Below are 144,179 nucleotides of genomic sequence, written 5' to 3'. Positions count from 1 at the left end.
ATAAATGGACAGATTAGATAGATAGATAGATAGATGATAGATAGGTAGATGGATAGATGGATGATAAATGGATAGATAAGATAAATGGATGGATGGATGATAGAGATAGATAGATGTACAGATAAGATAGATGGATAGATAAATAGGTAGATAGATAGATAGATGGAGAGAGGGATGGGTAGGTGGAGAGATGGATGGATAGATATATATAGACAGACAGACAGACAGACAGACAGACAGACACAGAGAGAGAAACAGAGAGATGACTTTGATATTACAGCAGATATTATTACAATGGACTGAGGCCTAAACTAGGGTCTGAGAAATATAGGTTCAAAGGGCATGACACCTAACCTTTTCAAGCCTTTTCATTCCACACTTGCAAATATAAGGATGACAATAATATCCACAGAACCTGTCTCATAGGTGGGGCTCCAATGAGATGTCTCTAAAGCACTTTACATCTCTAAAAGGGCTGCCCCAGCATGGGTTATTATTAGGTGCCTCAGGCCTGGGAGCCCTGAATTTCCCGGGGAAGCCTTCCTTCTACTGGCTCCAAGCCTTGCCTGGGAGGTTATTGATCTGAGGGCTGTGGCCAGAAGAGGCCACTCATTAAGGGTCCCAATGAGCACTTATGACCCACCAGTCGGGGGGAGGAGGGGATGGAGACATCAATCAGGAAGGCCACAGGAAGGCAGGAGCCGCTGCTTGAACTCACTATCTCCCTAGTCAGCAGTTCTTAAGCTAATGCCAAGACCCTTGACATGAGGTTTTCTGGGCACTTGTGTAAGGAAAAATAGTCTATCTTTATTTTCACCAGCCTCTAACTGAATTAAATTCATTTCAGTTAAGAATGTGAATAACAAACACTTCTCAGAGAAAAACGTCCATAGGTTTTACCAGAGGGCCAAAAAGACCCAGGACACAAAAGGTTAAGAATTCCTGAAGTAGCTACTCCCTAATATTGGATTATCTTGGACCCTAGAAGAAGTTAGGTAATAAGTGGATAAAATGCTGGATCTAGACTTGGGCAGACCTCAGTTTGTCTCAGTTTCCTTATCTCAAAAATGGGCATGACAACTACATGAATTTCAGTGTTGTTTTGAGAGTTAAACAATATTTTAAAGTACTCAGCACAGCAACTGATACTTAGTAGGTGCTTAATAAATTACTGATTCCCTTCTCCTTGCCTTCATTCTTCCCTACCAAATTCCTGGCCTAGTTTTCCCCTTTTAAATCTAGACTTGAAACTGTTTGGCTTTGAAAAGTAATTTGGAACTATATCCAAAGGACTATAAAACTGCATTCCCTTTGACCCAGCAATATTGTTATTTAGGTCTATATTCCAAAGAGATCCAAAAAAAAAAAAAAAAAGGAAAATAATCTTTTTGTACAAAAATATTTATAGCAGCTCTCTTTGTAATAGCAAAGAACTGGAAATCGAGGGGACGCTCATCAATTGGAAAATGGAAATTGCAAATTGGAAAGTAGCATATGATTGTGATTGAATAATAGTGCATTATAAGAAATAATGAGGGGCATGGTTTCAGAAAGAGAAACTTAAGAAGAGAGATGTAAACTGATGCAAAGTGAAGTGAGAAGTACCAGAGAACATTGTATACAGTATCAGCAATATAATAACAATTATCAACTGTGAAAGAGTTAGATGCTCTGATCAACATAATACATGACAATACAAAAGACCCCTGTGCTATCCCCCAAGTTTTTAAATATAAGTTTTTTTATTTTTCAAAATACATACAAAGATAGTTTTCAGTGTTCACCTTTGCAAAACATTGTGCTCCAAATTTTTCTCCCTCCCTATCTCCTTCCTCCCCTAGCAGGAATAATCCAATATAGACTAAATATGTCCAATTTGAAATATAATTTTTAAACTTAAATTTTCTTGGGATTTTTTTTTTGCAACATGACTAATGTGGAAATATGTTTTGCATGATTTCACATGGACAATTAATACCAATGTGTGGAGGGAGAAAGAGAATTTGGAACTCAAAAAAAAAAAAAAAGATTTTTTAACATAAAAAAATAAATAAATAGAAACCTTATAATCTACCATGATTGAACTCATCTGACAATTACAATCCCTATAAACAACAACTAGATGATTATTACAACAGAAATGACAATTTGATTTAGTCCAGTTTAATTAAACAACCAATTTAACAGATTCCCCAACTCCACTCCACTACGGGAGGCTCAGATAAACAATAGTTCATGTGAAAAAGAATTGAAAAAGGTGGACGGACAGGTTTAGAGACCTGCCAGAACCATGTAAGTTAACAATGGCAAATGGAAGTCAAACCAACTAATCTATTCTTAGACTCTACTCTTGCAAAAGCCTCCAGAAGAAGGAAGGAGATGTTGTCCCCTGGCCTTCATTGAACTATGCACATGTGGAGTAGAGTGGGGAATTCACTTAATCAATGGAGTCCTCTCCATCCACTTATGTGAAATTATAGGATGTCTTTATGGGAGATCACAGAGGAAAGGAGAGGTCAGGGAGAGAGAGAGAGCCCCTTTCAGACACTGATTGGTTCATTTACATGTGAAAGGCTTAGGAAATTCTGAGGATTAGCCCAGGTTATTGATTCTCTTACCCTTGGGTCACTAACCTTTAGAAAACCAAAGGACAGACTGTTCTGAAGGTGGGAGGAGAAGGTAAGGAGGGATGAATATTTATCAAACTCCTAATAGGTGCCTGGCACAGTGGCAAGGGCTTTCAAATATTATCTTGTTTAATCCTCACAACTACCCAGAGAAATAGGTGTTATTGTGTATCTTCACTTTACAGAAGAGTAAACTGAGGCAGACAGGAGTGAATTTACCTGCCCAGAGATACACATGTGCCTGAGACTAGATTTGAATCCGGGTCTTCCTGACTCCATTGATCAAGTGCTTTATGCACTGGGTGGTCACCTAGACTGATTATGGCAGGAGCTCTTGAGCCATAGTTTTAGAAGTATGGACTCACACCATATCCTAAATGTGGAATAGTCATCCATCCATCAGGAGCCCGATGTGTAAGTGGAAATAAATAGATGTCCCCAAAAGATGCCATAGGAGTATTATTTTCAGTCCTGGGCCCTGTTTTTTAGGCAGAACATAGATAAACTGGATCATCTCCATAGGAAAGTCAGAATGGTATAGGGACTTGAAAATGTGGATTTGTTGAAGACATTATTCATGAATATTAATTTTGACACATATTAATTACCACAGATAACAATTTTCATCAAGTATTTCAAGAGCAGTCATGTGGAGAAGGATTCCCAAGACAAGACTAGAAGTACATTCATACAGTGAAAAGAGCACTGTCTCTCCTGTCAGAGAACCTGAGTTCAAAGTCTACCTCCTGTGTTCTCCTGTGCTCCAAAGTTCTGTGACCTGAGCAAGCCCTTCACTTCTCTTGACCTCAGTTTCCTCAACTAAAAAATAAGGAATTTGGATGATTCAACATCTGTTCCTAAATCTGTGACTCTAAGTTCAAAAGAGACATGTTTAGGCTTAAAGAGAGGAAAAATAATTAAATTTCTTAATAATTCCTTGAATTTTATTAAAAGTAAACTTCCAAAAATTCAAATTGTCTCCTGATCTCCCATTCTGGACATTTTTATTCTCTATCTCCTATACCTAGAATTCTCTCCTTCATTTTTGTCTCCTGACTTTCCTTGACTTCTTTCAAGATCCAATTAAAATCCTACCTTCCACAAGAAGCCTTTCTCAGTTCTCCTTAATGCTAGTGCCTCCCCATATTGATTAGCTCCAATTAATCCTGCTTACATCTTCTTTGTACACCATTTTTGGTATGTTATCTCTCCCATTAGACTAAGACTCCTTGAGAACAGGGATAGTCTTTTACATAATTTTTTAATATACTCAATGCTTAGTAGAGTGCTTGGTACACAGTAGGGCGTTAATAAATGTTTATTGTCTGCATATCTGGAAATAGGCAGGGAGTGGGTACCCTCCCCTCACCAGAGGTCTTCAAGCAGAGGCTGGACCAATGACTTGTCAGGGATGATGAGGAAGGGATCCTTATCCCAATAAAAATTAATTTCAATTGGATCTTGCCTTACTATTCTGAGTTTCTGTGATTCTGACTTAACTTTCATCAAACACAGCTGAAAAATTGGAACTGACCAGCCTGGAGCTTCTGTGAAAACATATCTTTTAGCACTTATGTCACTCCCTCCTCTTCTCCCTCCCCACAAAAAACAAAAATGTATATGGCCAGCAGCAATCATGGGAGATGCTCCAATCTACACACACACACACACACACACACACACACACACACACACACACCACTCACCATATAAAGTACAGGACTTGTAGGCTGGTCTTTCAGTGTTTTCTGGTGTCCAGGAGGTACCCAGCCCTGACCATTAGGTTATCCAAGAGAACAGGAATCTCAGCCCTAGCTCCGCTGCAGATTTACTGGGAACTTGGGTCCTACTTCCTTATTTGTAATATACTCTACTCAACTACAAGTCAACAAGCATGATTTTTTTAAATGTCTATTTATTTATTCATTTGTTCATTAGCATTCATTTTCTAATTTTGCATTCCAAGTTCTCTCCCTCCCTCCCCACTCACTGAGCAGACAAACCCATTATACATGTCAACAAGCATTTATTAAGTACCTACTATACTATATACCAGATCCAGAAGGGGCTGGGGGTGGGAGGAGGAGATACAAGGAAAGACTAAACAAAACTTTTCTTCATGGAGCTCATGGTCGAATGGGGGAGTCGACAATATACAAACACATGGAGAATGGAAAAAAGATGATCTCAGAGGGAAGGCACTAAGATTAAGGAGGTCTGGGAGCAGGCTTCTTGTAGAGGGTGAAATTTTAGCTGAAACTTGAAGGAAGCCAGGAGGTGAAAGTAAGGAGGATGAGAGTGTCAAGTATGAGGGACAGCCAAAGGAGGTCAGGAAGATCCCAATTTAAATCCAGCTTCAGATGCTTACCAACTGTGTGATCCTGGGCTCAGTTTCCTCATCTGTAAAGTGAACTGGAGTAGGAAATGAGAAAACACTCCAAGAAAACCCAAATGAGAGTCATATAATAAGCACAACAGTTTATTGGAAAAAGAAAGCTTTCATTCTAGGCATCCCTTTGGGGAGGGAGCAGGGTGTCTGAGTCACCAAACAATTAAAGAAAAGAAGAAGAAAATGTCCAGAATCAAGAGACAGAGTGTCTTCTGAAAGGAGCAGCAAGGAAGCCAGGGTCAGTGGATGATCTGATCTCTCCCTCAATCCTGCCATTCTTTACCATACCTACATTCACTTATTTATCCAAGGATATCCCCAAACTGAATGTTTCAATTTTGTCTTTGTATTCTTATCACCTGCCTTGATGCCTGGAACACATTAGGTTCTTAATAATTGCCTGTTGAATATTTAGTAAGATGGACTAGATTCTCTGTAAGCTCTATAATGCAGCACTGGGAAAGGAAGTGACGAATACTCAAGATATTTCGAATTCTGCTTTAGATGCTTACTAGCTATGTGAGCCAAGGCAAATCACCTAACCTCAGCTTCTGTTTCCTCATCTGTAAGTTGGGGATAAAACTAGCACCTATCTCCCAGGGTTATTGTGAGGATCCAATGAGATGATATTTGTAAAAATGCTTTGCAAACTTTAAAACACTATATAAATATTAGCTATGTTAATTCACCCTGAGGTGTTAGTGGCCCCCAAAGGCTTAATGTGCTATTTCTCCCTGGGAAATGTTAAAAAATAACAATTAGAAAGAGCTGATCTTTGGCTGGTGGGCAAGGAAGATGCCTTAACACAAGGGAATGAAAAAGGGGGAGGGGGCTCAAGGAAGGGAGAGAGAAAAAGAAAACAGGAAAAAGGGAGAGGATTGGGATCCAACACTAATGAGAAGTGAGGAAATCAACTCTGAATATGTTTCCAACAGAAGAGTCTGATCCCAGAAGGCAGGGCAGCTAAGTTTTGAACCTATTTCTCAACTCACCCCTCCTACTAATGAGGTGGTATAAAATAAGAGTATACCCAGGAGGTATTGAAGAGGACTTGCTTTTAGGTTTGTTTTGTTATATCTTTAAAGTAAATATTCCTTTGCAAAAATAACAACGAATTGATTTTAATTAAGTAGGGTGCTGGTCTCCAGCCTGTAACAATCAGGGCAAGACCACTAGTCGGGGTTTGAACTAATATTAAGTGAAGAAAAGAGATTCCCCCAAACTCTGAGGTATGCTAGGATCCCCAGAGAAAGGAGAAATGAGCCTGGGCTTAATAATTATGAATAGTAATGCCCATTTTATTTCATGTTTCTTATGTTCAGAATTCTTCTTTAAATGTTATGGCTTTCTTATAACTGCCAGGCATATTTCCATCATCCTTTAGAAAATAATAAAAAATGTGACAGGGCAGTTAGATGTTCACTAAGGACAAGTAGCACTCATTTTATCTTGCGTTTCAACTCTCTGTGGTTCAGAAAGAAACTCTACTATTTATAGTTTAGTGTATGAAGTTAAAGCCTTTATTCCATTCCTTATTATACACTAATACTGACTAAGTATTGTTTGGCACATAGAGAAAGGAAGTTCCTCTGGGGTTAACAGGTTTCTAAATATGACATGTTTTCCCACAGGTACCTAGATGCAAAAACCTTAGTCATATTAGGTTCACAAGTAATCTAACATTAGCTTAAAGAATTTTTGTTGTATGGGGGGTCGGGGATGGGAGGGGAGGAGATAGAGATTTCCTAATCTACTGGTCTGTTATTGGCTTCTGAGACAGGTGGACCTCTTGCACAAGATTTGAGATCAAGGAAAACCAATCATGAATGTGGCTGCCTGTTTAAAATGTAGCCTTACTCTAAAATATCACTACTGATAGGAAGAATGGGAAAATACTGGGCTGTCCCACCTCTCTGCTCAATATTATTCTGATTCATCTCTCTGACTCCAACTTTCTGTTTTGTCTTTTGCCTTTCCTGTCTCTGCCCACTGTTGGTCTGCATTATTTTCTCCTCCCCTCCATGCCTTCTCTCTCTCTCTCTCTCTCCCTCCCCCTTTCTGTGCATATGTTTCTTTGTGTGTATATGTGTGTTTCTCTGTCTCTCTGTGTGTGATTCTGTCTATCCCTCTGTTTCTCTGTATTTCTCTGACTCTCTTTTTCTGTCTCTTTATCTGTTTTCTGTCTCTGTCTCTGTCTCTCTCTGTCTCTCTATCTCTCTCTCTCTGTCTGTCTGTCTCTTTCTCTTTGTGTGTATGTTTCTCTGTGTGTGTGTCCTTCTCTGTCTCTCTATTTCTTTTTATGTCCCTCTGTCTCTATTTCTATTTCTCTCTGTGTCTGTTTCTCTGTATCTCTCTATGCCTCAGTCTGTCTCTCTGTCTCTGATTGTCTTTCTGTCTCCTGTCTCTGTCTCTCTGGGTCTGTCTTTCTGTCTCTCTCTCTGCTCTCTTTCTCTTTCTCTCTGTGTTTCTCTCTCTCTTTCTGTCTCTATGTCTGTCTTTGTTTCTCTGTCTCTGTATCTCTTTCTCCTTCTGTGTGTATATTTCTCTCTGTGTGTTTTTATCTGTCCGTGTGTATGTCTTTCTCTGTCTCTGTCTCTGTCTATCTTTCTGTCTCTTTCTGTCTCTCTTTGTCTCTCCCTGTCTCTATGTCTTTCTGTTTCTCTGTATGTCTCTGTTTTTGTCTCTCCCTTCTTTCTTCTTCGGTATGTATGTTTCTCTCTGTGTGTCCTCTGTCTGTCACTATCTCTTATTTCTGTTTCTCTGTCTCTCCATGTCTCCCTCTCCCTCTCCCTCCCTCCCTCTTTTTTTTCTCTCTCTCTCTCTTTCTCTCTCTGCCCTCTACCATACTGTTCCATTATTCCCAGGTATTTAGCTTAACCTGGAGATCACTGGTACCAAAAAGATGAGCTTTTTTATCAGGGTAACAACTTGAAATCATCAAAAAGCACTGTTTGAATCCCCTGCCCTATCCAATAAATGATGCTGCCTCCACAAAATAGGTGCTTATTACATGCTTGCTGATTGGATTGAATTGAATTGAAAGAGGGAGGACAGGATGATTGATGCAGCAGGACCCTGGGAAAGGAGAAGCTAGTCCAAGGGCACAGGTGTTAATCCTGAGGATCCCTCACATGCTGGAGCACTTGGTTCCAGAAGCACTTTGTAGATGTCATTTCATTTCATCCTTACAACAATCCTGGGGGTATATTAGCCCCAATTAACAAGATGAAGAAACTGAGGCTTAAATAAGTTGGGACTTGCCCCAAATTTCACAGCGACTTGGAAGCAGAGCCAGCTCTGATTCCCAATTCCTACCAGACCAGGGACCTTTCTGCAAGACCAGAGAGCATCCAGAACTGAAGGTATTCCTCTTGTTGAGCCTTTGTTTTTTTCAGTCACATCCAGCTCTCCACAGCATAGAGACTGGAGTGGTTTGTCATTTCCTTGTTCAATTCATTTTACAGTTGAGGAAACTGAGGTGAACATGTGCAGAGTCACATGGTTAGTATCTCAGGCCACATTTGAACACAGGTCTTCCTGACTCTTGGATTTTCTTGAAGCTATTTTCAATTTAATAGAAGTGGCTAGATGCCTGTAGTGTACCCCTAAGAAATCAATTTCAAAGAACTTTTGGCACAAAAACTGAAAGGGAAGCCCTAAGACTGAATCTCCAAAAACAAGTGGCCAACTCAGAATTTGTCTCCTGATTCAGAGTTCCAGGTACCCCACCATAGCTCTGCTGATGTGCTTTCTCCCAGGCCTGCCTCTGCAGGGACCTTTCTTTCCCTTGGTCAGTTCATTTCATTCATACCATCTTGTCTCCACATCAGACCCAGCCAGCCAGAGACCAAAAGGCCCAGCATGGTCCAACAGGAGCTTTTAGAGGTGTCAGGGGAAGCCACACAAGCCTGTGGCTCTGGGACAGCAGTAACTTGAGGAGAGTGGAGACAGGAAATAGGAAAACCGAGGGGAGGAGAAAATGACCAGGAGAGCTGGGACAGAGAAGAATGGGAGCAAAGAGACAGGCCAGAAAAGGGAAAGCGCAGAGGACACTGGAGGCAAAAATAGATGAGGAGGGTTGAGAGGAGAGCCCAGCAGGTCAGAATTGGGAGGAACTGTAAAACACAGACTGTTAGAGCTGAGAGAGCCCTTAGAACACAGGATGTCAGAGCTGGGAGGACCCTTAGAACCCAAAATGACAGAACTAAGGCAAAGCCTAAGAACACAATATAGGAGCTAGAAAGTCCCTTAGAATATGAAATGTCAAAACTGAGAGGGCCCTTAGAACACTGATGTTCAGAGCTCAGAAAAGCCTTAAAACAAAAACATGACAGAGCAAGAAAGAGTCCTCAACAATTATCTAATAAGATTATAGATTGAGAGCTGAAAAATACCTTTGGTGATTTATTTCAATCCATTCACTTTACAGAGAAGTAACTGAGGCCCAGAGAGGTTGCCTAGCTAGTGTTTTGAGACAGAATTTGTACCCATATTTCCTTATTCTGGATATTACATATCCAGAACTCTCTTCACTGTGTCCAATTCTCTTGTTTTCTGCCCAGGAGAGTACTGGCCCAGAAAAGGGAAATGACTTTCTCACAGTCATATAGCACATTAGTGGAAGGATAAATGCCCGCAGTCTCCAGACTCCCAAATACTGGGATGGGAGGGGTGGCTGGGGATCTCGGACGCCGGGCTACACAAGATCTCCAGGGAGCCAGATGGCGAATGACCACGCCCAGCTTCAGTTCTCAACCACTCGCCTAAGTGCCTGATCCCACCTAAGACAGACTGTGAGAAGGGAGTAAGGAAGGGGCCACAGGGACCCGGGCTGATTTGGAGAGATGAAGCACCGGGAGGAGCGATGCTTTATTTCGCGCTTGCCGGTGAGAGCGGCATGAACTCAGGCTAGAGCAGACGAGATGACTGATTCTGGCGGGGGGGGCACGCTCTCCCAGGAGGTGAGGGCTCTGGGGAGCCATCACTGAGGACCCCCTTCATTCACCCTGGGAAATGAATCCCAGGAACACCCAAGTGATGCAAGCTGAGACGAACAGAAGCTGGGGGCGTGAGGGGAGAGATGCAGTGAAAAAGCACGGAGAAGGTGAGCAGGGAGTTAGCGCTGGAGACGTACGGGAAACTGACGTTCCCGGGGAGGGGAGACGAGAGGTGAGAAACGAGAGCAGCCCCTCGAAGGAGGACGCGAGCAAACGGACTCCCTGGGGACAGGACTGCCAAGAGAAGCAGCCCGGGCTAATCTGGACCCTTCCCGAGGGCCTACCCCGCCCTCCGTCCCCCGCTCCGCTCCTCGAGCAAAATGCCCACAAACGCTGGCCCAATGAGGCCCGAGGCTCTCGCATTACCTCACTCAACGGCGCCGCTATTGGCTGGTCAAGATGCCCAGGCTGGCTCTGGGTTTTAGTAGCGATCTCCCTGCCTAGAGGGGATCCTGAAGGAAGGTTTCTCTAGCCCCACCTGGGACTCCCTCCACCTACAGTCCTCGATCCCGCTGCCCCTCCCAGTCCTTGGGTCCCGAGCTGCGGCTCATTAAGGCCCGCACTAAGCCCCAAGCTTAGCCAGGACGCGCTGGCCACCTAAGGATCACCGTCTACCGGCTCAGAGTCCCCTCCCTTTACAAAGCGCTTCCCCACCCCTAGACACCCGTCCCCTCGTTCCTCACCCCCATGGTCTCACACATTCACAGCTTCTTTCTGTAATCTCTCTCCTGTCTTTCTACGATCTCCCCCTTCCCCCAGCACACATATATTCCTGTTCCCCTTCTCTTCAACCATAACTAAAACTTGTGAGCTCTTCTTACCTTCCTAACCCTTTCCGGCTTTAGTAAACACCTTAAGCCTATCATGAAGTGCTTTAGGTGGACAATTATCTAGCAGGACACTTCTTATCACTTCCCGCTTCTGTCCCATCCCCGCGTCGTCCTGATCTATATCTTGCTACTGGATCCAGTTGGCTCTGGAGGGGAAAGTGAGGCAGGTGACTTTGCCCAGTCCTCCCTCGCTTAAATCCAATTTTCTTGCATATCGTGACATCATTTCCCTGACGTCATGGTCCTCTGAGAACGAAGAACAAACAACAGCATCTCTGTGAAGTCATGGACTCTGACAGCCTCCAGCCACTCCGTCTGGGAGTCACAATGGAGCCTTCCCTCAAGGAGCTTTCCTCCCTCCCTCCCCGAACATTCATGACAGGGTCAGAGAGAGCCAGAGATACTGCCTTCCCCACCCACTGCCTGGCCCTCCGAGTCTCAGCTCCCTAAAGAATCTCTCTGCAATTCTTAGTTTCATGTTTCTCTTATTGGTGCAAAACAAGGCCCAGAGTGCATTATTTTTGATTGTACAGGTCCTGGTTCTCATTCACCCTTCACCACTATCAGCTGCCTCATTGATCTAAGTTACCACCCAACTTCTCCCACAATTCAGCCAGCTAACAGGTGGGACACATCTCACCTTATTCACTTTTCAGAATCTTAGCCCACCTCACCTTCAAGTGAGTGAATATAGTGTATACAATAATTATTTAAATTAATCAATCATGAGTTCATAACTTTAGAACTAGGAAGGATCTTTAAAAATTATTTAATCTAATTCCTCATATGTAAAATGTATGGAAACAGAGACACAGAAAAACCAAATAACTTGACCAAAATTACAAAGTAGAGTTAAAATTTGAACCCAAACCCTCAGATTCTCAAAGCTAGAGTAGCTAGATGGTGCTGTGCCTGGGATACCCAGCTCAGAGTCAAGAAAACTGAACTTGATGAAGAGAGTCATCTACACCCAGAGAGAGAACCACTGGAACTGAGAGTGGACCACAATATAGCATTTTCACTCTTTCCGTTGTTTTCTTGCATTTTGCTTCCTTTCTCAGTTTTTTTTTCCTTCTTGATCCAATTTTTCTTGTGCAGCAAGATAATTATATAAATATGTATACATATATTGGATTTAACATATTTTTAACATATTTAACATGTATTGGACTAACTGCCATATAGGGGATGGGGTGGGGGTAAGGAGGGGATAATTTGGAACAGAAGGCTTTGCAAGGGTCACTATTGAAAAATTACCTGTTAGAATCCTTACAAAGTGATAAATCAGTCGCCTAATTTAGCATGGTACTTAGCAAATCCTCTATCTCATGTATTTAAGTACTCATTGGAGTTCACACTTTTGGGAGATTCACAAGTCAGAAACCCATAATCCCACTCTCAGATCCCATAATCCCACTCTCTCAGAGGAGGAGTCAACCTTTGGGAGATCATATATAAAAAAGCTCTTAGAGCTTCAAGTTAGTTATTTCGGAACATTGCCAGAAGTCGGAGAGGAGCACTCTGGGAGATACAGAGGCCCACAAGCCCACTCTTGGAGGTGAAGTCAGAGTCATTCCAACTTTCACCTTTGTGCTGGCTGGAGGCTGAACCTTTGGATTTGGAGACATTCGGAGGGAGCTCTTGGAACCAAGCAAAGAGATAGGCCACCAAGAAAACTAACCGGGTTATTTTGGAGGAAGCAATAAAAGATCTGAACTTTTAACACCTGGCTGCATTTGGAGTGAGTATTAATTTTAACTGAAACTAAGGTTGCCTCCAGAAAACCTCCCCAAGAAACCTGCTCCCAGAGAGACCATTATATTTTAAAGAAGAGAACACTATAAGTACCCATGCATATGATTTGTAAATAAAAAGCTTTAAGAAGAAAAAAAGGCAGAAAGAAAGAGAGAAAGAAAGAAGGAAAGAGAGAGGGAAAGAAAGGAAGGGAGAGAGAAAGAAAAAGAAAGAAACAAAGAGAGAGAGAAAGAAAGAGAGGGAGAGAGAAAGAGAGAGGAAAGGAAGGAAGGAAGGAAGGAAGGAAGGAAGGAAGGAAGGAAGGAAGGAAGGAAGGAAGGAAGGAAGGAAGGAAGGAAGGAAGGAAGGAAAGAAGGAAGGAAAAAAGAAAACCTGAGTTCAAATCTGATTTCAGACATTTACTACAAGTATGATCTTGGGCAAGTCACTTAACTACTACCTATCTTAGTTTCCTCATCTATAAAATGGGGATAACAATAGCACCTACTCAAAAGGTTGTTGTGAATATCAAATGTAATAATTCTAAAATGCTTAGCACGGAGCCTGGCATATAACTGCTACATCAAAATTAGCAATTGTTGTTATTTGTAATATGCAGATGATAATGGCTTCTACCTTCTAGGGTTCTTGTGAAGATCAAATGAGATCATTGTAAAGAACTTAGTATAATACCTGCCATATAGTAAGTACTATATAAATATTAGTTATTGTTATTATTATTATTTGTAAAATGGTGATAATAATGGCACTTACCTCTCAGCATTGTTGTGAGGATCAAATGAAATAATAATCATAATGTACTTAACACAATGTCTGACAAATAAGTGCTATATAAATTTTAACTATTACTATTATTCCAAGGCTTCATAGTGTCTCTCTCCATCATAATATGTAATAATCATTGAAATTTATAAGGGGTCTTTAATGTTTGAACAGGACTTTGAATACTTTTTTTCTCTTAATTCTAACAAAAACTTTGTGAGATAAGTACCACAGCTATTATGACAAACTTTACCAATTATGAAACTAAGATCAGAGAAACCGAGTGTCTCATACAGGATCTATCAGATAGGAACCACACTCAGGTCACTTCTCACTCTCTTTCATCTATATTATTCTACTTCCCATTAACCATACTGGATCATAGGAAAAAAGCATTGGACTTTAAGTCTCCTCCTCTGTATGGAGCACCTGGGTGCTCCAAAAAGAGACCCCAGATTCAAGGAAATCTTTGGATTTGCATCCACTTAAAGTCATGGCCTATAGGCCCTTGCAAATCTATTCTGGTTTTTTTCCTAGTCATTCAGAATATACAATTAAGCTTAAGCAAAAGCATTTCATGAAATAGCTTATCAAGAAAGGTAGCAATAGAACATTCTTCTTAAACTTGGGGCATCCTTCCATCAACATGTATACCATCTGTAGCCATTGCAGGAACATACAAAGAGAGAAGTAAATCAATCCTGTGATGCTGCTGGACTTAAGATATATAATAATGCTTCAGTTGCTGGGGAAGGGCTCTACCATTCCCCATGGACGTTGCTTTTCTGCAGTTTCACTCACAAAGCTATTTTTTTTTCTTCTGTCAGATATAGTAGTGCTCCCTTGAGGCACAACTTCTTCCCTGTAAAAGGAAAAATTGTCTCTTTCGCCTTAGAGTCCAGCAGCTCAGCTTTATACCTTTAAATGAGTAAAGGCAGGTAGTCATGTTCCTTTGTCATTGGCCTAGGGAAAAAATCCCCAGCTTGGGCTTTTTTTCTATGTGAGAGAAAGATCTGTCAGTTCCTAAAGTCTCAGCCCCAGGGTCTAAGCTTTTTGGGAACACATACCAGCCAGTTAGTTTATTAGAATTCCATGCTCTTTAAGCTGTCTTTTATATTTGATCAAAGTCCTTGTCCCAAGCCTCTTATCTGACTTAGGATCAGAGAGCCCAAGACTGTCAACCTGTATTTCCCTTCAAACCTTTTTAGGCAACATAGTTCAACCAATCACAAAGGCTATGTGACTCCCTAGGTTCCTTCCCCAAGTAATCTAGGAAGAGGGAAGAGAGAAGACCAAAAGATGCTGTGAATCTTCACCTCATGTTCTTAATTCAACAAATTATGGGATATGATTGTGAAAAAATATTATTATGCTATGTTTCAAATGACAAGGAGGTTGATTTCAGAAAAACTGGATAGACACATGAATGGATACAAAGTGAAGTAAGCAGAACCAGGAGATCATTGCACGTAATAACAGCAATTTTGTAACAATAACCAATTGTGAATAACTTAGCCCCTCTGATCAATACAGCAATCCAAGAAAATTCCAAAGGACTCATGATGAAAAATGCTATCTGCCTCCAGAGGGAGAACTGGTGAACTATTTATTTTTCTTGCTTTTTTTTTGCAATATGGCTGTGATGACCGTGTGTTTTAAAATCAGCCGGAGTCAGGAATTCAGGTTAGGGGAAAATCGTCGATTTTATGCTTAGTAGAGGTGAAGAAGGATCAAAGGTAAAGGGGAATCGGAGGTAAAGGGGGATCGGAGGTGAAAGGAGGTGGCGATAGCAATGTGAGCAGCTGTGTCAAGACGCCAACCAGCAGTCTCTCTTTCCGCTTCTCTCTCCACTCCCCTGCCCATTTCCTATACAGCACATCAGGACTTGCACAAAGAGTGGGCGGGGCCATTCTTTCTACAAGTATATATATATATATATATATATATATATATATATATATATATATATATATATATATATATTAATAGAGTATGGTCCAATTACTATTTAGCCTCACATGCTTGGGACCTCAATGCATCAACTCGAGCCTCAGCCCATTACATATGGCTATTATGGAAATATGTTTTACATGATTTCATAGGTATAATTGCTATCATATTGCTTGCCTTGACAAGGGATAGGGAAGGGGTGGTAGGAAAAGAGAGAATTTGGAGCTCCAAAAAATTTTATCTTAAAAATAAATGAATAATAGATTTGAAAATTTTACATTTCTAGTTCTAAATTCCTGTCTTCCACATGCACATATGGGCTCTCAGGCTTTGATCCATCCCAAACACAAAAGAAGAACACTATTTGTTGTATCCCCCCTGCAAAGATTGGCTGAAGCAAACTATGGTGTATCGATGGCAACTGTTAGTATTTTGCTATAAAAGACTTAAAAGGAGGGAGCATGAGCCAAGTTTTGATGGGTAGGATTTGAGTCCATAATCAAAATCTTGGGGTGTAGCACAGACCCAGAATGGGTGTTCTGAGCTATTAGGGGCAGTGTGGAAGTACTACTGGTCTTCTCAAGAGAATGCCATAATAGAAACAGGACATAAAGGAGTCATAGAATCTGTATTGTTTCCACCCATGATTTTTATTCATTAGAGAGGTAACTGCAGAGTGGATAGAGTTTTGGATTCAAAGAAATCTTGGTTCAATTCCTGCCTCTGACAATTGCTATCTGTGTGACTTTGATCAAGCTCCTTAATGTTTCTGAACTCATCTGTAAAATAAGTCCAATAATATCTGCCACACAGGATTGTTGTAGGTTCAGATGAAATAGCATCTATGTAAACAGTTATATAAATGTCAGTTATTCCTGATAAGAAACTTCAACTGGGTTTTCATTGTGTTCAGAAGTCACTCTACTCTATCAGTCAGCAAGCATGTATTAAGCCCCTACTATGTGCTAGACACCACGTATTCACTGAGGATATGATCATGAAAGTAAGACAGTCCCTGTCTTAAGTCGATATTCTATCACAGGAGCAAACATTTCCACATGGTGTAAGTATATACAAAGTAAATAGAGGAATAGGATCTGTGACATCAGTGGTTGGGGTGAAGAAATCCTCTCAATAAATGTAGATTGGAATCTTTTCTGCCATACTCTTGGAAAGTTGCCTAGGGCAGTTAAATGTCTTGCCCAGAGTCACACAGCCAGAGAATGGATTTGAACTCTGATCCTCCAGGCTACAAATTCAGTTCCTAATTGATTTGATCACACTGTCTCATACAATTAATACAAAATAACTAGGGGTAGGGATTGAACTGAGAGACCTAGAAGTCATTCCCTGCATCAATGATTTACCTCATCCTTTCCTCTCTGATCTCAGTAGAGCACACCACCTATCCACTAGTGATTATTCATTTCTGGCACACCTCTCTCCAGTGTTAGGCTCAGAGACAAGCAGATTAAAAGTTCAAATCCCATTTTATATATTTACTAGCTACCTAACCCTAAGTAAACTCTCTTAGTCTCAGTGTTTCCATTTTTATCTCCCAGGTTGTTGTGAGAAAATCAAATGATATATGTATTTTATGAATCTTAAAAAGAGCTTATATAAATACTGTTATTACTATTAGTTTTATATTTCTCTGCTGATATCTTTTATATCTCTGTTCTGCAATTCTCTGTTGATAATATGTTATAGCCTTCTCACACTCACTGAATATCTCCCTATTGCCTCCTGGTTGACCTATAACTGTAATTTTTCAGAAAATAAGTTCTTTGTTGGAAGTCATTTAGTATTACCAGAATAATATTGGTGTTTAAAAAGATGGGTTTTTGTTTAAGGAAGAAACATTAAAAATACTGAGCAAATTCCCAAATGTAATTGAAATGCTCTCTTCTTTTCCTCCTTTGCTTTCTCTTCCTCTTCCTTCTCCTCCTCTTTCTGTTACTTATCTTTTTCCTCCTCCTTTCTTCCTTCTCTTCTTTCTCTTCCTCCTCCTCTACTTCCTCTTCTTCCTTCTCATCATTCTCCTTTTCCTTCTTCTCTTCCTTCTCCTCTTCCTTTTCCTCTCCTTTCTTCTTCTCTTTCTCCTCCTCCTCCCCTTCCTTCTCCTACTCCTGTTCCTGATCCTCCTATTACTCTTACTCCTCCTCTTGAATTCTTGGACATCATACCATCTATATGCAATGTAAATTCCAGACATATATACTAATAGACTAACGCAGTGTGCTATGCATTCTTCCTTTCTTTGGCTTTGTAAATCTAACACTGAACATGTGAATTATGTGTCTGGAAAATTCATATTTAGAATTTTCCAAGCCAGTATTCCATGAATATTTTTTCCATTTGCATAGGATAGCCTATTCTTGCTCATACTGGGAACATTTTTCTAATTAGTTTCTAAAAGAGGGTGTCTAATTTTAATTTCTTTTTTTGATATCTTTTGGCATTCCAATTAACCCACCATTGAATCTTTTTACTCCATTCTCTTGGTCTCTGCCTTTTCACCATACTTCCATTCATTTCTTTTTTTAAAATATCATTCACATTCTGGTCTTGTTCATTAATTGTATTTTCATTATCCCTACATTTTTACTCAATTCTTATTTATTCTGCTTATGTTGCTTTCATAGACTTGTAGATTGTGTTGCATTTGGGCTAATTACTATTTTATCTCTCCCTCTAATTTGTTGTGGGCTTTTTTTTTGCTGAAATTGTTTTCTTTCAATGCCTTTAATATGTCTATCAGCTAATTTATTTCTCTCCCATTTGCTGCTTTTTTTGCATCTCATGATGACATTTCTTACTTTTAGAAAAGTTTATTCTTTGGATCTGGGAAGTCAAAAAATTCTAACAATTATGTCTGGGTTATTATTTTTATTTAGTCATGATCTTTTTGTCCTTTATCATCCTGATTTTGTATTCTAGGACTCACTCTGAGAGCTAATGTTTTAATGATGATGATGATGATAATGATGATGATGATGATGATGATACATCTGTGAGTCATTACATTATCTTTTTTTTTTCTGGCAACTGGAGTTAAGTGACTGGCCCAGGGTCACACAACCAGGAAGTGTTAAGTGTCTGAGACCACATTTGAACTCAGGTTCTCCTGACTTCAGGGCTAGTGCTCCATCAACTGTGCCACCTAGCTGCCCCCATTATCTTTTTTTATCATTATCTCCCTGTTTCTTTTCCAATTCTTGGGACAAAGGGACTGTTGAGAGCTGCTAATGTTCCTTATATAGTAGTCTCTGGGCTTCAGCAAATTCTGCTCCCCCTTCTTGTCATATTTTGCTTCTCTTTACTACTGAATTGACCATAGATGTCAGGATTGGAGTTGGAAGGCTTAACAAGAAAGTCTTAGGCTGGAGTTGTGTCTATAAGGACGTTGGAAGTAAGGGTACAGACGATGGATGATATCTATCGCTTTAAGACCAGATGAAAGGTTGAGACTAAAACCAAAAGTAAGAACAGTGGCTTCCTGATTGAGGTGGAAACTGTAACTTGAGGGGCCAAAGGACTGTCAAGAAAGACTTGTGATCTCTGACCAAAAGAATGAAATAGTGCTTAGATTTATGCTGTCTAGGATAAAGTGGAAATGGGGGCAGAAAGTGGGGAAAGGGCTTGATTTCAAAGTTGAGATTCTCTCTGTCAGGTTAGGACATAGTTCACAAATACATACCTGGAAGGTCCAATGGTCCTCAAATTTCTTGGTCTCAGAACTCCTTTATACTCCTAAAAATTACTGAAAATCCAAAGGAGCTTTTATTTCTATAGATTATATCCAGGGCTGTGCTGGAACAAGCTCTAATCAGAGCATCAATTATTAAACTTTCCACATGAGTGGTTTACACCTCAGAAATTGTGAATCACTACAAATTTGGTCATGAACCTATTTTGCTCATTATATTTTCTATTTGGGGTTTCAGGACTCTCATTCTGGAAGCTAAAGACTTGTTTTTGAGAATACTACAACACCAGTGGACATCTGCTTTTCAGTCATTACATAACTCCTCTGTCATTTGTCAACTTCCTCTTTCTTGTTCTTTCCCCAATTCTCAGGGCAAAAAAAATCAGGACTTGATTTATTTTTGTTGATTATCTTGACGTGAGAAAATGATAGTGATGATGTGTGTTTTTTTTTAATACCAATTAAACTTTAAAAAAAATGTGTTGTGGGAACATTTTTCCCCCAGAGTACCCATTAAATATTTACCAGTATACTTCCAGTTATATATGTCAATATTTATTAAATTAGAAATTAAAATGTCTTATTGTCATTACAGAACTGGTTTTACCACAAGGATTCCTTAATAGAGTCCTCCTGGCCTTTTATCATTCCTAAAATGATTTTAAGCACAGATTCCTTGAAAGGGTCTTACCTAATGAGCATCAGAGGCTTGATTTCAAACTTGGTTAAAGTGGCTAGAGAACAAGCATGGGCCTGAGTGCTAATGCTACCTGGGCACCACCTATGACACATACTGACTCCATGTGACCCTGGACAAGTCATTTAATCTCTCTCTGTTTCAGGGGTTCTAACACTAAAAGATCAGGTCCTGATCTGCCTTAGTAAAGAGAATTTCCCAATTTATGTGTTCCCTATATCAAGACTTCTTAAATTTTCCCACTTGTGACCCTTTTTCACTGAGAAACTTTTACACAACCCCAGATATATAGGTATATAAATCAAACATTTACTGATAATAAATCATAATTTCATGATCTCCACATTCAGTTATGAGATTCCATATGGGGCCCCAAACCACAGTTTAAAAAATGGGCCTTATATCAATGGAATCACAGATTTGGTCTAAAATAAAGAAAAAAATACAATAGTTTGTGACTGGAATCCACATTTCTCCTGCCTCTGCTTCAAACATTGTTTCTATTACACATTTACCATTACTCCCCATGATAGTGCTTTAAGACTTTTAAAAAGGCTTTCACATATTCTTCTCCCTGTTGATCCTCCAAAAGCCCTGCAAGGTCGGCAGGACAGGTTTAATGATCACCATTTTCCAGATCAGAAAAATGAGACCAGAGAATTGCCCATGAGCATGCTATAGGACATTAGGAGGTTTCTTAACTCCTCAGACTGAATATCGCCTCCTTTTATATAACCCGATGACCCCAGAGCTCAAGCCTCTTGCTCTTAATATGTTAACTGCCATAGAACTTTCTCTCCCCTCTGAACAGCAGCTAGAAGTTGGCAAAGATGGAGAGAGCCTTGGAGCTCCCCAGCTCCCTCATATCTCTATAGGGAGTGGGGGAGGACTGTTAATCACATGTCATTATCCATTTGATAAACAAGAGTAATTGTTGAACAATTAGACAATAACAATCTCTCCAGCTTCTTAATTGGAAGAAGATGAATGATTATCTTAAGTTCATAGCTGGGTTTTCTGGATTGTGGTGTTTCTGAGGAAAAGCAGAGACTTTCCCGATACTCCAGCCCAAGACCTCAAGAAAACAATTCAAATAACAATAATAATAATGAATAAATAATAACAAACTTCAACAAACAGCATTTTATTTTCTGATTCCATGCTTTGGCCCAGGCTTCCTGTGTCTGAAATTCACTCTCTCCTAACTTCCAGTTCTTAAATCCCTAGCTTCTTCCAAAGTACTGCTTTATACCAGATCTAAAACTATATTATAAAACAGTGGTCATCAAAACCATTTGGTACTGGCTAAGAAACAGAGTATTTGATCAATAGAATAGGTTAAGTTTTCAGAATAAAAAAAATCAATGATTATAGTAATGTAGTATTTGACAAACCCAAAGATCCTAGCTTTTGGGATAAGAATTCACTATTTGACAAAAACTGCTGGGGAAATTGGAAACTAGTATAAGCAGAAAGTAGGCATAGACCCACACCTAAAACTGTACACCAAGATAAAGTCGAAATGGGTTCATGATCTAGACATAAAGAATGATATTATAAACAATTTAGAAGAATATAGGATAGTTTACCTCTCAGACCTGTGGAGAAGGAAGGAATTTGTGACCAAAGAAGAATTAGAGATCATTATTGATCACAAAATAGATCATTTTGATTATATTAAGTTAAAAGGGGTTTGTACAAACAAAACTAATGCAGACAAGATTAGAAGGGAAGCAATAAATTGGGAAAACATTTTTACATTCAAAGATTCTGATAAAGACCTCATTTCTAAAATATATAGAGAACTGACTCTAATTTGTAAGAAATCAAGTCATTCTCCAATTGATAAATGGTCAAAGGATATGAACAGACAATTTTCAGATGAAGAAATAAACTATTTTGTAGTCATATGAAAAGGTGCTCCAAATCACTATTGATCAGAGAAATGTAATTTAAGATAACTCTGAGATACTACTACACACCTTTCAGATTGGCTAAAATAACAGGAAAAGATAATGACAAATGATGGAGGGGATGTGGGAAAATTGAGACCTTGATACATTGTTGGTGGACCTATGAATGGATCCAACCATTCTGTAGCTCAATCTGGAACTATGCTCAAAAAGCTATCAAACTGCATACCCTTTGACCCAGCAGTGTTTCTTTTTTTTTTAATTAAAGCTTTTTGTTTACAAAACATATGCATGAGTAATTTTTCCAACATTGACCCTATCAAAACATTTTGTTCCAAATTTTCCCCTCCTTCCCCCCACCTCCTCCCCTAGCTGTCAGATAGTCCAATACATGTTAAATATGTTGAAATACATGTTAAATCCAATATATGTATACATATTTATAGTTATATTGCTGCACAAGAAAAATCAGATTAAAAAGAAATAAAAAGAAAAGCTGAAAAAGAAAACAAAATTCAAACAAATAACAACAGAGATAGTGAGAATGCTATGTTGTGGTCTACACTCAGCTCCCACTCTCCTCTCTCTGGGTGCAGATGGCTCTCTTCATCACTGCACAAAGTGGTTTGAATCATCTCATTGTTGAAGAGAGCCATGTCCATCAGAATTGATCATCATATACTCGTGTTGTTACCATGTATAATGATCTCTTGGTTCTATTCACTTCACTTAGCATCAGTTCACATAAGTCTCTCCAGGCCTCTCTGAAATCATCCTGTTGGTCCTTTCTTATAGAACAATAATATTTCATAACATTCATATTCCATAACTTATTCAGCCATTCTCCAATTAATGGGCATCCATTCAGTTTTCAGTTTCTTGCCACTAAAATCTCTTTGGGATATAATCCCAGTAGAAACATTGCTTAAGTGTTTTGTGATTTGTGAATAGTGAATAGTGAATAGTGATTTGGAGCACCTTTTCATGTGACTATAAATAGTTTTCATTTTTTCATCTGAAAATTGTCTGTTCATATCCTTTGACCATTTATCAATTGGAGAATGGCTTGAATTGTTATAAATCTGAGTCAGTTCTCTATATATTTTAGAAATGAGGCCTTTATCAGATCCTGTGGATATAAAAATGTTTTCCCAGTCTATTGCTTCCCTTCTAATCTTGTCTGCATTAGTTTTGTTTGTACAAAACCTTTTTAACTTAATATAATCAGAATCATCTGTTTTGTGATCAGCAATGATCTCTAATTCTTCTTTGGTCACAAATTCCTTCCTCCTCCACAGATCTGAGAGGTAAATTATCCTATGTTCTTCTAATTTGTTTGTAATATGATTCTTTATGTCTAGATCATGAACCCATTTCAACCTGATCTTGGTATATGGTGTTAGGTGTGAATCTATGCCTATTTTCTCTAGCAGTGTTTCTACTGGGCCAAAGAGATCTTAAAGGTAGAAAAGAGACCCACATGTGCAAAAATGTTTGTGGCAGCCCTTTTTATAGTGGCCAGAAACTAGAAACTGAGTGGATGCCCATCAATTGGAGAATGGCTGAATAAGTTATAGCATATGGATGTTATGGAATATTATTGTTCTGTAAGAAAGAACCAAAAGGATGATTTCAGAGAGGCCTGGAGAGACTTACATGAACCGATGCCAAGTGAAATTAGCAGAACCAGCAGATCATTATAAGCAGCAACAAGAAGACTATACAATGATGAATTCTGGTGGACATGACTCTCTTCAACAATGAAATGATTCAAACCATTCCAATTGTTCAGTGATGAAGAGGGCCATCTACACCCAGAGAGAGGAGCGTGGGAGCTGAGTGTGGACTACAACATAGCATTCTCACTCTTTCTGTTGTTGTTTGCTTGCATTTTTTCTTTCCCAGTTTTTTTCTTTCTTGATCCGATTTTTCTTGTGCAGCAAGACAACTGTATAAATATGAATAAGTATATTGAATTTAACATGTATTTCAACATAGTTAACATGTATTGGACTACCTGCCATCTAGGGGAGAGGGGGGGGGGAAAGAGGGGATAATTTGGAATAGAAGGCTTTGCAAGGTTCACTATTGAAAAATTACCCATGCATATGTTTTGCAAATAAAAATCTTTAATTAAAAAAAAAGACTAAAAATTTGAAAGAAACAAAAGTATTGTTTTCCACATGAGTTCTCTCATCTTCTCAGTGATTGAACTGGTTTTCTCTGACAATTGTATCATGTCATTTTGTACCTACTTTATCCATCTTTCTGTCTTTCTGTGTGTCTGTGTCTTTTTGTATATCTGTCCAACTTTTTGTCTATATGTCAGACTTTTTCTCTACTTGTCTCTCTATTTGCCTGTCTTTCTGTCTTTTTTCCTATATATCTTTCTGTCTATATTTTTGTCTGCCTGTCTGTCTTTTGTCTATATCTTTTTGTTTTTCTACCTGTCTTTCTTTTTCTGTCTTTTTGTCTACTTGTTTATCTGCCTAGCCATCTATCTTTTTGCCTGTCTTTCTGTCTACCTGTTTCTATCTTTCAATCTGTCTTTCTGTCTGTCTTTATGTCTATTTGTCTGTCTTTTTATCTTTATCTGTCTCTATCTTTTTGTCTATCTACCGATTTGTCTCTTTTTGTCTATCTGTCCATCTTCCTGTCTTTTTACTTATCTGTTTTTTGGTCTATATGTCTATCTGTCTGTCTTTTTGTCTGTTTGTCTATTTATCTATAGTTTCTTGAATGCAAGAAAAATGTAAGGTCCTTGAAGTCAGGGATTGTTTCATCACTTTTGTCCTTTTATCCCTCATGCCTACAGCAGTGCTTTGCACATAGATAATAAATGTTGGTTGAATTGAGCTGAATTAAGAACTATGAGCACAAGTCTTTATGCTTGGACCTAAGGATAGAAAGATTAAATTTTTAAAGCCCACCATGAAAGATAGGAATTATTCCACTGAAATGTCTCTATTAACTACTTGTTTGAGAGACACCCATTCATGCCTTGAATTTTGCATAAGTTTCTTTTTGCCACATATTTATCTCTTTTGGCCCCTATAGCCTGCTTTCTTAGATAAGAAGTCCCAACCTCCTGCTATAAGTTTTTTCTCACCACCAGCCTTCCCTTGAGGTGCTTTGCTCAAACCAAACTGTCTTAAGGGATTAAATATGAGGATGCTGCAGTATTTTTCCATCCAGTCTTCCTTTGACATTATAAAAACTGTCTACTGCCCCAGGGAGCCCCAGACTATTCCACAAATCCTAACTTGCTACACCTGCATTTCCCAATTGTTAATCTAGGAGTCCCCCAATAATCAGGAACCCAGGATTTAAGGCAGGGGTTTGCTGGAGTCAGTTCATATAGACTCTTGAAAACTGGTTGCTATACTTTCATTGTGAGCATTATACCTCAGAGGTTTGATTACATTGTTGATTGTTTAAACTTAACAAAGAGATGAAAAAATGTCAACAATACAAATTCAATTTTAAAATGTCATGCAAAAAGAAAAAAAAAACCTTCCAGAGAACTGATAAACATTTACCACATGCCCCATTATCACAGTCCATCTTCAAAACTTTGATTGTATACCAGGGACCTGACCAATGAAAATCTGTTTTCAGAGCATTGGGAGTCTCCAGTCCATAAGGAAAAGGTTGGAGAGCATCTTTCTAAAACAACATTAGTGTGAAAGGATGTGGAATGAATGAATGATCTTATAAATATAAACTTCATAGGTTTGGGGAGAGAGAATAAGGAGGATAAGGAGGAACCAGGAAGAATCTAAGATATTCTCTGAGATTTCCCCCTCATAGGATCAGCTTGGAGCAGTGAGGATATGATTGGAGCTGAATAATGTCAACGTCTGGTGGATCCAATTAATAAGAACCAAAAGTCCATCACCATCCCATTCTTCAGTTGCTATTAGATACCTGGTTATTGCTGTCAGCAGAGTCAGGTAATTGATAGAGCCACCTTACAATTTCCCCAGACACTTAACAGTCATCATTTCCTTTCTCTTTAGGATGCTCAGAAATATATAAAGTAGACTTTTTGTTCTCGTTTGCAACACTTGATTTCATTGGTATAGGGGAAATCCCAATGAAAGAAACATCTTTTCCCAAGGTAATTTTGTACCTGTTCTGTAATGGACAGTTATGGAGAGTTGTTTGGAAGCTCCAAAAGACTAAATGACCTGAACAGGTCCATGGAGCTAATATGTGTCTACAAGACTTGAACCCAGATCTTCCTGATTCCAATGTCAGTTTTGCAACCCCTATGACGTGCTTCCTCTCTCTTTACAGACAAGAAAAATGAGTCAAAGACTCTATTAGATATTGGTGGCAGAGCCAGGCCTGAAATCTTAACTTCTAGTCACTGCATTTTGCATTTTAGTTCCTCTAAAGATAGATTCTGAATTAATAATCTCCAAACTTTACCAAGTAGATATTCAAGTTAAATGCTGCCCTTAGGACTCAATTACTAGATGAAATTATTTACTATTCATTGGGTAATCTCTCTGAGCCTCAGTTGGGAAGGAGATTAGTCTGTATGATTCTAGGAGACCTCAGAGACCATCAGATATAGCCCTCTCCTTTCAAGATGAGGAAACTGAAATCCAGAGAATTTAAAAGACTTTTACAAAATTATACTTATGGTAAATATCAGAAGGAAGATTTGAATCCTGGACCTGTGACAAGAACGTCAGCAGTTAGGAAAATTGCATTTGGCACTACAACAACTTCACTGCTCCTTCCTAGAGAAATGTTTAGCTTGACCATAAGAATTAAAGGAATTAGAAACATTTATTGACCTTTAAGTGGAGCATGAAAAAGGAAGAAAGGAACAGCTGGATTAGTTCCATCCTACTAGGTGTGGACCAACAGTCCAGATCAGGGGCCCTTTTACTTCATGTTTCCCAGAAGACATCCAGGAGCACAGGGGAAAAACAATTAATAAACCATTTCTCAGAATCATAGATTTTCACTTTGATTTGATTTGTTTTAATTAACTAAAACTATTTTTCTCCTTCCTGCTTCCTATACTAGAAAAAAAAGAAAAAAAAATTGTAACAAATGTACACAGTGAAACAAAACAAATTCTCCCATTGGTCATGTCCAGAAAAATACATCGCAGTCAGTGCTCTGAATCCATCATCTCTCTGCCAGGAGATGAATAACATGTTTTGTCATAGGTCCTATTGAATGGTGGTTGGTCATTGAATTGAGTTCTTACATCTTTCAAAGTTGTTTTTCTTTACAATGTTTTTGTATAAATTGTCCTCTGGTGTACTCACTTCATTGTGTATCAGTTCACACAAATGTTCCCCAATTTCTCTGAAACCATCTCTCTCATTTCCTATGGCACAATAGTATTCCATTATTTTTATATCCTGTAATTTCTTCAGTCATTCCCGATTTGATGGTCTTTCTCTTAATTTCCCAGTTCTTTGCCACCACAAAAAAAGCTCCAATAAATGTTTATGCAAATAATTCCTTTTCCTCATTCTTGATCTCCTGGAGGAATAAGCCTAGTAATGGTAATTGAGTAGAATCATAGAACTGGGAGCTGGAAGAGATTTAATTGGCCATCTGATCTAACCCTTATTTTATGTTTTAGGAAATAATCCCAGAGAAGAGAAGTGATGTGAATTACCCACGGTCATACAATCCTTCCAACCCCACTGGAAACAATTACCAAAATGTTTTCCTTTGATCATCCTGCCAATAAGGATCAAGTTCGGGGACAAGGGAAGGCATAGAGGAAAGAAGGAGAAACCTGTTGTAGAAGCTTATTACCAAACCATAAATGAATCAAGAGATCTTCAGAGACCTGGAGACAATGTTATTGGTGTCTAATCCCTGGATTTAGAGATGAGAAAACTCAGCTCCAACTCAAGATCACTATGGTAATCAGTATCAGAGGTACAATTTAAATTCAAATTCTGTGATGCTAGAGCTAGGATTCCTTTCATTCTAGCACATCTCCTCTTTTCTTTATCTCCTCTCTATTTCTCCCCCTTTGGGTTTCTCCAACATTCTCCTTCCTCAGGGGCCTTCCTCTCTACTCCATCCAACTTCTCGACTTTTTGTGTATTGTCTTCTCACATTAGATTGTAAGCTCCTTGAAGGCAAGAACTGTCTTTCTTTTTCATTTTTCTATCCCCGATGCATAGTAAAGTGCCTGGCACATAGTAGGTGCTTACTAAATATTTGTTGACTGACTGAGTTCAGGTCAAGACTCATAAATTGTTGGAATTTTCTTCTTTTTTTAATTTTATTAAAGCTTTTTATTTTCAAAACATATGCATGGATAATTCTTCAACATTAACCCTTGCAAAACTTTGTGTTCCCATTTCCCTTCCTCCCCCTCCCCATAGCAAGTAGTTCAATATGTTAAACATGGTAGAAATATATGTTAAATCCAATATATACATACATATTTATATAATTATCTTGCTGCACAAGAAAAAACATCTTTTTTTTTCTTTTTTAAAAATGTTTTTTGCCAAGGCTATTCACAGATCAATCCCATTCTGATCAACCTCCTCCAATCTAACTTGTGCCAGGTGGATCTTCCTTATGTACAATCTGGTGACTCCCAGCTTCTGGTGACTCATCATGTAGATGCTAAAATGGTGTGGATACTCAAGCATAAGCAATCAGTCTCAGCCTCCTTGGAACTTAGATTATAGGTATGTGCTGCCATTACAGGCAAGAGGGTCTTCACAACAGCCTGAATTGTAATAATTGGATATAACTGGAAGGTATGGCTGCTGTTTGTCTCAGCACCTAGGACAGTGATGAACCTATTATAGGCAGGCTTGTGAAATTAATGCTTAAATGTTTGTTAAATTATTTCATTGAATTCTATGATTCCTTGACTCAAGTTGAAAGGCAACATGAATAGACAACTGATCTTGAATCCAGGAAGATCTGGATTCAAGTCTTGACATATATTGGCTCTGTGATCCAGGACAGGTTGCTTAACCTCCATTTCCTGCAACAACTCTCTAAGACTAAAAGCAGAGAAGGTACCAAATTACATTGATAGAGGGAGTTTCTTTTCTAAGACCAATGAAATCATTGGTCCAGCCCCTCTCCTGGTCCCTATGATACAAATTTAGGATCCTAGCTCTAGAGATAGCACATACATTCTCTGAATATAAGCTTCTGCATGGAGAAGAGGGACCATGTGGAAAAATCTCACCTGTTCTCTTCAACTTGGTCAGTCCAGCCCCACGGGGTATTTTGGATATTTCTTTTAATCCCAGAAACAAAAACTAGACCATTTATCCTAGTTTATTGCCTCCATAATGGAGTTTCATCAGGACACGGCCAGTGTCATTAGGTTTAGTTAGTCAGCAATAGAATCCCAAGAACATGACTGTTCATTGAAATTCAGCATTGGTCAGTTGCTCCAGAAATGGCTACCATCCTAGATCTACAAAGCAGAGACTATCATTTGATAGATACTGAAAGGGCAGGCCAGAGAAGTTGTGATTTAGCAAAGGTCAGACAGGGTGTAAGTATCAGAGATTAGAAAATGTAAAGGGCTTCTGACTTTGATGTCTGTATAACTGCCAGTATGCAATGCATGAAGTGTATTGCCCATGTAAAATGGGCATTTTTGGGGAGATAGTAATAGATATCACTGGAATCTTGGCAATTCTTCGCCAAGGGAAACTTTGATTTCTGCCTCAGAGAGCAAAGGAGGCCATGAGGCTGGGTGCTTCATTTTTCTCTTCAAAAAGGATCCTGTTAAAATCAGAAACTTTATGAGCAAAACTACAAAACACTTTCCACACAAATTAAGTCTGATCTAACCAACTGGAAAAATATTAAGTGCTCTTGGATTGGGCGAGCAAATATAATAAAGATGACAATACTACCTAAATTAATCTACTTATTTAGCGCTATACCAATCAGACTCCCAAAAAACTACTTTGATGAATTAGAAAAAATAACAACAAAGTTCATATGGAAAAACAAAAGGTCAAGAATTTCAAGGGAATTAATGAAAAAAACAAATCAAATGAAGGTGGCCTAGCTGTACCAGATCTAAAATTATATTATAAAGCAGCAGTTACTAAAACTATCTGGTATTGGCTAAGAAATAGACTAGTTGATCAATGGAATAGGTTAGGTTCAAAGGACAAAACAGCCAATAACTTTAATAATATAGTGTTTGACAAACCCAAAGACACCAGTTTCTGGATAAGAATGCATTATTTGACAAAAATTGCTGGGAAAATTGGAAATCAGTATGGCAGAAACTAGGCATTGACCCACACTTAACACCATACACCAAGATAAGGTCAAAATGGGTTCATGACCTAGGCATAAAGAATGAGATGATAAATAAATTGGAAGAGCATAGGATAGTTTACCTCGCAGACCTGTGGAAGAGGGAGGAATTTATGACCAAAGAAGAACTAGAGATCGCTATTGACCACAACATAGAAAATTTTGATTATATCAAATTGAAAAGTTTTTGTACAAACAAAACAAATGCAAACAAGATTAGAAGGGAAACAATAAACTGGGAAAACATTTTTACAATCAAAGGTTCTGATGAAGGCCTCATTTCCAAAATATATAGAGAATTGACTCTAATCTATAAGAAATCAAACCATTCTCCAATTGATAAATGGTCAAAGGATATGAACAGACAATTCTCAGACGAAGAAATTGAAACTATTTATAGACATATGAAAATATGCTCCAAATCATTATTAATCAGAGAAATGCAAATTAAGACAACTCTGAGATACCACTACACACCTGTCAGATTGGCTAGAATGACAGGGAAAGATAATGGGGAATGTTGGAGGGGATGTGGGAAAACAGGGACACTGATACATTGTTGGTGGAATTGTGAACACATCCAGCATTCTGGAGAGCAATTTGGAACTATGCTCAAAAAGTTATCAAACTGTGCATACCCTTTGATTCAGCAGTGTTTCTACTGGGCTTATACCCCAAAGAGATACTAAAGAAAGGAAAGGGACCTGTATGTGCCAAAATGTTTGTGGCAGCCCTGTTTGTAGTGGCTAGAAGCTGGAAAAAGAAAGGATGTCCATCAATTGGAGAATGGTTGAGTAAATTGTGGTATATGAATGTTATGGAATATTATTTCTCTGTAAGGAATGACCAGCAGGATGAATACAGAGAGGACTGGCGAGACTTACATGAACTGATGCTGAGTGAAATGAGCAGAACCAGGAGATCATTATATACCTCAACAACGATACTGTTTGAGGATGTATTCTGATGGAAGTGGATCTCTTCGATAAAGAGAGCCTTAATTGATCAAAGATGGACAGAAGCAGCTACACCCAGAGAAAGAACACTGGGAAATGAATATAAACTGCTTGCATTTTTGTTTTTCTTCCCAGGTTATTTATACCTTCTGAATTCAATTCTCCCTGTACAACAAGAAAACTGTCTGGTTCTGCATAAATATATTGTATCCAGGATATACTGTAACCTATTCAACATGTAAAGGACTGCTTACCATCTGAGGGAAGGGGTGGAGGGAGGGAGGGGAAAAATCGGAACAGAAATGAATGCAAGGGATAATGCTGTAAAAAATTACCCTGGCATGGGTTCTATCAATAAAAAGATATTTTAAAAAATTTTTAAAAAAGGATCCTGTTGGAATGATATCTATTAGCCCAACTAAAAGTCAATGATGATCTAGGAAAGAGGTGACAGACTACGACTTGTCACTTATTTTTGTATGTCTCACAAGCTAAACGTTGCACAAAAAATAAGGAGCAGGCAGAATTTGTCCATTGGCCATAGTTTGTGGACCCCTGACCTAGGGGCATGTTTTTTTGAGGTTCAAGTCACTTTCCTGGCCACTATCCCTTAAAGGGAAAGAAGTAATCCTGAGCTTCAACCACAGGGTTGAATCCTTCTCACCAAATGTCATTTCCACAAAAGACTATCACAAATAATGAATAGCAAGCAATCCTATTCATTCAAGCAGATAGCAAATAAAAATCAGAGAATTTCTATAGATTACAATATGCCAGAAAATCCATGGATGAATTTGCAAAGGACATGAACAAACAATTCTCAAAAGAATTACAAGTTTTTAACAACCATATGTAAGAAGGCACCAAATAACTAATAATAAGAGAAACTAAAATGACCCCAAGGTTTCATATCCTGCCCTACAAATTGTCAAAGATAAAAGAGGGGAAGAGTCAATGTTGGTTGTGGGAAATGAATTGCGTTTGGAGGTTTAATCGGTACAACCATTTTAGAAAACAATTTAAAGTTACTCAAAGAAATATCCATATTATTTGACCCAGCAATTAGACTTCCATTATTAGACTTATGCTGCAAGAAGACCATTGACACAAAGTTCCCATATAAACCAAAATATTTATAGCAGCACTTTTTGTGATAGCAAAGAACTAAAAACAAAGCAGACATCCATCAATTGGGGAATGGTCAAGCAAATTTTGATATATTAACATGTAGGATATTATTATGGCATAAGAAATGATGGATATAATGAAGATACAGAAATATAGAAAGATCCACATGATGCAGTGATATAAACCGAATCAAGAAAATAATATATACAATGACTACAGCCATGTTCATGCAAAGACAAACCATCAAAACATCAAAAAGTGAGTGTTGTGAATCATAAAGAATAAGCATAGTTAAGGGCAGCTAGTTGGTATAGATAGCTGGATAGAGCACCAGCCCTGAAGTCAGGAGGACTTGAGTTCAAATCTTTGCCTCAGACACTTAACACTTCCTGGTTGTGTGACCCTCAGCAAGTCAGTTAATCCCAATTGCTTTAGCAAGAAGAAGAAGAAGACGAAGAAGAAGGAGGAGGAGGAGGAGGAGGAGGAGGAGGAGGAGGAGGAGGAGGAGGAGAAGAAGAAGAAGAAGAAGAAGAAGAAGAAGAAGAAGAAGAAGAAGAAGAAGAAGAAGAAGAAGAAGAAGAAGAAGAAGAAGAAGAAGAAGAAGAAGAAGAAGAAGAAGAAGAAGAAGAAGAAGAAGAATTCAAAAGAAAAGTCATGACAGGAAACATTACAAGTCACCCTTTCACAGAAGTAAAAGGTTTACAAATTTTGCATATCACAAAAATTTTTATGCTTTCTCAACGTATTAATATATGCTATTTTTCCTTCCTTCTCTTTTTTTGTTTTTATAAATCTTTTTTTATATTGAATGATTCTCTGGGGAAGTAGGGAAAGAGACACTGGGAGAAATTATGATGATATAAAAAGATAGAAGATATCAATAAAATGTAGTTTAAAAGAGGAGTAGATAATCTGTTTACACAAAAGCAAGATAGCTCAAAATGAAGAAAAAGTCCCCAAAATCACCCAACCACCCAACACAAAACCACCAAAATCACAATGAGAAATTCCCCTCAGTCTCTAAGGAGGCAAGTTAGAAATTGGAATGTTGAGACAACAGTCCCTTTAAATATCTGCTCCTTCCCAAAAATCTTTTCACTTTTCTCAGCAGATTTCTCCCTAAAGAAAGTCTGAAGAGGCAACTAGTTGGTGTAAACTCAGGATGACCTGAGTTCAAATCTAGTCTCAGACACTTAATACTTCCTGGCTGTGTGACCCTAGGTAAATCACTTAACCCCAATTGCCTCAGAGAAAAAAAAAAAAAAGAATAAGTATAATTCAAAAGAAAAGTCATGACAGGAAACATTACCTTCTCAAGTCACCCTTTCACAGAAGTAAAAGGTTTACAAATTTTGTACATCACAAAAATTTTTATACCTTCTCAATGTATTGATTAATATACACTATTTTTTCCTTCCTTCTCTTTTTTTGTTTTTATAAATCTTTTTTATATTGAATGATTCTCTGGGGAAGTAGGGAAAGAGACACTGGGAGAAATTATGATGATATAAAAAGATAGAAGATATCAATAAAATGTAGTTTAAAAGAGGAGTGGATAATCTGTTTACACAAAAGCAAGATAGCTCAAAATGAAGAAAAAGTCCCCAAAATCACCCAACCACCCAACACAAAACCACCAAAATCACAATGAGAAATTCCCCTCAGTCTCTAAGGAGGCAAGTTAGAAATTGGAATGTTGAGACAACAGTCCCTTTAAATATCTGCTCCTTCCCAAAAATCTTTCCACTTTTCTTAGCAGATTTCTCCCTAAAGAAAGTCTGAAAAGGCAATTGATTTAGTGGATAGAACACCAGCCTGGAACTCAGGAGGATCTGAGTTCAAATCTGATTTCAGACACTTAACATTTCCTGGCTGAGTGATCCTGGGCAAGTAACTTAACCCCAATTGCCTCAACAACAACAACAAAAAAAAGTCTGGAACCATAAATCTCTTTCTTGAAGAAGGAATGAAAAATGCTTCTCTTTCCAAAATTCTTGAGTCAACTCCATCCTTCACATTTCATCAAGCATCAAGTCATCACTTTCTCCATTAGTGAGAATAGTCATACCTAAACAGAAGCTCAGGAAATATTTCAAGCTTAAAACCCATGTTACAGCTGTAATTCATAGACTCTGTTGCATGTATGTTGCATGACTGTCCCATTCAGAAGTTTTCTTAAATTTGCTATTCACTTTGGGAAACATAAAAAGTCAGCCCAAAAATGTTTGTGGCAGCACTTTTTGTGGTAGCAGGGAACTGGACGTTGAATGGATGCCCCTCAGTTGGGGAGCAGCTGAATAAGTTACAGTATACGAAGCTGATGAAGTATTATTGTTCTATGAGAAATGATAAGCAGGCTGATTTCAGAAAATCCAGGTAAGACTTACATGAACTATTGCTGAGTTAAGTGAGCAGAACCAAAAAAAAAAAAAAAAAAAAAAAAAACAGTGCACACAATAACAACAAGATGATGAGATGATCAATTGTGATGGACTTGGCTCTTTTCAACAATGAGTTGATTCAGACCAATTCCAATAGACATGATGGAAAGTGCTATCCACATTCAGAGATAGAACTCTGGAGACTGAGCATGGATAGAAGCATAGTATTTGCACCTTATTTTTGTTATTGTTTTTCTTGTGTGTTTTTTCTTTCATCTCTTGATCTGATTTTTCTTGTGTAGTACGATGAATATGGAAACATGCTTAGAAGAATTGCACATGTTTAACTTAGATTGAATTGCTTGCTGACTAGGGGAGAGATGGAGGGGGGAAGAGAAGAGAGAGAAAGAGAGACGGAGAGAGAGAGAGAGAGAGAGAGAGAGAGAGAGAGAGAGAGAGAGAGAGAGAGAGAGAGAGAGTTGGAAGACAAGATTTGCAAAGGTAATGTTTAACACTATCTTTGCATGTATTTGGAAACATAAGAAGCTTAAAAAAAAAAGTCAGCCCAGAAAGTTTGTAACTAAGATAGCCTCCTGCCCTAAAGTAGAAATCAGTCAGCAGCTGATAGTTGTCCTTTTTTTTTTAATAATAAATTATTATTTATTATTAGTAGAATAAAAGTAGAAACAAATAGCTTGAGAAAAGTGTCATCTCTTCTACTTAAACAAACTAATGGTTTATGCTAAAAAAAAGGGAAATTAATAAAAGAATAGATAAAAACAAATACTATGGCAGTTTGCCAAAGCTAACCAACCAATCAATCAACAAAGGTTTATTAAGACACTTCTCTGATAGTTGTCCCTTAACACTCCCTTATCCCTAAACCTCCTTAATGGTTTAATTTTGACAGAAAAGATATGGTCAAGAAGAAAGACTATCCAGCTTGCTTCAAGATATGGGGCTTCTAATGTTGACCATACCATTAATTTGCTACGTGATTGGGCAAATCACTTGGGTCTCATTTTCCTAGGTTTTAAATCCTAGAACAAAGCCAAAACAAAGGCTCCCCCAAACTTCACACTACTAAAAGCTTTCCCTCTGCTTTCCCTTCTTTAATTTGAAGTCATGTGTGTGTGTGTGTATATATATATGTATATATACACACTCACACACACACACACATATATATGTAAAAGGGCATGTGTGTACATGTGTTTTGGGAAGGGAAGGAGGGTATGCTAATATTTCTGTGTCTGGGAACAAAAGCCTCTTTGGGAATCTGTGGGTTGGATGTGACCTTATGGTTTCCACAGGAGGAATGAAGCAAACAGCTAGAATCTATAATGAATATTCCTGATTACAAATCCAGTCCTCTATTCACTGAGCCACTTAACTGGCCCAATATTTCTGTATCTGAGGACAAAAGCTGAACCTCTTTGGGGTCTGTGGGTTGGGGGTGACCTTGTGGTCTCCAGAGAAGGAGTGAAGTCAAAGATATGGCGCCAATAATGTGAATGGAACAGCTGGTGAGGCAGATGTCTTTCCCTTTGGATTTTCCTTAAGATTTGACCTGGACGGGACCAGATGGGGAAAGGAAATTCATGGGACCGGGAGTGAATTGCCCAGAACTGTTAACATAAAGGGAATTTCCAAAAGGTGATGAATTATCATACTGAGTGGGACATGTAAAACTGAGCAGCTGTGTTGTTTCATGACAACATACCAGGCAGATATACTAAAAAGACAGGCTGGAGAGAAACCACATGAATAATGAGCTTGCGGCATGCTGAGGCTGGAAGATTCTTAGGATTTTACCACTGAGGGGTGGTATTCATAGAAGCAACCCCTCCCTTAGATAAGCTGGGCTAGTTTTGTTTTTTTTTTTTAAGAGATTTTGAAACTCCTCAAGATTTAGTTGGTCTAAGGGACTAAGGCTGAAATTATTGATATGGCTTCCTGATGGCCCAAGTACAAGGAGTCAGGGGCCCTACTATCAGGTTTGAAAACTTCTTCTGTTCATTGTATCAGTACAGTTAATACAAAGGCAGAGAAGGTAGATCCAAATAAAACAAAGCTTTTATGCCATTTATGATCTTATAAGATGATAGAGATATCTTTCAGACTGTAGTAGAATTAAATAAATTTATAACTGAATGGCTAGCTAAACCCAGCTTTTAATCATTAATAGATTAATATCAACTTGAAGGAATCACTATTTGGCCATTTCTGTTTCACATTTTTTATGATGGCTTGTATGAAGGTTGTTATTTGTTTTTCATTTTCTTTTTTTAAATATTTTTTGAGAAACTGAAAATGAATTTTTATTTTTTATTTTTTATTAAAGCTTTTCATTTTTTAAACCCTATTCATGGACAATTCTTCAGCATTAGTCCTTGCAAAACCCTGTGTTCCAATTTTCCCGCCTTCCCCTAAATGGCAAGTAGTCCAATATATGTTAAATATGGCAGAAATATATGTTAAATCATTCAATATATATATACATATTTATACAATTATCATGCCACACACACACACACACACACACACAAAGAAGAAGCAAAATAAAATGCAAGCAAACATTTGTTTTTCATTTTCAAAGAGGATCAATGATATACGATCTTGGGGTATGGGTACAATGAATGGACAATTAGCATGATTACATCTAACTGAGAAATTGCATTTAACTGAGATATTTAACTGAGAATTGCATGTAATGAACTTGTGCATGAGTTGCATTTAACTAAGAATGAGTTACTCAAAGTTGGAAGCCTCACTCTCTCTTCCAGCATGGTCAAAATCCAATTGCAAGACAAAAGTCAAGACAACTAGCAATGGCTCAGGCTGCAGAGGATGACCTTGCCATCATTAATGTCAGACCGAGTCCTAAGCACTCCATCATATCTGTTTCACAACTGCCTTCATGACCAATGAAACAAAGTGTTCTCATCTGCCCATTGAAGTCTTCACATGCTTGGGGTAGACATCCCAACTCATTGACTGGTTTGAGACCTGTTAGTTTCTCTCTCTCTCTCTTTCTCTCTCTTTCTCTCTCTCTCTCTCTCTCTCTCTCTCTCTCTCTCTCTCTCTCTCTCTCTCTCTCTCTCTCTCTCTCTCTCTCTCTCTCTCTCTCTCTCTCTCTCTCTCTCTCTCTCTCTCTTCTCTCTCTCTCTCTTTCTCTCTCTCTCTCTATCTGAACCTTATCTAAAAATGAACTGGAGAAGGAAATGGCAAACCACTCCAGTGTCTTTGTCAAGAAAACGCTAAATGAGATCACAAAGAATTGGACTTGATTGAAACAACTGCATGAAGATATAGATAGTATGATTTTATAACTTGAGGGGTAACACAAGAATAGAAGCTTTGGCTGACTCTCTAGATATCAGAAATATCTTGATAAGCTAAAATGATGGACTGAATCTAATAAGAGGAAATTCAGTTAAAATACATTTGAAGACCTACACTTGTATTTTTTAAAAATCAACTTCACAAGTACAAGATAGAGATGTCCAGGGAGATAGTGATTCATCTGAAAAAGATCTCAGGTTTTAGTAAAACAGAAATTCAGGGTCACAACAATGCAGACAAAAAAAAAGTAATGGCTCTATTAAAAGATATATAGGAATCCCTCTTTTCCTACATGTCCATCATTTCAAAACTCTTCAAGCCTCTCCCTGAAAAGGAAGGGAAAGTTTAGGAAAATCTAAAGAGAAATACATCTGCCTGAGTAGATCTTTACATTTACATTCATGGCCCTTTATTTCTGGTTTCACTCTTCCTGTGGAAACTACCAGGTCTCCAGAGACTCAGCTTTTGTTTCAAAACACAGAAATACTAGCATGCCTTCCTTCCCCCAACACACATGTATACACATGCCCTTTTACATACCCATGTGCATACATGTGTACTTACATAATATAGTTCCAAATTAAAGGAGCAATAGCAGAGCAAAAGATTTTATTAGCTGGGTGAATATTGGGGACCTAATGATTTGGGTTTGTTCTAGTATTTAATTATTCAGTTCCTGTGGGAACTGAATGTGGATCACAATATAACATTCTCACTGTTTTTGTTGTTGTTCACTTGCATTTTGTTTTCTTACTCATGTATTTTCTTTTTTTATCTAATTTTTCTTGTGCAACAACAGAATTGTATAAATATTTTTATACATATTGGATTTAACATATATTTTAACATGTTTAACATATATTAGATTGCTTACCATCTAGGGGAGAGGGTGGGAAGGAGGAGGAGAAAATCTGAAACACAAGGCTATGCAAGGGTCAATGTTATCAACTTACTCATGCATATGTTTTGAAAATAAAAAAGCTTTATTAAAATAAATAAAGAAATAAATTGTCCTTCCTCAGCAAACATTAATCCTGAGATAGGTTCCCTCTAGCCTTAGAGGCAACCTTGTGAATTCATGGCAGTTCAAGGTGAAAGGAGAAGATAACCGATATAATTAAAGTAAATTCCTTCAATCAGACCTGGCTGAAGTATACCCCATTCAGCGTTCCTGGAGCTGATTCCTTCAGCGATATCTTTGTCCTGCTCTTTTCTGGAAAGTCATAGTGTCAGTACTGAAAGCACTTTGGGAAAGATGCAGCAAACCCTAGTCCCATATTACCTTGATAGCTAAAGAAGATTTAGGTTACATCAAAGTTGCTTTCAGTAGGCCAGGGAAAATCACCTGTTCAGTAGGCCTTAAAGAGAATAGCCCTGACTTTCTTCCTAGCTAACTTACTTTTTCTATCTGACAATTATTTCAGAGCCCTTCCAGCCTCTACCTCAAATTGCTCGTATATGGCAGCCAGTACACATCCTACATAAGTAACTCTGTACCTGACCTTGAACCAGTGGTTTCCTGGTTTGCTTTCAGCCTTGAAGGCAACCTTGTGAGGATGAGTCCAAGATTCCTGGCTCCCTCAGGGACTGATTGGCAACAGGAGGAAGGGTCTGTAACTTTTCTTTCTTAGAGATGACTGTGGATGAAGGAGGTTCCCCAAATCTTGGTCTAGATAGTCCAAAAATGTGATCCTTGTGGGAGATATTCAGCACAGTGCCCAAGCGAAGGTAGAATGCCAATCAATTCAACAGTCTCCCAAATCTCTGACATTTTTGTATTTTAATGCCGGAAACTGTAATTATGGTACTACTGCTACTTGTTTAAGTTTTTTGTTAATGAGAACTCGTGAGTCTTTTGTGCTAATTATGTTTTTTTGTTTGAAGGCAAGAAATGACCATTGTACCTTAAAATAGAGACATCATATCTAAAATGAAGGTGATAATAATGCAATTATCATCTTTAATCATAGCACATTGGGACTACCATGCTTACTCCTGACTTCCAGGTGCCACATTTTAGAAAAGATGTTGACAAGAATGCCCAGAGAAGGACAACCAGCTTGGTGAGGGTATGAAGACCACGAAAATTACTTGAAGGAACCAAAGATATTTATTCTGGGGAAAGAAAGTTCTTGGGAAAAGGGAAAGGGAAAAGAGCAGAGGAGATTGTGATTTCTCCTCACTGAAATTTCTCATGACATCTTGAACCTCTCTTATATTCTCCTTTATCGTTTATATTTGTACACTTGTCATTCCTATCCCCTTTCTCTATTACACCACAAATTCTCTAGGGACAAAGATACTATCTAATTTAATTCTTTAATCTCTAGCATCTCAAACAAAATATCATATGAAATAGGCTGTTAATACTTTATTTAAAGCAATTCCAAAATAGAAAAAAAAATTTTCATGTGCACAACCAAATATAAGAGAGGATTCAAAATATATAACATTAAATTTCCATTTTAAGAAATCATGCATAATAATAGAATACACTGTATTTATGATTTTCCATCTTTTCTTTTCTTCCTTGTAGGTTATTCTTTTGTTTTTTGATATGGATTTTTTTTCTGTTTTCTTCTTTCTCACTTCTCCCAAACAGACTATAGTTAAGCACAGATATATTTATATGTGTTATATATATATATATGTATATGTAATACATGCATACATGTATATACATGTATATATACATACATATATACACATACATAGATAGCTATAATCATATATATATATATGTACACACACAAATACATTCATAGGCATCTATATAAGGAATACTATACTTATTTGTCCTCTGTTTCTCTGAAAGTGGATAGCAGCATCCTTCTTAGATCCAAGTCTTTCCATATTTTTTTAAATCCACCAACTCATCATTTCCTATGCCATAGAGATATTACAACCTTATACTATCTAGTTGTTTTGAATAGTCTAAAACAATATTAATATGGATGATATATAATGCAGGTTTCTTTCTTGTGATTGAATCTTTTTAAAAATTTTCCCTTGTTTGAGATCAATGATTATTACCCCTGCTTTCCCCCTCCATTAAATGAATTATATTCAATTCAATTCAATGAATATTTATTCATTGAATTGAACTGAATATAATCCATTTTACCTGGAGATGGTCCTGCACAATTGTTCCCCTCTGCTAACTTCCATGCTTTTGTCTGCCTTCCATCAACCCTCCTTCTTTGCTTGCTCTTCCATCTTTCCTTATGAGGAAAGGATGGAGTCTCCTTGGTATTCCATTGCTACAGAAACTCTCTGGTTCCATTTGCACAGTAGACTTTCTAAATTACTTTTCAATTAAACATTCAGTACTGTTCATATATCCTTGGAACAATTTGATGGGAAGAGGGACAGGAAGAGAGGAGTCTGGGGAAAAGATCACAAGCAGATATCTATATAATTGAAATTGTCCATTACTATTGTATTACATTTCCATTCCAGACTTGTGTCTGTTTTCCAAATTCCTCATATTTTTCCTCTTTCCATCTCGGTGGTCTAAATATTCCAATGATATTATTGCTTTTTCCATTTCATTCCATTTTCCATTCCATTGATTCTCCATATTTTCTCCTCCCCATTGTTTCCTGGATTCCCCTCATAAATGCATCCCATAATATCCTGTACTATCTAATCACCTTTTATATATTCTTTTCCTTTGGAATGAAAAGTCATATTCCATGCATGGGCTTCATATCACCAGTTTCAGTGTTAACCCATGATCAAATCTGACCCCTAGCATCAGCACTTTTAACTCACTTTGTATCCCATGCTTTATGTGCTTGTGTAGAAATATCTAAGTCCATAATCTCCTTTCTTGGATTTCATATCTCTACTGCCCCACTACACTGTAGCTATATAAGCAACTTTTTTTGTCTTCCTTGATTTTCAACTAAATTTATTTAGTCTCTAGACTAATATATTCTTATTGGCCCTTGTCAAGCGCTCTCCATTCCTGGCCAGGAACCTATCACTCCTACATTTTAAGCCATGGTCTAGAAACCCTTCTTCTCAGACAGCTTTAACAATTGTTAAAACTCTTTAACTCTTTAACAATTGTTCATTTCTTAAATCCTCTTTTTGTTTCTGAGACCTTTACCTTTAATCACAGTAATGATGAAAGCACCACATATTGCCCTAATTCTTTAGTTCTGTGCTCAAGATTTCACAATTTTTAGTGGTGCTTCCTAGTTTCCTTCTGGCAGTAACATTTGTGTCCGTGTAAATTGTAACAGTAGCCACAATTCTCAGAAGGCTCTGTTATACTTGGATCTGTTCCCCAGAAAGACAGCTGTTGTTCAATTATTTTTTTCAGTTGTGTTTAACTCTTTGTGACATAATTTGAAGTTTTCTTGGCAAAGATACTGGAATAGTTTGCCATTTTCTTCTCCAGTTCATCTTACAGATGAAGAACTGAGGCAAATGGGATTCAGTGACTTGCCCAGGGTCACACAGCTAGTGAATATCTGAAGCTTCTTTTGAATTCAAGAATGTCTGTCGTCTTTCTGACTTTGAGCCCTACACTTTATTCACTGTATCACCTAACTACTCTAGAGAGATTAGAAGCCTCCCTATTATCATTGCTAAGCTGCGTTCTAACGCTGACATTCTGACACCATGATGCTGTACTCTTAAAGGCTGCTAGTTAGCATAATAGACAGAACACTAGGACTGGAATCTGGAAGGCCTGAGTTCAAAGGTAGCTTTTGACGTTTACTAGCTGTGGGACCCGGGCAAATCATTTAATTTCTCTACCTCAGTTTCCTTATAAAATGGGGATAATAATATCATTTATCCACCCCTCCCCCAAGAGTTGTTGTGAAGATCAAAGGAGATAAAATTTGTAAAACGCTTAACAGTGCTTGGCACATAGTGGGGGTTACTTAAATGCTTATTTCCTCCCTTCTACTATAATTATCAACATAATCTAGCATTTACATAATGCTTTAAAGCCCAGCTTCTTAAACTGGGGTCTTGAAACTGAATGTGGGGATTGCAAAATTATGATTTATTATCAGTAAATGTTTGATTTCTATATTTATTTGATATACCTATATACCAGGAGCCATGTAAAAATTTCTTGGGCAAAAAGAGATCACAAGTGGAAAAAGTTTAAAAGCCCTGCTCTAAAATTTGCTAAGTGCTTTACAAATATTATGTCATTTGATTCTCACAACAACCCTGGGTGATAGGGGCTATTATTATCCCACTTTACAGATGGGGAAACAGAGGCAGACAGAAGTTAAGCGACTTACTCAGAATCATAAATCTAGTGAGTGTCTGAGGCAGGATTTGACCTGCATCCATCTAGAGTCAGACAGAGAACAATCAGCTTCAGAGAACCTCCTATTACATAGAGGGAGGTTTCTATGCAGTTAAACCTCCCTCTATGTAATAGAAAGGAGGTTTAATGTACTTTAACATATTTAACATATATGGGACTACCTGCCATGTAGGGGAGGGGGTGGGGGGAAGGAGGGGAAAAGTTGGAACAGAAGGTTTTGCAAGGGTCAATGCTGAAAAATTACCCATGCTTATGTTTTGTAACTAAAAAGCTATAATAAAAAAAAAAGAAGGGAGATTTAACTGTAATGAAAGTGAATAGAAAGACAGTTGGAGAAGAAAGGAACACAGCAGAATTCCACGGAAAGGGATAAACAAGAGGATCCATATCACCATTTCCCCCTTCCCTTTTGGGGACCAGGAGGATCAGTGGAGATGAACCAGTCTGAGTGGACAATGTTGGAGCCCCACCACGAACCTGCCCTGGGGCAGGAGAGGGGAGAGAGTGTCTGGGGACATTTCATCAGAGAGAAATTACCCCTGGCTTCTCATCCCTCTGCCTATCTGCTAGCTGCTCTCAGGCTCAGACCCAGGGCAGCCTTGCCTCCTACCCCAGCCTGGCAGGAGGCTCCATAAACACTCATTATCCCTCAGCCTCCCAGGAGGCCACCCACTAGAGCTATTCCCAGCCCAACCACAGCTGCCGCCTGCAGAGCCCTCTCTCTCCTTAATAACGATCATTCTCCCTCACATGGGTACAATACAGAAAGCACTTTCCTATTCATTATCCCATTTGAGCCTCACAGTACCTCTGGGAGAGGAGCTTCCGTTTGACAGATAAGAAGACTGAGGCCCGAAATGATACAACGCTTTCTGATGAGCATAAGGCAATTTGGTGGCAAAAGGGGCACTAACCTGGTGGTCTCTTTCACATGGTAGGAGCTCCAGCAGGACCCTCCATTTCAGAGCTCTTTTCTCTGATCTCTAACTGTATGACCTTAGCAAGTCATTTAACCTCTATCTCAGTTTCCTTATCTGTAAAATGGGAATGATAATAACACCTACCTCAGTCTCAAATAAGATAAAATGCTTTGCAAACCTGCAAGTGCTACATATCAAAAAATGCCATTTGGAGTTTTCTAAGCATTTCTGAAGGTTTCGTTTGACAGAAGTAGAAACTGAGGCAAAATTTAAGTGCCTAGGATCATATAGTTACGAAGAATCTGAGACCAGATTTTTAACTTTTCACAGATGAATGTTCCTGATTTTTTAACTTGTGAAAATGAGAATTTCTGATTTTTTAATCTGTGAAGACAAGTGTTCCTGATTTTTTAACTTGTGAAAATGAGTTTTAATTTGTGAAGATGAGAGTTCCAGATCTTTTAACTTGTAAAGATGAGTGTTCTTCATTTTTTAACTTGTGAAGATGAATGTTCTAGATCTTTTAACTTGTAAAGATGAGTGTTCTTGATTTTTTAACTTGTGAAGATGAGTGTTCCTGGTCTTTTAACTTGTGAAGATGAGAGTTCTTGATTTTTTAACTTGTGAAGATGGGTGTTCCTGATTTCCAGCCCAGGGCTCTCTCCATCGCACCATCTAGCTTCCCTTATATAAATATTAGGGGATATTATTATGACCAGCCCCAGACCCGAATGAAAGAGCTTCTACTCTGGGCCAAGCACTATTAAGATATATATTATCTCATTTGAGCTTTACAACTGGGGAGGGGAGGTAGTTAGATGATATTATTATCCCCATTTTACAGTTAAGGAAACTAAAAGCTCAGGATGAGACTTGTGGCCCTACAAAGAGTTCTAAAATGGAAGCTGCCCACTTACCACCTTCACCAGCCTGATCCTCATTTAGATGGAGGAGAGGAAAGGAGAGTGGGGAGGGAGGCATGGGAGCAGACAAGGCAGGCAGGCTCAGAGACAGGAATGGCTGTGGGACTGAGGAGTGGGACAGGGAAGTCAGGGAGAGATGAGAGTCTGGATCAGGAACCAGAATCTCAGCGAAGGGTGAACTGAGGATCTTTGGACAGGCTTGCCTGATTTAAGGCCAATCCCGCCTCTCAAGTCAGCTTTTGCAGCACTTTTTTGGGGGGGAGATTCTTTGCTCCAAAGTTGGAGCTTTTTCCCAGTTTCTAAAACAAGGGGAGACTGAGAAATGTCCTCATCTGCCATGAAGGTCACAGGTGTTCCCAAGCTGCCTCCCCCCTCACCCATCCAGACTCACAGTGACTTCGGTCAGGGACATCTGCAGCAGGACCATTATGGTCAACAAAGCATCCCTAAGTTCAGAACGTGGGGGCTCCTGGGAGGTGGGAGACAAAGACTGCAGGAAACTCTGCTGACAGGGCTCCAGCGGAGGAGGCCGCTGGACGTCTCAGTTCTTCAGGCACAACTGAGGAGCTTTTGTGAGCCCCCCACCCGCCTGCTTCCTCTCTTAGCCAGAGGTTTCCAAGGAAACCATCAGGACCATGAGCCAGGGCCAGGAAGTTCTGGCTGGGGGCCCAGGCTCCTCCTGTCCCCCCAGTGTGGAGGCCACAGAGAAGGCTAGGGTGCAGAAGAGACCAGTGAGGGGGGAGGAGAGGGAAAAGAGACAAACAATTTTTTAAAAGGCAGCATCTGATTCTTTTTCACCCACACCAGGCCTATTCCCACTTATTCATGCTGTTCTCTTGCTTGGAAGTTCCCTGTCCCTGCCTATGGCTACCCAACCCTACCCATCCTTCAGCCAAGTTAATTTCTACTGTCCTAGACTCTTTCCTTGCCCAGAAGGTAAGACTGACTCACAAATGATTAGCAGGAAATTGAATCTCCAGATAAGCAGAGGAGAAGGATTTTCAATGAATTCCAGTCCCCAGGCCCAGACAACAGGCTCCCAGGGGACTGTAAGCACTGCTGCTGTAATTGCTAGACCACTGTAGTGATATCTGAGGAGCCATACAAAACAAGGGAGGTGCTGAGTGACCTGGGATCGGATTTTTAAAAGGGGAAAAGTGGATTCTGACAACTCTTGGCCTGTGAACTGTGAAAAGCCTAGGACAGGTTATCAAAGGGATGGTTTGTCAGCCCTCTGAATGAGAGGCAGTGATCACAGAGAACCAGCATGGGTTCACAAAGAAGGATAACTCAATCTCATCTCCCTATGGGGCAGAGTCGTTTCCCTGGCCCACAGCCGTCACAAAGTAATGTTTTCTCCCATTTTTTTCTCCATATCTTAGCTATGTAATTCTCTCCTGGAAAAGAGTGGAGAAACCGTGTCTCCCTCCCGCCACTGCAGAAGTGGGCACATGTGCAAAAATGTTTGTGGCAACCCTCTTTGTAGTGGCCAGAAATTGGAAACTGAGCGGATGCCCATCAATTGGAGAATGGCTGGATAAGTTATGGTATGTGAATGTTATGGAATATTTTTGTTCTATAAGAAATGATCAGCAAGATGATTTCAGAGAGACTTGGAGAGATTTACATGAACTGATGCTGAGTGAAATGTGCAGAAGCAAGAGATCATTATACACTGCAATTACAAGACTAAACAATGATCAATGCTGATAAGTGGCTCTTTTCAACCAGCTCCAATGAATTTGTGAGGAAGAGGACTATGAGTGTGGTTCACAATATAGCATTTTCACTTTTTTTGTTGTTTGCTTGTATTTTATTTTCTTTCTCATTTTTTTCTTTTTGATTTGATTTTTCTTGTGCAGCAAGATAATTGTATAAATATGTGTGCATACCTTGGATTTAACATATATTTTTACTGTGTTTAGCATATATTGGATTACCTGCTGTCTGAGGGAGGGGATGGGGAGAAGGGGGGAAAATTGGAACACAAGGTTTTGCAAGGGCTAATGTTGAAAAATTATCCATGCATGTATTTTGAAAATTAAAAAACTTTAATAAAAAATAATTAATTTTAAAAAAAATAAGTGGGGAACTATGGATATGGAATACTGTACTTTTGATGCATTGGTTTGAATTGTTAAACTAAATGCTCTTTTTTCTTTCTACTTAAAATATTTGTTTCTGAGGATGGTTTGCTAAGAAGGAAAAGAGAAAGGGATATATTCTGAAGGTAATATGATTTTAAAATGAAATAACATACAAGAAGATTTTAAGGTTTTTAACAGACTTCTGCCTTATGCTGTGGATTTGTTTGCCCACTGAAAAACCTGGCTTGACCTGGCACATCATTTTTACCCTTGAGCCAAGACTTTTTTCTCCAGAATCTTTCCTCCCCTCCCCTAAATACTCTCCTTCCTTGCCCCTAATCACCAGCAGGAAGGAGATCTTTAGGGCCGCCTCATCTCAAGCCCCAAAGCTAAGCAATGGCCTTCCCTGCCCACAGTAAGACCAGGGCTGCCCTTCAATCCTTCCAGCTGGGGCCTGTAGTGTGTCACAGCCCAGACCTCCGCCGAGCTGGCTACAGCCCAAGGAGCTCTTGAGCCCAGAAAAGCGATTGGCTCCGCAGGCAGGTGGAGTCCTCTGTCCTGCACACAACTCTGACATGCATCCCTTAAGGGCTCTCTTTCTCCAGGACAGTAGGGGCTTTGGATCAGTACTTCTGATCCAAGGTCAAGGTTACAGTTCTACACACACACACACACACACACACACACACACACACACACCCCAGAAGCCCGGCTCCACCCCTCAGCCCAGGCTAACATGGCCTTCTTTTGATCTTTCTTGATAGGACAAGCTGCTGGAAAGGGGCTTCAGCTTAGAGCTAATAGGGCTGCCTTACAGACAGCGAGCTTCCCATCACTCTAAGGGCTCTGGTTATGTTGTAAAGGGGACTCGTAACATCATAGATTTGGAGCTATAAGGGCCTTAGAAATCATCTTGTCTAACCTCCTCATTCTACAAATAAGGTCCTTTGTCCAAAGTCTTACTACCTTTCCAGGCCCCGGGATTTGAATCATTTCCTCTGGCTCTGCGTCCAGTACTCTTTAAACTGAAACACATATATAAAGTCTTTTGCTGTTCCTTATCTCATTTAAAACTCACAGGTTTTCTGGGAGAGAGACTTCCATTTCCAGATGAGGAGACCAAGGCCGGAGGCAGTATGTGGCTTTCTGACACTTGTCAGATGATTATAGATGATAAAGGGGATTCCCAACTAGCCCACATGGCCGGAAGTCCAACAGGACGCTCTATTCCATTCCATTCCAAAACTCTCCTGTCCCTTGTGATTGAGCCACTAGTTGTGTGACTCCAGCAGGACATTTAACCTCTGTCGCAGTTATTTCTAAAAAGTGGGGTGATAATAGCTTCTTTCTATACCACATTGGTTGAATTAGATAATATCTGAGCTGTTCACCCGAAGGAATATCCTCCCCAAGGAATGAGATTTCAAGAGGATTTTGTTCCTGCCAAACTCCAGATTAACAAATTCCTGTGTCCCTCTCAACCAATCAACAAGCTGTCATTAAGTTCCTATAACATGTCAGGTGAGCAGCTGGGTAGCCCAGTGGATAGATTGTAGGACCTGGAGGAAGGAAGGACCTGAGTCAAATCTAGATACTTAGCAACTGTGTGATCACATAACAAGTCACTTACTCTGTCTGCCTCAGTTTCCTCAACTGTCAAATGAGCTGGAGAAAGAAATAGCAAATCACTTCAGTATCTTTACCCCAAAAAACCCAAATGACTGAAATAACTGAACAACTTGTTGGGTAATTAGCTAATCAATCACAAAGAGAGAAATAAAACAGTCCTACTCTCAGTGACCTGACATCCTATCAGGAGGAAAAACATGTATACATATAAGCCTGGGTTTGGAGTCAGGAAGACCTGAATTCAAATTAGCCTCTGATACTTATTAGCTATGACCCTGAGCAAGTCATTTAAAGTCAACCTCAGTTTTCTCAATTGTTAATTGGGGATGATAATGGCACCTATTTCCCAAGGTCATTGTGAAGATCAGATGTCATAATGTTTGGAAAGTGTTTTGCAAACCTAAAAGTACTGGCTACTGATATCGATTGTGATAATGAAACTTTCCAACCACCTCTGCCAACTTTATGGTCTCAGGGTGATAATGTATGCTCATGTCACACAACTGGCCCACCAGCCTTTTGGTCAAGGGGCAAGTCCTCTGAAGCCAGGATTGGCCGCTGCTTATTCAGAGACTTTGAGATGGTGTTCTTTCCATCTCAAACATTGTAGTAATCCACTTTTAGCTAGTCCCAGGGTTTCATGAGCAGCCACAAGTTGGCAGGGTTCCCTCATCTGAAGAGGGTCAGGTCCATCTCTGATAGTTTCAACACCTCCCCTTGTGCTTGCCCCTCTGATCCAAGATTACTAGACAGCCGTCTGTCTCTGCCTTGCTAGCCTGGCAACAGACCACCCTACGTCTCTCCAACATTGTATAGTCTAAGACTTGAAACAACCATAGACTCAGCATGATGGGTTTTTTTGCTGAAGCAATTGGGGTTAAGTGACTTGCCCAGGATCACACAGTTAGGAAGTGTTAAGGGTTTGAGGTCCTTCTGACTTCAGATCTGGTACTCTATCCACTACACCCGCTGGCTGCCCCTCAACATGATATTTTCAATGTTGGTATACTAAGTAACATGAGGTATGTGCTTCAGATAAGAGCCCTGTGGGTTTAATGCAATTTCTGCCAGCTCAACTCTATCCTAGGGTGTCAAGAAACATCGGATATGTTTGGATATGGTCAGAGATCTTCCTCCTCTGACCTCACGTCGTTCCCGTTTTTAATCCTCTCTGATGCACTGCGGCATCATGGAATACGGAATTTGGAATCAGGAGATCTGTGTTCCAATTCCACATGAGATGCTCACTAGCTTGTGGAGGAGGATGGTCTCAAGAATTAAAGGAATGCTGCTTCGGAGTGTGGCTTATGTGGGAGAAGACGATGAAGTCTTTTGAAGGGGAAACAGGATGTGAGAATGATCCAGCACAACCGTCTCCTCCCTCCGCTGTTGAGGATGCTAGATTTGTGACTGTCAGGTCACAACCTGAAGCCTTTTTACATACACCCAGGGAACTGTAAGGCGAGACTGACAGTAAAGTTGGAAAGCAAGGGCAAGCAGCCAGAGCAGAAGTGATGAGGTTTGGGGCCAACAAGCCCAGAGTGGGACCAGGAGCCCGCTGTGAGCTGAGTTTCTAAGCAAAGGGAAGTGACTGCCAGATGAAGGAGGCAAGTTGATCTCCCAAGGCTTAGCTGCTTCCCAGCCCTTCCCCCATGCTCCCACATTACACCCCCCTTCCCCCAAGCTTGGAGGATTGGGAATGGGAGTGTTGGAGTGGAACAATATGGTTCTGCTTTGGGAGTTCAAAGCTAATGGTTGCTAGGATGGGTAAATGAGAATTAATGCTGACTTCTCATTGGTAATCCTGGTTATTATGTTTTATTACTTTAATTAAATATTTTTCTAACTACACATTGAGTCGGAGTAACTAGGAAGCACATGGGGAGAGACACAAGAGGAGAGTGATTTTCCTAGTAGAATAAGACCTGGAATTTAGACTTGATTGGCTAAATCTACACATAAGCACCCTTAGTTAAGGAGACAGGATTCACACAAAGGAGTGGGACTAAAGGGAAAGAGGCTACCAGGAGGTCAGAAAGCTTGGTGGATATCTCAGAGGATGCTCTCATATTTGTTGGCTCACTTGGCAAGTGGGAGATGAATGATGACTCACAGAACCTGCTCCTTTCTACTAAATGTATTGTTTTCAGTCACGTCCAAATCTTTGTGACCCAATTTGGGATTTTCTTGGTAAAGATACTGGAGGGTTTTGCCTTTTTCTTCTGCAGCTCCTTTTACAGATGAGAAAATTGAAGCAAACAGGATTCGATGACCTGCTAATAAGTGTCTGAAATTGGATTTGAACTTAGTTTTCTTGACTCCAGGCCCAGCATTCTATTCAATGTAGCACCTAGCTACCACACTATTAAATAGGGTCAGGTAGTGCCAGGACACTAAATAGAAAGTAATCAGGACAAAAGGAAATCCTAATAAGCTATAAGAAAATTTGGAAAATCCAAGATCAATTCTAGCTGGAGACAGGGGTTAGTTCAAGAGTGACTTCATGGAAGAGATGGTACCTGAGCTGGACTTTGAAGGAAAAGAGGTGTTTCAATTGGAAGGAAATAGGGAAAGGACATTCTGGGCATGGGAGAGACTCTCCGGAATGAATACACAGATGTCCAAGAAAGCAGGGAGTGGGGAGTATCTAGTCATCCTGTCTAGCTAGATAGTAGAGTACAGCAAAGATAGGTAGAGAGCCATACTGTTGAAGACCTTAGATAGTAGACGGAAGAAATTGCATTTTATTCGAAAGGTATTTTATCATAAAGGTTTTAGAGTGGGGGAGATGACATAATAAAAACTGTGCATTACAAAGATGATTGTAATAATTTTTTGAAGGACATTCATTGGGAGAAGGAAAGAATAACAATAGGATAATCCATTGGAAGCTCTAAGACCAGCAAGGGCTAATGAGGGTCTATACCATTATGGTTGACAATGAGTGTAGAGAGAAGGAAATAGATAAAAGATATGTTTGGAGATAGGATGGAGAAGATTTAGCAACTGATTGGATGAAGAGGATAAAGAAATAGAGAAGAGTGAAAGATTGCTCCAAACTTCCAATACATTGGGATTATCTACAGAAATAGGGAAGTTGAAAGGAAGTATAGATTTCCAGAGAAAGATGAAGAGTTCAGTATTAGTCATGTTGGCTGGTCACCCTAATGAGGATGACCAATAGGAAATCAGAGATTTCCTTGAAGTTCAGGGAAGATTTTAGGGATGGGAATGTAGATTAGAGAATCATGTCATTGCATAAAAAAGAACACTGAAGCCATGGGAGTGGATGATGGGAGAACTGTAGTCATGGGAGCTTATCAGAAAGAGAATATAGAAAAAAAAATAAAAAGAAGGCTTGGAGAGAGAATATTGGAGAACACCCAGAATTGGCAGGGGGGAGATAAAGGGCAAACAAATAGTAAAGGTGACAGAGGAATGCTCAGAAAGGTATGAAAAAAAGCAAGAAGTGTCTCAGGAACTAAGTAAAAGCAGTAATTGAATAAGCTTTTATTATGTGCCAATTAAATGCTAAATCCCAGGATAGATGTGAACAGAGAAAAAAATTAAACCATTCTTGTCCTCAAGAAGTTTATATTCTACTTGGATTATTGTCTTTAGTTCAAGGGAATGGGGGAGGAGGGAGAAAGGAATGTCATGTCGATGCTATAAAAAGATCAAAGAAGATGAAATCTGGAAAAAGTCTTTTAGATTTAGTAATTTTGGCTTTGTCTTGTGTTTATTCTGTATATATTTATTGTGTTTATATATTTTTCAAAAAATGTATTTATAATTCTTTATAAAACAAATATAGACACAAATATAAAAAATATTCATGTACTATATAAACTTATTGTATTTATTCTGTATACATTTATTCTGCATATACTTATAAATTATATATCCCCAAAATGAATGTAAGCACTTGTTGTAGGAACTGATAATTTTTTTTATTTTTAACACTCATTTTTTAAAAATTTTGAGTTACAAATTCCTTCCTCCCTGCCCCTTCCCTACCCATTGAGAAGACAAGTGATGTGCTATCTATCGTACACGTGAAGTCATGCAAAACATAGTTCCACATTAACCATGTTGGAGGAAAAAGAAAAATAAAGTGGGAAAAAAAGTATGCTTCAATTTGCACTCAAAGTTCTCTCTCTGGACGTGGTTAGCATTTTTTAATCATAAATTCTTTAGAGTGATCTTGATCAGAGTAGCTAAGTCTTTCACAGTTGATCATCATTATAGTAATAGATTACAATATTCAATGTTATACAAGCTCTCCTCACTTCATTTTTCATCAGTACATACAAATAGGGAGAGACAGAGAGAAACAGAGGAAGCATATTATATAGGTTTTTCTGAAACCATCCTGTTCATCAATTCTATTAACACAATAGTATTACATTACAGTCGTATACCATAATTTGTTCAGCTATTTCCCCAATTGACATCCCCTTAGTTTTCAATTCTTAGCCACAATGAAAAAGTTGCTATAAACATTTTTATGCATAGCAGTCCTTTTTTCTTTGATGTCTCTTGAATACAGTCTTAGTAGTAGTGATGCCAGATCAAAGAGTATGCACAGTTTTATTGCCCTTTGATCATAGTCCAAATAATCTTCCAAAATGTTGGAACAATTTACAACTCCATCAATAAAACATTAGCACATCTATTTTTCCACATCTCCTCCAACATTTACCATTTTCCTTCTCTGTTATGTTAACCAATCTGATAGGGGAGAAGCCATACTTTAAAGTTGTTTCAATTTGCATTTCTCTAATCAATAGTAATCTAGAGCGTTTATCAATTGGGGAATGGCTCTTATTTTTATGAATTTAGCTAGTTCTTTAAATACTTGAGAGTTTAGGCCTTTATCAGAGAAACTTGCAAAATGTTTTCCCAGTCTCCTGCTTTCTTTCTAATTTTGGCTGCATTGGTTTTGTCTGAGCAAAACCTTTTTTTCTAAATTTCATATAATCAAAATTATACATTTTTCTTCTTGCAGTCCTCTCTATGGCTTGTTTGATTATAAACTCTTACTTTAACCATAAATCTGAAATATACATTTTTCCATGCTCCCCTAATTTTCTTATGATATCACCCTTTATGTCCAAATCATTTATCCATTTTGACTTTATACTGGAATACGGTGTGAGATACTGGTCTATGCCTAGTTTCTTCCAAACTATTTTCCAGTTTTTCCAGCTATTTTTGTCATATAGTTTGTTGTTCCCAAAACTTGGATCTTTGCATTTATGAATACTAGCTTATTATGGTCAGTTACTACTATGTGTTGTATATCTAATATATTCCACTGACTCACTGTTTGTTTCTTAGCTGGTACCACATTGTTTTGATGATCACTGCTTTGTTATATAGTTTGAAATCTGGTACTGCTAGGCCAAGAGCAGAGACTGTTACACTTTGGGTTTTGTATTGTCTGAACCCAACACACAATAAATGCTTATGTGTTGATTTAATTAAGGAATAACCTTGGAAATAAATTTTTTCAGGGAATAAAATAAAATTTGAGTTTACAGAGTGGCAGGAAATAATTGTCAATGAAGAAATTGAGAAAGCAAACTTAGACTATTCACAATTAAAAGTATAAGATATATAGAATGACAATTTCATGATGTATCAGGATGAAGAGAAGTTCAGGATGGGGTGGTTGTTTTTTAAGGATAGAGGGAAGATGGATTTGTTTACAGAGTCTGGGGAAGGTGCCAACAGAGAAAAAAAGATGGAAGATGAAAGAAAGGAAATGCCTAAATTATAGGTCAAGGCCCAAGAATTTGGAAAAATCTCAGCCCAGGAGGATTTCCTCTGTAGAACCCAGTCTCTCACAGATTTTTTTTTACTTCATCAGTAAATCCTGGGGAATTGTTTGAGGAACATTGAGATTAAGGGATATACCCAGAGGCTCATAGCTAAAAAGCATGAGTGGGAACTCTCAATAGAGGTCTTCAATATTCTCAGGAAAATAGGAGGTGAGGGAGAGATGAGTAGTCATAGAATTGGGGCATTGAGGAGGTATGGAGAGGATAATATTAGTAGGAGATGAATAAGAGAGTTACAAGGGATATAAAAGATGTATGGACAAGATGGAGCGATGTGGGCTAGATGGTCAATTTCAAAACTGGGTGAATGATCAGATCCAAAGGGTAATGATTAATGAGTTGAGGTCAACTTGGAAAGTACCTAGTGAAGCAACCTAGAAACCTGTCCTTGGTCTGCCCAGTTCAACCTTTTTATCATTGATTTTTGGATGAAAGCAAAGAGAGCATGTTTATCAAAATTCTAAGTAAAGAAGCCCAAAATATCATGTTTGGTAATAGGCCTTATTTTTTAAAAATTGAAATGAATTAGAATAAAATCAACAAGGTGAAATTTAAAAGGAATAAATGTAATATGCTATGTTTGAATTTTAAAAAATCAATTTTGCATATACAAGATGGAGAAGCCTTTGCTGGACAATAATTTGTCTGAAGAATCATAATGAAATAAAAGCCTTCAACATGAGTATTGTATTTAATTCAAGATTTCAATCATTTGATCATTCATAAATATTTTAAGCACCTATTATGTGTCAGATTCTGTGCTAAGGGAAAACAAGCTAAACTAGCCAGAGTTTGACCTAAGAAGGACAATGAGGGTGTTGAGGTGATTGAAGACCATCCCATGTGAAAAGCAATTGAAGAAACTGGGAATTTTTAGCTTTCGGGGTTCAGGCAGGGAGAGGAGGAGACTTGGGGAGAATCATGATTCAGGTATCTGAAGGGCTATCCCAGAGAACAGAAATTAGGTTTATTCTGTCTGGCCCTAGCGAACAGAAAGGGAGAAAATAGCAGAAATGCAGATATCTGAACTATTGGCAATATTCTAAAGTGCATGAATGGTTTCAGAAACTAGTGGGGATGCCAACATTAAAGTTACTGAAAAAAAGACTGGATGACTACTTGGGTATGTTGTAGAGGGGATTCTCCAACTCTCAGATGCTATCACACAATATTGAGGGCTGTTGGTTGTTAAGAGATATCTGGCTGGCCCAGTGGCTAAAGGAGTATACCTAGAATTAGAAAGACCTGATTTCAAGTCTACCCTCAGACACTTCTTCCCCATACAGTTGTGTCCCCTAAGATTGCTTCAGTTTCTTTTTTTTTTTTTTTTTGTAAAATGGAGGTGATAATCCCAATATTCTTTGGAGGATCAAATGAGATAATATTTGTAAAGTGCTTTGCAAATCTTAGAGTACATATAAATATTCCCATTTTTATGATCGTTAATTCTAATTATTGCCTAATTATTTAATATAATTATGAATAGCAATCATTAAATAATTAGGATTAGTATCCATTATTACATATTAATGAATTGCATGGTTAATTATTATATAGTTAGTATTTATAATTATTATGTTAACATCAGATCATATATTTAAAACTGGAAGAGATTAGAAAGCCTTCTACTCCAAATCTTCATTTTACAAATAGACACCTGAGGGGACAGTGTGGAGGGCCTGAACTCTGGAGAAGTATACTTGAAAAAGGTGTTAATTTAGTGGAATTGATGAGATAAGGGTTTTCTAATTCACATATATACTTACATTTAAATTAAATGTAAAATAGTATGGTTCTCTAAATTCACACATAATCAGTATGCTGTTATGATAATAAGGTATATAAGGGCTAAAAAGGACTGGAAGATGGACATTTTATCTTTAACCAGCCTCATGGTGGCTCTCTTGCCTCCTGCACTAAGATCAAGACTGGGCCAGAATAAAGAATCTAGACTCTATTCTTGACCATTCTCATGGTGTCTATTCTGCTGAGACCAAGGCCCTTCCAGAGGCTCTAGAAAGCTTGCCTGAACATTACAGGGCTGCTAGTTGGTGCAGTGGATAGCCTCTGAAGTCAGGAGCCCTGAAGTCAGGAGGACCTGAGTTCAAATCTGACCTCAGACACTTAACACTTCCTGGCTGTGTGACCCTGGGCAAGCCTTTAACCCCAATTGCCTTAGGAAAAAAAAAAAAAAGATACCTGAGGCCCAGAGAAGTCCATTTGCCCAAGATCACATAGCTAGTAAGTGAGCAAGGTGAGATTATAGTCACCACAAGCTTTGTGACTTCTTCTACCAGGGCTTGGCTGGATAGAAATGGTGGTAGTGATGACCAACTGTTGATGATTATCAAGGCAGGAAGAAGAAAAGAACAAGGAAATCATGGATTCAAGCAGCCCAGATAGGCTCTCTTCTCCAGTCATTTCAGCTTCCAGGTGGGGATGGAAGAACATGGGACCTCTGATGATTCCCCTTCCACTCCTAGGCACTCAGCAATCTTGCCATGTATCACAGTTTTAGAGGTCACCCACTTGTAGGAATGATAAACCCAGGCCACTGTTTTCCTACTTATTCAGGACCCTTCTTACACTCTGGTTGGAAGCTCCCTCACAAATGGGCTATTCTACACAGCTCCATGCAAAGGATGGCTAGAAGTCCAGTAGCCTTGCCAAAACAGATGTAGAGAAACATTGGGGAATCGTCTCTTCTAGTGACATAGAACCTTTGGCGGTCACAGGTCTGATATGGCATCCCCTGGTAGGGTCAGAGCATATGAAAGTTGGATTTGGTTCAGGGATATGGTCAGTGAACAGCTGCCCTCCAAACCTGGATTATGACTACATATATCACAGGCTGACCCTTTTCTTTTGCCTTTTTGTTTTATCTTCAGTAGCTCTGATATTAGTGGAGAGAAGCCATCATGGCATAGCTGGTGGAGAGTACTGGACTTGTAGTTAGGAAGACCTAAGTTCAAATCCTGTCTCTGGAAGTTATTAGCTGTGTGACTGTGGGCAAGTCATTTAACTTCCATCCAGATAACTTTCACTGATGGATTCAGTAGAAATAGTGATAAATTTGGAGAAGGCTGGAATTCAAATCCTGGTTCTGCTATTGATTACTTATTCGGCAAGTCACTTTACCTCTAGGTCTTAGTTTCTTCATTAATAAAAAAGCAGAATGGACTTGGTGATCTCTGAATGGATGATCCAATGTTACTATCATCTATTCATCACCAAAAGGTTGAGATCTGTCTTGGTGGAGGGAATTCCTATACTAGGAATTGTCCAGGTTAACAAAATCACAATTGAGAGCCAGAGTAAAGGTGGATGAGGAAGAGAGAGGGGCATAAAAATATAGGGAAACAAGGGAAGTAAAAATAAAGAAACATTAATTTGAAGTGCAAAGACCTCTCAACTGGGAATCAGAGTTCCAGTCCCCTTCATAGATTTTGGGCAAGTCACAACCAGTGTGAGCTATAATTTCCTCACCTACCAGAGAGGAATAATCCTCACACTGCTCACTGACTGCGAGGAATGGACCTTGGGGTGCACTAAAGAAGAAGAAAAATATAGTTATTATCTCTATTGTTCACCTACCTGTCTCCTTTTCCCTTTGAGACTTTCTAAGTTGTGGCATCTTACTTACTTTGGTATATGTCCCATGAAGTCAAACATAGCCCTTGTGCACAGTGCCTGGCTATAATAGGGACTTAATAAATATGGAGAAGGTAAGACTGTCCACTTTGCACAGCCTTCCCTCATTTAAATCCTATTGATTTGCAAGTCATGGCATCAAGTAAGCCAGACCTAGAATCAGAAAGACCTGATTTCAAGTCTGCCCTCAGATACTCCCTCCCCATACCAGTTGTGTCCCCTGAGACTGCTTCGGTTTCCTGTTTTCTAAAATGGAGGTGATAATCCCAGAATTCTTGGGAGGTCCACTTTGCACAGCCCTCCCTCACTTAAATCCCATTATTCTGCAAGTCACAGCATCATCGCGCTGATGTCATTGTCCTCTTTGAGAATGAAGGACAAATGTTACTTCCCCTCTCCTTCTATACAGCAGGTATTCATTCTTTGTGAAATAATTCAAAAATAATCAATGAATGGATGAGGTAAATGGCAGGCAGTGTCTTTTATTTGAAGTCTGAAGTCTAAGTTCTGGTCCCAGCTCTTCCACTAACTAGGTGACTAATCATTTCAATTCTCAGTTCCACACTTTCGGTTGTAAAAATAGACTGGACTAGATGATCGTGAAAATCTCTTCTAATCTGACATCCACTGGTCCGATCTCTTTAGCCCATTCTGACCCATCCTTCCATTGTAACCTTCTGGAGCTATAGTTCTATTAGTGGGTTTCTTTTCATCTTAGAAATGCCCTTTTCCACTGAAAATTACATTATATCTATTTTGTATTTGCTTATATAGGTCCCTGTTGTTTCTCCCAATAGAAGATAAGCTCCTTAAAGACAGGAATTATTTTGTTTATATCTTTCTAATTCCACTACTTGGCATAGTAAGTACTTAATAAATACTTGTCGAGTGAATGCATGAACAAATGAATGAACAAACAAATGAGTAAATGAGTAAAAGATGAAGGAGACAACTAGCAGACAAATAACATAGGACCATTGGGCAAGTGATGAAACTGCCTGTCTCATCCAGGGGTCAGTAACCAGGCCAGAACCAATCAGGGTCAGAGCAGCCACTGAGTAGCTATGTAGGCACCAAGGTCCAAGGTGACATGTGGAGGCTACATCCAGAAGGGAGACCAGATCACAGGTTTATAGGCTCGCAAAATTCAGAACAAAAGGGACCTTAGAGGTCACCTAGCCCAGTTTTTTTCCTTGTATGTGGGAAAAACCAAGATTCAGGGGAAATGATTTGATACAAAGTAAAGTCAGAGCTGGGATTCTGAAGCCAGGATTCTTGCTTCTGTGTTACCCATGTCTGGGAAATTGTTTCATTCTCAGAGGAGGTTCAGTCCCAGTTTTCCTTGACAGGATCCTGGGCACGAGGGTTTCTGGATCTTTCAATGGAGAACCATCTCATAAAAACTGGGCTCTGTAAACTCATCTGTTTTGCTGCTATTGTGTAGTATTTTCATTCCTCTTCTTTCTTAATCAAAGTTTCTGGGGGGGGAGGAGAGGAAGTGATGGAATCTCTACCTTGTCTTAGTATAACCATAACTGCAATTTCAGAAAGAGGGGTCGCAATTCGGGGTGAAGAAGGGGAAATGCCAGAGATGGCAAGCTAGGAAGGGCAGAAGCTGCTTCTCAGCTCCCACCTGGAGCTCCCTTCAATGGGGCCCTGCTCAAGCCCACCAGCTGATGAGATGGAAAATCTGAGGCCCGGAGAACTCGGGGGTCTGGCTGGAGCTGAGTCTCCAATTCCAGGCTCCGCCTTTCCGGCTGGGCTGGACCCCCTTTGGAGGCCCCAGCAGGGGCTGCTGTGGTTTACTGTGGAATGTCCGGAGCCCCACATCTTGCCTGCTTAATGTCTGGGAAAATGTCAAGCACTCCAGATAGGGTGGGGGTGAGTGGAGGGTTAGGGGGAGGCAGGGGAGAGGCAGACAGGCACATAGGCAGAGGTGAAGAAAGACGTGATTCCAAAGGGGATTGGGATGTGAGATGGAGAGACAAACACAGAGCAGCTGAGAACCAGAGCAAAAGGAGGAGGAAGAGACAGAGGGGCAGAAACATGGAAAACAAGGGAAGGGGAAATAGAGAAACATTAGCTTTAAGGCTGGCCGAGGACTAGAACATAATATGGAGGTCCTGCTCCTGGAACCTGTGCAATATATTTCCAGGGACTCCACTAATTATTGACCCCTAATCCCCTGCTTCCAGGGAAAAGTACAAGGAAGTCCCATGGCTCCCAAGCAGGCTATAAGATGGTGTTTGGTGATGCATTATTAATCAGTCAGGGGCCAGGAGAGAGACAACAGTGTGAAGATGAAGATATATAGATATAGGGGATGGAAATGGAGAATTTCAGGACCAGCAGCCTTGACTAGACCAGAAGTCAGAAAACCGAATCTTGTCCCAGATCTGACACTAACTAGCTATGTGACCTCAGGGAAGACACTACCCTTGGGCTTTTACTCTCTGGATCACAGAAGATTTAGGTGATGAATTAAATTACATCTAAGGTCCCTTTCAATTCTAACAGACTATAAGTTTATGGATTTGGAGGAACAGGAATAATTCAGAATCCTATCAGGAAAGTAATTGGAAAAGTGTGTCTGAGAGGACAAAAGGTTCCCAGGAATTCTGATTCTGTATCCTGCTCAGGAGTCAGCTATGTGCAGAGCAATGATTCCTTTTACTTTTGATGAAAGTTGCTTGCCTAGACAAATGCCCTACCTTGTGCTAAGGGATTCTGTCCCTTGTGCATGAGTTAAGTTTCTTCTGGGGCTAGGGGATCAAGAGATAAGAAAACCACCACCATTGGGTTTCCCATTAGTGCTCCCAAATTATGGTACCAGGGAATGGAGATTATTAGAAGAAGGATGATAGAGATATGAGGGAGAGGAAAGATGGGAAAAGAAGGCTATCATTCCCAAACTACATAAGTGGATATAACTTTAGATATCAAGGATAGACTATGGAAAATATGGCCCTTGCCAATATTGGTGACAGACGCTCTTTATAAGAGTTCTTCTCCAGTTGTTATAATTAAAGAATAGGGGGCATCTCTGAACTATTCTCTGACAAAAATCCAAAAGTCTGATGTATAGTTAAATCTTATCAACAGCTATAAGCCCTAATAATCTGACCAACCCATGTGAGTATTCCAATTCCTTTCTGCTGCTCAGATAGTCATTAGTCAATGAATCATTTACCATGAGGATCCCCATTCTCCTGGGAACACAAACATAAGATATGATAATGAGATCCGAATGCTTTGAGGGGCACACTGACACACCACTATTATATAGGAGGGTAAGGTCAGAGGTCCTCAGGTACTAGGAGCACTCTACTCAACAATAATTGGGTAACCAAGCAGAGATATAGACAGACCCAACTACTGGCTTCATGGTATGCTATTGAATCCTATAAACTGTCTTTCCAAAGTAGAGGAAGAAAACTTGATGGATAGTAACTTATGCCAGCTGTATACCTACAGTTGTGCCTCTTTCCCCTGTGCTTTCTCTACTCTCATTTGTTTCCCAGCCTCCATCCTTTCATGAGACATGGTCTTTGCCAGGTTCACATAGCCATGTGTCAAATGCCCATATTTCCACATCAGAGAAACTGCTAACATCTCAAGGAATCCTCAAGTGCAAAGAGCAAGCTACTTGATCCCAGTTTGACTTTCCCAACTTCAGACTGTGAGCTTTACCTCATTGAAAAGTCTAGGCCAGGTCAATCATCAGTTAAGACCAGCCTTACCCAAGACTAAATAGGCCCCAATTATATAATGAGACTGGAGAGGTAGACAACTTACCACCCTCCATTGGGAGTCCAAAGACCAAGCACAATTTTCCCTTGGACAGAGCTCAAGCTAAAATAAGTGAGCAAGGCAGTATCCAGTTTGAAGTGAGTTGGTGGCCACGTGAAGGTCAGATTAATTGGGAGATTGAGCCAAAAGCTCCTTCCCCAAGGCACATCAGGGATGAAAGCTCCCCCCAACTCCCTGATGAGAAGGGGTCTCAGATTCTATACAATCTTCACTACTTAACACCCTACAACTCAAAACTAGAAAAGCTGAGCAATACTATCCTGTTCTGGGGAATAATGGGGGTTGCTCACCTAACTTCTCTGAGTCCCAGTTTCCTTATTTGTAAAATGGGAATAATTATAGCACCTATCTCCCAGAGTTGCTGTGAGGAAAAGCAAATGAGAGAACATAAAAACACTTTGCAAATCTAAGAACATGATATTAATTATATTCAAATCACAGCCCAAAGTCACACAGCAAGGATTAGATCCCAGAAACTTGGGACTTCCAAGGTTAGCATTTTCTCCCATATCACAAAATGTTATGAATACTTTAAAGGAGGAGCGTAATTATTATCTCCCATTTTATTAATGGAACTTCTCTATGGAGCTTTTTCTAAGCAGTCTTGCAGAAAGTTGCCAGATTACAGGATCGTAAATTCAAAGTCAGAAGGGGCCAGTTTGTTCAATCTATTCATTTTATAAATGAGGAAACTGAGACCCAGTTAGTTTAAGTGACTTACCTGACACAGAAAGTATTGTGTAACCTCCCCCCACTTTGAATATTCCTATAGTAGGTTATCATTTTCAACTCAAAGAATATTACATCTGAAGGAGACCCATCTCATTTTTTTAGAGGAGACATTGAGAGTCAGAGTGGTGAAATGCCTTGGTCGAAGGCACATCATACATTGCAACATCAAAGCTTAAATCCAGGTCTTCTAAATACATGTAATTTTGTCCATACATCATCTACAAAGATTCCTGTTTAGGTAATAGTTAAATTACATGTACTTTGAGATCTTTTCCCAATTCTGAAGTTCCATAAAATGTATTAAAGGAATCATCAGAGCATCTGGGCCTATGTCTGTGGAGCCACAAATCCTTCCCTAGCTCTTCAGTCCTCAATCTTTGTTCTTAATATGAGGATAGTTGACCCACTGGCCAGCTCAGCACATCAATTCAGGCAAGACTCCCTCCCTTGTTCCTGAGATCTAAGAAGCGCCACCATTGGTCAAGCTGTGAACTGGGATCATCGGCCACTCCAAGGCATGAACATTTTGTTCCCTGAACAGTAGGGGCAGAAAAAAAAGCAGGCCACGGAAGTCCGAAAGGAGCTCATAATCATCTAAGGTCAGAGCCAAGACTAGAAAACAAGTGTTCTGACTCTGTCTTCTTTTCCTTCATGATATATTCAGATAATAATAATAAACTAACATTTCTCTAACACTTTAAGATTCATAGAATGCTTATTTAGAGTTGGAAGTGATTTTAAAGGACTTTAAAGTGACTTTACATAAAAAGAAACTGAGGTCATAAAAGGTCAGATAAATTGCTCAAGACTATGCTACTGCTTATTACTTATTACTATAAGAGCTAGAATCAGATTTGGAACTCAAGACCTGTGATTTCCAAGTTCAGCCCTTTCCCCTCATCACAAAGATTTTCCATTCTCCATTAAAGTAGGGAATTCTTATCCTGATAACTAAAATCTACCTCTTTGCAAGGAGCCTTTCCTTAGTCCTTAATCTTAGTGGCTTCCCTTTGAGATTATTCCCAATTTATCTCATCTATAAACACTTTGTCCAAAATTGTTTGCTTGTCTCCCCCATTTGACCATAAGCTCCTTGAAGGCAGGGTCTGCCTTTTGTTTTTCTTTCCCCAGTCCTTAGCACAGTACCATATAGAGAGAGAAACTTAATAGTTGACTGACCAAATGAAGAGGAAACAGAGGTTCTAGGAAGTTAACTATATAATCACTTATGAGTTAACAAGCATCACAGTTGATAAGATTTCAGTGCTGGCTTCTCCTGACCTCAAGTCTATAGCTCTTGTCATTATGTCACAAGCAAACATGACAGTGAAGCATGATGTGAGAGAGGTAATGATTCCACTATATTCACTTATGGGCAGAACACAACAGAGGGGCTGGGTTCAATTGTGGGCACCATATTCTAGCAAAAACATTTGAGAAAATGGAGGAAATCCAGAGGAAATGTATATGAGCTAGGGAGGAACTGGAGACTATATCATAATGAGAATGGATTGAAGAAATGAACACCGTGTTCCGCTGGAGGATTTATGAGATCTGATCATTGTCTTCAGATTCCAAAAGAAAGAACTAGAACCAAAAGGCAGAAGGTAAAGGGAGACAGATTTAAACTCAATAGGAAAATTACCAATTAGATATTGTCTGTGAATGAGAATGAGAACGAGAAAGGAATGACCCAGATAGGTCATTGTTAGATAATGAGCTGCCAGTCACTGAAGGTATCCAAGCGAATACTGGGAAATGATAGATGACATTTATAGAGATTTAAGGTTTGCAAAGGGCTTTGCAGATTTGATCTCACTGGAACCTCACAACAAAACCAAGCAACATTCTTCCCATTTTACACATGAGCAAACTGAGGCTCAGCAAGGTTACATGACTTCTCCATGGTCACACAGCCAGGAAGTAGCAGAAGCACGATTTAAACCTGAGTTTCTCCTAACTCCAAGATTAATACCCTTTCTATTACTACAGGCATAACATAAAGAGGATTCCCATATCTGATGGGAGGATAGATTCGGTGACTCAGTTCCCTTAAAGCTAAAACTCTATGATTTAGAAATTAAATAAAATCCTATTCCCCCTTATCCCATGTTCAACCCCCAAATCAGGTCTGTGTTTCCAAGCATCTCAAAGTATTTTAATAGTGGCTCCTGAACCATAGCAACACTCTCGTAATTGGTCTCCCTACTTTTACCTTCTACGTCCTCTAATCTTCCAAGCCTACTTTTGACTTCTAAAACATTTCAAAGTTTACAAAGCACTTTACATACATCCATTTAATCCTCATAATTACACTATGAGGTAGAAATTGCAAATATTATTAGTCTCATTTTATAGATGAGGAAACTGAGACTAATAGCAATGGTGGGACTTGTCCATGGTTGCACAGGTACCCAAATGAAATTCAAACATGAGTCTTCACTGCCTCTCCAATGATCTTTCATTCTGCCATAGCTGCTTTCCCTCACACCAGTGCCAGATGGATCTTCCTCAAGTCTCTCCAGTCATATTTTCTCTGTTCATTTTCCTGTTTAAATTAGCTCCTTATGACCTATAAACTTTCCTGCCTAGCATCCAAGGCTTTTGGAGTCTGAAGCTATTCTAGCTCACATTAATTTCCCTTCCCAAAAGGAAACTACTTGCTGTACCCTTCCCCCATATATTCTACATTTCCTCTCTTGGGTTCAAGTTAAAGCTCTTACTCTTATTAACTGATTCTCATTAAGGAGGTCACTTTTTTGACTACCCATCTTCTCATCCTTAAAATAGGGACAAGATGACTGTTTTATTATAGTATACCTTGTTGTAACATAGTGCATAAATTCATATTTGAGTGGTTTTTTTTGTTTTAAGTTTAGTTTTCCTATGCCAACACCATGAGGTAAGCAATGGATGTATTATCCCCATTCTATAGAAGAGGAAACTAAGACCTGGCAAAACTATGTGACTTAATCCCATAAATGGTTAGTGGCAAAGACAGGGATTCGATCTGAATCTAAGTTGACTGTTCTTTACCCAATTTCATTGTCTCCTCTCTCACACACGTCACAAGGTTGTTGTGAGAAATGCATGCTAGGACCAGATAAACTCTGATTGTCTGTGACCCTACCAATATGGGTAATAGTTTCTCCCCTGGCACAGTGCAACCTTTCAACATCTTCTCATACTGTGCAGTTTTTGTTCATCTTTTGCATACAGATCTCTAGATAGAGCCTTTCCTTTGCTAATTCATGAACACCAAGACAACACGTGATTATTTTAAACCCCTGATTCTCTACCTATCACACCTCTTTTGGTGGTAGTGTCTTTGATATCACCTACCTTCCATATATGTCACCATCAGCAAGATGCTACTACTAACTTCCATCTACCACCCATCTTTCCTTGGGTTATCTACAACTTGGAATCCACATTGAATAATCACATCATTTTCTTAGTGTTAAAAACATGAATTTAGAGAGGGGATACAAGTAGCTTGAGATCATCAGGAACATTGCTTAAGTTCCCAAATGGGATTCAATCTAATTTCTTCCTCTGTATAAATAAAGATCCTCCTCAGCATTCTTTGGTAGCACTATGGGAAGAGGGAAAAGAGGAAAGAAGAAGGGAGGGAGGAAGTGGAAGGAAGGAAAGAAAGAAGAAAGGAAGGAGAAAATGAAAAGAAAGAAGGGAGGAAAGGAGAGGGGGAGGGAGGAAAGGAGGAAAGGGAAGAAGGGACTAATTGAATAGATTATGTTATCATCTGGATAATGTGTTTTTCGTCCGCTTTACATTTCAAGTCTGGAGGGTTATCTGACTCTTTTGAAGACATGTGGCTGTCATTTGAGATGTCCCAAAATTCTAGAACTCAATGTGATTATCACAATAAAGTTTGCAAATAGAAACACTAGAACCTCACCATGAATCAGGAATCCCTAAATATCCTCTATGCTTGACAATTTAGGAACACTTGATATTGTCCAATAAGATCACTGAATATACTGTTTAAGTCTTCTGTTGGTAGGATCTTACATGGGGAAAACCTAGTTTGAGAAGAGGCTTTAAGAATGTTCTTTTTTTCTCTACTAAGTCAAGTGCTCTTGAAAATCAAGAAAGAAATGTCAAGGTATTGTATTCTCTATCCATTTGTTAGTTGGGTGGTTTTAAGAAGTGATCTGCCTGACAAAAATCAAATACAAAAGAGTCTATTCTCAGTTTCAGAAACGCTACTTTTAGTGCATGTACAGACCGTTATCAATTTTTTTTATTTTATACATGAGAAAGCAAGTATATGGGGTTGGTAGTTGAATTGTTTTAGGGGAAAAGAAGGAAATAAAAGATTTGAGCTTTGCCACTTTGGGAATTTTCCCCTCTTTTCCCTCCAAGTGCCTTTAAAATTAAGTGATTTGCAATGCAGTTTTAATCTATATTGTATTTAATCATATCCAGTCATTCATCCTAAATTTGTTTTTTAAAATGCCATTGCTATTTCTTCACATAGTATAATCAGGCATGGTGAAGTCCAAATTGGTGTTTTTACTATTATCACTGATGAGGATATAGATGTAGAAAGGAAGACACCTGTTCTCACTTATTTACTGATATCCTTCCTGTTTTAATTTTTGAAAACTCTCAGAAGATTCAAATTTAACTAACTCTAAAACCAAGTTCTCTGTAAATGCGTTTTTCCTGTTAACTATTTCTAGGCGTACCTTGGAGTGATATATCTGATTATACTATTTTGTAATTAAGATTGTACTCTATACTCAAAAATTGTTTTTGGCCACAAGCCTTCCAGCTAAGGTAGTTTCTTGGGTCCTTCATCTGCATCAAGATGACTCATCCTTTAATTAAAACCTAAAAACAGCAAAAGTCAGAGTCCATGTTCTTTTTGTCCATTTCCCACTTTTTTAAAGAACCAATGACTTGATTAAGCAGAGCAGAAAAAGCTTCTATAAATTCATGCATCTTTGTCCTATGCAGTTGATCTTGAAATGGTGTCCATGTTGGAAACCAAAAGTTCCCTATCCAGGCACTGTCTCCTAATTTACAGTCAACTTCATTTTTGTGTATGTGTGTGTGTGTGTGTAAAAACTTGATGTTCATCACTTTCACTTCTCTCCACTCTCTCGAACAAAGTATTCATGATGAACTTCTGAGTAATCTACCATGTTTTCCCTTCCTCCATTCTTTAAACTCACCCCAACATTTTTGACGTTATTTCTATCATTCTCCCCTAGGCTCATCTTTGCCCTAATGTTCTGAGTATAAAGGTATAAGCTAGCTGTTGGAAGGATCTCAACAGCTTCTTCGCAGAACTTTCTTCAACCCCTGAAACAGATGGTGGTCCATAAGCAGCATTTCTCTTCCCGGCTGTTGGTTTGCTGATTCTAATCACAAGTATTGCAAAGTGAGATGACCAAGTAATCTGTGAAATCATTTCCTTTATTTAGCTCTCCAAGAACCTACAAGCCATTCTACTAGTTACTGTAACTATCTTATATCATCTATTTTATTTATAGCAAGATTAATATGAGTATGCTTAATAACCTGCATTTATATAGCTCTTTTAGGTTTACAAAGTATCGTTCAGCACATACGATTATCCCCACTTTATAGAGCGAGGCTCAGTGAGTTAAGTGACTTGCCCAGAGTCACACAGCTAGTGTCAGAACCAGGATCTGAATCCAAGTCTGGCCTGTGTCTAAAATTAGCATCTTTTCCTTTACAGCACACTGCTTCTGGATCTCAATGGATAGATTACTCTAATAGAGTAGCAAGTTTTTGGTCATTAAACAAAGGTCACCCATAAGCATTAGTTTACAGAAAAGCTTTAAAGCTGCCATGCTTAGGATCTCCTGCCTGTATTCTCCACCACTCGCCACCATCACTGAGGAAGATGGAGGCCACCCAGGACCTTTCAGATTTTTGCTTTGAGTGTCACCACGGCCAAAAAGATCATTTGTCTGATGGCCAGCCTTTGATAATAGAAGCAATGTTACTTAGTGGAAAGAACCAGCTTTAAAATACTGGCTCTGCCACTGTGTCCATGTGCCATCAGGCAAGTCCTTTTGTGATCTCTCTGGGCCTCTGTTTCCTGATTTTTCTGCCCACCCTTCAGTTCTAATGACACTTCCACGAAGCCTTCCTTGATCTCACCTGTTGAACATGAGCTTTTCCTCACTTCCCTTTGTTGCACCTTTTATGTTCTAGTTAGTGTCAAAGACCTCCAGTAGACTATGAAAATCCATGGAAAGGGAACGTTTCAATCTTTTCCCTTCCCTGAAAGTTAGAATACCAGGTAATAAACTGGTGCTTAATAAATGGTTTTGGAACCTCGTGGTTCTCAGGAGATAATTTCCCTTCTTTCTCCTTAGGTTCTTCTAAAAGCAAAGGTGGCACTGGTGGTCCCTGGGTGTTGTTGCCTTAGGGGGAGGAGTTGAGGCACATGGAGGTGACTTCCAGTTAGGCTGACAAGGAGATTTGAGGTCAAGGCCTGAAGAAATGATTCTGATGCTCACCCCACTCCCAGTCAGGGAGCATCCTTTCAATGACTTAATTTTATTTTCTCTTATAAATGGGCACAACACAGAAAGAATTAAAAAATAATAATAATGGTACCATTACAGGATTGGGCCATGAGCCCAGGGCTTGGACTAGTTCCCCTCTGCATGATGGGGAAGGGTTCCCTTGGTCTCTTTCTCCCTCGTTATTCAAAAGTTTTGGCCATAAACTCAGGACAAAAACAGTTAACAAACAGGTTGAGTGGGGTGAGGGGGATAGGGTAGGGGTGGAGGGTTTCTGCTCTCCCCTTTCTTCCACCTGGATGTACAGACAATTGCCCCTCCAAGACCCCAGGCCCAGGGGTAGTTCTGTAGAGGGAGAGCCCCCAAAGAGGGGTCCCGCTGCATGAGACACAGTTCCTGTTTGTTTAAAATATTTACATGCATTCACTATTTGGGGGGAGGGCCACGATGCTAGCGCCAGCTCAGGAGGCTTCTTTGGGGTGAGCGCCAAAGATTGGAACTTTCAGAAGCTCTCGAGAGTGGGCCATGTACCCTGAGATCCTCGGTCCCCAGGTCTTTTGGCGATCTTGCTATTTGTAAATCTATACAGGCTTCTTCAATTCCTATTTACAAGGAGAGCAGCCTGGGGTCACTGCCCCATGAATGGGGAGAGGAGAAAGGGGTGACTGTAGAAAGTGGAGGAATTTGTGTCCTGAAATTGTGGATGAGATGCCCTGAAACAGAAAGGTGCCATCTAGAAAATGCAGAGGGACACCCCAAAAGGCAGCTTTTTCCAGCAGCTGCCATTCTAATCATTGAGTCTAGGAGGGATGGAAATATCTGCTTCTACTTTCTGGTAGCTCTCCCAACCGAACCTCTCAGCATCTCTCAGCCCCTGAAATCATCCCCAGCTGACCCACAGAGGTCCCAAGCTCCTAACCACAAGGATCCCCAGCCTGGCTTTCTCCTCCACTTTCCCTTTCCTCCTGGACACTCCACTAGGGACCCTTCCTATAGTTACCAAGGACACCCTAGGAGTGGAAGAGGTGGGTCAGCAAATTTGGCCTCCTCAGAAAGGGTTATTCCTGGGATTGAGAGGACTAAGGCTGTAGAGCTAATCATCCAATTCCTGGGGGGGATTCCTCCAATCCCTAACCCCCCAACTCTCCTCACCTAGAGGAAGCCTCAGGGTATATGAACTTCCCTCTGGCTAAACTGCCCTAATAACAGACATAACTCATTCTGGCAACCAGTTACCTATAATTTCTCCCCTCCCACCCTCAAAAGATCCTTCCCAAGCCAATCCCCCGACTAGAAATGGGGGGAAGACATGGGGTGATTCATTCAAATAGGACACTGCTGTGACATTCATACCATATTCGTAATCAGATAAAGGAGGGGAAGGTTCCAGGGAAGGAACACTGATGGAGCTTGATTCTCTCCCACACTCTCCCCACCAGTTTTCTGGAAGTAGTATTAATTACCTCAGGTTTACTTCCCAGAGTCCCTTTCCATTTCTATTCCTCAACCATTGGGCCACAAGGTTATACATGTCAATTCAGCCTTGGGAGCCAGTGGTGATGGGAACTTTTAGTAAAAAGGACCCAGAAGGGGCTGACTGGCATTCAGGCAACCCTAGTCTCTGTCCCTCCATATTCAAACATTGGGGGTCGACTTCCCCCCAAGCTGTGTTCTGGCAGCTCCAAGCCTGAGGAAGACAGGGCCCCACTAAGCATCCTGGAGAAGACACCAGTCCCTTCCTCAAGGCCTGCCATCGTTGATTCCCCCATTCCTCTGGACCCGTACAAGTGAGTGGTTGGGGGAACAAGACTGATGAAATCAGGTGAGCCCCTGTGCTGAGTGGGCAGAAGGCCCTGGATGTAACTGAAAGGAGCTTACAGACAGGCGTCTGCAGGAGGAGATGGGGAGCAGGGACCGACATCTCGAGACCCTCCCAACCCCTCCCTCCGGGGATCTAGTCCAGCAACTCAGGCTTCCATCCAGACCTCGGTCTGGACTATTCTCCTTGCTCTTGCATCCCCACAAATGCTAAGCCTCTCCCCATCCCCCACTGCACACCTGACAATTCACAGAGGGGATGTCCTGACTGTCTGACCTTGGGCTGGGAGGAGCTGACAAAGCAAGGGGAATGAATTAAGTGCGACAGTCAGGGTGGGAATGGGAAGCGAACAGTCCAAAAACCAGGACTCTATCCCTGGAACTCCTTTCGGTCCCTCCTTCCCCAACAAAAACCCAATGGCCCCAAGTTTGAGACGGCCTGCAACGGGCTCCAAGCCTCTGAAGGAGAGGGGCGTCCATCTCGGCACAGACTGGTTCCTGCGTGAGGTCCACGGTGAGGATGCTGTTCCATTCAGCATTGGTGGCTCCCCGGGCCCGGGGGCCAGGTACAAAGGTCTCCAACAGCAGGCGCCCCCAAGAGATGGGGGGTTCCTCAAGGAGACAGAAGACAAACTAAATGGCCCAGCTTTGTCTATGAACGTGGTACCGACACCCAGAGTTACAAACAAGGTCCAAAAGTATGGAGATGCTTAGGTCAGGGGCAGGAAGAATGGAGCCCGCAAGACGGGGAGCTCACTACTGGCAGAATCTCCACCAACCGCAAGCTCTGGGAACCTCACAAATGGCTCCTGGGAGCCTTGGATGATGATCAGTAGTCTCCCCACAGGGATCCCCAAAGGGGCAGGCCAATGTCCTTCTAGGTCTGGGCAGAGGGCTGGGGCTGCTCATGACTCTTATCCGGGCAGGCACTAAGTGGCTTCCGAGAGTTGGTAGACACCTAGGCCCATGAGCTGGGATTCATGTAGGAAGTCACTGGCCTGCGGCCATTCCCGAGAAGTCAGTCAGCTTCAGTGAAAGTCCTTCCTTCCCCATTTCCTTCCCGGGACCATCCCCAGTCCGTGAGGGAGGGAGTCTGGACGGGCAGACCAGAGGCACACATACAGCTCCACCACAGAAGCCGGGCCTGGGCATCGGGGTCCTGGGTCCACCAGGAGCATCCCCTTCCTTTCCAGACTCACAGGATCATCCTTAAAGCCGGACCTGTAAGAGGATTCTTCCACCCCAGCTCTTCCCGCGGGCAAGCGGGGAAGGAGCAAATATTCTGCAAAGGTAGGGAGGCCTTTGGGGCTTCCCCACTGCCCCCTTCTCGTCTTTTCTTTTACATGGAGCCCCCCCAGCTACAGCAAGTGAGAACGTGGCTGGTGATACTTGGGCTATGTGAGTGACTAGTGTGGGGGCGAGTTTTGTGGGACACATGAGGGGACGCCTGGTGTGTGTGACTCGTGGTGAGTGTCTGCATGCTGGGTCGCGTGAGTGATATAAGTGGCTGATGGTGACGAAGTCGTGTCTGGCAAACACTACCCCTTGGGTGGCTGTCGTGCCTCGAGCAAAATAACTCTGCCCAGACACTCCCCCGGCCCTCGCCAGCCTGAGCCACAGAGTCTGTGCTCCGTCCGGCGAGGGAGATGGGGGAGGGAGAGAGGGAAGGTCCCCCTCCTCTGGAGAAGGCTCGAGCCAGCCACTCTCAGGCACTCTTGGCAAAGCCACATGCTCGTTAACCCTGATGCTGGCTGGCAAGGGAAGGAAACTCAAGGTTTGGTCTGAGAGAGCCCCAGGAGCAGGGGGAAGGGGCAAGGGAGGGTGGAGAACCCGCAGGCTCCCCAGCTCGCTCCCCTCTCCCACCATCTCCCTCTTCCACTCAGACTCTCTCTCCCTCTTCCTCTTTTTCCTCCCCATACCTTCAATCCAGCACTGACCACAGGGCTCACGTGCCATGGCCAAAAGACGTGCCGCCTAAGAGTTGGCATTGGCTGCCATGGGCCCCTAAAACCCCTAAGCTGAGGGTTCACGGCTCCATGACAAAAGGTGCCCCGCTGCCAGTCCAGGAGAAAGCTCCCGGTCCCGATGAGAAGGCCATCGAGAGCCCGAGGGAGAGGAGAAAGGGATTCCCAAGTCTCACCCCCGATTTATCAACCAAAGAAAGTTTTGTCTCACTCAACTTCTCCCACGAGTAGGAATCTGTGCCCAAAGTCCCTGGGGCTCCAGCCTGAATGGCCAGAGGCCACTTTGGAGCCCGGCTCTGGCCTAAAAAGTGGAGAGGATTGCTGATCGGAGCCCCTCCGTGAATGAAGGGGGTCTAGGGTGGGGATCAAAGTTCTGTAGAGGGGGAGGGTCCTGCCCAGTGCCAGAGGCAGGAAACAGGCCTATGGACAACGTCCCCTGCACCAGCAGTAACTCGGGTCCAGTGCGGCACAGGGATTCAGAAAACTCACAGTTCTGTCCAAGGAGTAAGCAAAAAGGGAGGAAGGAGAGGAGAGGAGGATGGGGAGAGAAGGGAAGAGGCAAGAGGAGGCCCCGAGGTCTCTCTAGGCATAGAATTCCTCCTGTTTGTCCGGCTTCTGGTACGTGACGCTGGCTTGCTTCGGCTCCTCCAAGGTGTAGCTCCCTTCGTCCTTTTTCTTCATGCGGTAGATGAGGAGGGTGACCAGAAAGGCAGCAAAGAGGGCTCCGACCACCCCCCCCACAATCACCGCTGCAGGGAAGAAGGAAGGAGCAGGGCTTAGCACTAGGGCTGTGGGGCTGGAGTGAAGGAGCAGGGCCCAGGACTAGGGCTGTGGGGCTGGAGTGAAGGAGCAGGGCCTAGGACTAGGGCTGTGGGGCTGGAGTGAAGGAGCAGGGCCCTAGGACTAGGGCTTGGGGCTGGAGTGAAGGAGCAGGGCCCAGGACTAGGGTTGTGAGGCTGGAGTGAAGGAGCATGGCCCAGGACTAGGACTTGGGGCTGGAGTGAAGGAGCAGGGCCCAGGACTAGGGCTGTGGGGCTGGAGTGAAGGAGCAGGGCCCAGGACTAGAACTATGGGGCTGGAGTGAAGGAGCAGGGCCCAGGACTAGAACTATGGGGCTGGAGTGAAGGAGCAGGGCCCAGGACTAGGGCTGTGGGGCTGGAGTGAAGGAGCAGGGCCCAGGACTAGAACTATGGGGCTGGAGTGAAGAAGCAGGGCCTAGGACTAGGGCTGTGGGGCTGGAGTGAAGGAGCAGGGCCTAGGACTAGGGCTGTGGGGCTGGAGTGAAGGAGCAGGACCTAGGACTAGGGCTGTGGGGCTGGAGTGAAGGAGCAGGGCCCAGGACTAGAACTATGGGGCTGGAGTGAAGAAGCAGGGCCTAGGACTAGGGCTGTGGGGCTGGAGTGAAGGAGCAGGGCCTAGGACTAGGGCTGTGGGGCTGGAGTGAAGGAGCAGGGCCTAGGACTAGGGCTGTGGGGCTGGAGTGAAGGAGCAGGGCCCAGGACTAGGGTTGTGGGGCTGGAGTGAAGGAGCAGGGCCCAGGACTAGGGCTGTGGGGCTGGAGTGAAGGAGCAGGGCCCAGGACTAGGGCTGTGGGGCTGGAGTGAAGGAGCAGGGCCCAGGACTAGGGTTGTGGGGCTGGAGTGAAGGAGCAGGGCCCAGGACTAGGGCTGTGGGGCTGGAGTGAAGGAACAGGGCCCAGGACTAGGGCTGTGGGGCTGGAGTGAAGGAGCAGGGCCAAGGACCAGGGTTGTGGGGCTGGAGTGAAGGAGCAGGGCCCAGGACCAGGGCTGTGGGGCTGGAGTGAAGGAGCAGGGCCCAGGACTAGGGCTGTGGGGCTGGAGTGAAGGAACAGGCCCAGGACTAGGGCTGTGGGGCTGGAGTGAAGGAGCAGGGCCAGGACTAGGGCTGTGGGGCTGGAGTGAAGGAGCAGGGCCCAGGACTAGGGTTGTGGGGCTGGAGTGAAGGAGCAGGGCCCAGGACTAGAACTATGGGGCTGAAGTGAAGGAGCAGGGCCCAGGACTAGGGCTGTGGGGCTGGAGTGAAGGAGCAGGGGCCAGGACTAGGGCTGTGGGGCTGGAGTGAAGGAGCAGGGCCCAGGACTAGGACTTGGGGCTGGAGTGAAGGAGCAGGGCCCAGGACTAGGGTTGTGGGGCTGGAGTGAAGGAGCAGGACCCAGGACTAGGACTTGGGGCTGGAGTGAAGGAGCAGGGCCCAGGACTAGGACTTGGGGCTGGAGTGAAGGAGCAGAGCCCAGGACTAGGGCTGTGAGGCTGGAGTGAAGGAGCAGAGCCCAGGACTAGGGCTGTGGAACTGGAGAGAAGTGGCTGGGTGGTCAGGGGCTCTGGGACAGGGAAGTAGAGAGCCAACTCCAGTCTCCGATAATTGTTCCTATAGCCCCCCCCCAAGTGGGATCTCTGACTTAAAGAGGGACCCCTGAGCTAGTGAGGATCCCCAGGGAGAAAGGGAAACAGAATGAATAAATGGATGGATGAATGAATGAAGTGAAATACTTATTAAGGGCTTTAAGTTCTGGGGACACAAGAACTTCATCCTTCCTTCCTTTTCCTCCCTATGTCTTATCTCCCTTCCCCCCTCCCCTGACCTCAGCCAGGCCTTACCTACTAGCACTTCCTTCCTCTCAAGGATATTCTTCTGAGGCAGCTGGGCTGCTGAGTTGCCCAAATCAATGGTGTTATCAAACAAGCCTGGCCCAGACTGGTCATCCTTGGGCCTTACTCCTGCTGAAGTCGTGGTGGTCTTTTCACCCACGGCCACCACTTCATTGTCCAGCTCTGGCTGGGTGATCCCCTCCTCTGGGGGCTCCGAGTCCCCACTGGGGAATGGTACCTCTGCCTCCACTTCCCGGTTTGTAGCCAGTGGGGCCTCTGGAGTAGGGGTCTGCAAGAACAGAGAACAGAAAGGAGGAAGATGGGTAGGGATTATAGGGCTGGATCAAGGCTCTGGTCTTCCCCCCAGCCTGGAAATCCTCCCCTGGGCCTTCACCCTCCATCATAAACCCTCCCTCCTCCCAACCCCTCAGATGCCCTTGCACCAAGCAAAAAGAACAAGGAAAAGGAAAGGAGAAGGAGGAGAAAAAAAGGAGAGAAAACAAAAAGAGAAAGGGAGAAGGGAAGAAAAGGAGGAAAAGAAAGGGATTACATAATGGAGCAATGTTTTGTTTGACTCATTTCTAACAAATTATTTGTTTTAAGAAAAGACTCTATTTGGGAAGGATCACTGAAAAGTAATACTGGCATTTAAAAAAAGCAAATAATGAATCATTTTAAAAGAAAAAAGGAAGTCCAGAAAGGGATAGGGAAAAAGGGGAGGAAAGAGATACAATATGGGAAAGAAAAGCAGAATCACAGATGGAGAGCTAGGAAGGCTCTGAGAGGTCATCTCATCCCAAAGAGGGGAACCTAAAACCTGGAGGGACCAAAGAACTTTCCTACAGTCACATAAGTAGTAACTTACTACTTATAAGTAGTAAATTACTATAGTACTTATAATATAAAGTGTAAAGTACTTTATATAGTAGTAACTTACTACTATATGAAAAAAGGAAAGGAAGGAAGGAAGGAAGGAAGGAAGGAAGGAAGGAAGGAAAGGAAAGGAAAGAAAGGAAGTTAAGAAAAAGAAAGAAAGGGAAGGAAGAAAGGAAGGAAGGAAGGAAGGAAGGAAAGAAAGGAAGGAAGGAAGGAAAGAAAGGAAGGAAGAAAAGAAGGAAGGAAGGAAGGAAGGAAGAAAAGAAGGAAGGAAGGAAGGAGAGAAGGAAGGAAGGAAGGAAGGAAGGAAGGAAGGAAGGAAGGAAGGAAGGAAGGAAGGAAGGAAGGAAGGAAGGAAAGAAAGAAAGAAAGGAAGGAAAGAAAAGAAGGAAAGAAGGGGCCAAGGAAGAGGCAGGGAAGCCTATCAATAAAGTGGGGACTGTACATATGGCCAGGCAGCGAATGCCATGCAGACAACAGCAGACATTTGTTAGAGCCCTGCCATGATGACTGGCAGGAGCAACCTCACCCCCCAAAAAGAAGAGGTTGTAGAAATATCAGCTTTCTCACCTTATTTCCCAAAACAGTCCATCTTCCCAACAAGAGCCTGCTTGCTCATCCCCTCCCTGCTCACCATTCTTACTCCCATTTCCATCCTCACTCCAGGCTCATCTCCATTTCTCATTCCCATCAAATCTAGCTTTTTCCACTTCGCTATTCCTTCCCTGAGCTCTAGTTCCCAGCCCTATTTTCCCACCTGTGGCACCTCTGTGGGCACGAGGGCATCAGATCCCAGAGCTACGGTGCTCTTCTCAAAGACCCCCGGAGGCTGAGAGGCCTCTGGCTTCGGCAAGGTGCTTGGTGTGGCAGTGACCACCAGCTTCGGGGTAGACACCTCTGTGTCCAGGTCAGAAGCCACTGCAGAGAGGGTGAGGGTGGCAGGGGCCGTGGCCTGGGCTGTGGCAGCCACTGTGGCAGCCACTGTGGCTGGGGGAGGAGGCGGGAGCTTAGGGAGGGCCGTCGTGTGAGAAACTGGCACACTGACAGTGGACGGGGGGTATGTAGGGATGCTAGCGGTTGTCGGGACGATGTTGGTGGTGGCAACGGGCACGGTGGCCACGGCGGGGGCCTCGGTGGCCACGGCCGGAGCCTCGGTGGCCACGGCTGGGGCCACGGTAGTCACGGCTTCCATGGCTGTGGCCACGGTGGCAGTGGTGGCGGCAGCGGTGGGCACTACTGACACCTTGGTCACTGCCAAAACAGCGGTGGCAGGCTTGGGAGTGGGGCTCTCTGACGGCTGCATCTCAAAGGGGGTGCCCATGGGCTGGATAGCACTGGTGGGCAGCACTGCTGGTGTGGTGGACAGAGCAACAGCCACATTGGTACTTATCCGCACAGCCTTTTCAATCCCAGACTCCTGCTCAAAGTCTAAAAGGAAGGAAAGAGAAGAGAGATCGTGGGGTTAGTGGGAGCTGGGGTTTTGTTGGGTGGGAGGTGGAGCAGAGGGGCACTGCCATTCTCTCACCCACCTTGCAATTCAGGCTCCTTTTGGATAATGTGACAGAGAAAGGAATAAGGCTTTTCCCCAAAGGTCCCCACCAGTCCACGGAGATGACAAAGCAGTGCTGGGAAGGACCGGCCCCCACCAGGAAGAAGGGAGAAAGGAAGGGAAAGAGGGAGGGAGGGAGGAAGAGAGGGAAGGAGGGAGAAAGAAAAGGAGGGAGGGAGAGAAGGAAGGAGGAAGGGAAGGAGGAAAAGAGGAAGAGAGGGAGGATAGAAGAAAAGGAGGAAGGAGGGAGGAAGGGAGGGAGGGAGGCAAAGAGAGAGGGAGGGAAGAAGGAAGGCCAAAGGTGGCCATGGGAGGAAGAGGAAGAAGAAGAGGAAGGGACTAAACTTACAGCCTGAGCCAGAGCCTGAATAATGGTCATCTAGCTCATCGTCTGGGAAGGAGTCATCATCTCCGGATCCCTCCAGGTCCACTGGCCTCTCAAAGTTTTCACTGCGCCATCGCTGAGCCTAGAGGAACAGACAGACAGAGTTCAGCACAAGGCAGTTAGTAGACGTCCAGGAAAATCAGAGCCCCACAATCACATACTGTGGCAAAGCATCAGGGCCTGGAGTCATTTCTATCTGAAGGTGTCCACAATGGCGGGCCATTCTCAAACCTCCCCACACTCAGGGTGAGGATACCAGGGATGCTGTTCAGCCCAGGCCTCCACAGATATGGCTCAGCATCCCTGAGTGGGTTATATTCTCTTCTCCCCCCATTATACAGAATCCCAGATCCTCATGCTTTCCAAGACCAGTTTACTAAGCTCCTACTACACGTCCCACATCCCTATACTTAAGCACTGGGATTACAAAGACAAAAAAGAAACGGTTCTTTCTCTCAAAGAACATGTAGTCCACTGCAGAAAAAAACACGTGAGGAAAAAATAAGTAAATATAAAATATTTCTTCATATGTAAAATGTAATCTATAACAATTGTAATTTTAGAGACACAAACAACTGCAGGTGGGTCGGGGCTGGGGAGGGTGGGGGGAGATGAAGAAAGGCCCTGTAGAGAAAGCAGCCTTTGGGTGAGCTTTGAAAGCAGTAAATAATTCCCTGAGAAAGGGTGAGGAGGTACTCAGGCCTGGAGGAGAGACCTTCAAAGTCACAGAGGTGGCAAATGGTATGTTGTGTGTGAGAGATAATGAGTAGATCCATTAGTAAAAACATGGCAGCTCTGCATCAATGGCACAGTGGGCAAGGCTGATTGGTGGGAAGTAATAGATAATGAGGGAAGCTGAAAAGCAAAAACTCCTTGAAGGAAAGAGATTGCTGGGTAAAAAAAGAAATAGATCTTATTAAGAGGCAAGAAAGAGGAAAAGATGAGGAAGCCAGAGGAGACAAGATAGACAGCCAGGATCTCTGCCTATAAACCACACTTCCCCCAGAAGGATCTCACAGTACCCAAGACTCAGGACTTTCCAGAGAAGCTGCTGCTTTCCCATGCCCCCTCGCCCTCTGAGATGCGGCTTCAAGAAGCCAGAGCCTGGGCAGTTTGCCCAAAAAGGCAAGAAATATCTGGATTGGTGGTCAGCAGATGGTGACATCTGGATGGGTCCGTCCCCATTTTGGGGGAAAAGCCCTGCTTATGGACAAATGAAAGGGGGAAGGGAGGAAGGCCAGGGAAGCCAGAAACAGAACTTGGAGCCCAGTGTTTGGGAAAACCTAGGAGACAGGACTCCTGCACCCTGCTCTCGTCTTTCCCCTGACTACTTGTCCAGCCTAGGAATCTGAGGTAAAGGTCTAGCCCTCAACCCCACAGTAAGACTGAACCCTAAACATGGGTACAAATAAATCTGCTCTGCCAGGATCACACTGTGTCCAAGTCTCAGCCAAAGAATGGGCAATAATCCTGGACCAGAGCTTAAGAGAGCCCTTAACTCTAAACAGAGACTCTAAAGCTCCACTGGGAGTTTTAAATGGAGAGACATAAAATTATCCAGGGCACAGTAGAAAGAACACTGAGACTGAAGGCAAGAAGCCTTGAGTTCAAACCTGGCATTGCCTGTGTAACCTTATAGAAATCTTTTAGACTCTTCTCAAGGCCTCAGTTTTCTCATCTGCAAAATGGGGATAGAGCAGTAAAGTTTGCAACACTATAACTTTCTAGGTAGATGCTATAAGTATTCTCATTTTTTTAAATAACTTTTTATTGATAGAACTCATGCCAGGGTAATTTTTTACAGCATTATCCCTTGCACTCACTTCTGTTCCGATTTTTTCCCTCCCTCCTTCCACCCCCTCCCCCAGATGGCAAGCAGTCCTTTACATGTTGAATAGGTTAAAGTATATCCTAGATACAATATATGTTTGTGGAACCGAACAGTTCTCTTGTTGCACAGGGAGAATTGACTTCAGAAGGTAAAAATAACCCGGGAAGAAAAACAAAAATGCAAGCAGCTTATATTCATTTCCCAGTGTTCTTTCTTTGGGTGTAGCTGCTTCTGTCCATCCTTGATCAATTGAAACTGAATTAGCTCTCTTTATCGAAGAGATCCACTTCCATCAGAATACATCCTCATACAGTATCGTTATTGAGGTATATAATGATCTCCTGGTTCTGCTCATTTCACTCAGCATCAGTTCATGTAAGTCTCGCCAGTCCTCTCTGTATTCATCCTGCTGGTCATTCCTTACAGAACAATAATATTCCATAACATTCATATACCACAATTTACCCAACCGTTCTCCAATTGATGGGCATCCATTCATTTTCCAGCTTCTAGCCACTACAAACAGGGTTGCCACAAACATTTTGGCACACACAGGTCCCTTTCCCTTCTTTAATATCTCTTTGGGATATAAGCCCAAAGTAACACTGCTGGATCAAAGGGTATGCACAATTTGATAACTTTTTGAGCATAGTTCCAAATTGCTCTCCAGAATGGCTGGATGTGTTCACAATTCCACCAACAATGTATCAGTGTCCCAGTTTTCCCACATCCCCTCCAATATTCCACATTATCTTTCCCTGTCATTCTAGCCAATCTGACAGGTGTGTAGTGGTATCTCAGAGTTGTCTTAATTTGCATTTCTCTGATTAATAATGATTTGGAGCAAGGTATTCTCATTTTTACATAAGGAAACTGAGTCACAAAGAGTCACAGTGAGGGAATGCCTGAGCTAGGAATTTGAACTCAGATCTTACCAACTTTAATGCTATATGAACTAGAGCCCCAGTTTTTTAAACTGTGGTTCATAACCTCATTGGGGTCTCAGAACTGAATGTGGGAGGGTCATGAAATTATGATTTATTATCAGTAAATGCTTGCTTTGCATAATAACTATTTATATAACTGGGATCACATAACAAATTCTTGGGCAAAAAAAGGTCACAAGGGGAAAGTTTAGGAAATCCTGGACTAGGCCAGCAACTGAGAGAGAGTGTGGACAATGACCTCTACAGATCTCTCCTAAATCTAGGCTTCTGCTAACTACACCCCAGACTGAGACCCAAACGCTGAGTATCCAACGATATCTCCCATACACTGAATCTGGATACAGAATAATCCCCTATTTTACTGGCTTATTGATGCTTCACCCAGTCTAACTACTACAGACAAGCCCCTAAGACTGGCACCAGTCTGGGTAAGTATCCCCGAAATGGACCGAGCCCCAGCCCCAGACAGAGTCCCATCAGGTAAACATGACACTTGGTCCTACATGAGAGAGGGAATTGCCCATGGAAGGGAAAGAAGCAGCCCTGATATTAAAACACTGTGTACCAGAAACTGTGCTAAGTACTTTTACAAATCTCATTCTGATAACAACCCTGGGAGCTAGGAGCTCTCATCTCAATATACAGTAGGGGAAAATGAGGCAGACAGCAATTAACTAACTTGCTATTAAGTGTCTGAAACTTGATCTGAATCAAGTCCAGGCCCAGCTCTTTATCCCCTGCTCCTTAGCGCACACCATGGCCCCCGTGCCAACCTGCTAAGGTCCAAGGTATCCTCCCATATATAAAGTCTACCTAAATTATTAGTAGTCAAAATTAAGTCATAAACCCTCCTTATCCCACTAAAGAGTACATTTTTATGAATTTATCCATTCGATAATTTACTGACAGCTTGCTAAGGCTGTAAAACTCTTTAATGTTTTGGTATCTGGAGAAGAAAATGAAAATATATTGCTAGCTGTTCCACATGCCTCCAGCTGCTCATGCCCTCCTTCCCAAACTACCCTTTACTTAACTGTGCAGTAATTCTTGGTGTGTATTGCTTTTTGTTAATGTGTCTGACTTTCCCCATTAGAATGGAAGCTCTCTGCAAGTAGGAATCGTTTCACTGTTTGCATTTGGAGCCCTAGTACCTAGGACAGCAGCTAGCACATAATTGACACTTAAAAACTTGCTAATTCATGGATAGGAAAGAAGCAAAAAAAAAAATCGCTTCTGGATGAGGGCAATATAGGAAATTTAATGGAAGAAGTGTCCCTCTCCCACCCATATTCCTCCATACCTCACACCTGGCCCTCTCTCCCTCCTCTAGGTAAATCCTACTTTCTGCAATAGGCCCTTTCTCTATTCCATCCCACCCCTCCCACCTCCAACACTGTCCTCCCTCTGGGATTCTCTCCCATTATCCCATGAAGACCGTTATTTACATCTTGTCTCTTCCATTAGGGCCAAGGGAACACCACAGAGCACAGAGCACTGGGCGTGGAATCAGAGAGACTCATCTTCCTGAGTTCAGCTCCTGCCTCAGACACTTCCTAGCTGTGTGAAAACTGGCAGATAAATCACTTTACCCTCTTTGCCTCAGTTTCCTCATTTGTAAAATGAGTTAAAGAAGGAAGCAGCAAACCCCTCCAGTGTCTTTGCCCAGGAAACCCCAAATAGGACCATGGAGAGTCAGACATGACTGAACCAACTCTTCCATTAGCCACTGAGCTCCCGAGGACAGGAACTCAGTTTGTTTCCCTAGGGTTTGACACACAGTAAAGTCCAAGTAAAGACTTCCTGGTGAGGGTGAGGATAATCAATCCATCAATCAACATTTAATAAGCTTAAGCCCCTACTATGTGCTAGACACTGTGCTAGGCTCCGGGATGACAACAGGCAAACAAATACATACAAAGCAAACTATAAATGGGATATATCTGTTGCTGTTGTCCTACTGTTTATGATCCCTTTTAGGTTTTTCTTGGAAGAGATACTGGAGTGCTTTGCCATTTCCTTCTCCAGGTCATTTTACAGATGAGGAAACTGAGTTAAGTGACTGCCCAGGTCACACAGCTAAGTTAGTAAGTGTCTGACGCCACATTCGAACTCGGGTCTCCCTGATTCTAGGCCTGACATTCTATCTACTAGCTGATCCAGTGCAGGATCAACAGAATATAATTAACAGAAGGAAGGCACTAGAATTAAGAGAAGTTGGGGAAGGCTTCCTGTAGAAGGTGGGGTTTTAGCTGGAATTTAAAGGAAGCCCAGGGAGGTCAGTAGGAGTGGAGGGGACAGAGCATTCCAGAAATGGGGGACAGGCAGGATATTGCAACAGGCCAGGTGTGAGGGGGTAGGGGTCTGGCACCAGGATGGTGCAGAGGAGGGAAGGGTTGGACTCCAAAGGTGACATAGACAGGCTTGGATGTGGAGGTCAGAGACAATGAGGAGTCGAGGATGACCTCTTCATCGTGAGCCTGACGGATTGGAAGGATGGTATGGCTTTAACAGCGAAGGGAGGAGGCCGGACTGGGAGGAAGGTTTAGGGGGAAGACAATGAGCTCTGTTTGGGTTTAGATGCTTTGTCATTTAAATTAGGCCTTGAAGGATGGATAGGATTTCAACAGGTGGAGAGTGGAGATTCATGAAGAAGTAAATGCAAAAATTGGGAAAGACAAGGCTGAGTTCAGGGAAGGCAGAGCAGGAAGGATCAGAAAGTGTGTGGAAAGTCTCATGTGGACACACAGAAAGCTCAAGAGCCCACCTCCGGGTCTCAGACATACACCCAAAGGCAGGGTACCGAATGCAAAGACACAAGGGTGTTCCGGCACCCTTAGGAACCGTGTCGGGAATGTCCCCAGAATGAGGAAAGGCCTGTGGGAAATAAGGGAGGCCAAGAAGGTGAGACTGGTGGTTTTTGGCTTTTTTAGCTCCCTGGGGAGCAAGATCTAAGCAGAGGCACTGCCTCAGGAGAGCTGGGAACAACAGAAGCCCAGAAATCCAAAAAACAAACCCAATCAGCCCTTCTCATCTCTTTCTTTGCAGTTTTCTCTGCAGACTGGAAAGCACAAAACAAGCTCGGTTAAGTGGGTAGTGACCTCTCCAGGATGAGTGAGGAGCTGGGAAGGACCCGGATGCCCTAAAAGGTTTCACATCACAAGCGCTCCACCGACGACAATCCCGGCACTGAAAGAAAGGGATGTGACTGCTGAGCCACTGCCAATCATTGAAAAGTTGTAGAGAACAGACGAGGCACTGTAGGTCTGGCGACGGGCAAAAGGAGGCCTGATTTTCAATAAGAGGAAGGGGGAGGGTTCTTCAAACGATGAGCTAATAGCCTGATTTCTATTCCTGGCAACTGGCTGGAGTCTGTTATGAAAGGGGTGCTCTCTGGACATTTTTGAAAGCCCTTAGAGCCAGTATGGGTTCATGAAGAACGGATTGTACCTGACTAACCTCATTTCCTTTCCTTTTGGACTCAGACACTAGATTGGCAGAACTGGAGAAGGGCACAGGTGCAGGACACCTCGAGGAAGGGAATGCATATGATGATCTGACACTTATATCCTTGTGAACCAGAGAGGGGAAAGGGGAGACACCCCCACATAGGGAGACAGAAGGAGGGGAGGACCAGGAAGGAGTTGGGGGAGGGAGAGAAAGAGAGAGAGAGAGAAAGAGAGAGAGAGAGAGAGAGAGAGAGAGTCAGAGATGGGAGGGAGAAACAGAGACAGAGACACAGAGAGAAACACAGAGATGGGAGGGAGAGACAGAGAAGAGAGAGAGAGAGAGAGAAAAGACAGAGAGAAGAGAGACAGAGACAGAAACAGAGACAGAGAGACAGTGTCAGAGGTAAAGAGAGGAAAGAAAGACACACAGAGAGAAAAACAGAAGGAAGAGGAACAAAAAAGGAAAGAGAGAGAAGCAGACAGAGAGAGAGAGAGTCAGAGATGGGAGGGAGAAACAGAGACAGAGACACAGAGAGAAACAGAGATGGGAGGGAGAGACAGACAGAAACAGAGACAAAGAAAAAGAGAGACAGAGACAGAAACAAAAATAGAGTCAAAGGGGGGGAGTGAGAAAGAAAGACAGACAGAGAAAGACAGAGACAGAGATGGGAGGGAGAGACAGAGTCAGAAATAGAAATAGAGTCAGAGGGGGGAGTGAGAAAGAAAGACAGAGATGGGAGGGAGAAAGACAGAAACAGAGAGAGAAGAAATGGGACAGAGAGAAGAGAGACAAGAGAGAGAGAGAGATGAGAGAGAGAGAGAGAGAGAGGACAGAGAGAAGAGAGAGATAGAGCAAGAGACAGAAGACAGAGAAAGAGTGTCAGAGGTAAAGAGAGGAAAGAAAGACACACAGAAAGAAAAACAGAAGGAAGAGGGACAAAAAAGGAGAGGGGGCACACAAAACAGAGAGAATCAGAGAAAAAGGAGATAGATATAGGCAGAGAGACAGAAGAAGGGGGGACAAGGAAGGAGAGAAACAGACAGAGGAAAGACAGCTTCAGAGACCCAGAAAGACTGACAGAGACACAGATTCAGAGACAAGCAGACACAGGGACACAGAGACAGACAATCAGGAAAAGAGAGAGATGTCACCCTCACGACCACCACACAAATGAAGAGAACAATGAAGGGCAACAAACCTCAGGTTAAAGGTAACTCGGGGACCTCCTTGTTAAAGCACACAGCTTTCCTTACTTTCAGTGAATGGTAAATTCTAAAGTGTGGGACGACAAATCCCATCAGACTCAATTGTCATTGTGCTTGGGGAGTCTGGCCTGCTGGGGTGAGTCTGCATTTATCTGCAGAGTTTGAGCATCCGGTCTATGGGAGCTTTGTCCCTGGGGACACCCAGAGAAGCAGCTCCTTCTCCCAATCCTAATCCAAACGTGCGTGGCCCCTTGCAGTCCCACAGAGTTTCCCAGGACACTCATAGGTTAATGGCTTGGCCAGAGTCCCACAGACTGTCTACGTCAGAGGCAACACTTGAATCCAGGTCTTTCTGGAGTGTTAGGGCTGTACCATGATACCTATTCTAGTTGCTGCTGCTGCTCATTTGTTTCAGCTGTATCTGACTCTCCATGACCCCATTTGGATTTTGTTGTCAAAGACACTGGAGCTTTTGTTATTTCCTTCTCCGACTCATTTTACAGATGAGGAAACTGAGGCAAACAGTGACCTGCCCAGAGTCACACAGCTAGCTAGTGTCTGAAGCCAGACTTGAACCCTGGAAGATGAGTCTCCCTATTTTAGACATCTCTTCTACATAAGACAAAATTAGACTTTAAAAACAGGACATAGAGGTGTTCATTAGGCAATCGCATGATTAGGTACACTGGGTACAGGGCCTGTCACATAGTAGGCACATTTATTTTTAGATTACCTGAATTAACTGAACCAAAGAGTGGTGATGGGTGGATCAATGTCCAACTGGAGAGATCCCAGTGGAGGGACCTGCTTTTGTTGAATTCTATTCAACACTAACATCAATGATGTGAATGAAGGAATAGATGGCTCATCAAATTTTAGAAGATGGAAAGTTTGGAAGAATAGGGAACACACTGAGATGACAGACTGAGGAACCAAAATACCTCAATAGGTTAGGATGATAGACAGATGATCCGCTTGTCTGCTAGGTTCTGAACTTATTCCCAATGAAATCGTGGTGAACAAAAGAGCCTAGGTTCAAAAACAGCCTCTCATGCCTACTACTTTGGGCTTCGCCTTTCCTAGGCCCTTATCACTTCATCTATAAAACGAGGGGATGGGACTAGGTGGCCCCTAACATCTTTTTCAAGCTCCTGGATCTATAATCCTGTGCTCCAGGGAAGTGATTTACTGAACAGAAACAGGAAAGCAACACACACAATGACTCCATCCACAGAAATGGAAAGGGAAAAAAAAACAAAAAACAGAAAACTGATTCTGGGGGATTCTCCTGATCCAGGAGAGAAAGTGCAGCTCCCTCCCTCCCTTGCAGAAAGCTGTCATTATGGGCATAGAATACTGCTTATACCACCATGCTGGGTGAATGGGGGTCAATCTGCTTAACTTCCTCTCTCAATCTCTCTCCCTCTGCCTCTTTCTGTCTTTCTCTCTGTCTCTGTTTCTCTCCCTCTCTGTCTCTCTCCATGTGACTATCTGTCCCTATTTGTCTATCTCTATGTCTCTGTGTCTCTATCTGGGGAATTCTCCTGATCCAGGAGAGAAAGTGCAATTCCCCCCCCCCCCACACACACACACACACCTTGTAGAAAGCAGTAATTATGGGCACAGATCACTGCTTATACCACCATGCTGGGTGAATGGGGGTCAATCTGCTTAAGTTCCCCTCTCTTTGTCTCTGTCGTTCTTTTTTCTGTCTCTCTGTATCTCTCTCTCTCTTCCTTTCCCTTGCTTCTTCTCCTTTTTCTTTTCCTTCTTTTCTTCTCCTCCTCCTCCTCTCTCTCTTCTCCTCTCTTCTTCTTCTCCTTCTCTCTCTCCTCTCTCTGTGTCTCAGTTTCTCTCTCTCTTTCTCTTTCTCTCCCTCTCTCCTCCATTTCTCCCACTTTCCCTCTCTCGTTCATTCCCTCTCTCTCAATCTATTTGTCTCTGTTTCTCTCTTCCCAATCTCTCCCTCTATTTCTAGCTAAGTGGAGATGGCATATATTTGAACTGAAGACAACATAAAAACAAAAGATACCAATAAAAATTGTTTAAAGAACCAATGTAAGCTTGGGTTTGAAAAAGGTTCCTGCAGCAGCACAGCATGGCCAAAGTAGAGGCCCTGTTTTAAAAAAAAAAAGTCCTGGGGGTTTCATGGACCACTCCTTGGCAGCTCCAAACAGGCACACCAGCTCAGCCCTCATGCCCAAGGCAAGGTGGGTGAGAGCCCCAGCTGGCCCTCTCACACCTGGAGCCCTGGGGGGTGGATGGGAGACAGTTCCAGGCATCCCATTTTGAAAGGAACATTGATAAGCCTGCCATGAAGGGAAGCAAACGGCCTGATCATCGTTGGCTGAAGGATCACTGTTTGTCCTTCATTCTGGAAGGGGACCGGGCCATCAGGAAGGTGTTGCCATGACTTTCGAGCGAACTGGATTTAAGTGAGGGAACCAACTGGGGACAGACAAAATATGGAGAGAAGATGTGAGCTGCACAACCCATGGACTTGGAGATGAGAAGCTCTGAATTCAAATCCTGCCTCAGATACCCACAGTGATCTTAGGTCAGTCATTCCCATTTGAAAAGGGAAGACCCAGTGACTTTTAAGAGGCTTTTTTCCGCTCTGACTATGATCTCATGATCAGAGCAATAAGGACCTAAAGTAGGATGGTGGCAGCAGCAGGAAAAAGAAGGGAACAAATTACAATTTGATTATCACTCTAGAATTGGCAGGAATCTCAGAGGCCAGCTGGTCCAACCCCCTCACTTCACAGAGGAGGAAAGCGTGACCCAGGGAAGTGAAATCATTGGCCCAACTTAGTAAGTAACCATCAGGGGTGGGATTTGAATCCAGATCCCCTGTCTCTACCATCAGTCTCTCTTTCCAGTGGCCCAGTCCATCTGTCCTAGAGATACAGCAAAGAGAGAGAGAAGAAGGTCCAGTTATCGACTAACCGAGAGAATTGGGGAAGAGAGAAAAGATGACCGCACCTCAGAAGTCTGAAATCATGGCCCTTGAGATACAGAATATAGGAGTCTGAGTGAACAGTATTACCCTTCAGAGAGATGCCTTGGGGGAAACAGAAGAAGCCCCGCTGGGGTACCACCGAGTTAGCTAGGCTAGACTCTCCAGTCCCCTACTCATTTCAGCTGCTTTTTTCACTGCTCACTCCCTCTCCCATTTAGTGATGGGTAAGGATTCTTCCAGTAGAAAATTCTTATAGTTTATTCAGTGGTTGGGTTTTTTCCCAGTTCTTGTAAGATGTTACTCCCAGAAGGAACCTAAGGAAGGAGAGCCCTCCCATCTCTCCTGAATGTTCAGTCTCTGTTCGAGTGTTCACGAAGCCAGACTAGTGTTTTGGAAAGGTTTCCAATCCAGGAAGCTGGCTCCGAGCCAAGCTGAGGGGCTGGGGAATCCCAAAGCAAGGCCAAGCAGGACCCTCCCAAGCCTAGCTCTCTCCAAGTGGGGGGTAGGAAAGAGGGTCCTTACTGGGGGCAAAGGGGCAAGAAGCATTAGCCCAGAAAAAGTCCGGCTCCCTTCCCTCAGGCTCAGTAATGAATTAATCAGTATTTACTTGCTGGAAGTGACTCATGGAGTGGAACAATTAGCATAATTGCTCCCATGACTAATTGCTTCGATTACTGGGACTTCCCACTTTTGAGTCGTCCCAGTGCTCAGAGGACTCCCCACACACACCTTTTCCAATCAGAGGTCCTGGACCCAATGTCCGGAGTAGGATGCTAAAAACAGAGATCCTGGACCCAACATCCAGAGTGGGATGCTGAAACCGAGGAGTAAGAGAGAGGAAAGGACAGTCCTGGGGCCTTGCCTATCGGAACAGGATAGATCAAAAATGATCTAATCCAAGCCCCCCAATTTAGAGAGGAAGAAAGGGGGACAGATTTGCCTGTGGTACCACAGAGGTAGCACCTGGACTCAGCTCCTACCAATGAGTCAGAGTTCGTGGCTCTAGGTTATCTCCCAGCTTTTCTCAGGGAAAGAGAAAGAGGCTAACAATGAGAGCTACAGGGCAGATTCATCAGTGCTGGGGGGATTTCTACATTTAGAGCACACAGTCACACAGACACTCAAAGACGTATTACACACACACACACACACACACACACACACACACACACACAGAGCATGACAAAGAAATGCATTCTCCATGATGTACACAGGCTGCATATAGTCACTCTCTGTCTCTGTCTCTCTCTTCTTCCTTCTCTATCTCTTTGTTTTTCTCTGCATCTCTTTCCTTCTCTCTCTCTCTCTCTCTCTCTCTCTCTCTCTCTCTCTCTCACACACACACACACACACACACACACACACACACACAGATTTACAAACATGAACTTACACATGCCGCACACAAGCTCACAAAGATAAAGTCATAAAGGCCCATTCACACCCATACACAAATGCTGAACAAAGACTTGCAAAAATACACCCATAAGCACGTACCACACACAAGTGAACCTAAACTCACATAATCACAAACAAGATACATACATACTTGGAGAAACACCCAGGATGTCCCTCTGTACATCAGACGGGATATGCATTCTGTGTATTCATGTGTATATAATACAGAGAGACCCAGACAGACAGAGAGTCCAGAAGAGAGACAGATAAAAAGAGAGAAAGAGAAGAAGAGAGAGGGAGACAGAGGCAGAGACAAAAAGAAACAGAGATAGAGACAGAAATAAGAGAAATAGAGGAGAGACAGAGACACAGAGCAGAGACAGAGAGAAGTGAGAGACAGAAGAAGAGAAAGCAAGGGAGAGAGGAAAATGAGAAAGAGGGAAGATAGAGAAAAGGAGAGGAAAAAAGAGACAGAAACAGAAAAAGAAAAAAGAAGAGGAAGAAAGAAAAAATAAAGGAGAAGGAGGGAGGAAAGGAAGGGGAGAGAAGAGAGAGAAAAGAAAGAGGGAGAAGGGAGATGGAAAAAAAGAAAAGGAGGAATGAAGAGAAGGGAGAGAGAGAGGGGGGAAAGAAAGGGAAGAGAGACAGAGATGGTGGGGCGCAGGAGAGAGAGAAGGTATTTAACAGTCATGAGTACCAGAGAAAAACATCAAGCCTCCTATGAATCAATCAGTCTCCACTCAGGTAGCTCTCACCTAGATACTATTAATCCCCATCCCAGTAGCCTCTGACATGACAACAGTTGCTATGACGACCATCTCCTCCATCCTAATGACTGGGAGCTGAAACTCCCCACAGAGCTGAGAAGGAGACTATGCAAAAGGGAGAGATCAAGAGTCAGGGGACAGAAAGAGAGGATGAGGGACAGAGAAGAGAGACAGAGGAACAGGAAGGAAGGTCAGAAGGGAAAAAAAAAAGGAATGGGAGCAAAACTGGGTCAGAGGAATAGAGGGAGAGTCACAAAGAGACATACACACATCTCTCCTCTCCTCCGCCTGACCCTGGGTAGGAGGAGAAACGGACAAAGGCATCAAAGGGGAACAAGATGGTGGGGGAGACAGGGGCAAGAAAGGAGGCAGTACGAGAATGAGTCAAGGGGGAAAAGAGATGGAAGGGAAGAGTGAAAGAGAGAAAAGAGCAGAAACAGAAGTAAAAAGGGAGAGACGAGAGGTAGAAAGGGATCTAGAGAAGTTGAGGGTGGGGACAGAAAGACAAAGGGGACCAAGAAGAACCGGGGGGGACGGGAGGGGGAGAAGAGAGGGAGGGAGAAAGCAAAGGATGAAAAAAAGCAGAGATGGGGACTGAAGAGAGAGGGGAGGGGGACATGAGATAGAGCAGAGAGAGGGACAGAATACAGAATGCAAGAGAATAGAGGGAGATAAGGCGGCAGGGAGGAAAGAAACTGAGAAGGGCAATGTGTGTGTGTGTGAGGGAGAGAGAAAGAGACAGACAGAGACAGAGAGACAGAGACAAAGACAGAGACAGAGAAAGAGACAGAGAGAGACACAGAGAGACAGAGAGAGAAAGAGAGAGAAAGAGGGCTGGAGGGGGGAGAGAGAGAGAGAGAGATCTTGGCTAAGTCAATTTCTCAGGCCTCAGTTTCCCTATATGAAAAGAAGACTGGACTTAACAATGGCCTTTGAGATTCCCTCCAGTTCCATACCCATAATCCTGAGATTCTCTGGCAGAGGGATGGAAAGGGGCTGGTGGGGGGTGGGGGGGCGCGCGGGCCTGGGGAGGGAGGGAGAGACAGGAAAGAGATGGAAGAAGGTGAAAGGCAGGGGAAAGTGGAGAATGAAAGAGAGAGGGTCTGGGAGAACTGAGAAGGAGGAGACAGAGCAGAGGAAGAAGAGGAAGACTGAGCCCAGAGGCAAGGGTAAAGGAGAGAAGGAGGAAGTGAAGGACAGAGAAAGGGGAGGGGTGGGGTGGGGAGGGGGAGAGCTGTGTATGTATGCTTTTGGGTATGTGTGAAACAGAGAATGATCACACATCTTAATTTAGCCCCACACACCCATCAAATGAAGACAGAATAAGGCAAGAAGTGCCAGTGGTTTTCCAAATTCTGATCTGAGTGGCCGTTACTCGGCAAACAAGCCATCCTTAAAGTATGAAGCAGCCAGGGCTTGGGAAGGGGATGGGTGGAGGGGAGGGCAATAAAAAGATCAGAGAAAATGGAGAGCCAGGGACAGGAACACGAACCAATAATCAATCATTAGGGGAAGTCAGCAGCAGGCCAAGAAAGTGGGGAAGAAGGACAGAATGTCCCTACTACAAAGTAGTTCAGAGCCCATAATTGCCAACTCCGACAACCTAAGAAGAATCCCCTCCTATAGCAGGTTCAACAAAGGCTCACCTGGAACTTAAAAATAATAGCTCACATTTTTCTGGACACATCAACGAGTATTTATTGACCACTGGTTGTATGTCAGGCCCTGGGCTAAGAGTTGGCCATACAAATCAAGCAAAAGTCCCTGCCCTCAAAGAGCTTACATCGGAGCTGGAAAGAACCTCCGTCACCTAGTCCAGTCTCCTCATTAGCTGTGTTCAAGAATCTTTCCATCCATTCTCTCATTTGGCCTCCACAACAAGCCTCTGAAGTATGATCTCACTGCCCTCATCACCCGTGAAGATAATGAGTTTCAGACGTGCTAAGAGACCTTCCCCTATGAGAAGATCCTAGAGCTGGAGGAGAGTTAAAATGCAACCCCTCCAACGAATGGCCGTCCAGCTTTCACTTGAAAATCTCCAGCAATATAACTAATAAATGTTAGTGCTGGGTCTTGTTGACTGTGTTCTTTCCACTACCTCATACCAAAAGGATAATGTAGGTCCAGGTCCTTGTAAAGCCATTTAGTGCATCCCCCTGTCTCTAGACAAGATGGCACTAGACAAGATGGATGTGGCTCAGGTTTCCCATTGCAATCAGACAGTTAGCAGGATGCTAAGGTGGGACTGGAGAGTGAAAAGTATGCTTTATCAGCCTGGGTCCTAGTCTGGGCTCTGACTCCTTATGTAACTCTGGGAAAGTTATTTCAGAATCATGGCTTTCTCCCCTGCAAATGATCATATTCTTTACTTCATTAGGTTCTGCCAAAGTGCATAGTAGATAGGATATTATGGATAGAAAGACACTTAAACTCTTCCTTTCTCTTGGTCTTCCCCATCCCTTGAGAAGGCACTTCTTAAAGAGTCACTTAAAGAGTCAGCATCTAGCTCCCATCAAACTATAGATTATTTTTAAAAATTACATTTAGTTTGCATGTGCTTGAATAATACCCAAACGTTGCAGAAGTATCTGTCCCTCTTCCAAAATTCCTCCCCAATCTCTGCTCTTTAGATAGGACCTTTCCCAGAAAACAACCAGACCATTTCCCACCCACCTTCCACATCCCCTGAATATGAGGGCACCCAAAACTTAAACTCACACAGAGACTTCTCAGCATGCCATATATAATGTATGTGTATACACACCAGCATATATGACCTTACTTTTCTTCCCTTCACAGACCTGACTAGTTTCCCAGTTCAATGAGGTCCTGTCTTCCACCTTTGAATCCCTTGAGCCTTTGCCCTTCTGATAGTCACATATCAGGAAATCGTAAGTCTGAGACCCACCCCCCACCTTCCCTCTCTGTTTCTACTTCTCATCTACTAAACACTATTAAAGGAATTCAGGGAACCACACAGAGGGGGGTCTACAACAAATTCGTTATCTACCTTCAAGTGGGCCCTCCAGGCTAAAGCTTAATCCTTTTATTCATTTCTGATTAATTCACTCTAACACTCCCCAGAGAACAGCTGTTCTCTCTCCTTAAGCCCCAATCCCAACCCCAAGCCCCCTCTCTGCAGAGGAGCTCCTCACCTATTTTACTGAGAATGAGGCCATCAGTGGGAGAGCCTGGTTTCATGCCTTAAAATGCCTGCCTTCACAGCCCCATTCTCTCCTCCTTCGCTCCCGTTTTTAAGGAAAAGGTGGCCCATTGACTTGCCCTGGCTAAGCTCCCAGAGTGCAGCCTTGAATCAATCCATCCTGACCTTTTCAAACTCATCTCTCGATTGGCTCCTTTTCCAGTGCTTCTAACCATGCTTAGGTCTTGCCTATTATTTATCTTCTCTTAACCCTTATCATCCTCTCAATCTATCGGGCAACTGGGTCTCTCCTACCTTGGACCACAAACACTTTGGTCCTCCCCCAACGCCTTGAAAAGTGGCTTCCAACCCACCACACACCACCTTACTGGAGTTGCTCTGGAACCTCATCACTGCTAAATCCATTGGTCTTCTTTTCTTGTCCTCCTTGGCCTTTGTGTAGTATTCACCAATCCCCCTCTGTGCGCACTCTTCCCCTTCCTCCATGTGAGATTTCTCTCCTCTGGTTTCCCTCCTTCCCATCAGAAAGTTCTTTCTGACGATCCTTCGTTGATTCATCCATCAGAGTGCAGGGGGCCCTAATGTTTCATCCTTGGCCCTCTTTCCTTTCCTCTTTACAGTCTCCCATGATGATCTCATCCTTCCCATGGCTTCAATTATCACCCTTCTGCCCATGACTTTTCAATTTGGATGTCCTACTGCCATCTCCCCCCTGGAGTTTCACATCCAAGCAATTGCAGGGCAACTCTACGGAGATGTCCTGCTGGTCGTTCAAACACAATGTGCCCCAAGTGGAACTCCTCACTGCCATCATGCATGCATACTTCCCTCCTAAAGCCTGTTCTTCCTCCCAATACTCCCCATTTCTGTTATTCTATGATTCTGTTCACCACTTCCTCCCTTCTCTCTCTCCCTCTGTTTCTCCTCTCTCTCTCTCTCTCTCTCTCTCTCTCTCTCTCTCTCTCTCTCTCTCCCCTTCCCTCTCTCTCCCTCCCTCCCTTTCTCTTTCTCTGTCTCTCTTTGTCTGTCTGCCCCTCTCTCCTCTCTTCTCTTCTCTTCTCTTCTTTTCTCTCTTTCCTCTCTCTCCTCCCTTCTCTCCTCTGTCTCTCTGTCTGTCTCTATCTCTGTCTGTCTGTATGTCTCTCTCTCTCTCTCTCTCTCTCTCACACACACAACACACACACACACACACACACACACACACGTGTTACTCTTAACTTTATCTTCCTCTCTCCTCACTTCTCCACTACCCCAATTCAGGATCCTGTCACCGCTCATCTGGACCGTTAATTGTCAGTGTCTCCTACCTGCCCTTTCTATCTTTAATCTTTCCCCTCTGCAGGTTACTCTTTACACAGCCACTAAAACCATTCTTCCAATGAACATGTCTTATTGTTCCATTCCCTTGCTAAAAAATATAGCTTCCTACTGCATAAAGGATAAAATGTCCTTAAAATAAAATAAACCTAGCATATAAGGGCACCCCATCTTAAGATAGCTAAGTAGGCTGGCAGACAGAGTGCTAGGTCTGGAATTAGAAAGACCTCAGTTCAAATCAGCCTTTGACACTAACTAGTTGTGTGAATCTTGGCAAGTCACTTAATCTATCTGACTCAGTTTCCTAAACTGTAAAATGAAGATAATTATAGCACTTACCTTTCAGAGTTGTTATGAGAATCAAACGAGGTAATGCTCCTGAAGTGCTTACTTAGCATAATGCCTGGTATACAATAAGTATACAATACTTAATAAATGCCCCGACTTATTTTTCCAGTCTGATTTCACATTACTCCCTTTTCATGTATTCCATGTTTCTATTACATGGAACAGAGGATGTTCCCTATTCTTGACCCACAGTGCCTGGAGTGCTCTCCATCAATCAATCAAAATCCTTTTTTTTTCCTTCTGGTACGGTGGCTGCTCCCTCCATTAAGCCTTTGCTGACACCTCTGAGCTATAAGCGACCTTTTTATCCTTTCCTGATAGCATTTTTCATAGATCTTTTCTTTGTTTCTAATACCATTTAACTTTATAGTTTTTAATTGTTTGCCTTCCCAAGGGATGGGGAAGACCGAGAGAAAGGAAGAAAATCTGGAACTCAAAGTTGGTTTTTTTAATGAATGTTAAAAAAAAAAATTGTGTGAAATTGGGAAATATTTCACAAAATCAACATATATTAACTTACTTTATACTTACCAATTGTTTTGTAACTAAACTTACTCATTGCAGTTACTATATATTTACTAATCATAATTCCTAATTACTACACTGACCAATAATACTAACGTGTATAGAGGCTGTATCCTGCCCCCTTAATAAAGGACTGCACATTTGTATTCCCAGGCCTCAGCATAGTACCCTGCACAGAGCCAACGCTTAAGAGATCCATTGTATGTGAGCCAGCATGCTGCCCCAGAAAGGATGCTGACTTGGGAGTCAGTAGACTTGGGCTTGATTGCTGGATATGCCATTTATGAGCTGTGTGACCCTAGATATGTCCTTTCTGAGCCTCAGGCTCATCTGTAAAATGGGAAGACTGGACTAGAAGGTAGAACTTCGAAGTTCCTTTCTGGCTCAGATCTTTGCTATGGAAATATTCACATGCTGTAGATACCCTGCCACAGCTCTACACAGCCTTACACACAAACCCAGATATATACTATCCACAGTTCATATTTAGACACATCTCCCCAAAGACCTACTTTCTACACACATCCCACAGCCCAAATATAAAAACAGCTACCCTTAGAAATGTATAGAGACACATGGACCAAACATCCTTCTAGGGATGCAGGCCTAATACAATACTCAGACTCACCTGTGCTAAACAGAGACAGACAGAGAGAGAGAGAGAGAGACAGAGAGAGAGAGAGACAGAGAGAGACAGAGAGTCAGAGAGAGACAGAGTCAGAGACAGAAAGACAGGGAGAGACAGCAATAGAGAGCGCTACACTTACTCATTCCTGAAAATATATAACAGACAAATCCCAAAGCCCTCCACAGCCCCATCCTGATCCATTGGGCTGTGTGTATCCAGATCTCCTCCAAGGTCAAAGAGATGACCAATACTTGTTTTCTGGAGAAAACACTGATGAAAAAGAGGAAATGTTCATTTAAATAAAGAGAACCTGAACACACACACACACACACACACACACAGTACACACACCCTCTCTCTTCTCTGCCCCCAAAAGTAATCTTCCTTCCTTCCTTCTTGGAGATCCAAATCCAGAAATCGGTCTACCACTCTTGCCCACACAGGCTAGTAGACATCTCCCCCACAACCTCAAATCCTTGGACAAAGGAGAGGCCAGAGCAGGATGTGGACACGGGGTTCTTGTTCCTGGCCTGCAGGACCTTCACACACAGTTCATCACCTAGAACATCCTCCCCCTAATCTGCTCTGCTTAGTATCTAAAATCCTACCCTACTTTCAGAGGCTCAGCTCAGCTCCCCTCCCCCAGGAAGCCTCCTCTGATTACACTCTCATATCATCCTATCTAGCTTTTCTCTGAAATCCTCTGCACCTTCTGGCTGGGTCCCACAATTCAGTTTGGTTCTTAATTATTCCAATTCATATGCACACTGTGTTTTTTTATCTCCTGGCAGGGGTGTGAGCTCCTGGAGAACAGAAATAGACTTCACTCCCCAGGTCTCCTGCGCAGGGCGCCTCATAGTGCAGGGTGTACCTGGTGCCTGAGTCACTCTGACCCAGTGCCTTCCCCATCTCCACCCAAACCCCGTCCCCATCCCGGATGGCTCAGTCACTCTGAAGACTCAGGCTCCCCTTCTACTAGCACCCACTCCACCCCGCCCTCCACCAGGCACACAGGTGCTGAGCGAAACCAGTGAAAATCATCCTAGCAAGAGTTCCTGACCTGCATGCAGAGCGATTCTCAGCTTACAGAATGCTTTTATAGACATCCACTAATCTGGTCCTCACCCCAAACCTAGAAGAGGATGATGGTAGAGATTTGTATAATACTCTGAAGTCTGCAAAACACTTCACAAACATGATATCATTCGAGGCTCACAATAACCCTGTGAGATGTGGTCCCACTTTATAGAAAAAGAAACCAAATCTCAATCAACAAGTATTTATTAAGTAGCAGGTGGGGCAGTGAACAGAAAACCGAGCTCTTTGAAACCAAGTTCTAATTCAGCCTTAGACAACTGTGTGATCCTGGGCTCGTCACTTTACCTTCATTCATAAAATGAGCTGGAGAAGAAAATGGCAGCTAGATTTGGGGCAAATAGGGGATAAAGAACTGGGGCTGGAGTTAGGAAGACCTGAGTTCACACTAGCTGTATGACCCTGGGTAAGTCGCTTTAACTTAAAAATCAAGAATTTGACAATTCTTAATCCTGGTGAAGGAAATGTCAAACCACTCCAATATCCTTTGCCAAGAAAACCCCACGGACAATATTGACATGCTAGGGTCCGTGGAGTCATGAAGAGTTGTACCCAACCGAACAACAGTAATAAGCGTGGTGGTGGTCATTGGGGAGGTAGAAATACAAGAACGGGACAGTCCCTGCCCTCAAGGAGATCACATTTGACTAAGATACAGCAAAGCCATGGAGAAGTCCTGTAGATATTTATAGCAGCACTTTTTGTGCAGACAATGAACTAGACACAAAATAGCCGCCCATTAATGAGGGAATGGCTAAACTGTAACACAGGAAATATGATGGAATATTACTGTGCCATAAGGAATAATGAGTTTGATGGAAATCGAGAAGCCCAGGAAGATCTTAATGAACTGATACAGAGCAAAGTAAGAACCACAACAATGTAACTAGAAAGAAGCGCACTTAAAGCAATGGAAATTGAATTCTGGGAGATGAAAATGATCAAGTTTGGTCCCAAAGAACAGAAAAAATAAATCGAGGACCTTTATTTCTTTACAAAAGCAGGGATAATCATGGGAGTAGAACACTGAATATAATGTTAGACTTTTGGATGTGTTGGTTAGTTTTGCTGAACTTTCTTTCTTCTGGTTTTTTTAATTCTTTTTTTATACACACACATGAAAATGTGTTTGAATTTGAATTCACCTCTTTATTTTAGAAGCCTGTACCACCTTCCTCGGGAGATGGGAGAAAGAGGAAGGAGGGAATTGGGTAAGAAGGGAAGCTCTATAGGACCAGAGATTGAGGGCTGGACCTTCAGTTCAATATCATCTAATCCACTCCCCTTAGAAACTGGGGTTCCAGGAGGCTTGTAGGGAGAAGTCTGAGGGCAGAAGGATCTTTCTCTTGGCTAAAGCAGACCCATTCCTAGAGAGATTCCTCCCCTTCCACCACCTCCCAGAGGGATGTCCTGAACTTGTAAGTCAGTCCACAAGCTCCCCTTCTTTGCCACTGTCTCTCCCTAATACACACACACACACACACACACACTGCCAAGGATAATCCAATGCAACTTTTCCATTTTACAGAGAAAAAAAACTGAGGCACAAAAAGAGGTAGTCATCAGAAGGTTTAGATCTGGAAATCATGCAGGTATATGTTGCTGGCGATGTGATGGGAAATGGGTGGAGAGACCAGCCAGCTGCAAGGCTAGGAATCCAGATGTTCCCAGCATTCTCTAACACACAATGCCAGGGAGTCTGGAGCGAGCTGGGGCCAGCTGTTGGGGACCAACTACGGAAATGAGAGGGGAGCCTAGGACCCCATGCTCTCCTCTTCCCCATCCCCTAACAATGCTATTTTCCTCTCAGCCCTGAGGATAGAGGCTGGCTCCACTCCTATTCCCACTGACCTCTGCCTGACTCCCATTTCCTTTGCTGAGCTCAGCCTAGTCCCTAGCTCATAAAACAGCATCTCCTATTCAGTTCTGACAGCATAGCAATAAACACACACACACACCCCCCAAACCGGACCCAGATCCCACCAGACCCAGCTGCCCTAACACCCTCACTTCTAATACATGTACTTGAATGTCCCAACATCCAAATGCACTGAGGCAAGCCCCTTGGCCTCTGTGGGCCTCAGTTTCCTCATCTGTAAAATGCAGAGGATCAGCTTCTAGCTCTACAGCTCTGACCCTATATACCCAACACACACTCTCAGTGGAGGTACACTCAGAAACAAAGACACCTAAATATGCATGAAGCAAGAGAGCGCCACAAAAGAGCCGTGCCCTTATACATTCAATACTCAGCTGAGATAAGCCCCGGAGAGAAAGCAGGGCCCAGCGCACAGACACCCACAGCCCCACCCGTCCACGTTGTACCTGCAGGTCCGAGGGCTCCTATGTGAGCAATCACCTCTGGACACCCACCCGGAAGATAACACAAACATCCTTGACAGGAAACCAACCTAAGGTTATCAGAAGGACATCTGCTCTTGGGGAAACCCAGTTCTGAATTCTGACCTGGAAATGCCTCGAGTTCCCGACTTGCGGAAGGCATTTCTCTCTAGGATTAAGGCTCTCTCCCTCCTTCCCTTTTTCTATAAAATGAGGTGCTTAAGTGGTTAGAGTAGAACATCTCTAAGGTCGCTTCCGTGTCTAATATATAGTTATTAGGTCTCTACCTAATACCACTGTCAGAGTGCTGTCAGAGAGACCCAGCTCAGTGTGATCCTAGGCAGGTCACATCATTGCTGTCTGGCTCAGTTTTCTCATCTGTAAAATGGGGATAATAACAGCACCTACCTCACAGACTTGTTGTGAGGTTCAAATGAGATAGCAATTGTAAAGTACTAAGCACAGTGCCCGGCTCACAGCAGGTGTTTTATAAATGTTAGCTGCTGTTGTTATCAATGCAAAAAGCTCCTGGTAGATCCCACGCATCTTGGCAGGGTTCCATCACCTCTCGTTGCTTCTCAATGTTGGGGAGTCCCAAAGGGACAGAGCAAAGGCCAAGAACTTCCCTGTTCCATCCTCTTCCTTCCCGGCCCCACTGCCCAGCCCATCTCCTCTGCCCCTCTCTCAGAACACAAGGCCAAGGTCATAAGGTCCCCTCCTTGGAGGCTGGCCTTCTTTTCAGCTCCCTGCCACCTGCCTGCCCCCACCCTTCTCTCCCCACAAGCAAGCTCCAATAAAACACAATCTCCCACCACTGCCAAGGAGGCTCGATGGGTTCCCAGGGGACTCTGGGAATGGGAGTCCCCATGGCAACCAAGAGGGACCTCCAAGAAATGCCCTCCTTCCATACCACCCAGATCCACGACTGCTTGGACAAGCAAGAAAGGGGTTGGCAGGAAGAGCTGTGGCCCATCTCGAGGGGACAGAGGAAAGAAAGGAGGGGAGGGTGCAAAATCTCCTACCAGTTCAGAACGCCAGCGGTCTATAACTCCTCGAAACTACAGACAGCTCACTTGTTACAAGCAGTTCTGACTGATTCCTTGCCCAGACCCCCCCCCCCAAAGCACACCAGGGGCAGGTTTGAGGGTCCTTCGGGGGGGTTCCTATTCAAAATATTTAGCCAAAATAGATAAAGTGGAAAGACTGACTTCTGGGATTGAAACAGAGGGCCCTAGGTTCTGCCCTTCTGAGTGAGGGAATCTTGAGAAAACCCAAGCTGAGCCAGTCTTCCCAGCTGAGACAATGATATTCACAGGACCCAAAAGGCTTCTTAAACCCTAATGTGCTGCAGGAACATCAACTGTTGCTTTTATTCATTGGGTGTTTGGGGGTTATTGGTTTTTTTTTTGGGGGGGAAGCTATTGTGATGTGTGAGTTCATTGGTACTGAGAAGGCCCAGAGAGGAAACTCCCTCTGGTCTGGCAGATCAATGTCCACCTGGCAGATCAATGTGAGTAAGGGGCTCGTCCAGGGCCCCCAGTCAGTACACATCGACGGTGGGATTTGAACTCAGATAGTCTTGACTATGAAGACAGGCTCCAGTTACTCTGGAGGAGGAAGGGAGGAGAGAAGGAAAAAAGGAAGAAGAAAGGAAGGACATATTTATCTTACTGTGTGCCAGACACGGTGCCAAGCACTTTACAAATATCATTTCATGGAAGGCTCACAACAACCTGAGAGATAAATGCTGTTATTATCCCCATTTTGCAGCTGAGGAAATTAAAGCAGAATGAGACCAAAATGACCCATCCAGGGATAAAATTACTCCGTATTAAAGACTGGATTTGAACTGAGATGTTCCTCACCCAAGGTCCAGTGCTCTATCAGCCTAGATACATCATGTAGAACCGTATACTTGTCAAAAAGCCAATGGTGATCTGGAGTTGGCTCTACTAGCCAATTGTTAATTTTTCCACATAAACATTTGAGCATCCATTAGAAATCAAGGCTTGATTTATTTGTTATTTTATTTGTTATTTTAAAAGCCACTATATTTAAAAGATTAAATGTACATTAGATTGCAAAGTATGACATATCTTTTTGGAAAGCTGATTGTTAAACATTTTACCAACACATCCTTGTAGAAAGTTTAATGCTCCAACATCCCTACCAGGTAAGTATGATTATTCCTATTTTCAGATGAATAACCTGAGACGACTCACATAGGAGAGTTTAGCCACTCACTTAGGAATGGAGAGACCCCCAAAGCTTTCTGGCCAGAACTGGGGCTACCTTTCCATGAGGTCAAGGATTATTTTTCTAATCTTGGAAACTGAAGCCCCAAGGGGTCATATATGAGAATGAAAGAATACATATGAAGGATAAGAACCAAGAAGGGGGAGATGCACAGCTTCATTATTACACCCGGTTGGAGCCCAGGACCCCCGCCCAGAGCTAATCACGCCACAAACACTCATAATAAAATCAGGTATAATTAATTCTGCTGAGCTCTCTTCCCCTCAACCAGCCGGACCACAGAGCTGCCCCCCGGTGCCAGGGCCTACAAGGGGCCAGCCCAGCCCATCCTGGGCCCCGGTGCCCACGCCTGGGAATCAGGATGACTCGGGTAAGTTGGAGCGGTACGGGAGGCCATGGGGGGGAGGTGACGCAAGCACATCTGTCACCTGAGCGAGAGCCCTTCTAAGCTAGAGAGCATGACCCACTTTTCCCTTCATCCCCTTCCACGAACACCCGGGCAGCCAGCCCAGCCACCCTAGGCCCAAAAGCCTCTGACTGATAAGCCAGCCAAGCTCCTCTCTCGTTGCTTTGCTTCTCCTGCACCAAAGGGATCCCAGACCTTATTCCACCGGATCCAGAAAGGAGAAAGGGAGCGAGGTTAAGGGCCCATGACCAACCGCCAAAAAGGGACCAGATGGATAGGGTATTTGCCCGCAGTCACACAGCAACTTCACCGGTAGAAGCAGGACTTTTTAAAGGTCCAGGTCCCCACATTGTCAGCACGCTTTCTAAACTATAATCACACGACAAATCTCAAGATTGATGATAACAGGTCATTCCACCTAGGAGCCTCCGGCTCAGGCTCCGGGGCCCAGACACTGGATCGGAGGCAGCTGCGGCCGCCCCCTCCTCCCTCCTGTGAGAACACAGTGCCCTGCACGCTCATCAGCTCCATCCCAGAGACCCTATACGAAGCCCCAAGAATGTGTCCACACTGCCAGACACCCCAGGGAAGCAAGCCCCGGGCCGGGCTCCTGGGACACGAGCTGGGGGCCAAGCAGGAAATCAGTCATCGGGGCTGACATCCTGGGAGTGCCCAGTCTGGAGAGGCTTGGAGGTGAAGGACACGGGGAGAAGGGACACTCTCCCCAACCTATTACCCAGCACTTTGGGAATGGAGGGATGAGAGGAAGGAGGGGGGAAGGAGCCCTCCCCCAAAGGACTGCTGCTAAGGATGAAGGCCGAGGGCCAACGCCAAAGCTCCCTGATCCAAGCGGACCCTCGAGCCCTAAGATCTGAGAAAAGAAGGGCCTCTGGAAGAAGGGGAAGAGCAGTCACAAAGATCCCCACCCAGGGGGCCTCAGGGAGGGGAAGTGGTTCAGGGAACAGCCTCAGCTAGGACTTGGCACGGACCTCCACAGTATCAGCTGACCCTAAATAGACCACTCTTTTCTCTCCTGTACTGTTTCCATACAGATACAAATACTGGTTCTTCCTCTTCCCAGCTTCCCCTTTGGCTCAAATAACAGAAAACACTTATCTGAGCTGTTCCTAGCCGCTCTGAGCCGAGAGCTGGGAGTGCTTCCCAGATGTGCTCAAAGCCTGTCTCCTCATAATATCATCTCCATTACCTCTCACCCCCATCGCCAACATCCCAACCCCCATCACCACTACCTCTAACTCCCATCAGCACCATCTGTATCCTCACTCTCACTGTGTGTGTCCCTATCATCCCATCACCCTATTTCTAACCCCATCAGTACCACCTGTAACCCCCCATCACCACCATCACCCCATTCCCACAATTCTAACCCCATCAGTACCACCTGTAACCCCCATCACCCGATTCCCACAATTCTAACCCCATCAGTACCACCTGTAACCCCCCATCACCACCATCTGTATCCTCACCATCACTGACTGTATCCCCATCACCCCTAATTCTAACCCCCATCAGCACCACTTTTAACCCTCCATGACCTCATCATCATTGCCTGCATCCCCCTCCCCACCACCCAAACCCCATCCCCACCCCCTATTAATACCACCTGTGTTCTAATCATACCAACATCACTCCCAGGTGGCAGTAACGATACAGATTGTTCTGCCCATAGAAGCAGCTAACAAGGGGGAGGAGAAAGCCAAGGATTACACACACCTCCCCCTATCACGTCTGATACTCTCCGTCAGCTTCCTCCCCACCAAATCCTCCAAGAAGAAATCAGGGTTTGGGGTCCAGCCAGGGAATATCAGCCCACTGGGAAGAGGTCAGTGTGACCCTATCCAGCCCTCAAAGCCCTGCTCTGAAACCGTTCTGGCTCCAACCCTAGGCCCAGAGATGGGCACATGGAATGAATGGAGAGAAGAGACGACAACTGGAAACTCATCTCAAAACCGAGCAAGAGGTCTCTAGTTCGGACCCTCTAAGACTGGAAATGTGGCTACAAAGGTCTCCCTGGATCAGCTCAATAAGTGAATCCATCCTGAATATCTCGTCCTACACTAACAGCTGTAGGAAAGGCATTCATTTCCACCTCTCCTCCAGGAAGGCCTCCCTCATCTCCTTTTCCAAGAAGATGTCCTATCCTTCCTCTCCACTCCCACCGCCAAAGCGCCGTCTGCACTTCTACCTTGCACTGTGGCAGAAGGGATCCCCTTCTCCCTGTCACAGCCGTGTCTGTATGTCTAACTCCCCAATAAGCTTTCTGAAGGCAGAGACCGGGTCTCCATTCCCCACGGTTTCCAGCACAAAGTAAACAGGAGCTCAGGAAATATTGATTGAATGGATACATGGAAGGAAGAATGTTCAGATTTAATTAAGGCCTTTAAGGAGGTTACACATCCCAGGTAGAGATGACAAGGTAGCTTAGTGAATTGTGATCAGAAAGATTTAGTGGGCTTCAAATCAGAAAGATAGAGGCTAAAAATCCTGCTTCTGACATTAGTTAGGGGACCACGGGCAAGTCGTGATAGCTCTCTGGGACTCGGTCTATTCATCTGTAAAATGGAGGCGACACTACTCACTTTATGAGGTCATTGTAAGGGTCGAATGTTACTAGGTAGCATTGTGCAAAGAGAGAAAGGGAGAGCTAAGTCCAATCCAGCCTTAGACACTTAACTAACTGATTCTGGGCAATTCATTTCATCTCTTCCTGCCTCTTTTTCCTCATCTGTAAAATGGGGATAATAACAGCATCTACCTTTCAAGGTTGTGAAGATCAAATGAGATGATACTTGTAAATTACTTTTGACAAATCTTAAAGCACTATATAAATGATAACTATTATATTATTGTTATTATTAAATGAGATTATATATGAAGAACTTTGCAAACCTAAACTGTTAACTATACTCATATCTACTGCCATTATTACTGAAGACCAGATTTATTTCCAAGAGACTAAGGCTGCATAAAGGTCTGCTCAGTTGAACAAAAGAATCAGATAAGACAGTATTAAATCAAATCCAAAGTTGACTCGCTGAGAATTAGCACCACAGAAGGTCAAGGAACCTCTACAGATTAGAGAAATCAGGGCAGGCTTCCTGGAGCTGGAGAGATTGGAGCCAATTGGAGGATTTGGATGAGTGGGCCAGATGGAAGAAAGCACTATGGGGAAAAGATGTAAAGTTTGAGGGGTGAGGAGGGAACTGAGCAGAGGATCATCCTTCCCCATCTGGCTGGAGCACAGGGAGATGGAAAGCAGAATCTGCCAACTTCCCAAGACTCCCCATCTTCCTCCTGGCTCAGCTACCGCAGGCTGAATCAGAAAGAGGTCTCCCCACTATTCACTACGGCAAGTCCCTCTAGATGTGCACTTGACCTAATAGTAACGCCCTATCCTTTTCATCTTCTATCAATCTGTTTCCCACACCACCGAGCTCTTCCCTTTTGCCTAGAACCATGATCCTCTTCCCAATCCTAAAAAAAATCTTCCCTTGACCCTTTCAGATGAGATAACTCTTGTCTCATCCTTAAATCTGGCTTTGGATGCTTAGTAGCTTAGTATGATCCTGGGCAAGTCATTTATCTCCATTTGCCTCAGTTTCCTCATCTATAAAATGAACACAAAAGGAAATGGCAAACCATTCCAGTATCTCTGCCAAGAAAGCCCCAAATTGAGTCATGAAAAATCAGACATGACTTAAAATGGCAATAACAAAAGCTCTTGTCTTAATTTTTTTCTTTTTTTCACTGCTAACCTTGAAGAAGTCATCTGCCTTCCCTTCCTCATCAGTCCCTTTTGATCTACCTACATCACTCGATTATGTTCTCTCTAGGGTCACCAATGAGCTCCTAATGAATAAATCCAGTAGCTTTTTTTTTTTTGCACTAAACTTTTATTTTATTTTAATTCAGTAGCTTTTTAATTTTCAGTCCTCATCCTCCCTAACCTCTGTGACTTTTCATGCTGAAGACCATTCCATCCTGGAAGACACTCTCCCTTTCAATCAATAAATCAGCCAGCAATTACTGATCAAAGGCTTTGTGGTGAAGATATTAAGAAAAAATAATATTTCACCTTAAGTCTACTATTTAGTTTGGCTTCAGAGCAGCCAGGCAGCATAGTGGATAGATGGAGCACTGAATTCAAATCTGGCTATATGAACCTGGGGGCAAATCACTTAATCCTGATTGCTTCAAAAAAAAAAATCTAGTTAGTTGATATTCCTTCTATCTACTCCTTCCTCAGTTTCCTCTTTCATCAGATTCTTACCTGATCAACAATCCTCACTCTATTTAACACCTCTTAATGTTGGTATGGATAAAATCACAGATTTACAGCCTAAAGAAGCCTTAAAAGTCAAGGTCATGTAGTCCACCTTCTTCATTTTACAGACAAGGAAACGGGCCCAGAGAGATTAAGTCACTTGCAGTTATTCAACATCATGCAATTATTCAAAAAGCCAGGATTTGAATCCAGCCTTTTTTCCCTGCACTATGCATTTCCCCAGTAGGTCTGCCCCTTGGTCTTCTGCTCTTTTCTCTCAGCCTCTCCCTTTGGTAATCTCACTCCTAAAACCACAATTCTCACATCCACACGGGTGACTCTCAAATCGGTGTCTCCGGCACTAACCTTCCAGCTGAACATCTCTCACCTCTCATGAAATATCTCCTCCTCAGTTCCCTCAGCAATTCAAAACCATGTCGGCACAATTGAGTTTATTCTCATTCCACCAAAGCAGCCCCTCCTCCTGATTTCAGCAGTCCCATGCGTGACGCTGACATTTAGCCAGCTCACATGATCATAACCATGGGGTTTTGTCTTTGTTTCTCTCTCTGTCCTAAGGTCTATCCATCCCGGCTCTGACATTCTCTTTTCTAAGGGCCCTGCCATTCCTGACATTTTACCTTCTAAGACTCCCTCCCAGTTCTGACATCCTGGGTTCTAAGATTCTCTCCCAATTCTAACATTCTGTATTTCTAAGACTCCTTTTCCAGCTCCTGACATTTTACCTTCTAAGACTCCCTCCCAGCTCTAATATCCTGGGTTCTAAGACTCCCTCCCAGCTCTGACATCTTGGGTTCTAAGATTCTCTCCCAGCTCTGACATCCTTGGTTCTAAGATTCTCTCCCAGCTCTAACATCCTATGTTCTAAGATTCTCTCCCAGCTCTAACATCCTATGTTCTAAGATTCTCTCCCAATTCTAACATTCTGTATTCTAAGACTCCTTTTCCAGCTCCTGACATTTTACCTTCTAAGACTCCCTCCCAGCTCTAATATCCTGGGTTCTAAGATTCTCTCCCAGCTCTGACATCCTGGGTTCTAAGATTCTCTCCCAGCTCTGACATCCTGGGTTCTAAGATTCTCTCCCAACTCTAATATCCTGGGTTCTAAGATTCTCTCCCAGCTCTGACATCCTGGGTTCTAAGATTCTCTCCCAACTCTGACATCCTGGGTTCTAAGATTCTCTCCCAACTCTGACATCCTGGGTTCTAAGATTCTCTCTCAGCTCTGACATCTTGGATTCTAAGATTCTCTCCCAATTCTAACATTCTGTATTTCTAAGACTCCTTTTCCAGCTCTTGACATTTTACTTTCTAAGACTCCCTCCCAGTTCTAATATCCTGGGTTCTAAGACTCCCTCCCAGCTCTGACATCTTGGGTTCTAAGATTCTCTCCCAGCTCTGACATCCTGGTTCTAAGATTCTCTCCCAGCTCTAACATCCTATGTTCTAAGATTCTCTCCCAGCTCTAACATCCTATGTTCTAAGATTCTCTCCCAATTCTAACATTCTGTATCCTAAGACTCCTTTTCCAGCTCTTGACATTTTACCTTCTAAGACTCCCTCCCAGCTCTAACATCCTGGGTTCTAAGATTCTCTCCCAGCTCTGACATCCTGGGTTCTAAGATTCTCTCCCAGCTCTGACATCCTGGTTCTAAGATTCTCTCCCAACTCTGATATCCTGGGTTCTAAGATTCTCTCCCAGCTCTGACATCCTGGGTTCTAAGATTCTCTCCCAACTCTGACATCCTGGGTTCTAAGATTCTCTCCCAACTCTGACATCCTGGGTTCTAAGATTCTCTCTCAGCTCTGACATCTTGGATTCTAAGATTCTCTCCCAATTCTAACATTCTGTATTTCTAAGACTCCTTTTCCAGCTCTTGACATTTTACTTTCTAAGACTCCCTCCCAGTTCTAATATCCTGGGTTCTAAGACTCCCTCCCAGCTCTGACATCATGGGTTCTAAGATTCTCTCCCAGCTCTGACATCCTTGGTTCTAAGATTCTCTCCCAGCTCTAACATCCTATGTTCTAAGATTCTCTCCCAGCTCTAATATCCTATGTTCTAAGATTCTCTCCCAATTCTAACATTCTGTAATCTAAGACTCCTTTTCCAGCTCTTGACATTTTACCTTCTAAGACTCCCTCCCAGCTCTAATATCCTGGGTTCTAAGATTCTCTCCCAGCTCTGACAGTCTGGGATCTAATATTCTCTCTGACATTCTGGGTTCTAAGATTCCCTCCTAACTCTGACATCCTACTGTATATTCCCAGGACCCTTTGGGTTCCTGACATTCTATGAGTCCTTGATACTAACTGGGCTGGCAAGAAAAAGAAAGCTGGAGAGTCCAGGGGGTGAGAGGTGAGAAATGAGAAGAGAGGCTTTGGGAAATTGTATACATAAATATGCAAATCTGATGCAAATCAGCTTGCTGAGTCAACAGCTGCAGCCCTTTCTGACACTAGCTGGTCCTGAGGCAGGGAAATCATTGTACCTCGAGGTCTGAAAGGGAGCAGGGAACGGGCTGCGAGGACAGAAATGATGTCCAAGGAAGGCAGGAGAGACAAAGGCTCTCTGTCCCCTCGCCCTCGGAAGGGCGACCAGGTTCCCATAGCACCGAGCTGTGACGCCCCCTCCCTCCACTGAGGGAAAAGGGAACCTACCCACATGCTCAGAGATCAGGGAGGAATCCGGGGTTTTGCTGCCATTCCGGCTGCACCCACTGAAGAAACAACCCTCCCCTAGCTCTCCCATCTGTGCTTCCCCTCCCCCCACCACGAGGCAGTCTGCTGGTGTCGTGGAGGCAATTCTAGGCTTGAATTGGAAAAACCTACATTCAAACCCCATCTCGGCACTTCATAGTTAGCATCTCTCCATCTCAGTTTACCCATCTGTAAAATCAGGGGATGGGAGCTGATGGTCTATTACAGAGCTTCTTGAATTTTTTCTACTCACAAGCCCTTTTCATCTGAGCAATTTTTCCATGGCCCCGGGTATATAGGTATATAAAATAAAATATAAAATCAAATATTCACTGAGGAGAAATTGTAATTCTGCAATCCCCACATTCAGTTACGAGATTCCCTATGGTGTCGGGAACCACAATTTAAGAAGCTAGGGTCTATAAGGTCCTTCCCGGCTAGGAAGATCTACAATCCCCCATTACAGAACATCAACAGCCTCACTCAGTCAAGACACAGCGTGCTGAGACCTGTACCTAAGCAAGCCCAGGTATTTCCCCAAGTCTGGCTATAACCGAGTCCGTAAGGAACAAAGAAGACCCTTGAAGGGGACAGGGACAGACTCCAAGCCTTTCCTAGGACTTTTGCTTCCCCCTGAGTTCTGATTTCTCTTCTTTATCCCCCTAGATCCTCCTCTGGATCCAGATGGAACTGTCTCCCTACTCAATGCCTCTTTCTTCACCCGGATACCCCATGCAGAGGAAATCCTGCCCTGCAGAATCTCAGGTCAGCCATAAACCCCTCAAGGCACCCTCCTCCTTGGAAACCCCAGAGAATGCAGGCTGAGCTCTCAAAGAGCACAGCCTCACAGCTGCAGCCACACACAAATGCATCTCTCTCTCTCTCTCTCTCTCTCTCTGTGTGTGTGTGTGTCTCCCTCTGTCTCTGTGTCGCTCTCTCCTCTGTCTTTCTCTTCTGTGTCTCTCTCTGTCTGTCTCTGTCTCCCTCTGTCTCTGTCTCTCTCTCTCTGTCTCTGTCTCTCTCTGTCTCTGTCTCTGTCTGTCTCTCTGTCTCTCTCTCCTCTCTCTCTGTCTCTTTCTGTCTCTGTGTCTCTGTGTGTCTCTCTCTCCTTTCTTTCTCTTTCTCTCTCTCTCTCTCTCTCTCTCTCTCTCATACACACACACACACACACACACACACACACACACACACTCGAACCTCAGACACAAAAGCAGGGATGACGGAGACCACAGGGTGGCAATGCCTTAGAGCAGAGACATGCTGAGCATGAGCAAATAGAAGCAACCCAATTACATCCCCACTGAGAGACTGGGCAGGAGAGGAGGCCCAGCTGAGTCCCAGTGGAGCCCCTCTGCTCCTTTCCTTCTGACTCCACATCCCTTAATTCTCCTCCATCCTACCTCCCCCCAAGACCGCCCTCAGTCTTCTTTCCCACACTTCCACCATCCTCCTCTCTCCACAGCAGCCTCAGGGCAGTTGCCAAAATGATTTTCCAAAAAAGCTCCAGCCACGTCACTCCCTTACTCTATAATCCCTGATGGCTCCCTATCACCACTAGGAACAAGTATAAATCCTGTTTTATTTTGAAAGCCCTTCATGATCCGGCTTGCAGATTTCAGTCTTACTGGACCTATTCCTTTTCACAAACTATGGTTCCAACAAATTGGCCTTCTAGCTGGTCCTCCCAATCTCCTACCTCCACACCTTTGCCTGGGAGCGGGACTGTTATTTATCTTTGTATCCCCAATGTCCCCAGAGATCAGGACAAGACTTGGCCCAGACATTACAGCCAAAGCCTCACAAGAGTAGTAGTCACTACTGTTTATATACAGCCTACTATGTGCCGGATGCTGTGCTAGGGAAGAATCAGCTGATTTGAGATCATGATTCTAGAACTGAAGGCCCATTAAGGGGTGTTATATACAGATCTACAGTGGAGGAGGGGCAGGGAATAACCTGGGCCAGGTGAGACAATCTCCTGTGGGATGGGGGGGAGGGGGAGAGCTGACAGTCCAGAGATGGAAGGGTTAAACCCTCCATAGCATGTCCCTGGTCTGGACGGCAGGGTGGGGGCAGGGAATGAAGCGTGCCGAACCAGTGGCCCAGGGAGGCCCACAGCCCTGGCACTGCCTACTGCGATGGTGGTCGAGAGGGATGCATTTTAAAAGGGTTTTAGAACTAAGATCAATGCTTACTCCAAACCACAGCCAATGGCCAAGGGCCAGTCAGGAATGCCGTCCCCAAAGACAACCTCAAGTGGTCGGGGCTGGCTCCCACACCTCAGCGGCCCAGAGCCCCCCACTGGAGAATCAATCTATCTGAAACCTCTTCCTTCTTGGAGCTGATACCCGCTTCTTAAGGGTAATCCTTGGCTGGCCCGGGAAGGATGGCCTGGCATTGGCTGTAAAATGAGCCGGTCTTTATTTCCTCGTGAGGGGGAGGAGAGGCCAGGAGAGGGGAGGGCAGGTTAGAAGGGAGGCCGTGAGACTGGGGCCCCGTAGTCAGTCATCTAGTCTCTCTGAGCCTCAGTTTCTCCCTGAATCTTGACAGCAGGACTCAGGCTCCCGGGATCCCTCTGCTCCTGAGGGTCTGAGGCAAGCCTGGCTCTCCAGACCCCACTGGAGGCCTCCGTGAGAAGAGGGGAAGAGTCTTTGTTTGGGGTGAATCTCGGGAGGGGGAAGGGAGATGATCTCGGAGGTCCCCCTCGCCCCCTCTGGTTCTCTATGATTCTGGGAAATTGATCCTGCGCCTGGGGGGGAGGGGGCAAGACACTCGGCTGCCCCCTCCAAAGCTCCCACAAAGTCTTTTCTGTCTCCTATTTCTCCCCCCGGCCCAGGGAGCCTGCGGGCTGACGCCAGTGTCCTGGCTGAAGCCCACACCCTCTCCTAAGGCCACCCAAACACAGCCTCTCCCAACCACAGGCATGAGGACATGGCACAGCCTCCACCCAGTGCCAAGGCAGGGGGGCCATCTCACCATCACTGGGTCTCTGTGTCCTGATCATTCGTGACTTAGTCAGGCCTGGCCTGGGACCATTGGGGGCCAAGGGCTCATCCTTGGCAGGGGCCCAGCAGGGGAGGAATGGCAGAGCCAGGAGGGCCCTTAGAACCCAGGATGTCAGAGCTAGGAGGGCCCTTAGAAGCCAGGATATCTAAGCTGGGAGGGGACTTAGAATCCAGGCTGTCAGGGCTGGGAGGGCCCTTAGAACCCAGGATGTCAGATCTGGGAGGGGCCTTAGAACCCAGGAGGTCAGAGCTGGGAGGGAACTTAGAACCCAGGATGTCAGAGCTGGGAGGGAACTTAGAACCCAGGATGTCAGAACTGGGAGGGCCCTTAGAACCCGGAATGTCAGAGCCGGGAGGGCCTTAGAACCCAGGATGTCAGAGCCGGGAGGGCCCTTAGAACCCAGGATGTCAGAGCTGGGAGGGAACTTAGAACCCAGGATGTCAGAGCTGGGAGGGCCCTTAGAACCCAGGATGTCAGATCTGGGAGGGCCCTTAGAACCCAGGATGTCAGAGCTGGGAGGGAACTTAGAACCCAGGAGGTCAGAGCTGGGAGGGAACTTAAAACCCAGGATGTCAGAACTGGGAGGGCCCTTAGAACCCAGGATGTCAGAACTGGGAGGGCCCTTAGAACCCGGAATGTGAGAGCCGGGAGGGCCTTAGAACGCAGGAAGTCAGCATGGGAGGGCCCTAATGCCTTTCTGGGTCTCAGTTTATTCGCCCAATAAAATGGACAGAACACTACTGTCTCTCACAGGATTATCAAAAATTAACAGAATCTCAGGCATTCAAGAAGTGCTCAAGCAAATCTCTCATCTGTCTGTCTCTGAGTCAGCTAACTTTTTCAGAGATTCTGGAGAAAATATCCAGGTGGAAAAGATCAGGCCCAATTTGCAATCCAGAAAAATTCTCTGAGCCTCAGTTTCTCTAGCTATAAAATGGGAGTAAGGATACTCATAGCCACTACCTCAAAGGGCATTTTGTAGGGTTCAGATGCAAAAAACTTTGACAGCTTTCGAGTCCCCTCAGTTCTTATCACTTGCCACGGTTTGTGGTAGAGATTATTGAGAGTATAACCATGAAAGTTAACACAATTTTCTAGAGCTGGAAGCAACCTCAAGGGCCATCTAGTCCCATTCCACGCCCATTTTACAGAGGAGAAAACTGAAGCCCAGGGAGTAGAGGGTCACACAAGGGCTAGTGACAAAGGCTAAATTTGAATCCATATCCTATTTCCTCTGCCCCATGTGACACTTAAGGAAGCTGTTGCTAGTCTCATTATTCTTACTTGTTGCCCTTTTCCATCTGTAAAACACTCTGCAAATGCCATTTATCATCATCACTATCATCTCTAAATTGTCTGTCCCAATTCTCCTTAACCCTAATTGGCTTCCCCCTGAGATCTCCTCCAGAGTTCATCCCGCTTAAGTCTTGTTTGATGAGAGCTGTTTGTACGTTGTCTCTCCCATTAGACTGTAGGAAACTCCTTGAGGACAGGAGATTTCCTTTCTTTGTGTCCTGGGTGCTTAGCACACTGCCTGGTACATAGTAGGTGCTTAATTAATGCTTGTTGCCTTAACTAGTTGTCATTATAACACATATCCAGCTGCTTAATTCTGCTCAGCTGCCTCTTCAGCCTTTCTTCTCATCTCCCTCCTCTGAGTGACTCTAGAGAGGCAAGGAGAGAGGGAGGCCCTTTAGTTTTAAAGAATCACTCAACTCTTGCTCCATTTCTTCTGGAAAATAGACAACTTCCCCCTTGTCCCCCGCCATGGCCCCTGCACCTCTGCTTCTGAAGGGTTCCAGGAGCCACCCCCACTGACATCTAGCCTGGCCGCTGCTCAGCAACCATTCCCAAAGTCCATTTCTGCTTTCCGTTCTCAGCTCAAAGACCCATCTGCCCTGAGGTACCATTCTGAACTTGAGCCGATGGGCTTTTGTTTGTCTGGAAAGATGATCAGGGTCTTCCCTGCCTCCTCTGTCAGTCTGGTGAAGGTAAAAGGCCCAGAAGGCAACTGAACCCCTCCCCCACACACACACACACACAAATACACACACCAACCCTTGGTACAACCAGAGAACACAGAATATCTGAGATGGGAGGGCCCTTAGAACCCAGGATGTCAGGGCTGGGAGGACCCTTAGAACCCAGGAGGTCAGAGCTGGGAGGGGACTTAGAACCCAGAATGTCAGAGCTGGGAGGGCCCTTAGAACCCAGGAGGTCAGAGCTGGGAGGGCCCTTAGAACCTGGGATGTCAGAGCAAAGAAAGACTTCAGAGCACTGAATGTTACAGCTGGGAAGGAGCTTGGTACAGAGAACATCAGAGATAGAAGAAGCTTAAGGAGATAAGAAGTAGAGTAACTGAGAGGGAAGAAGCCTTAGAACATAGAATGGCAGAGCTGGGAGGGGCCTTGGAAATAGCTGCTGAGTGCTTTCTCTGGAGCCCAGGACACTGAAAGGCGCAGGGGACACTGCACACTGAGTCCGTACCCCAGAGGTGGCCTTGAACCTGGTCTCATGCCCTCCAGTTCAGCAGGATGCTCCATCTGAGCGCTCCAAGGTGACCCCAGCCAGCTTCCTGCCTTCACAGCTGAACAGCAGAGTCGAGCAGGAGGCTTACTCTCCTTTGGAAAGCTCTCAGAGGCCGCCAGCTTCCATAGCCTCCCTTGGTGGGACCGGCTGCTCTATTGCGAGGCAGTCTGATGCTACTCTGGAGCCCCTGGGTTTCCATCTTGCTTTGAAGCCTGTGTTGACCTCAGGTGAAACACGAAAGGTCCCTGGGTCTCGGGCTCCTCGTTTATAAAAGAGGGGCAGGAGTAGATCAGCTTTTTCGTCCCTTTCTGCTCCGAGATCTGAAGCTTTCTCCCGGCCCGCGTGTCTCAGTGCTAGAACTCGGGCCCCTTTGCACTAGAAAGCCGTACGCTCTGACAGAGCCACAGGCCCCTCCGGAGGCTGCAGCAGGGCTGTTCTTAGTTTAGCGGGGACCCCTCGGACAGTGGCCGGCGAATCCTGTCGCCCCCTTCTCAGAACAATGTTTTTAAACGCTTAACGTGGGATTACAAAGGAAGCCGATTACATTGAAAATAGGTCTATCAAAATAGTAAAAGCTCCTCAAAACCTATCCAGAGATCTCTGGACGAATCCCAGTTTAAGAACCCTGGATCTAGTCTAACCCCTCTATTTTACAGATCAGGAAACTGAGGCCTAAAGAGAAGTGTCTCATTCAGGATCAGGCTGTGAATCAGTGACAGACCCGAGGTAGTCTCCCAGACCTAAGAATTCTCGTAAGGAAGTTCTTACAAGCTGGAGTAAGGCTCCCCGGAGATCACACAGGCCCCTGAGAGTGCAGGCGGAAGTAGAAGGAGGGGCAGCTGGATGGTGCAGTGGAGAGAACATCGACCCTGGAGAATCTGAGTTCGAATGCAGCCTCAGACACTCAATCCTTAGTAGCTGTGTGCCCCTGGATAAGGCACTTCACCCCAACTGCCTTCCAGAAAAACAAGTAAATAAATACTGAATATAAGTGGAAGGAACCTTGGAGATTCGCCGGTCCCCAGAGTAGGAACCTGTTATTATTTACATTTGTTTCTCTTTGACAGAACTGGGGCCTCCTGGAAATAGGAACTGCATCCTCTCCCCCATGGTGTCCAGCGCAAGCTTTCAGAAACGCCAGGGAGGAAGAGGACCGGAGGGAAAACCTGCCCTCAGGGGTCCCTCTCCAAGGTCGCAGCCCTTCTGTAGGACTGCCCCCTCCCATTACCGCTCCCTCTCACCGCCCCTTCCTTCGCCCAGCCCTCCAGGCTTTGGCACATACTGGTCTCTCCCTCATCCTGCTTCCACCTCAAAAGCAAGCTCTTACGTTAGAGTCACCAGGGAGAAGGGCAATGCAAACAGTTGTTTAAAAGGAATTCAAAGAGAAACCATTTGGCCAAGGTCACACAGTTAACAAGTAACAAAAGTTGGGCCTGGGGCCAGGACTTCTAGGCCGGGGCTCTCTCCACTACCCCACCCCACCCCCCAGAGCCCGTGTGGGCTTCCCGGGAGCTGAGATCAGAGTCACAAAGGGGGATATGGAGAGAATCGGGGTCCCGAGCCCCCGGACACCACTCTGAGCCCCTCTCACTGGCTACTTCCTGCGAGCTCGATAATCGCTTCTAAGGAGGCCAGGTCAGCGACTCTGACCCCCCCCACCTGGGGCCTATTCCTGGGCTCAATCAGCCTCCCGGGGATTAGAGCAGGAGGAAGTGGGCAGAGAGGCTTAGAGCTGGGACGCGGCCCTGTGTAGCCAGAGCCTTTGAACACGGCCAGAGGCCGGGTCTCCCCCAGGGGGAGCCCAGAGTCTCCCCCCTCCCCAGGGCATGGGATGGGGGAGAGAACGATGGAGCTGAAGGAAGGTTGGGCAGAGGCCTCGAGGCTGGGGCCCTGCTTACATCCCTCTCACCCACCCACCCCTCTCCAATACAGCCATCGGCCCAGGACTGGGCTAGGGAGCCTTTGTGGATGGCACTGCTGGGGCGGAGGCGGGCACCCACAGGAGCCTCTCCCCGGCAGCTCGGGCCCCGGGAGGAGCCGCTCGCGGGGATCTGGCTCCTACTCTGGGGCAGCCCCAACGACCCAGTCACCGAGCCCCAAAGCGACTCTCACAGTCACCGAATCCTCACCTGCCCCCCAGCCACATCTCCACACAAAACCAGAGTCCCCCACATCGCAAATATGTCCTCGGGGCCACAGACACTCACAGTCCCTCCACATCCACACTCACCAAGTCTCCCTCACACAAACACCTGCACACACACTCACACACACAAACCACACTTCCTAGATGTGTATATAACTATATTATGTGTATATAATAAATATAAATATATATTTATTCACACACATACACACACACACACACTCAGTCACACACTCACACTCACCCATTCACACACACAAACCACATTTCCTAGATGTGTATATAACTATATTATGTGTATATAATAAATATAAATATATATTTATTCACACACACACACACTCAGTCACACACTCACACACACACACTCATACACACTCACACACACTCATACACATTCACACACACACGCTGGAGAGGGGTTAGGGAGGAGATGAAAGAACAAGAAATCCTGGCTATAACACACTTGGTCTCCCCTCAGGCAGAATAGGAAAAGAACAGCTTTGTGCGCCTAGAACAAGGAAGGCACTGTAGACAAGAGACGGGCCATTGGTATTAGCCTGGTGGTGATTCCCATATCCAAGTCCTCCTCAGATGAGCATCAGGGGTAGAGCGGTGATCCTGCTATTCTCTGAAACTGCACTGGTGGGGCTGAGGAAATGGGGGGAGGGGGGAGAAGGCTATTTCTGGAATGAAAGGTCTTGGATTAAATGCTAAAACTACCTGAAGAGGCAGATACAATGGACAGAGTTAAGAAGACCTAAACTGAAATCTGGCTTTACTACCTGTGTGACTCTGGGCAAGTCATTTCAGCTGTTACCCTCAGTTTCCTTATCTTTAAATTGGGTTCCATTATCCTTGTTTCATGAAAACTAAGGCAGACAGAGGTGATACTAAGGAAATGCCCGATGGGAAAACAACCTGAGCAGAGGTCAGGTGGCCAAATCAAAGTGAGACAGGAGGACAGAGACGGCTCCAGCAAGGTCCTTATGAGAACATGAAACATTTCCTTGAATCCCAAAGGAGCAGCCTAGCTGGAGAGCTCCAACACCAGAAGGGCAGAGCAATTCCACCCAGTTACAGCTTCCAGACTAGCAAAGGGATGTAAGAGCCTCAGGTATATTCTCCTGTTTTAAAGATGAGATAATAGAAGCTGAGAGTGGAGGGGATGTGGGCAGCATTGCTAAATAGACCAGTTTCCTGATTTCAGGTCCAGAACTCTCCCCCAAGAATGCAGGGGCCAGAGTCCCTCAGGGGAGGGAGCCCCCCATCTTCTGAAGGGAGCAGATCTTCGGAAACCCCTGAAAGGGGGTACCCGCTTCTCATGAGAATCGAAGGAGAGAGAATCTCTCCATGAGAATCCTTCAAACTCTCTTGCTATTTCAATAAAACATCACAGCTTTTGAAATTGAGTCTGGGGTCTTGTTTCTAACAAGGCTTAGGTATTATGATAGAGAGGACCACTGCTAGAGGGTGGCCTACTCTGCCCCATGTTTGGCAACAGGAGCCGTGCCCAAGCCTAGCAGGGGCCCCCAACCCACACAGCAGCCCCACCCAGCCACCCTGGGCATAGCTCAGCTCCGTTCAGACACAACAACCCAGTAAACTGGAAGGGCCTCAGCCCAGACAAGGAACTGAGCCAGGAGACATACCATCCTTCCAGAGAGAATTAGAAGGAGAAGGGATAGAAATGTGGAGAGGAAGCATAAAGAAAGGAAAGAGAAAACAGAGGAAAGGAGGAAGAGATGAAGAGAGAAGGAAATAAGGGATAGATAAAAGGTCACAGAAAGAGGAAAGAGAGGAGGGAGGAAAAAAGGAAGGGATGGAGGAGAAGGAAGAGATAAAGAAAGAGAAGAAAGGGTAAAGATCAAAAAGGCAAAGAGAAACAGATGGAGGAAGGAGCAAAGAGAAAGAAAAGAGGAAAAGGAAGAGGAGGAAGAGCTGGAAATGAAAGAGAAGAGTTGGAGGAGGGAGAAGAGGCTAATAACAGATCTCTGCCTACGATGGCTCCCTCCTACACACCACTGACAGATTAATCTTCCTAATGCACTGCTCTAATGATCACAGAACCACAGAGTCAGAGTTGGATAGGGCCTCAGAGACCATCTTCTACAACCCGATGAGGAATCCCCTTTATGCCATCGAACCTTTGCTTAAAGACCTGCAGCAATGGAGGATGGGCCACCCCTGGAGACGGCCTCTTCTCCTTGGGAACAGCTCCAGTGGTGAAGGCAGCTTTAGCAGACATGGAGCCTAAATCCTCCTCTTTATGACTTTCTATCCATCACTCCTAATTCTGTCCTCTAGGGCAAAACAGAAAACAGGCCTGATCCCTCGTTCCTATGACAGCCCTTCAAAGAATCAGAGATAGATGGCGACCCCCCTCCTCAGTATTCTCTCCTCCAGCTTGTCCACATCCCTCTTAAAATCTGCTGCCCAGATGTGGTCCGAGCAGGGCGGTAGCACACAGTGGGACCGCTTCTCAATGTTGTCCCTTGGGATCACATTACGCTTCTTGGCTGCCAAATCAAACAAATGTAGAGACATCTCTACTTCTAATGTTCAGATGAACTGTATGTGCCGGACCCGTGGTAAAGGCTTCCGTGCTCCTACTGGCCTGATTGGTCACAGTTGGACACTCTGAACCTTGACCCCAGCATAGTGAGGCTATTTTGGTCCTCTTTGAGAATAACGGATACCAGCCAACCACACTGTTGACTCATGTTGAGATTTGTTGTTGTTGTTATTATTCATTTTCCAAACTCTTCATGACCCCATTTGGGGTTTGTTTGTCTTTTTGGCAAAGACACCAGAGTGATCTGCCATTTCTTTCTCCAGCTCATTTTACAGATGAGGAAACTGAGACAAAGGTAAAGTGATTTTCCCAGAGTTACCCAGCTAGGAAATGTCTGAGGCTGGATTTGAACTCCAATCCTCCTGACTCCAGGCCTGAGCCCTTGCACCCACTGCATCACCTGGCTGCCCACTACAACCCATCAAGATGGGAGGTCATTAAATCCCGCCCCACTGCCACTTTTTTTCAAAAACACTAACATGTAGTCACTCCTCCTCCCTTGCCTCATTTCTATTCAGTGCAGAAGAACTCACTACATGCCAGAGAAACGCCACAGATCCTGCCCTCAAGGAGCTTCCATAACTCACACACAAAGAAGTAAGTCTGAAGTCTATACAAAATGTTCTAGATCTCAAAAGTTGGCTTAAAAACAGAGAACTTTCTATTCATCCTTATTAGATTTCTTATTATGTTCCTAGAGAGAGTGGGACAAACCTAACTAGGCTGTGATCTACATCAGAAACTCAGTTAAAATTTGGGAGGGATTCTTCTGTTCTCTAGTTAGGATGTCACTTTAGTCTCATCACTACCTGTTCAAGTCAGAAGAATCTGAGTTCAAATTCAGCCTCAGCATTCACTAAGTAAACTACTTAATTGTTCTCTGCCTCTGTTTCTCCATCTGTAAAAGGGAGAATAATAACCACACCCAACTCCCAGAATTGTTCTGAGGATTAAATGAGAAGCACCTGGTACATGAAGTTGTTTAATGATGACTGATTCTTCATAACTCATGCACACCAATACTGTCCATGGATGTTCTTAGCAAAGATACTGGCCCGGTTTACCTTTTCCTTCTCCGGTGGGTTGAGGCAAATACATTTTAATAACTTGTCCAAGTCACACAGATAGTGTCTGAGGTCAGATTTGAACTCAGATCTTACTGATCCCAGTTCTATCCACTGAGCAATCTAGTTGCCTCATACAAATAGGTACTGTATAAATGCTAGCTGCCAGTCCTACTCCTATTACTACAACTATTGCTGCTGCTACTCCTACTATTATTACCACTATTATTATACTACTGCTGCAACAGTTGCTATTACTACTGCTACTGTTAGAATTACTACTGCTGCTGCTGCTGCTCCTACTCTTACTATTATATTATATTATATTATTGCTGCTGCTGCTATTGCTGCTATTATTGTTGCTGCTATTCCTACTTTTATTACCAGTATTATTATACCACTGCAACAGTTACTATTGCTACTGCTACTGCTGCTACTACTAAAAGTATTACTCCTGCTGCTGCTGCTCCTACTCCTACTATTATTACTACTACTATGTTATTTCTGCTGCTACTATTGCTGCTATTACTGTTGCTGTTGCTGCTATTCCTACTTTTATTACCAGTATTATTATACCACTGCAAGTTACTATTGCTACTGCTACTGCTGCTACTACTAAAAGTATTACTCCTGCTGCTGCTGCTCCTACTCCTACTATTATTACTACTACTATGTTACTTCTGCTGCTACTATTGCTGCCATTACTGTTGCTGCTACTCCTATTATTACCATTACTATTATACTACTGCAACAGTTACTATTGCTACTGCTGCTGCTGCTCCTACTATTATTACTACTACTACTATATTATTTCTGCTGCTACTATTGCTGCTATTACTGTTGCTGCTGCTACTACTCCTACTATTACAACTATTATAGTACTCCTGCTGCTCTGTTGCTGCCATGCTACTGCTACTTCTAGAATTATTACTACTATTGCTGCTGTTGCTCCTACTATTACTACTACTACTATTATACTACTCATGCTGCTGCTACTCCTAGAATTATTACTACTGCTGCTGATGCTACTCCTACTCCTACTATTACTACTACTACTATTATACTACTCCTGCTGCTGCTACTCCTAGAATTATTACTACTGCTGCTGCTCTTACTATTACTACTACTATTACTACTACTACTCGTGGATCATCTGCAAATGTGAGAAGCCCATCGTCATCTATGCTGTCATCCAAGTCACTGAAAACCCAGGACTAAGGGCTGACCCCCGTGGCAATCTACCAAAGACCTTTTTCCAAGGTGACATTGAGCTACTAGTCATGACTGCTATCCTTTGAACCTGCCTATTTAACCAATTAAATAGTTAACTCTGAAAGCACCTAATTTTGCTATCATCTGCCCCACTTTGCTTTGTTACAACTTTGCTGAAATTCCTGTTTATGGAATTCCTCTGTCTACTAATCTGGGCAGCCTGTCAAAAAGCAAAATGAGATTCTTCTGCCATGATCCATATTTGACAAAGCCAAGCTGGCTCCTGGTAACCACGACATCATTTTCCAAATGCAAATAAACCATCTCTTCCATGATACATTCCAGGATTTTGCCAGAGATTAGGGTTAAGCTCACCAGCCTCTATAAGTCTGCAGGCTTATATCACTTCCCTTTGCTAAAAACTGGGGCATCCATCTGTTTCCATTTTGCTGGAGCATCCTCCTATCTTTGAATGCCTCTCCCATTCCCTACAATCTCCCAAGACCTGACAGTGGTTTAGCAACCTCATCTACCACTTCTTTCAGAGCTGGTGACAAATTCACCAGGAACAGTCAGATGCCCCTTAGCACGTCCCCATGTACCTTGCAAGCCAACTTCCTGTTAACCATATCTGTTCTATCCCATCCCAGGGTAAAGATTCTTCTCCTTGGCAGAGAAAGCAATAGGGACTGGACCTGTGTTTTCATTTGTGTAGAGAGTTTCCAGTGACAAAATTCTTCTACCAGAGAGGTCGGCATTTTCTCTACAATTTAAGAGTCTTAGAAAGTTGCTCCAAGAACTGTTTGGTTCTGCAAATATGTATTGTATCTAGGATATACTGCAACATATCTAACATATATAGGACTGCTTGCCATCTTGGGGAGGGGGTGGAGGGAGGGAGGGGAAAAATCGGAACAGAAGTGAGTGCAAGGGATAATGCTGTAAAAAATTACCCTGGCATGATTCTGTCAATATAAAGTTATTATTAAATAAAATAAAATTAAAAAAAAAAAGAAAGAAAGTTGCTCCAAGTTCTGAGAGGTGTCACACGGCCAACATGTAAGTTAAGAGTCACGATTTGGGGCAGCTAGGTGGCACAGTGGCTTCATATCTGTTCAAATCTGGCTTCATATACTTATTAGATGTATGACCTTATTTAACTCCGATTGCCTCCTGCACCCCTAAAAAAGTCAAAATTTGAACTCAGGACTTCCTGGTTCTGAGCCCAACTCTCTACCTGCTCTAACATTCTGCCTCTCTAAAGACAGAGAAAAAGAGAGAGCACAGTAAAGGAAGACTGGAGTACCTTTTCCCCTCAGTCATCCATGTTCATGGTCCCATTCCTTGGTCTTTCACTTCCAATGCAGCTTTTTTTGAAAAAGCCCTCTCAGTTGTCCTTGGAAATTATGACAGTCCTGGCCCATTGGATGCTTTGCAGGGCTGCGGCATTCTTTTGTAATCATCCTGCTCCCTTTGTTTCTGCCTTCTTTGTAAGTCTTTTTGAAATCTAAGTTGGTCTCCTGCTCCAAAATCTTCGGTGGCTCCCCACAGCCTCTGGGATCAAGTTCAAATGCTTTCCTTTGCTCTTTAAGAGTTTTCACATACATCTCCAGTCTGCTTTCTTGTTTCATTCCCCTCCCACCCCCCACACTGATCCCCTTCAAATACTCTACACCCCAGGCAAATTGTCCTGCCGAAGACTGCCCCATCCTGCCTTAGCTTCCCAACTGTGTGCATCTGTGCAAGTCACTCCTCAAGGCACCCCGTCCCCCCCACACACACACCACAACTTAACCTGGGAAGTCGCTCCCTTTGGCCAAGGTCCACATCTGGCCCAACCTCCACAAAGCCTTCCCTTGACCAGAGGATCACAGGATTGTGGAAGGGGGCTTCCTGGTCAACCATTCTAAGGTCTGCATTTCATATCTGAGGAAACCAAGGCTCGGCAAGGTTGGGATGTACTCAAGTTCACACAGATAACACAACTGGGACTTAACCCTAGTTCTTCTGACCCTGCATTTGTTAGCTGGCAACATGCTGCTTTCTCCCAAATGGAAGCAAACCTGCTCCCCCAAAGCTCTGGAGCCTCTTTGGCCTTTCCTATGCTATAATCATCTTCTAACTTCTGAGTATTTGCACATACGCCACGTTCTCTGCCTTCCTTCCCCTCACCCACTAGACTAGAAGAGTCTAAGACATTAAAGACATTTTTATCTTCAGATTCACGACAATTAGCACAGGACACAATGTACTTAATATAAATTTAGTGGATCTGTTGAATTGAAATTGATGAGAGAGGAATAAGAGGGAGAAGGAAAACAAGAAAATGAGTTGGGAAGGAGGAAGAGATAGTGAAAGAGGAAAGGGAAAAAAAGGAATAGGAGGGGGCAAGGAAAAGGGGAGAGGAGGGAGGGAAAGGGGAAAGAGGAGATGAAAGGAAAAGGGAGGAGAGAGGAAGAGGGGATGTGAAAGGAAGAGGGAAGAAGGGAGGGAGGAGGTAAAAGCAAGAAGGTGAAAGGAAATGAGAGGAAAAGGGAAGAGAGAGGGAGAGGGAAAGGGGAAAGAGGAAAAGGAGGTAAGAGGAAAGAAGGAAGAGGAAGAAGGAAGGAGAGAAGAAGCAGGAGGAAAAAAGAAAATGAGGAAGAATGGAGACGAGAAAGGGGAAGTGGAAAGAGATGGAGAAAGGAAGGAGAAGGGAAAAAGGAAAAGAGACAAAGAGAAGGGAGAAAGAAGGAGGTGAGAGGAAAAAAGGAGAAGGGCAGCTAGGTGGCATAGTGGATAGAGTACCAGCCTTGAAGTCAGGAGGGCCCGAGTTCAAATTTGGTCTCAGACACTTACTACTTCCTAGCTGTGAGACCCTGGGTAAGTCACTTAACCCCAATTGCCTCAGCAAAAAAAAAAAAGAAAAGAAAAGAAAAGAAAAAAGAAGGGAAAGGGGAGATGAAAGGAAGAGGGAGAAGGAAAAGAGAGGAAGAAGAGAGAAGATAAAAGAAAGGAAAAGTGAAGCAGGCAGGAAAAGGAGGAGAAAGAGAAGGGAGAGGAAAAAGGAAGAAGGAATCAGTGAAGGGAAAAACAATGGAAAATAAAGGAATACCGATTGAGCATATATTCTGTGCAAGACACAATTCTTGGCAAATAATAAAACAAGAAGTAAAAGGCAGTCCCAGCTCCAGGGAATTACCCATAGTCGGTGTTAGTGGCCCAGAATGGAGACAGAGGAGAAGACTGGAACAGTTAGGAAAGGCTTTGGAGGGGGGAGGGGGGAATTTGCACCAGGCCTAGAAGGAAGCAGAAGGTGCAGGGAGCATGGAGAGCAAAGGGCATCCCGAGTGTGGGCACTGAGGAGAAGCTGTGAAAACACAGCATGATGTAATGGCAGTGTCACCAAGCCTGCCCTGTCCCAGGAGCAATGAAGTCACGGTGTGCTTGGGCCCCGGAGTGCCCCATGGCACAGGGAGAGGTCTCATCCTTCTACTTTATGGCGTACCGGGAGCTCCCCGGGGACTAACACCACAGCTTATTTATTTGTCTGTATACCCCACAGCCCACTCTCAGTGCTAGTACTCCATGTTCCACAGTGAATAAAGGCCGAATTCTAGCGAGGTCCAACAGGTGGTGGGAAGACAGGAGGATGACAAATTCCAAGCCCTGGCGGGTCCTGCCTCCCCCCAACATTCTTGCCCCTCCCACACACAAAGGCTTCCGTGGAGAAATCTCCTTTGTGGGCCTTGACTCCCGAGAGAGAGAGAGAGAGAGAGAGAGAGAGAGAGAGAGAGAGAGAGAGAGAGAGAGAGAGAGAGAGATGAGCTTTCCTATAGCTCATGTCAGGTGCTGGGCCATTCCTAAGAGCTCATACAAATTCCTGCTTACCCCTCCCATTCCCACCCCAGGCTTTTTTAGGCTTCTACCCAAATCCTACTGAGCTCAGGCCTGATCTGCTCCAGGTGATGAAAGAGGCTTCCTTAAATGCTCCAGACTGGGAATCAAGAAACCTGAGTCCTAATCCCAGCTCTCTCACTGAGCCATCTTGTATAAGTCCCTTTTTCCCTTCTCAAATAACTCAGCTGTCAAATGAAAAGGTATGGGTAAAATGCTTTTTGAAATTCTATCTATGATATTCTATGTTCTGACATCCTGTGTTCTAAGGGCCCTCCCAGCTCTGACATTCTGTGTTCTAAGGGCCCTCCCAGCTCTGACATTCCAGGTTCTAAGGGCCCTCCCAGCTCTGACAGTCTGTGTTGTAAGAGCCCTCCCAGCTCTGACATCCTGGGTTCTAAGGGCCCTCCCAGCTCTGACATCCTGGGTTCTAAGGGCCCTCCCAGCTCTGACCTCCTGGGTTCTAAGGGCCCTCCCAGCTCTCACCTACCGGGTTCTAAGGGCCCTCCCAGCTCTGACCTCCCGGGTTCTAAGGGCCCTCCCAGCTCTGACATTCCGGGTTCTAAGGGCCCTCCCAGCTCTGACAGTCTGTGTTGTAAGAGCCCTCCCAGCTCTGACAATCTATGTTTTAAGGGCCATCCTAGCTTTGACATTCTGGATTCTAAGGACCCTCCCAAGCTCAAACATTCTATGATTCTAATACTAATCAATGGCTAATGATAAGAACTAGCATTCACATAGCACTTCTAGTTTTATAAGTTCTTTGGCATATATAATCTCACTTGAATCTCATTATAATATAAGATGCATGATGTTCTCATCCCCCTTTTATAGATGAGGAAACTGAGACAGAAAAGTTAAATTTGCTAAATAACTACAGTTAGATTTGAACTCGGGTATTCCTGATACTGAGTTTTGCACTGATTGCATCTATAGGGAGCAATCTCCTTTTCTCCTCTTCTATGGCATTTAAGGGGCCATTAGGTGATAACAAAGCACATAGTGTGCCTGACCTGGAGTCAGGAAAATATGAGTTCAAATCCAGCTTCAAACACTTACTGTGTCACCCTGGGAATTTATATAGACCATATTTACTCTGTTTGCCTCAGTTTCCTCATTTGTAAAATAAGCTGGAGAAGGAAATGCCAAACCATTTCAGTATCTTTTCTGTTTGTTTGTTTTTGCTGGGGCAATTGGGGCTAAGTGACTTGCCCAGGGTCACACAGCCAGAAGCGTTAAGTGTCTGAGACCACATTTAAACTCACGTCCTCCTCCTGACTTCAGGGCTAGTTCTCTATCCACTGCACCACTTAGCTGCCCCCCACATCAGTATCTTTGTCAAGAAAACCTCAAATGGGATCACAAAGTTGGATCAACCAAACAGGTGGATTCAAAGTATCCACTATGTAACATATTAAAAGGGGTGGGGGGGGGGGAGGAGGGAGCACAGCTAGACAATGGCTCATATGAGGGAAAAAAACCCGAGAGCCACAAGCCCATTGAGTCAATGATGGAGCAGAGAAGCACAAAAGCTAACTTCATCAGAGAAGTATTAATAAAAACAATGTTCCAAATGAAGGATGAAGGCAAGTCATCATGTAGAATACTATGTTGCACTCTAAGAAACGCCTGTTGAGAAAGTCGCAGAAGCTGGAAAACAGGGCTAGCTGGGACAGTAAGGAAGGAGACCAGGAGGGCTGGCTGAAAAGACTGGGGATGCTTAACCAGGAAAGAGATGAGCTGAGCTTCAGAGAGGCCGGCGGAGCTACCTTCAAATATCTGAAGATCTGTCCAATACAAAAGGACGTTCGACCTCCAGCCTTTCATCTTGTTGGGCACCAGACCCTGCTGTCACGTTCTGGATCGAGGGGATTCAGACTGGTCTTCCCAGCTTCTGAGGCCAGAACTTGAAGCATTGGTAACAAAGGGGGGTTTCTTAATGTCATGAAGAACTTCCTAACAGTTCACACTGTCCAAATGTGGGCTCCTTCAAGGAGTGGTGGGTTCCCCTTCTTGGAAGTGGTCAAATAAAGGCTGGGTGGTGAAGATTTAGGTTCAAGCAGGAGTCCGGGTCAGATGCCCTCTGAGGTGCCTTCCAACTCGAAGTCTAGGAGTGAGTGTATGCTCATCCCTTCCCCTCCTTGCTCTGAATGCCCTTCGACAGAGGATCCCAAAGAACTTTCTAAAGGAGCTCTTATTCAAATGAGACAATATAAAGAACTATACATAACATCCACACACATACACATAGCATGTAAATGGTTATGTGTATTTATGTGTACACACATACATGTTATATGATTATATACACATATATCATAGTATTGTTCAGTCACACACTGACCCTGTATAGGGTTTGCTTGGCAAAGATATTGGAGGGGTTTGTTATTTCCTTCTCCAAAATATGCATGTGTGTATATATATACATATATGTATATATGTAAAATAAATCGAAAACAATCCCAAAGAGATTGTATGCTATAGATGAAGATAGGTAGAGGTAGATAGAGATGGACAGCTAGACAGATAGATGGATGTGCATATATACACATAATTTATTTATTTATTTATTTATATGTGATATATACATGGTTATTGTATATATTTCACATTATATATCATGCATTTACATAAAATAATCTGATATATGTGCATAGTATGTATATATTTATGTTGTTTGTGTGTACATATATGTAGCATTATGTGATTATATATAAATATATCAATCATGTGTATGTATATCATATATGTATATGTATATGATAAATTAAAAGTAATCTCAGATTATGTACATACCAATATAAATCTATGTATCATTATTGTTATAGTCACTATGTTGTATGTATATATATCACATATTATGTATATTATATATACAGAGAGTGTGAGTGGATGGGTGGGAGTGGGAGTAGGACTATAAATTGGAAGTAATCCTGACAAGAAGAGACTAGTATTATAGGAGATGAGGAGAGAGGGGGACTTCTGCTGACACCTGAAGGAAGTCGGGGCAGTCAGGGGCAGAGTCAAGGTGGGAGAGAGTTCCAGACCCCGGGAAAACCAGTCCCAATGCCCGGAGTCTGGAGGTGGAGGATCTTGGGTGAAGAACAGCAAGGAGGCTGATGTCACTGGATCCCAGAGTGTACAGATTGTGAAAAGCGGGCTTTAAAAGCCAGGGGATTTTTTATTTGATGCTGCTGCTAATAGGGAGCCATCAGAGTTTGGTGAGTAGGGAGAGGATGCACTCGGGTTACTGCAGGAAGATCACGTTGGTAGCTGAATGGAAGACAGACTAGGGTGGGGAGAGCTCCCAAGCTGGCCATGGCCCATTCCCTCCGTGTTTCCAAAGGGAAGCAGAGCAGCTTTGAATTCCCCCAGGACCAGAGCCCTGCTTCTACCCAGCCCCCACACTGCACCATTCTACCCCTAGAATCAGTTAATCAGGCTTGAGGAGGGGAGGAGAGGCTAGAAAGAAAAAACCACTCACTGGCCCCCTGGCAGCCTCAATTGAATCGGCAATCAGCTTGTTGCAATGACTTTATACTGAATTTTTATTTTTATTTTTTTAGACTTAATAAACACCAAATAAAATGATCATTTCCATACACGTGGTAGAGGAGAAGGGAGGGAGGATTGCATGTGAAGCTGAGAATCTCTATTATGTAGAGCTTTGCAATTAGATTTTCCACATCCCTCCCGCCCTAGCTGATTGCTTTTAAATTACCCTCATTAAGGCCCAGCCTGGCAGTCGGGCCAAAGGCTCAGGAAGGGAGATAGGGGAGCCTGGGGTGCCCAACCAGTTCAGGCAATGAAGAAGGGACCAGGGTCTCAAACATCACCCCGGGCCAGAAAGACTGAAGCTGAGGAGGAGAGGGCCTTCAAACTAATGCTCTCTCTTCCCTGATTGTCCTGGGTGAAAAATCAAGCCAAAAGCAACTTCAGGGAAGAAAACTAAGGCCCCCGATCTCTGGGGACAGAGATTTTCTAGTGCCCCCCAAAAAGCAGTGGTCAGCTTCAGGAAACCTGGGCTCAAACACTTTCTCTAAAAATACTGGCTGTGGGACCAATGGGCGAATCACATCGCTGAGCCTCGGTTTCCTTCTGTGTAATTCTTTGTCTACGTACAGGGGTTACTGTGTGGGAGGTGCTCACTGAGACCTTAATGTGGTAGCTGTTTTTCCTTGACATTTGTGGTCCAGCGAGCAGACCGGCCCCAGCATCCCTTGGGCCTGTGGTTTTCCAATAGTCTATGATTAGGTCCCTGATGGTCAAGACCAGGCCCCGCCTCCCGTCCTACAGAAGGCCGTGTTTCAGGCCATTCTCTCTTAGCCTCTCGGTTGAGGGAAGAACAGGAATGTGGGAACATTGGGAGATATTTATAGGTTCGGAGGAAGGGACCGGCCCTGTGGGCTCTCTCCCCTAAAGGGATGCACACAGCTGGTTCTCCTGTTGGGAGGGGCTTCCCCACCCCCCTCCCAATAATCCCAGCATGCTATCTTTAGGTTCTGAGTGTAATTAAGAGGGTCAGGAATGGAAAAGTGGGGTTGACATAGGGGAAGCCAAACATCCAAAGATGTCCCCCTTCCCTCTCCCCTCCACTTCAACTCGAGACTACAGAGGGATGACCTAGAAGATAATAAAGGCGCTTTCTTCAAGCTTCTAAGAAGTTACTAGTTTAGTCTCCTGGCTGCAGGCAGTTACCCAGATATTTTGAGGATGGGTAGTCCAGGAGAAGCAGACAGGGGGAGTATCTGGGGGCCAATCCCACCCCGGATACTGGGGTATCTTTCTGGGGGATCCTAAACAAATGCATTCTCTGTGCCTCGGTTTCTCCCTCTATAGAATGAAAGGTCTCCAAGATCCCTTCTGGCCCTAAATCTACATGCTTATCATATAGGGTACCCATAGGCCCGTGGGAAGAAGATACCCCAACAGAGCGTACCCTCCATCTCAGAAGTCAGCGAGACTTCGTTCTGTAGAACCTAGGTCTGGCCTGTCATAGTTTTACACCCAGCTCATCCCCAGGCTCATGGGAAGATAATACTAAAAGTTGTAACGTCTTCAGGAGTCCCGGGGTCCTACAGGAAGCACCTCCACTTTCCCCACTCCCACTCCCTATCCTGACTCTTAAAAATAACCAGGCATTTCAGTGACAGCGGTTTTGGAACAAGGAAGACTCGAGTTCAGACACGTGACCCTGGGCAAGTACTTAAAACTCTGCTTGCCTCAGTTTCCTCATCCAAAAATGGGGATAATATTAGTACCTACCTCCCAGGGCTGTTGTGAGGATCAAGTGAGAGAATAGCTGTAAAGCATTTAGTACAGTGCCGGGCACATAGTAGGAGCTTTATAAATGTTTTATACTCCTACTACCACCATTGCCACCATCACTACTACTACCACCATTCCGTGGGCTATAGGAGTGATGGCAGTAACACTACTACTAATATTACTAATACTACTATTACTCCTATAGTCCATGAAATATCAGTAAGAAGAGGGGCAGAAAATGTGAGGCTGGTGGTAAAATGATTGCAGTAACAAAAAGTGACATTCATCTCAGGCTTTAAGGTTGCAAAGGACTTGACAATTTTCTCACTTGAATTTATTTTATATATATATATTCTGCATCTATTTATGCATTGCATATTGTCATGTCATATTGGAAAAGGAAATGGCAAAACCACTCCAGTATCTCCGCCAAAAACCAAACCCAAAGGGAGTCACTGATAGTCAGACACAAAGAATGACTAAACAACAACTGAGCTCTATCTGTTAAAATAAAAGTCCTGGAAGGACTGTAAGGAACATCCTCACCCCTGACACACAGTAGGCACCTTATGTGTGCTGATTAATATGAATCCCTCAACCTAGCACATAGTAGGACACGTTCCATATCTCCCCGGCACAGTGTCAGACATACATTAGGTGCCTTATAAATGCTTGCTGATTAACGTATCGCCCAAACTTAGCACACAGAAGATGTTCTATACTCATTTCCAGCACAGTGCCCTATAGTAGGCACCCCAAAAATGCTTGCTAATTGATACGTATCCTCCAAACTTAGTACAGAGTAGGATTTATGCTATGTCTCTTCCCAGAATAATGACTGACATACAGCAGGTGCCTTATAAATACTTGCTGATTAATACACATCCCCCAAAACCTACCACAATGATTGACAAATAGTAGGAAACTTATAAATGCTTCCTGATTAATATGTATCACCCCAAACCAAGCACAGACCCTGGAACACAGTAGGTGTCTTACAAATCCCTGGGGATTAATATGTAGCCCCCAAAACCTAGCACAATGATTGACATACAGTAGAAGCCTTATAAATGTTTTCTGATTAACATGCATGTCCCAAAACCTAATACAGTGCCTGGCACATAGTAGGTGCTTATAGTACAGTGCCTGGCACATAGTAGGTGCTTATAAATCCTGGTTGACTGATTGAGCCGTAAGAACCCTGTGAGCCAAGTATTAACCTTATTATCTCCATATTAGAAAGGAGAACACGGGAGGTGACAAAGTTCCCCACACCACTGGCAGCAAAGCTGAGATGTGACCCCGAGGGCCCACTAACTCTCCCAGGCCACATTGCCTCTTGCTGAAAAAAGGCAGACGTTTCTAGAGCCCGTCAAAGTTCACGGAGCATTTTAACAGTATCTCATTTTATCCTCCCAACACCTCGGGTGGGTAGACACTGTGAGTATTATTATCCTCTTTCTACATATGATTAACCTAAAGCTCGGATGGTTTAAAGCCTTATATTGAACATTCCGTCCAGGCCCAAAGACCCTCTCAGAATCAGAGGCAGGATTTGAACACAAGACTTCCTGACTCCCAAGTCTCACCTCCAACCCACTGGGTCATGTTGCTGGCCCTCGTGGGTGATGCTATAAATGAGGAGGGGTCTGGGTAAGGATAATGACGGGAAGTGAGGGGAGGCACATGGAAGTGGGTGAGGGGGGCTGCTGTGTGAGGAGAGGTCATTTTCCGTGTGGGAGGGCCTGAGAAGCTGGGGGCCCTCTTTCCCTGTGGGAAGGTCTGGGAATGTGGGGGGTGGAAGCTTCTCTGCCAGAGAGAGGGAGAATGTAGAGAGAACATTGTTCAAACGGTGGAGCCCAAGAATGTGGGGAGGAATGTTATGGGGGTGAAGCTGCAAGGGGGGAAGCTTCCCCGGCCTAAAGCAGCAAGGCCCCGTGGGGGAGGGGGCAGAGAGGGGCTGCTGGAGCTACAAGGGAGAGAGGTGAGCTCTGGGGAACGACATCAAGGGATTAAAAGGAACGTTAAATGCCAAATTCCCAAGGGAGAGACCGGCCCCTCTCATCCCGATTCCCAGCAAAGTCCCAGACTCCCTCCTGTGTGATCGCAGCCCCCCGTCCCAGAGGTAGCGCTAAAGCCAGTCTAGCCTGGGGTCCCGGTGCCCTCCCCCCACCATTCCCTTCCCCCGTGTGGGGTGGCCCAGGGTAGCCATTTCTAGACATGTAATTAGAGGGAAGAGAACCTCTGGGTGAAAGCCCGGAGCTCAGGTGGCAGTGGAGCATCAGACCACAGACCCCCCACCCACCCGGCCATGTGGCGCCGGGCTCAGAGCAGGACTCAGATGTGGCTTGGGTCTCGGCCTCTGACTGCTCCCTGCAGCAGAAAGGGCAAGTCCAGACCTACCCAGGATCCTAGCGAGCCCTCCCAAAGGCTGCCCCCAGAACAGCCCCTTCCCCTGCTAAGGCACCTCCGAGGATGGAGTCCAAGCTCCTCAGGCTCACATAAGGAGCCCTTTATAGCCCCACAGGCTCAGCCCTGTTTCCTCACATTCAAAATGAGAGGACTTGACTCAGTGGCTTAGAAAGGTCCTTCCCACTCTAGAGCATAAAACCCTATAAAATTAGGGGTTCTAAGAACCCTCCCAGCTCTAACCTCCCAGGTTCTAAGGGCCCTCCCAGCTCTGACATCCCGGGTTCTAAGGGCCCTCCCAGCTCTGTGTTCTAAGGTCACTTCCATCTCTGAAATTCTCTGCAACTTCCTTTTCCAATTCTCTTCCTCCTACTCAAATGCAGAACTCCAGTCAAACCAGCCTCCCAATCACACACACACACACACACACACACACACACACTTTGCTCAAGCTATTCTGCCAGCCACTTTCTGTCCCACCTCACCTCCAATCCCTCCAAGAGCCTACTCTAACCATTTTGGCCCATCTCGTTCCCTTCCCTGCCTTCCCCAGCACTCAGCTAGATGCAGCTAGAACCCAGGCTGATTTAACTGCACACCAGCACCAGCAGCCCCAGCTGCACCTCCTGGGCTGACCTGAAGCAGGAAACTGAAGCCAGTCTGAAATGCTGACTAGGGAACCATCCTGCCTGGATGCAGGGGGATGGCCTGGCTGGTCTCTAAAGGGCCTGCTTGTCCCCACTTCTCTGGCCCTCAGGAAGGAACAGTCAGGAGGCCCCGTCCATCCTTCTCCAGTTTTGTTCCTCATGAGGAATCTAAAGATTACTTTTTGTCCTTGTACCTTATGTCACCGTCTTGCATATCGGCTCCCCAGGCAGACTACAAGCTCCCTGAATATAGTGCCAATATCTTCCTTGGCCTGGAGCACGCCATACAGCAGACACTCAATAAATATTTAACGTTGGGACAGGAATTGGGGCGGGGTGGGGGAACCAGGGCAGAGAGCCCTGGACAATACTGTCAGAGCCAAAGTAAGCTTGACTTTGGGATCAATGGAAACTTGTTTTGAGTCCTTCTATAATAATAACAGATCCAAGTTTCCAGCTCATCTTCCATTCAATATTTAATAAATAAGCACATATTGAGCACCTATTGTGTGCCAAGCATACAAAAATGAAATGTCCGTGCCCTCAAGGAACTAATGAAGACGCTCCATAGCATGTACACAGAGAAATAAACATACATGATTTAGACAAAACCAGTACAAAATAAGGGCAAGGGAGGAATGGTAGAAATTGCTGATTTCTGAGGGAAATCAGGAAAGGCTTCCTATAGGAGGTGGCACTTGAGACGGACCTTGAAGAAAGCCAGGGAGAAGCTTCCAAGAAGCAGAGGGGAAGTGGGGGAGCATTCCGAGAACAAAACATGGAGGCAGGGGAAGGAATGTTGTTTATACTGTAGACAAGCAGGCCAGTTTGGGCTCGAACACAAGAGTACATGAGGGAGAAGAACAGGAAGAAAGAGAGGTTGGAAATTGAAAGACTTCAAAATTCTGATCGATACATTGACCAGGAAGAAGTTTGATGGTGAAATGTCTTTCAAGCTCTTTGCTCCTCAAAGGTGGTAGACTACAGGTGCAGAATGTGGTATACATTTTCAGACATAAGGATTTGTTTCATCTGACAGTACTTATCTGTTAAGATTTTTTTGCCAGGGTTTTTGCCAGGGAGGCAAAAGGGTTGTGAAAAGTCATAATTCAGGCAGTGATATTTTTAAAGCATCAATAAAAAAGGTTTTTGAAAGAAAAATAGGTTGTGGTTAAAATTATAAAAGCTTTTAAAGAAAAAAGGAGAATAGGAATTACAGCAACTGGAGATGCTCCCACTCAAGCTCTGGGGACTTTATACACCCTCTAGAACCCAGAGAGGGGCCCAGACTAGTGCCTGTCTTCCCTTTATCCCCTCTAAAAGCAGCCCCTTAATCCATGGGTACCAAGAATGAGTCCTCAGTATGAGTCCTCAGTAATTCATGAGGTTCAAGCCCCCTAATCTGGACATCAGAGGGTTGAGGGGTGCAACGGTCTTGGGAACCCCAGAGGGAAAGAAGATTTTGTAGTTCAAAGGGATCCAGAGGCCCAGAGCGAACTCGCAGCAAAGATAGGCCAGATCCAGAACTCAAAGACCCCTTTCCCTCCCACAGGTTGGCTCCCAAACACAACCCAGCATTCATTCACACATATATACACACATCAACTACCAGCTTTTTCCAGAGCAAGAGCCAAAAGTTTCCCATCCCACAGAGCTCTCAGTGACTCACTCCGAGGGTGCTGGGTGAGTCCTGAGAAAGGATGGAGACCTGACATCCCGCAGTTCTCACCTCATTGGGAGACAGCGGTCTGACAGAGAGACCAAGCAAGCAAACAAGAAATAAATGGGCTGTTGGATTTTGTAGGACAAGTGGAATGTGTGTAGACACAGAAAAAAACTTAGGAATCTTAAAATACAGAAAGTCAGAGCTCTGAGAGAGCCGTTGGAATAGAGAAAATCTGAGCTGGGGAGGACTTGAAGAGATAAAAGATCATCAGACCTAGAAAAGGCCTTAGAATAATTATCAAAGCTGGGACATGGAAAATCTGAGTTGGGAGGGGACCACAGAACATAGAACACTGAGCTTGAAGGAATCTTAGAACACAAACTGTCAGAAGTTGGAGATATTTTAAAAGATAAAAAGACTGTCACCTCGACTGTCGACTTAGAAGAGGCCTTGAAAAATATAGAATGTCAGAGCTGGAAGGGTCCTTAGAACACAGAATATCAGAGCCGGAAGGGCCCTTAGAACACAGAATATCAGAGCCGGAAGGGCCCTTAGAACACAGAATATCAGAGCCGGGAGGGTCCTTAAAACACAGAATATCAGAGCTGGGAGGGTCCTTAAAACACAGAATATCAGAACTGGGAGGGTCCTTAGAACATAGAATATCAGAGCTGGGAGGGCCCTTAGAACACAGAATATCAGAACTAGAAGGGTCCTTAGAACACAGAATATCAGAGCCGGAAGGGCCCTTAGAACACAGAATATCAGAGCCGGAAGGGCCCTTAGAACACAGAATATCAGAACTGGGAGGGTCCTTAGAACATAGAATATCAGAGCTGGGAGGGCCCTTAGAACACAGAATATCAGAGCTGGAGGGCCCTTAGAACACAGAATATCAGAACTGGGAGGGCCCTTAGAACACAGAATATCAGAACTGGGAGGGTCCTTTGAACACAGGATGTCATAGCTGGGAGGGCTCTTAAAACATGGGATGTCAGAGCTGGGGGGCCCTTAGAACCCAAAATGTCAGAGCTGGGAGGGCCTTAGAACAGAGGATGTCAGAGCTGGGAGGGCCCTTAGAACTCAAAATGTTCAAACACAGAATCTTAGAAGTGTAAGAGCTATCACCCTCCCCATACCTAAACTATGAATCCTCTCTAAAACATCCAAGAAGTAATGGAACTTCTTCCAAAAATACACCTCCAAGTGATGAAGAACTCATTGGTTCTCCACCTTTCAGTGGCTAGCTCTACCACAGAAAATGCATGCTGGGAAGGACCTTAGGGGCCAGTAGTCCAGCCCCTCTCTAAGTGCCTCCAGAATTCAAGCATTCAGGCAGGATGTGAACAAGGGCTGCAGGGAGGATGCAGATGGAGTGGTGAAATCAAAGAATCGCAGGGAGGCAGAAAGCATCTTAAAGGTCATCTGGTCAAGCCCCCTTCTTTTCACAAAGTAGGACAAAGGCTCTGAGAGGCAGGGATCTGCCCAGTGTCATGTGGTCTTAGAATTAGTATTTAAAACAGGGTTTTGCAGACTACACAACCAGAATTCTGTCGCTTCTAGCACAATGCCTCAGAGCTGGTCTGAAAAGACCTGGGTCCCGGTCCTAAGATGGGGTGACCTTAGATAAGTCCTTTTCCCAAAGCTGGGACTCAGTTTCCTAATCTATAGGGAGAAAGAAACTGGATTATTAGATGGCTTCTAGGATCCCTTGTAGCTGTGAGCCCTTCCCCCTTCATCTCTGGCTAGCTTCAGCTGATGTATCCTTCTCATTCCTAGGAAGTTTTCCTTGACCAGCCTGATCTCTCAAAGGCCAGCCAAGCCCAACCTTTATTTTACAGATGAAGAAACTAAGGCCCAGAGGGAAGGGATTTGCCCCACATCAGGATTTAAGTCAGTCAACTGACTCCAAATCCAGTTTGCTCTGTCTGTGTGTGTGTGTGTCTATGTCTCTCTTTCTGTCTCATCTCTTTCTATCTCTGTGTATCTCTTATCTCTGTCTCTGTATGTCTCTCTGTTTCTGTCTGTCTCTCCCTCTTTCTCCCTCTGTCTCTCTCTGGCTGTGTCCTTCTATCTCTGTTTCTCTCTTATCTCTTTGTCTCTCCTATTTCACACTCTCTGTCTCTGTCTCTCTGTTTCTATCTCTGTGTCTCTCTCCCTTTTTCTCCCTGTCTCTATGCCTCTGTGTCTCTGTCTCTTCCCCTCTTTCCCTCCCTCCTTCCCCCCAGTACCATATCTCAGTGTTGTCCTTCCTTCCCTCCTCCTCTCCCTCTCCCATCTTTAGCACTTAGAATATGTTGCCTGGTATCTCTCCGTGTGTTTATAGCTTTGATATTCACACTTTGGAGAGTGAGGAGCTAGCCTGTTGGACTGGAGAGCTATTATCCCCAGACTGGCCTTGATCTAACTTCCTGGCCAACCGGTTGGTGAGCCCACTGCTGGTCCCAGAAATCCCAGATCTCCTGCTTCCCGCCTGGGTGACCTCTGACCAGTCACTTCACTTATCTGGGTCTCCTATTCCTCTGTAAAATGAGATGACTTTGGAGGCCCTTTCCAGCTCCGACAATACTCTCTGTGAGGGAAGTCAGTGTAAGGTACTATGCCAGAAAGAAGACCGAGCACTAGGTTCAAACCCCCAACTGAGCGGCTTACAATCACCTGGGTGGTGAGGATGCAAACCTGAGTTTTCTCATTGGCAAAGTGAAGGGATTGGACTAGAGCAGGACTTCTTAAAACTTCTTCCACTTTCGACCCCTTTTTCTGCCTAACAAATTTTTACACGAACCAAAGTATAGAGGTCTACAAAATAGGTATAAAAATCACACATTTACTGATAATAAATTATCATCATTTCCCAACTCCCCACATTCAGTTACAAGACCCCATATGGGTCATGACCCACAGTTTAAGAAGCTGGAGACTAGGTGACCTTTGAGTTCTACTCCATCTCTAAATCTATGATTTAATGGGTCCATAATTCTAATTTACTGTACCCTCGTATCCCTTCCAGCCCTAATATTGTGATCCTGTGAACATTTCTTTATGAACTATCCACTGATTCACCAATCCTCCCTTCCCACCTCAGTCCTTTTCTGAATCATAACTATGTAACAATGGAATTGTCTGTTTTGTAAAGTAATGAGCTTCCTGTCACTGGGATGTTCAAGCACAGCCAGAATGATCATTAAACTAAGATCAAGAGCAGAAACTCAGCTTCTGCCTTCGTATCCCTATTGCTAAACACGGTGCCTGGCACACAGCAGGCACTTAATAAATACAAGTTGATTGGCTAACCAATTTTCTGTGATACTATAGAAAAGGTTCCTCTATTGGTGAGATCTCTCAGCTCCCTTCCCAGTCTAAGACTATGATGCAATGATTCTAACTTCCTATCCCTCATCACTGAGTGCAATCCTCCAAGGCAGGTAGGAGACCACAACGAACCTGGGCAGCTCAGGGACCTCCTTCCACTTCCAGGAGCACAGAGGAGTTATCCAGCTCCTCACGCTCCCAGCAAGCCTGTCCCTAAATCTAATCAATACGAACCACACGCTGGCTTTAAACGAAGCCCAAGGAAAGGATTCATTCCACAGCTTTCTCTGAGCTAAGGTGCTTTTGCAAGCAAATATCAATCCTACCTGTGGCTTACTCCTCTTATACAAGCTTATCTGCATCCCGGGGGAAAACCAAGCCCTGCTCCTTCTCTGTTAGTCCCATCTTAAATCCTTTCCATCTATGAAATAGGGAGACAACACACTCAAAGTACCTTCATATGTATAAAGTGTCCTTCTAGGAAGGGAATGCAAATATTTGTTAGCCCTTCTCAAACTTCTTCCCCTTTTTCTGCCTAACAATTTTTTTTGTTAGGTTCAGTCCTGAGTCTTAGTGACCCCACTTAGGGGTTTTTTTTTTGGTCAAAGATACTTTGGAGGGGCTTGCCATTTCCTTCTCCAGATCATTTTACAGATGAGGAAACTGAGGCAAAACAGGGTTAACTGACTTGCTATTAAGTATGAGACAGATTTGAACTCAAGACCTGGTGCTCTATCCACTACCACACACCACCGAGCAATCCCAGTAAGTATTATTTATTTTTACTAGTTGAAGAAATAAGGCTCTCTCTCAGCTGAGAATCCCTACCTTCTTTTAAGGGACAGTTTAGATCCCCCTTCAGTGAGAAACCTTCCCTGATGCCTCTAGAGGTCATAAATTTAGAGCTTCGAAGAAACTTAGGGATCACCTTACCCAATCTCCTCATTTTATAGATAGAAGCCCACAGAGCTAATGAGACTTCATACAGCTAATAAGTTACAAGGGTGGGACTGGAATTCAAGATCTGACTCCAAACCCAACACTTCCCTATAACACATTTCTTCCCCGAATTATTAAATACTGGATGTCCCAGCAACTCACAGAGGAAGCGCTCCATAATACTTACTGTAGCAAACTGAATTGGAAAGGGAAAAGATTTTGCTCTGGATCAGTAAAGTATAGAATTCAAGCTTCCTGACTCTGAGAATATCATCCTCATTATAGTTAATATTTAAGGTTTGCAAAAGGCTTTCCAAACATCATCTCATTTATTCTCAGAACCACCTGGGAAGTGGGTGCTATTACTATCCCTATTTTAGAGATGAGCAAACCGAGGCTGGGGAGGTATTAACTGCCTTGTCTAGGATCCCACAGCTAATGAGTCAGGCAGGTCTTCCTGACTGCGACTCAAGTATTCTGCCCAATCCGTACGGTGCCCTGCTGTCTCGGTTCTCCACACAGATTACTAATAATGCTTGCCCCACCTATTTCACAGTTATGTCATAAGAGATGACAGGAGCCCCTCAGTGTCCAACAGGAGAGTGAATTCCAGGGATTAAACCCATACGAGACCTTCCCTGCTTAGTCCCTCCGGATAGTAGCTCCCGGATCTTCTAAAACTCCTGGGTACCCCGAATTTGTACAGGATCATTCCTACTGCTGCCCCCTCTCCCACCCATGGCCCTGACCTCCCCTAGGAGCCAGGGAGGAGGATCTGGACGGTCACATGCGGGTGGGCCTGTTCCACCAGGACAACCAGACACTATCATACACACACCCCTCAGAGTTACATATATCGAGGTCACCAACATATACACACATCCCTCGTGGTCACACGTACTCAATCACCAACACACATCCATCCTCCCAGCCTCCAGCAAGATCTAATCCCCCAGGCCATTCAACTCCTCCTTCCTTACTCCCCAAGGAAGTATGAGCACGCTAGTCACCAGCAACTACTGTCAGCCCCATCCCCCCAAATCATTTCACAACTTTGGAATTGGGGGAAAGGCAGGAGGAGGAAGAGGGGAACACAGATCTTAACTTTTGCTCCAGAGCGATCTTACAGCTCCAAGCCATCCCCTATTAAAACTCAGATACAGTCCAGCAAAGAGACCTATGGTCTCTAGCCCCTTCTGATGGACTGACCTTGGGCTACCACACCCCCAAAGAAGAGATGGCCCAGGACGTTTTCAGCCACCTCTCCCTGTACCTCCACACGCAGGCTCAGCCAATCAGTATTTAAACAAAGCTCCTAAGTCTGGGCTCCGCAGGCTCACATGTGTGTGCACACACATGACACAATCACACGAACAGTCCTATGAACTCCCTCACACCCCCCATCATGGTACCCCTCACATGCAATCAAGCACTAGCATACACACATCCCTCAGTTACACATACCGAGGTCCCCAACATATACACACATCCCTCGTGGTCACCCATACAGCCACCGGCACACACACCCATCCATCAATCTCTCATTCACATAGAGACAGAGTCTCATACATACACATTACATACTCACGTCACTCTCTTGCACACAGCCCAGTTACACACATACACCCTTCACCATCATGCATCCAGGTCACCTTCACACACACACACACACACACACACACACACACACACACCCCTTAATCACCATCACTCAGACTTGGGTCATCCCTGCCTAGCTCCCCATCTTCTCCAATCTCCCACATGCCCATCACCATCACCCTCATATCTGACCCTAGTAACCCTTATATGCCCCAACACCCTCACACAGGTGACCCTCAAAGAGTGAGCAACCAGCTTGTCCAAAGGAGGACACAAAGAAATCCCTGGAGGCCAGTGTTTTCTGTTCACCTGAAGTGGGCAGTGACCAGAGAGGCACAGATACCAGGACACACCCATAATTCAGAGATACTCTCCTCAGCAGCAATGCCCAGATGCCCCTCTCCCCAAACACTGTGGTCACACCCACCAGCCTTCTTCTCCCCACTGGTTAGCCTAGGGCTGTGGCTAGAACAGGGAAGAGGTCTAGTTCTCAGCAGGGCCTCTATTTGAGGGGCACAGGGGATTGGAGAGAGGGCACAAAAGGGGCACCAATGAGGGTCATAATGGTCCTCTTCATCAAAAGCAGAAGCACCTGGAGCAGATGCCTAAAGGGGAGCAGAGAGGGAGGACCAGAGGAAAGGACTGTGTTAGACAGGCCCTAATCTGGGGATGGGAAGGAATGGGGAGGAGGCCCTAAGGAAGAAGGGTTGAGGAACAGCAGGAGGGAAGGTGGGAGAAGGGTCAAGAGCAGGGGGAGAGCACGGAGGAGGAGGAGGAGAGGGAGAAGAAGGGGAGGAGAAGGAAAGGAAGGAAGCTGGCTGGGGAGGGGTCAGTCAGGGAAAAGGATACTGGAGACTAAGGCTGGGGAGAGGGTCAGGGAGAAACCATGCGGAGGAGGAAGCAGATATTTGAAGAGGAGAGAAGGGAGCCTTGAAGAGTGGGGACAGAGAACTGGACAGAGGGCGACAGGGGCATTTGGGGAAGGGGCTAGGGAGGAGGATATAGTTTGGGGAGCCGTCACTTGGGGAGAGAAGGGTGGACACAAGAAAGGGGGGCACTAAGGGGAGGCGGAGGCAAAGGCAGAGGTTGAGGGGGAGGGGGTGGGGGGACACCTGCGATGGGGGGAAGGGAAAGAATTTGGGGAAGGGGAGGAGGATTCGAGAGGAAGGGAAAAGGGGGAGTCATTACGGAAAGGGGGGAGGGGAGACACTTGGAGGACGGAGAGGGGACTCTGGGGAGGGGTCTCCCATCTCTCACTCACCCCGGCGGCGCGTCCCGCCAAGAGCAGCAGCAGCAACGGCGGCAGCAGCATCCCGCGGGCCCCGGCCCCAGCCCCCGCTCCCGTGCCGGTCCCAGCCCCGGCCCCGCTCCCGCTCCCGCTCCCGGCCCCGGCCCCGGCCCCGGCCCCTGCTCGGTGCGGCGGCCCCGGCTTCATGGCTGCAGACTAGGGGCCCGGCGGGGCGGGGCGGGGGCTAGGGGCTGGGGGCCGGGGGCGGGTCCGGCGCCTTTGTTCCCGAGGCGCCTCCGGGGGCGGCCCGGGGCGGAGCGCGCGGGGAGAGTCCGGGCAGGAAGGGCGGGCCGGCTCGGCGCCCGTGGGGGCTGCAGGGGGCTACAGCGCCCGCGATCGGGGCCGCGGCGGGCTCGGCTCGCGCTCCCGGCTCCGGGGGATCAGGCTCCCGACTGGGCTCCGCTGCGCTTCGGCTCGGGCTCGGGCTTCGCTGCGCTCCGGCTTCGGCTCCGGCTTCGGCTCAGGCTCCGGCTCCGGCTCCGGCTCGGGCTCCTCTGCGCTCGGGTTCCTGTTCGGGCTCCGCGTCGTTTGCTCAGCCCCAGACCCAGCTTCAGCCTCAGCCGCCGCCCCGCAGGAAGCGTGCGCCGCCGCCGCCGCCGGCCCGGGGCCGCCCCCACCGCCGGGGAGGAGCCGAGTTGGC

The 144,179-nt window shown here is 43.9% G+C and overlaps 1 protein-coding gene across 1 annotated transcript; it reads right to left on the bottom strand.

Moving 5' to 3' along the window:
* Nucleotides 1-68,061: 68,061 nt before the first annotated feature.
* On the bottom strand, nucleotides 68,062-143,701 carry SDC3 (syndecan 3). Its single transcript, XM_051987995.1, has 5 exons — nucleotides 143,513-143,701; nucleotides 78,327-78,444; nucleotides 77,186-77,856; nucleotides 75,562-75,841; nucleotides 68,062-73,692 (listed from the first exon to the last, which is right to left on the bottom strand). Exons 1-5 carry the CDS (start codon nucleotides 143,684-143,686, stop codon nucleotides 73,526-73,528), a joined length of 1,410 nt encoding a protein of 469 aa, XP_051843955.1. The 5' UTR covers nucleotides 143,687-143,701; the 3' UTR covers nucleotides 68,062-73,525.
* Between the last annotated feature and the right edge of the window lie 478 nt (nucleotides 143,702-144,179).

Source organism: Antechinus flavipes, chromosome 3 (assembly GCF_016432865.1).
Source record: "Antechinus flavipes isolate AdamAnt ecotype Samford, QLD, Australia chromosome 3, AdamAnt_v2, whole genome shotgun sequence".
Classification (NCBI taxonomy): Eukaryota; Metazoa; Chordata; class Mammalia; order Dasyuromorphia; family Dasyuridae; genus Antechinus; species Antechinus flavipes.
The sequence above is the reverse complement of the archived record's forward strand: the minus strand, read 5'-3'. Positions and strand labels throughout refer to the sequence as shown.

Coding starts and splice junctions, on each gene's coding strand:
- SDC3 (XM_051987995.1), bottom strand. CDS start 143,686: ATGAAGCCGGGGCCGCCGCACCGAGCAGGGGCCGGGGCCGGGGCCGGG. Junction 77,857..78,326: donor TTCAGGCTCTGGCTCAGGCT/GTAAGTTTAGTC, acceptor CCTTCCTTTTAG/ACTTTGAGCAGGAGTCTGGG. Junction 73,693..75,561: donor GAGGAAGGAAGTGCTAGTAG/GTAAGGCCTGGC, acceptor TCTTCCCTGCAG/CGGTGATTGTGGGGGGGGTG.